At 43.3% G+C, this 143,612-nt stretch overlaps 5 protein-coding genes and 1 non-coding gene across 13 annotated transcripts; 4 read left to right on the top strand and 2 right to left on the bottom strand.

Moving 5' to 3' along the window:
- The first annotated feature begins 26,640 nt into the window (after positions 1-26,640).
- col1a1b (collagen, type I, alpha 1b) lies at positions 26,641-49,569 on the top strand. 2 transcript variants are annotated; one of them, XM_014179844.2, is made up of 49 exons: positions 26,641-26,942; positions 28,615-28,809; positions 29,516-29,541; positions 29,962-29,997; positions 30,689-30,784; positions 31,462-31,533; positions 32,585-32,629; positions 32,993-33,046; positions 33,385-33,438; positions 33,822-33,875; positions 34,137-34,190; positions 34,463-34,516; positions 34,635-34,679; positions 34,946-34,999; positions 35,284-35,328; positions 35,453-35,506; positions 36,161-36,259; positions 36,533-36,577; positions 36,769-36,867; positions 37,173-37,226; positions 37,569-37,676; positions 38,299-38,352; positions 38,746-38,844; positions 39,083-39,136; positions 39,387-39,485; positions 39,693-39,746; positions 39,942-39,995; positions 40,185-40,238; positions 40,362-40,415; positions 40,672-40,716; positions 40,898-40,996; positions 41,243-41,458; positions 41,673-41,726; positions 41,872-41,925; positions 42,063-42,170; positions 42,739-42,792; positions 42,944-42,997; positions 43,177-43,338; positions 43,696-43,803; positions 43,975-44,136; positions 44,424-44,531; positions 44,923-44,976; positions 45,094-45,201; positions 45,434-45,487; positions 46,369-46,476; positions 46,723-47,014; positions 47,239-47,429; positions 47,639-47,881; positions 48,297-49,569. In XM_014179844.2, exons 1-49 carry the CDS (start codon positions 26,861-26,863, stop codon positions 48,441-48,443), a joined length of 4,368 nt encoding a protein of 1,455 aa, XP_014035319.1. In that variant the 5' UTR covers positions 26,641-26,860; the 3' UTR covers positions 48,444-49,569. The 2 variants fall into 2 exon arrangements, with proteins under 2 accessions (XP_014035319.1, XP_045566044.1); XM_045710088.1 differs by lacking the exons at positions 42,063-42,170; positions 42,739-42,792.
- A 1,185-nt stretch (positions 49,570-50,754) lies between these two features.
- sgca (sarcoglycan, alpha) lies at positions 50,755-64,010 on the bottom strand. 2 transcript variants are annotated; one of them, XM_014179845.2, is made up of 11 exons: positions 63,884-64,010; positions 63,359-63,487; positions 61,212-61,363; positions 58,773-58,842; positions 55,962-56,160; positions 54,194-54,362; positions 53,607-53,815; positions 53,377-53,403; positions 52,983-53,162; positions 51,464-51,490; positions 50,755-51,344 (listed from the first exon to the last, which is right to left on the bottom strand). In XM_014179845.2, exons 1-11 carry the CDS (start codon positions 63,918-63,920, stop codon positions 51,338-51,340), a joined length of 1,206 nt encoding a protein of 401 aa, XP_014035320.1. In that variant the 5' UTR covers positions 63,921-64,010; the 3' UTR covers positions 50,755-51,337. The 2 variants fall into 2 exon arrangements, with proteins under 2 accessions (XP_014035320.1, XP_014035321.1); XM_014179846.2 differs by having other exon boundaries at positions 61,212-61,360.
- Positions 64,011-65,867: 1,857 nt separating this feature from the next.
- On the top strand, positions 65,868-93,118 carry LOC100380747 (neurabin-2). Of its 2 annotated transcripts, XM_014179843.2 has the most exons (11): positions 65,868-66,264; positions 66,403-68,012; positions 84,395-84,527; positions 84,879-84,999; positions 85,396-85,500; positions 88,261-88,393; positions 89,906-90,058; positions 90,172-90,225; positions 90,593-90,822; positions 91,054-91,147; positions 91,387-93,118. In XM_014179843.2, exons 2-11 carry the CDS (start codon positions 66,540-66,542, stop codon positions 91,435-91,437), a joined length of 2,547 nt encoding a protein of 848 aa, XP_014035318.2. In that variant the 5' UTR covers positions 65,868-66,264; positions 66,403-66,539; the 3' UTR covers positions 91,438-93,118. The 2 variants fall into 2 exon arrangements, with proteins under 2 accessions (XP_014035318.2, XP_045565954.1); XM_045709998.1 differs by having other exon boundaries at positions 65,868-68,012.
- A 7-nt stretch (positions 93,119-93,125) lies between these two features.
- LOC106589631 (histone-lysine N-methyltransferase PRDM9) lies at positions 93,126-98,462 on the bottom strand. Of its 4 annotated transcripts, none has more exons than XM_014179842.2 (7): positions 97,789-98,462; positions 97,381-97,485; positions 97,171-97,257; positions 96,685-96,956; positions 96,167-96,234; positions 95,869-96,059; positions 93,126-95,674 (listed from the first exon to the last, which is right to left on the bottom strand). In XM_014179842.2, the coding sequence occupies exons 2-7, from the start codon at positions 97,472-97,474 to the stop codon at positions 93,543-93,545; spliced, it is 2,844 nt and encodes a 947-aa protein (XP_014035317.2). In that variant the 5' UTR covers positions 97,475-97,485; positions 97,789-98,462; the 3' UTR covers positions 93,126-93,542. The 4 variants fall into 4 exon arrangements, with proteins under 4 accessions (XP_014035317.2, XP_014035316.2, XP_045565951.1 ...); XM_014179841.2 differs by having other exon boundaries at positions 97,159-97,257; positions 97,789-98,461; XM_045709995.1 differs by lacking the exon at positions 97,789-98,462 and having other exon boundaries at positions 97,159-97,257; positions 97,381-97,782.
- Positions 98,182-98,252, top strand: trnag-ccc (transfer RNA glycine (anticodon CCC)). Its single transcript has one exon. It is a non-coding gene; the product is annotated as a tRNA-Gly (tRNA).
- Positions 98,463-98,949: 487 nt separating the features above from the next.
- Positions 98,950-127,007, top strand: fbxw10 (F-box and WD repeat domain containing 10). 2 transcript variants are annotated; one of them, XM_014179840.2, is made up of 15 exons: positions 98,950-99,680; positions 100,731-100,928; positions 102,085-102,330; positions 109,235-109,362; positions 110,602-110,715; positions 110,991-111,097; positions 111,313-111,516; positions 111,793-111,914; positions 112,420-112,574; positions 112,808-112,950; positions 113,067-113,225; positions 124,473-124,759; positions 125,232-125,432; positions 125,586-126,294; positions 126,449-127,007. In XM_014179840.2, the coding sequence occupies exons 1-15, from the start codon at positions 99,149-99,151 to the stop codon at positions 126,675-126,677; spliced, it is 3,534 nt and encodes a 1,177-aa protein (XP_014035315.1). In that variant the 5' UTR covers positions 98,950-99,148; the 3' UTR covers positions 126,678-127,007. The 2 variants fall into 2 exon arrangements, with proteins under 2 accessions (XP_014035315.1, XP_045565950.1); XM_045709994.1 differs by lacking the exon at positions 98,950-99,680 and adding an exon at positions 99,759-100,177.
- The last annotated feature ends 16,605 nt before the right edge of the window (positions 127,008-143,612 follow it).

Genomic DNA, 143,612 nt, shown 5'->3' with positions numbered 1-143,612 from the left:
AGTTCCGTTCCTCCTTCCTTCAACTCCACATCTTCATCTGACTTGAATAATCCCACAACATAGAGGAGCTATGCTGTGATGACTCATTCCCTGTTTAAAGCTCAAAAATGTTTTTCCGCTTTCAAATACACATTTGACTGCAGAGTAAAAGTATACTCATAGGCTACATCTTTGAGACAAAAGCATGTCTTTCCTTTGTTTGAACATAACATGTCTGGTTCCCATAGTCGCTGAAGTGAACATGGAGCATAATTCATGGGACGTAACAATTGTGTAAACATAGGGAGGCTAAAAGATAGTGCGAGAATGTGGGAGAGGAGGTGGGCTAAAATAAATAAATAAAGTTTAAAACATTAATATTTATGTTGAGTCATTATTAGTGGAGCTATTCTCCTAAAAACAGAATAAAACATGATCAACATTACATAATTATTTGTTGAAGACACAGGAAAGACAAATAAAACATACTATATAGAATTCTATAAGCAGCATAGAATATATGTTTCTCACACTCTAGACAGTAACAGTACATGTGCATGCGTGGCCGTGGATTAATTCAACATTCAAAATGCAACAACCATACAAACTAAAGTTGTGTAAGTGCTCTCTTCTGCCCCTCCCTTCTCTCTCTCCCTCCCCCCTCTCTATCTCCCTCCCTCCCCCTCTCTCTCCCTGCCCCTTCTCTCTCCCCCCTCTCTCTCTCCCTCCTCCTTTCTCTCCCTCCTCCTTTCTCTCCCTCTTTGGCTTTAAGTGTTGTGTTTCTTTTTCTCTAGTTCGATCTGAGGACATGTTTTTTCTTCTCTCTGTTTGCACCTCAGCCAAGCGTACTCCCTCTGTTGATGTGGCAGGCAGGCCTGAGAAATAAAATGGTGATCTGTATTTGTGTTAGCAAAGCCTCCAGGACAAAAGGTGTCCTCCTCTCTTTTCACTGGTGTTCATTTGCATGGCTAAATAGGTGGGTTGAAACAGGTGAAGGCTCAAGAGGCCTCCCTGACCTGCACCTCTAAATATTTTATTGAGCATAACAATTAAAAAGTGGCGAATTAACTCACTAATTAGGAATCAAAGTCATGGCTGGAATCCCCCTCAATAAGTCAAGTTATTTAAATGTATTCAGTGGAAGCCTTGTTTTAGTGAGTGTAGGTGGGCCAGAGGCTGGATCTAGGATTCTGATCTATGCTTAGCGCGTTGCCATGATGTGATGTAGAGAAAGGAAACAGGCGGCTAGCTTGACCCCATTCCAAGGTCCAGCTGAACACGCAGCATGGAGAAACTAGCAGCATGGAGAAACTAGCAGCATGGAGAAACTAGCATCATGGAGAAACTAGCAGCATGGAGAAACTAGCGGCTCATCTAAATATGAGCATCTGTCCACAATCAGAAAACTAGCAATCTTTACATAGCCAATCAGAACTAGGAATCTGTCCATAGCCAATCAGAGAATTAGAATCCTCTGGCTTCATCCATTCCTAATTCACAAGTGACTCACTTTCACCTTATCCCTTTTCCAGTTAAACATGTGACGTGGAAACCTCAAATTCAGACATTTATTTATTTACAGTTCTCTTCTTTTTTTTTTACTCTAGGCTCAGTTGTCAGTCAGTGTGTCTCTCCTCCCCTCAACTCCTCCCGTCTCCTTTCCTCCCAATCGATGCCCTCCACTCCTTTCCTCTTATTCCCCTTTGTTCTCCTCTCCTCGCCTCCTCTCTCCACCACCATTTCTCCTCGCCTCCTCTCCTAGCAGTTAAGTGTTGGGCCAGTAACTGAAAGGTCGCTGGTTTGAATCCCAAGGTGGAAAAATCTGCCATTCTGCCCTTGAGCAATGCAGTTAACCCCCAACAACAACTGCTCCCCGGGGGCCGATGACGTGGATGTCCATTAAGGCAGCCCCCGCATCTCTCTGATACAGAGGGGTTGGGTTAAATGTGAAAGACACATTTTGGTTGAGTTGAACTGACTAGGTCTCCCCTTCCCTTCCCTCCTCTCCTCTTCATTTCTTCTGTGTATCTTCCCTGGTATTTCCTCTGAAGGGTTTCTGGTTCCCAGCTGACAGAGAGAGGGGCTTTTGGCTGTTGGCTGGGCCAGGGCGATGGGATGTTTGCAGTGAATCTCTCTGTCTGGTAGGGGCATATGGAGAGACACAGTTGGACTGCTCCCTAACTATGGCCATAGATTCAGGGCTGGTTTTCGCATAATTATTTTTAATAGAGAATCTCCATTGAAAGTGTGTTTTAGTCCAGGACAAGACTTGATCTGGTACAGGGAAACTGGTTCTTAGTTTTTACCGGCACTATGCTATTGAACAGTGCAGTGTTGCTTTATGAACTGTACAATGCCATAAAGAAACCCAGGTCTGTAACTCTGTTCATCATTTTCAGTAGACACGAGGGTCAGATTAGTACCATGTTTATGTGTATAGTAGTGTCTGCTAGATGAACACAAACACACAATAGTCCTAGGACATCAGACACCCTTATCGTGAGCCACAAACGCTTGAGTTAAATAGGGATATATTAAACTGTGGAGCATTTCTTATAAACATTCCCCAACCGTCTTGAACTTTCAGACTGACTATCAGACCGCACAATGTTCCTCTCACTCACCAACAGAATGCATTTTTACTTGCTCAAGTCAAATGTTTGTCCATTTGGAACAGAAGGGAGGCAAGGGAGGGTGGGGGAGCTTTGCTGGTGAGACACCAAATAAAGACCTTTTCCTCCAGCCTCTTCACCATGACTACACACTGTCCTTATCCCTGATGACTGTCTTCTGTTCCAGTACTGTTTATCTCTTGTGTCCAATTGAAGTAGCAAGTGGGCAAGTGAAAACCTGTAGCCCATTTTATACCTGTTTATCTATATAGCCCAATTTATACCTGTTTATCTATAGCCCATTTTATATTTATTTATCTATAGCCCATTTTATACCTATTTTTACATACCCCATTTTATACCTGTTTATCTATATCCCATTTTATACCTGTTTATCTATAGCCCATTTTATACCTGTTTATCTATAGCCCATTTTATTCCTATTTATCTATAGCCCATTTGGATGTTTATAGTTTACATGGCTAAAACATGCATGTGCTGTGCCTTGCTAATCAGGTAGACAGAAGTGGAATTTCATGCACTACCTGGCTATCACAAAGTGTAGACTGGTCTTTATGTCAACATAAACCAAACAATTTCAGCCCTAAATTCCATAGAGCATGGGTGTAATTATGACATCAATGACAGGACCCATACTGTTTATATCATACTTTTCTACCACCACAAAGGGATTACAGCAAAATGCCACTGTAGATCCCCATGAAACAGACAGGGTGTGCCTAATTCACCTTAAAAAACCCTTGCCCCCCAGCGGGCAAAACTGGTTGCACTGTTGTCTAATAATGTCTTTAGTGAAGTCATGGTCAGGTTGTATGCTGATTGTAAAAGGATGTTTTATTATATGTCTTTTCGGTGACTTGAGTATTCCAATTTGAGACACTGAGAAGTTGTTGTGAGAAAGACATTGAGTTGAGGCAGACACGTTTCAGCCTTCGCACTGCCTGTCCTGAGCTACTTGGCTGCTGAGTCACAAATGATGTTCTATCTAGTTTCAATACTGCAGTCCAAGGAGCATCTGCTTTTGTCACACATCAAACATTTTCGAGAGTTAGTAAGTCAATGAACTCATCTCTAGATAGAGGCACTGCAAAATACATTAGGCAGCAGAGAGAGATCAGAACCTGTGAAGTTAAAGAGTTTGGAGTGCTTACAAGTGTCTTCCACTGAATGGATATCCTTACCTGTTTTAAAAACTGGAACTGAAATTGTGTGTGTCTGCCGCTTGGCATCGTAGAAAACACTGTTAGAAAATAGCTGCTGAAACAGATTATATCGGCTCAATTTGTAACTTCTTTATGGGACTTCAGACATTGGCATTCACATAAAAAGTGTGAGGTCCTTTAAATCGAAACCTTCTGCTATTCTGATTGGTCAATCAACACTATGGAAGTTTGGATAGCAGCCCAAGGTGATAATATAGCTGTTCAACTTCTTCAGGGAACAGGGATACAACACTTGAGCAATTAGAATTAAAAAAAATCCCTAGCTGGCTGTCAACATTAGAATAAACTGAATCAGTATAGATAAAGTGGGAGCGCTGTAGACTGAATTTCTAAAACCAGAAAGTTCACAAAATGGCTGCCCTTTAGACATCATCAGTGTATCATCCAACCCTCTGTTCAAACACTAGCCAGAGCAGACAGGGAAGGAGGTACTTGGCAGGACACCAGCAATAATAAAAAATGAGAAAATTATATTCAAGGCTGCAATCTGTGTGGTACTAGGCCATAAACCAAGTTACCCAAACCAGTCAGTCCTTCTCTCTCTAAAGCCTCTAATTTGGGGACAAAGTATTTTAGTAGTTTATATTGAATGTGTTCTCTGTGCAGAGTCAACATCACTTGAGGCAATGACCTTGCACTATTCTCTTTCATATGCCACTCTTTTTGTGTAGTCTATGGGATGTACCCCAAATGGCACACCCTATTCTCCCCATAGGGTTTGGTTAAAAGTAGTACACTAAATAGGGAATAGTGTGCCATTTGGAATGTAACCTATGAGTCATCTGAGACTGATGGGTTGGTTAAATCTGCTCTTTATTTCAGGCGTCTGAATTATAGAGCACTGTGTTATGGGAAATGAGTGTCTCTGTGCTATGGGAACTAAATGGGATTTTCTAAAGAATATAATAGAAGAAGACAATGCCTATCCTTTAGTGCAGGGGAGACATGTCAATTCAAGAAGAGAAAAGTACAGTAGCTCTTCTACTACTTACAGTAGAATTATATCTATTTAGGCTATGGATAGTCAGCCATTTTGGAGCAGATTACTTTTGTGTGAGCCCATTGTTAAGTATTTTGCGTATGTCTTTGACACTGGCAATAGGAAGAGCTAAACAGAAAACACTCCGTTGATATTGTGTAAAGAAAGTCAGAATTCAAATAAGCAGCCATTCTGTCTTTAAAGGACATTTTAATGACAGCAGTTAACTGAGGAATTGGGCCGGAACGGCCACTGGTTAAAGGGGCAATCTGCAGGTTAAACAACAAAGTGGGCACCCGCCACTGATTTAGTAAACAGCTGAGGGATAGAGCTGGAGAAATGTAGCCACTCTCAAATTCACATACAGACCTATGGATGCAAGGACTGACCATCCAGAGATTTAAATGATTTACAGCGTTTTTCCCCCAAATAAAAACAATGGAGTAATTTTTTTTTGTTGGGGGGGGTCCTGAATGGGTACGACAGTTGAACTAAGCTCATGAGGCATAATATATTCTTTGAGAATCGATGGGTATATATCATTATTTTAAAAATCCCAAAAAATTGATGTAGCAATCGCAGATTGCCCCTTTAAATTGCAGTGGCCACATTGAATGGTAAACAATGGAGGTTGAAAGGGAGGACCTAGTCGTGGGTAATGTTCAGTCCAGGTGTCTGAGAGCTGAGTCTGAGATTTACAGTTGCATAAACATAGTGCAGGAAATTAAGTGTAACTTGTTTAATATATACCATACATAGCTAAGTACGCACAGCCTCAGAAAGAACCCAGTAAGCAAAATTACGTTGAAAATACATATTTTAGAAGTATTTTCCACTTTGACATCACATGCATTTTAGGTGTTGAATGAAAGGTGAAAATACGTATTTTCCGGCCTTCAAAAATTGGTATTTTTAGGGATGTTGAAAAGAAGTATTTTCCGGACATTGAAAATATGTAATTTACTGACATTGAAAATACATATATTTTTTTGTCATTGATTCTATGGGTAAATTTCAACTGCTATGCATTCTCAATTAAGTAGGCATTATATCACAATAATCATTTTTCGTGCCACTTAATGAGGATCGGACACTTTTTAAATGTTTCTCCTAAAATGACATACCCAAATCGAACTGCCTGTAGCTCAGGACCTGAAACATTGCAGTTAGATTAACAAGAATTGAAGCTTTCTGCCCGTATCAGATATGTCTATGTCCTGGGGGGTGATCCTGTAGAGGTTACTAACAAAGAGGACCCAACTGAAGGTTGCAACAAAATATGTATTATTGCTCCCATTTATCACATGCACATTTTTTTGTTATTTCAAAAGCTTTAAAGATGTCCTCCAGTGATTTTTGGACTTTTACTGTTAGGCACATTGGTGCAACGACAGTGCTTTTTTTGGAAATGCGCTTGTTAAATCATCACCCGTTTGTCGAAGTAGGCTGTGATTCAATGAGAAATTAACAGGCACCGCATCGATTATGTGCAACGCAGGACATGTTAGATAAACTAGTAATATCATCAAATCATGTGTAGTTAACTAGTGATTATGATAAGATTGATCTTTTTTTCATAAGATAAGTTTAATGCTAGCTAGCAACTTACCTTGGCTTCTTGCTGCCCTCGCGTAACAGGTAGTCAGCCTGCCATGCAGGCTCCTCGTGGAGTGCAATGTAAGGCAGGTGGTTAGAGTGTTGGACTAGTAACCAGAAGGTTGCAAAAACGAATCCCTGAATACCCCCTGAACAAGGCAGTTAACCCCCATTCCTAGGCCATCATTGAAAATAAGAATGTGTTCTTAATCTGACTTGCCTAGTTAAATAAAGGTGTAAAAAAAAAAAAAAAAAAAAAAAAAATATCTCGGCAAATCGGTGGCCAAAAATACCGATTACCGATTGTTATGAAAACTTGAAATCGGCCCTAATTAATCGGCCATTCCGATTAATCGGTCGACCTCTAATTGGTTCATATTTGGTCCGGTCCGGACCAAATCTGAACCAATTATAAACGTCTATGTTTGGGCTAAATCAAGGCTGGTCCGGACCGGACTTGATCTGAACGTCTAAATCAAGGCTGGTCCGGACCGGACCTGAACGTCTATGTTTGGGCCAAATATAGGCCGGTCCAGACCATACGTCTGAGGACCTCTACGATTGGTTCAGAAAAATCTACGTCAGAGGACCAAAAAAGACGTCCACAAATACATATTAGCGACTACTTTTGACCAGGGCCCTAAGGTCAAATTAATTGCACATGAGCTTCCATATGTGATGAGCCACATGACAAATCATGGTCACAACACTATATGTATTTACATGATGGGAAAGTTCCATCCATGCTAATTGAGTCAGTGTGTCTCTCACTATGTAATTGAAAGTAAGGTTAACTCCCAAATCACACCCCATTTCCTATGTCATGAATTATTTTTGACCAAAGTCCTAGTCAAAAATAGTGCACAAAGTAGGGAATGGGTGCCATTTGGGACACAGTCCAATAACATTTGGTAACTCAAATAAACCGTAAAGAGGGTCTGCTTCCTCCAGCCTTGGCCTCCTACTGTAGTTCTGCCCTACAATGACCCATCTCCAATCCCCACCCCCCAAGCAACATCGGAAAGCTTTTAGCAACACATTTCCTGGGTGAAATAGGAGGCTGGCTTAAATCTTGGTTCTCGTCTGCCCCTGCGTCACAAAAGAACATGTGGCACCAGGCGAGCCTCAAAGCGCACCACATGAAATATCCCCCTCACAGTCCTCCATGACAGAATCCTCCCCAAAACAAGGAGAAGACTAATAAAGAGGACATGGGATCACAGGTCAACGACAGTATAATGTCCAGGTCTGCGTCCAACTAGTGCACTACATAGGGAATAGGGTGCCATTTAGGACACAACCCAGGTTAATCCCGGCACCCAGAACCAAATCTCCAGTGGAGGCTATACCACTCACTAGAGGCTATGTTATGACTAGGTTGAAGAGGACCACAATTGTGGATGTTGTGTTGTGCTTTTGCAAACTGTCAGCGTTTCCACAAAGTCAAACCAGTAAAATGAGACAGTCCAAATGGATCTCATTCTTTACTGAAGAGAGGATTTAGCATAATAAAGAAATAATTCAGTGGATGGAAACATGCCAGAAATAACTTCATTTTGATCTCTATTCCCAGTGAGAACAGCAGCAGCAGGGAGGAGAAATAGTCTAACGTGGCAACCAATGTTACACTGATCCAGTGGATGGAGGAGGAAGGGGGAGGAAAGAGAACGGTTGTGGCCATTTTAAAATAGGAAAAGGCATATTCTCTCTCCACTAAACAGTGGGTTCAAGGAAGAACACGTATTGAGTTGGATGTTAGGGGAGGGAGAATCAACCGCGGCGCTGAATTCTTTTCCATTGAGGTCACTGCTGCTGCTTCTCTCTCTCTACCATTCTGATCTACTCAGCGAGCAGAAAGAGCTGTTGGTCTGGTCCCTCTGCAAGCTGTTTCAGCACAGAGTTGGGGTGCTGGGCCTCTGTCTGCACATGCTCAGAAGAGTTTCAGTCTGATGGTGCTCTCCCCATGACCCACCACAGTCTTTGCCCGCAGAGAATCTGACTTTTCATTCATTCCTGTACTGTATGTACTAGCTTCAACATGGACTACGTCAAATTATACCATGGCATTGTTGAAAACTCATTTTTGATTGGCTTGAAGGGCATTATAGGGCGTGCATTATTTCCCAATTATGCACAGTATATTTGCACGGTAGAATTCAATGGCTATAGTTCTTACATGTTCTATGTTTGTGCTTGTCAGGCGGGGGGTGTAGCTGGTGCATGAAGTCAGGCGCAGGAGAGCAGAGATGAGTGAACAACGCACTTTACTTGAGAAAATAGCACAAAGTAACAAAACCAATGTGCGAACAATAATGGTTGCAATACAACACGGGTGAACACAGCACCCGGAAAAAAACAGCCGGAAACGTACCGACCTTAACAATAAACAATCACACACAAAAGACATGGGGGAAACAGAAACAGAGGGTTAAATACATGACCAGTAATTGGGAAATGAAAACCAGGTGTGTGGACAAAACAAATGGAAAATGAAAAGTGGATCGGCGATGGCTAGAAGACCGGCGACGTCGACTGCCGCCCGAACAAGGAGAGGAACCGACTTCAGCGGAAGTCGTGACAGTGCTGATTTTGAAAGCAAACGTTGAATTGAAAACATTATTGGCATTGTTGAATTTGATTGTCATAATAGCAAGCTAGGACTGATGGTTTGGTTAGCTAAACTAGCAAGTCTGTTAGGTTACCAAGGCAACTACTGTTGCTATCTAGTAAACTGTCTAGCTATTTAGTGGATGTTGGACACGTTTCTACCTGCAAATGAACACATTTCTAGCAGTAAATGTGTTAAATTATAGCCTTGGTATGAAAGGGATAATCATTGAGGGGCTTTGCATTCTCTGGAAAATAATGCAACTCAGTGGAAGGTTAGTGCCACTCCGCTAGCACGTTGTGGAACACCTCCCACGTCATTCATTATTTTCCAGACAATGCATAAATCCCCTTGCTGATTATCCCTTGCATGTTCTCACTGGTTGAATTAGCAACTCAACCAATACATAGGCACTATTCAGGTATTACGGTATATCTCAAATACTGATATGGGTCCATGACAATTCCGTATTCCAGGTGGGCGCCAGCTGGCAACATCACATTCACATTTGGCAATCTAGTGAGTTACAGGGATAAAAAATTACATGCTATATTTCTTGCTCATTATTTCTTGCTCACACATACGGTTTGCAAATGTATGAGCTTGTGGTGCACACAAGTAGACACACAAACTCCCTCTCAGCACACAGCAAAATCAATGGTGTACGTTTAACTCTTAAAGTGTAAAAAGTACACTATTGTCAGTGAACATATGAGTCCCACTGTACTGGTGTTAAAATAATACTTTTGAAAGTGTTAAAGCTTTAACTCTGTTGCAGTGTTACCCATTTTACTCTTAAAGTGTTCAAATTAACTCAATTGTGGTGTTTGCATAGCTCTACTATAGAGTAATACGCAACACCTACAGTGTAAAACATAACACTTGATTTAGAGTAAACTGGACTCACTTTGCTTAGTGCTAACGTTGTTACATTTTCTCAGTGTAAGAAATTAACACCTGTAGTTTTACAATAAATCATTTTTGGGTGTTGTTTTAACACTGTATGTGTTAACACCTAATTAGCATATTCCCCTTGGTGCCTTTTCTTTTTAAGTAAATTGTAGCGTTAACGCTCATGACTGTATGTGTTAGTGACAGAGACTGGTTGTCGGGGCTGCAGGTAGCCTAGTGGTTAAGAGTGTTGGGCCAGTAACCAAAATGGAGCTGGTTTGAATCCCTGAGCCGACTACGTGAAAAGATCTGTCGCTGTACCCTTGAGCAATGCACTTAACCCGAATTGCTTCTGTAAGTTGCTCTGGATAAGACCGTCTGCTAAAATGTAAATGTTGAACTAATTAAAGGACTGTGGCTTTCACCAAGTGAGTTCTTGGGCAAATGTTATCATTAAACTGAGACAATAAATTACTAATATCATAAGGCCTTAATATTGGCCTAGTTTTACCCTAACACAGTGGTGTTAGGAAAGTCCTGGTTTACAGGCCACATCAAGCCTGCAAATCACATTGCGAAGTGACTTGTAATTCCTGTTGGAATCCAGCCAGAGTTAGGATAGCCAACAGTTCGATTTTTGTATTCATTCTGCATTCAGAATGACTTTCAGGATTAGGGAACTTATTTAAAAAAACACTACCTAAACCATTTCAATCGGAACATCAAATTTAGTAACAGGTGCAATAAATCAAACTAACTGATTGAATTAGTTTACAACAATTAATGTTATTTATCTTTGTAGCATAAGATGTATCAATCAAGAAACATACATGCAAAAACACAGATATTAAAAACAATCCCCCAAAATCTGCTTGCAGTAGAGCATGCTGGAAAATATGATAATAATGGGTGTGGTTTTGATGGGACCGTTTTACTCTACACAATGTTAAACTATAACTCTGGTTATGAACACCAACACTGGGGGCTGTTTTACACCACTGAGTGTTAATTTCACTCTTACAGAGTGAATTTAACATTTTACCGCAGTGGGCTAAATTAGGGTCACACAGAGTGTTTGTTGGTAGCCTTAAACAAATCTACTTTGAAACAAAAGTATACACCTCACACACATGGTTATGGGCTTAAAAAAAAGAAGACACTTGTACCATGTCAGTATTCAATTTTGAGTTTGCATCCCAATATTAACCTTTATATACAGTGCATTTGGAAAGTATTCAGACCCCTTGACTTTTTCCACATTTTGTTAAGTTACAACCTTATTCTAAAACGTATTAAATAAAATATCAATCTACACACAATACCCAATAATGATGAAGAGAAAACAAGTTTTTAGAAATGTTTGCATATTTATTCCAAATAAAAAACAGAAATACCTTATTTACGCAAGTTTTCAAACCCTTTGCCATGAGATTCAAAATTGAGCTCAGGTGCATCCTGTTTCCATTGATCATCCTTGAGCTGTTTCTACAACTTGATTGGAGTCCACCTGTGGTAAATTCAATTGATTGGACATGATTTGGAAAGGCACACACCTGTCTTTATACGATCCCACAGTTGACAGCAAAAACCAAGCCATGAAGTCAAAGGAATTGTCCATAGAGCTCCGAGAGAGGATTGTGTCAAGGCACATATCTGGGGAATGCTACCAAAACAATTCTGCAGCATTGAAGGTCCCCAAGAACAGCGGCCTCCATCATTCTTAAATGGAAGAAGTTTGGACCCATCAAGACTCTTCCTAGAGCTGGCCGCCCAGCCAAACTAAGCAGTCGGGGGAGAAGGGCCTTGGTCAAGGAGGTGACCAAGAACCCGATGGTCACTCTGACAGAGCTCCAGAGATCCTCTGTGGAGGAAGGACAACCATCTCTGCAGCACTCCACCAATCAGGCCTTTAAGGTAGAGTGGCCAGACGGAAGCCACTCCTCAGTAAAAGGCACATGACAGCACGCTTGGAGTTTGCCAAATGGCACCAAAAGGACTCTCAGACCATAAAGAAACAAGATTCTCTGGTTTGATGAAACCAAGATTGAACTCTTTGGCCTGAATGCCAAGCTTCACGCCCGGAGGAAACCTGGAACCATCCCTACGGTGAAGCATGGTGGTGGCAGCATCCTGCTGTGGGGAAGTTTTTTTGTGTCAGGGACTGGGAGACTAGTCAGGATCGAGGGAAAGATGAACGGAGCAAAGTACAGAGAGATCCTTGATGAAAACCTGCTCCAGAGCACTCAGGACCTCAGACTAGGGCGAAGGTTCACCTTCCAACAGGACAACAACTCTAAGCACACAGCTAAGACAATGCAGGAGTGGCTTCAGGACAAGTCTCTGAATGTCCTTGAGTGTCCCAGCCAGAGCCCAGACTTGAACCCTGATCGAACATCTCTGGAGAGACCTGAAAAAAGCTATGCGGTGACGCTCCCCATCAAACCTGACAGAGCTTTCGAGGATCTGCAGAGAAGAATGGGGTATTGTGTGTAGATTGACGAGGGGTGATTTTAGATGTTAGAATCAGGCTGTAATGTAACAAAATTTGGAAAAAGTCAAGGGGTCTGTACATCAAGGGGTCTGTACATTCTTTGATGTACATGCACTGTACATCAAAGAAGACTGAAATATAACAAAACCGTTTGACATAGAAACACAGAAGTATTGTTTATTAATTATGAAATTATAAAAAAAATATTAATAACATTCAACCCATGAGTCCACTAAAGGGTGATTTGGTCATTTTACTGCAGGAAAGAGGTAGCTCCTGAATCAACACTAGAAATGCTGCACTGAACACAACACCAACACAACACAGTCAAGGGGCAGGCCTTTTCTCATCATTCATTAACAGCCTCTCGCTGATGTCATGTAAACCTTTATGGCCGTTATGGGCTCTGTAAAAATAAGTTGGGAGTGAATAGAGACTAACCTTTGAACTTTAACCTTTGAACCTTAACCTTTGGACTTTAGACATCGAGGCAGAGCGGTATAGTGCAAAACTGGTGATGCACAACAATATTTAGATGGGTGATATTCCATCCACAGGCGGCTGCTGAGGGGAGGACAGCTCATAATAATGGCTGGATGGAGCAAATGGAATGGCATTAAACACATGGAAACCATGTGTTTGATGTATGTGATACCATTCCACTCATTCTGTTCCAGCCAATACATTGAGCACGTCCTCCCCAATTAAGGTGCCACCAACCTCCTGTGATTCCATCTTATACAGTACATACCAGTATAAACAGTATAGACAGCTCTTATTATGCTTGTGAACTTTTCTCATTGTTTGTCATTGTTTATGCTGAATACCACCATCTGAAGTTATGTAATTGCAAAAAGCACTCCAGAGTTCTTTCAATACTTGTTTTGATTTCTAATGCGTATTTATTGTGAGGATGTTTACTTGTGAGTGAATGCTATTTAGGTTTTTATAAGTTCACTCTGATTGCTGTTGAAAGCCATCTAAGGTTTACAAGACAGATCAGAGTAAATACAAACCCTATTTTCACAACAGGAAAATAGACCTGTTAAACTAAGGTTGCTTTAACAAAGGCAGAAAAATAATTTGGATTCAGGAATTAATTTACTTGTCCATTGGTAGTTTATGTTTCTTATAAATGCATCAATGATTTAAGCATCAATGTGATCTGGTAGATCTGGAACATGTTTTTGTAGGTGAATGTGCAGTTTTTTTTACATTACAAGGAACACTATTTAGTTGAGCCAATCTCAATAAGAAAAGAGTCGTTGGCTTAGATACCAGGACAGATGTGTCTGAGGAACCGTCATGCAGCTGGACCGATGGATTTACCTGCTGTTCTGTAGAGAAGCAGAGAATAGGGGGCAGAATATGAAGAGGGAATACGGGAAAGCAGAGAGGGGAGAGAAATAATAGTATGCTAACTATAGCTGCCATGTGCTACAGTATCATAACATGCTGTTTCTGTTTGGAAGTGAAGAGAAATATGGGAAAATCAAAGGATAGGGAGGATAAAGTATGCTAACTGTGGCTGCCATGTGAGATGATCACATGATTGTTTTTGGGCCTTCTTCTCAGTAGCCTGCTGTGAATCAGGTAGAGGTATTTCATTTTTTATATAGTATATCAACATGGTAGCAGTCGGTTAATTGAACTTTCCACATGGTAAATTCAAATTCCACATGCTTTTGTGCAGCGCTAACACAAAGAAAGGAAACAAAACCCTTCATATGAATAGCGTGTCTCACAGACTATAAAAGCATCCCTGCACAAAATGAGGTTTTAAAAGGTTGTGGTGAGTTTAGTTTTAGCATGAGGGGAGAGCGTGAGTCATCCGTAAGATGTGCACATTTTCCTCCCAGGGTTCCAATCTTCTCCAATTCCCATCCTGGCTGAGTCAAGGCTGAGGTTTCCCCATCCTTCTTTCTTTCTCTCTGTCTCTCACTCCTTTTTCTTTCTTTTTCTCGTTCTCTCTCTCTCCCTTTTCTATCTCCCTTTCTCTCTGTCTCTCGCTCCTTTTTCTTTCTTTTTCTCGTTCTCTCTCTCTCCCTTTTCTATCTCCCTTTCCCTCTGTCTCTCAGTTCCTCTTTCTCTCTCTCCCTTTCTTATTCTTGCCTTCTGCCCTTACCTCTTCTTTCCCCTTCTCTCAGACTATGAACATCTCTCCAGAGCCGCCTCAGTATTTATGAGTGCTTGCTTTACGCTGGAGCGTCAGGTAACCGGGGTGACTGAAGAGATTTCCAGACCAGTCTTTCTATGAGCTCATTTCCCCTAATCATTTTCACATACTCACCTGTTGACATGGGCCTCGGTGTAATGTTTAGCCTTGGCGTAATGTACCTCGTCTGAGACGTTTTCCCCCCAGCCTGTACACTGTACTATAAGTTAGGGTTTGCAGTCTAGGAATCCAGACTTAATTTAAACTATTTTTCAAGTTTGCAACAAAAAAAAGGGAATTTCAAGGCGAGATCTTTATAGATTTCATATAGGTTTTCAAACAACTGACCTCATGCAGGACTTTATTCATGATCATTAAAGCTAGCTGGACATATAAACAGCAAGACAGCCTCAATAAAGATGATTTGAATGAATAAAAGGGAACAACAAAAGATAAAAGGAGTTAGAAATAAACTGAAAAGCCATGAAACCCCCTTTTCCCCAGATGTTTCTCTGGCATGGAACCAAGATGGAGATGGACAGCCTGCCAGGGCAAATGGAAATTATGGCTTATGTCGAACAGGCTGAGAGTTTCTGAGTTCCTCTGCATATTTCCAAACCCTGAAACCCTGCATAATCCATTTGATCAAATGTAAAAGATACATGATAGCGTAAGCACTCTTCAGGACAGTCTGAATGCCAGACTCGGAATGCCACACAGAAAAGCTTAATATAACGGTGTTGGGGCGGTTAAATCGGAAAAGCACTCAGCATAAGATTTCAATTTGAACACCTCACATGCAAAAAATGCATTCCTTTTTCTCTCCCCAAATGCTCAACCCCATCCAAAGCCAGACTCCCCCTATTCTCCGACACAATAGTCTCTCCCTCTGTTTGGGGTTTTGTGGCTGGGAATGATGCTTCCCATGTGAGTCTGTCAGGACCTTGGGTTGTGTCTTGTGGCTTCTGTCGTTGTGCTAACATGCACTCAATGAACATAAACACTGTCCGAAGAGCAGGTTGTTTAGAGGTGTTGTGAAATACAGCTCTCTGAATTACTGCTCTGTAGAATCTGATCTATGAAAATGTTTATTCACTCATGGGGGGGGGGTGGTCATAGGTTGGTCATCACTCATATCTGGTGACGTGTCTACAATGGAGCTTTCTCCATAACGGCTGTCTTCATGCTTTGTGCTCCAACTTCTCTCTATGACAAATGAACTAGTTTCATCAGTTGGTTCCCTTATAGCAGTGGAGTGGAGGCATTGGATACAATATCTCACCTTTTCGTACAAAAAGTCCTTAACTCCCCCAGAACCTTTTTTAGATCAAGAATAATCAGCTGCATGTACAGCCATAAAAATAATGAACAAGTTGGAAAAACTGTTAGCTCTGCCATAGACATTAAGTATGAACAAGTTCCACCATTGCCCAGCTGTGAAGTAGGTTTCAATTGATGAACGTGTCACACTGCGTCCAGACCAGCACCACAACCCCAGAGAAACTGCTCACTGTCTGGTATGCTTTCTTTACCTCTGTGTTTAGTTGTGTCATGCCTGCCAGCAGAGCACCAGCAGCAGCAGCACCAGCCTTGCACATTATCTGAAGTTAGGGAAGAATTCAGTCATATTTTCCATGTACTCAGTGTGTCTGACTCTGAATGTCTGAGTGGTGGTGGAGCGGGAGTGGGATGAGTGGAGAACACAGAGGGAGGGAGAGAGAGATGGAGGGAGAGAGGGCGGTCTCCGGCAATGGCAGCTTCCAGAGAAGGAGAAGAAAACTGGACCAAGACAGAGGAAAAAGACCTTCGCTACAATTTGTGTTCAGGCTGAGTTGAAGACAGAAAACACAATACTTTCCAGAGGTATAGGTTTTTACCAGTATGTGTAATGTCTTCCTAAACACCTGAACATTCTCCATAAAACCTGACAAAAGCTGCTCCCTAGGTTTAGAGGCAACTTAACCAAATATTCAAATGAAATGAGGTTTGTGTCCGAGTGTTGTCTTGATGGCTTATTAAGGATGAAGACCACAGAGGTGTCACGCCCTGACCATAGAGAGCCCTTGGTTCTCTATGGTGTTTAGGTCAGAGCGTGACTAGGGGGGTGTTCTAGTCTTTCCATTTCTATGTTGGTGCTCTTAGTATGGTTCCCAATTAGAGGCAGCTGATGTTAGTTGTCTCTGATTGGGGATCATACTTAAGGGTTCCCTGTTCCCACCTGCTTTGTGGGATATTGTTTTTGTGTGTGTGCATGTTGCACCCCGGCTATCATGGTCGTTGTATGTTTATAGTTTTTTTATGTTTCACTTTAAATAAAAGATGTGGAACTCAACTCACGCTGCGCCTTGGTCCGTCCATTACGACGATCGTGACAAGAGGTTTAAGGTTTGGATTCCTCACTACTTTTCCTATGGCCTGTTGGGGAGGTAGCACTCATTCAAAGGGGAATAGGGTACCTCTTTCTTTATAGGCTATTATTTAAATAACAGCATAAAGTCTTCAAGTTAGTGTTTTTTTCATTTGTTTCCATTTTTATGCATTCATTGGTGGTAAATCTGTGATTCAATTATCTGTCAATGGAGAAAGCTCTCACGAAATGAAGAGCTAAGACATAAGTCATTCCAACGCCCACTAACTACATGGATCCACCACCATGAGGGGAAATTCATGGCAATACGGTTATCCCAAAATACAATAGAAGCCCTACCACTGGTATTTATGAGTCTGTCCAGAGATATACTCCTACAGTATGATACAGTCCTCTTCCAACATTCCATGCCCAGCTTAAGTAGAAAACTACCACCCTGGATGAAAATGACTAGTATGGAGACGACAAGAGTGGTGCTCCACTAGCACCACTCTTGTGGTCCCCAGAAGCCAAACCCATGGGATTCACATGATTACAGTCCATTACGACACCACTGGCAACACAGCCAGCCCCAGGTTAAGTGAGGTGGATTGGATTAGGTGAGGAGCATCCACCCTGTAATAAATGTAATTGAGCTTTTCCCATATGCTGCAGATAGAAGTACCCTCCTGCCAATATTAGACTCTAACTTCGAACAAACTGAAGGTCTAGTACAGCTTGATGGTTTATTTTCACAGAAGCATTGGACACTCCAGGACTACTAAAACACCACATAATTCACCCTGTCACTCTCTCTCTCTCACTCTGAGAGAGATGAAGAGAGAGAAATGAAGAGAGAGAAATACTAATTATAAAAATACTTGAATCAGTTACAGAACCTTTTTAATGTGTATAGTATTGCTTACTAGATGTTGTCCAATGAATTCTGTAACCACTCCCTCTTTAAACCAGGGCTGATTGGAAAAATCTGTTCAAAAAAGGACATTGTATTATAATTTCTTTGTACTCCCTGACGAAGGCCATGCAGCCGAAACGCATCAGAGTTTTAAAACTTTGTTTCCATTGAAACATGCCATACAAATAAAGGCATTTTAATTCATTATATGAAGAGTGCCTTGGTCCTCCTTTCTTTTTGATGAGCAGTTATAGAACCCATTGCCCTTTACGGTTGTGAGGTCTTGGGTCCGCTCATCAACCAAGAATTCACAAAATGGGACAAACACCAAATTGAGACTCTGCATGAAGAATTCTGCAAAAATATCCTCTGTAAAATGTAAAACACCAAATAATGCACGCAGAACAGAATTAGGCCGATACCCGCTTTTGATAAAAATCCAGAAAAGAGCTGTACAGAGAGATGAACCTGGAGAAGAGTCCCCTAAGGAAGCTGGTCCTGGGGCTCTGTTCACAAACACAAACAGACCCCACAGAGCCCCAGGATCATGAGACCCAACCAAATCATGAAAAAACAAAAAGATAACTACTTGACACATTGGAAAGAATTAACAAAAAAACTGAGCAAACTAGAATGCTATTTGGCCCTAAACAGAGAGTACACAGTGGCAGAATACCTGACCACTGTGACTGACCCAAACTTAAGGAAAGCTTTGACTATGTACAGAGCATAGCCTTGCTATTGAGAAAGGCCACTGTAGGCAGACCTGGCTCTCAAGAGAAGACAGGCTATGTGCACACTGCCCACAAAATGAGGTGGAACTGAGCTGCACTTCCTAACCTCCTGCCAAATGTATGACCATATTAGAGACACATATTTCTCTCAGATTACACAGATCCACAAAGAAAACAAACCCAATTTTGATAAACTCCCATATCTATTGGGTGAAATACCACAGTGTGCCATCACAGAAGCAAGATTTGTGACCTGTTGCCACAAGAAAAGGGCAACCAGTGAAGAACAAACACCATTGTAAATACAACCCATATTTATGTTTATTTATTTTCCCTTCTGTACTTGAAATATTTCCACGTAATTTGACATTTGAAATCTCTTTATCGTTTTGGAACTTTTGAGAGTGTTAATTTCTATCATTTATTTCACTTGTGTTTATTATCTACTTCACTTGTCTTTCCCATGGCAATAAAGCCCTTAAATTGAATTGGATTGAATTGAGAAAAGGAGAGAGAGAGAGAGAGAGAGAGAGAGAGAGAGAGAGAGAGAGAGGGAGGGAGAGGAAAAAAAAGACTGGACTCGGGGCAGAAATGAGCTACAGATGTCTGGCTGGCTTGAAAGTGCAGGACAGCACTGCTCGAGGTCTCTTCGGGTTTCCTTATTACATTCCATGACTCATTTTAACATGATATAGGCCTGAATAAATCTACCACACACCCTACAAGGCTGATAAGTTATAGGAAGATATGAGTTGAAAGCGAAGAAGAAGGCCTGTGCCTACTTGTGGTAGATGGACATTTCAGAGTTATTGGTGCAAACTTTAGGAAAGAGTGACTTTCGTCAGAGCCTACATATCAGTGCACCAAGAACACTTTGATGCACTTCTCTACTCATTCTTACTCCTGAGGGTGTTGTATTAATCATCTATGTTTACACAGAACATATCTGCTTGTAGGGTGGCTTGGAAAAATAACTGCAGAGACTATGGAATATGTCGGTTTGTGGCAAGTTGCACAGTAGCTAAAGAAAAAGTTGGAGTGTTATCAGGATAACACTGCTTAATGTTTTTACGCTTGTATCGCTTCTGACTTCAGAAAGAATACAGATCTGAGCTACTTCAGATCCATTATGGCAACAATATGTTTTATTTTACATAATAACAGACATTAACATTTAAAAGTAAACATTTCAGGCAATCATATCCCAAATACAATTCGCCCATTCCGAACCTACAATTTGTCTGGAATGGTTGGGATCACAAAAGATGACTGCCTTAATTTTAGAGGACATAACATGTCTGCCTGGAGCCAGGTTTACCCAAAACTTGAGCTCCAAAAATCCTAAATCGTAATGAGCTGGCCATTACATAGTAATCATTATGCATTATGAATCATTTCTTAGTCAACTGATAGATCTGGGGACTGTTCCGTGCCTCTAGCTATAGATTAACCTCTCAGGGTTCTAAATACAACTTTGTCTTCACAATGATTGATAGTATCAACCAGATTTTGGCATCACAAGCATTTGGAGCAAATCTCGCATAAGCTCCATCCGTTTCAAGTAGAAACACGTGGACAAAGCCAGATGCTGTGTTGCTGCTTGCTACAGTATATAGCTCAGAAGCTTGGAGAGGAATGCTCTGTTTTCTGCCTTTCATATTACCTTTAAAACTATGCCTGCTACAGTGCTCCAAAGTCTAATAGGCTTTAGGCTTTAGTTCAGATATTAGGTTCATATTACATTATTAAAAGTCTTCGAAGGTGCTTTCTTGAGAACACAATTTTATTACATTCAGGTCCTGGCTGACTTTCTGTTGTGTTATGTCAAGAGTGAGATGTGTTTTGACAATAGTGTCTTGGCCACCATTCTCAACCTAGCCTATTCACGGTAAGGGATGAGTATTGGGTTACATTGTGGAAAACAGTAAGTCATGTCAGAGTAGACTGTAGCAGTTGCCACTGTGGCATAACGCCTTCTCTCTCTCACACAGTTACTCTTCGGGTTATGACTTCTATGGGCCAATGAAAACATTGGATTTTCCTCTTTCTTCTTAGAGTTGTAAGGATTCTGGGCATCTAATTCAAACGAGGGGGTTTCCTGTTCCTCCTTTCATTAAGATGTGGAGGCTATACGTCTCCATTGTTGATAACATTACTGTGAGACAGTCATAAAGACGTCCTTCTCCCAAATCTTATTGTCAGACTTTTATTTGAATATAATTCAAAAGTAAGGTTATCTCGTTTCTCCTTTTAAAGATGTGAAGGCCTCCTCCTACCAAATACTGTAGACTTTTATCTAAAATCCTTCTGGCAGTTTGTGAGGCAGTTATTTTAGCAGTACTTTTCAGAAAAAGGTTGTCCCTGGACACCATACAGACTGCTGAAACGCCACACTCTCATCCAGTCTGTTTCCATACTGACCACCGGCCTGAACCTTGACACTGTGACCGCAGAAATACAGATGACTATCAATTCAGTTCAACAAAACCACCAAAACCACAAGTTCTGCTTATAACTCCGTCCTGCAGGCTTCCTCCTCGTCTCACTGGAACGGCAGTGTCTTAGCGTCTTAAACGACTATGAATGTTACAGAATCAACTAAAACAGCAGGGATAGACCATCACAAACTCATCATGCATTTGAGTTGTCGTTCCATTTACTGTAGTATAGCTTTGATGTCCAACGCACTTAAATAAAACATTGACATTCTGATTAAGTGTTTTAAACTCACTGTTCTCACTCCATGAACTTCCGTTCCAACTGAAAGCAAGACCTTTCCCATTGCTCTGGTCCTAAAATTATAAACTTAGTGAGTGATATAAACTAACAACAGCTGCTTGATATCACTGTTTAACATTTCTCCTCAAATTGAATTTGTTAGTTGAGCCAGACATTGGGTAGTTTGAACAAGCCTGATTTCTACTCAAAGATAGCGACAATGGGACTGCAATAACCAGATATCCCTATTTTGACAGGACACATTCATGATTACAGAGGACTGAAGGGCAGACGCAAACACTGTGGGACGGCTGGAAAGAAAGAGGGCAAGATTGTGTGTCTGCATTTTTAATTGTAGTTAAAAATACACACAGACACACACACACACACACACACACACACACACACACACACACACACACACACACACACACACACACACACACACACACACACACACACACACTATCATTATCCCTAGCATTCTCTCTCTTATCAAAGGAGATTCAGGAAGTGAGTTTGCTTATGTTGTGGCTTGAACCTTCTGCCTCAGGGCACCATGAACCATCTTCATGGGTTATTATGTGTCCTTTGTAAACAATGGTTTTATACAGTAGGCCTGTTGCAGTGAATTGTGAAGCACATTAGAAATTAAATTATAAATGTGTAATAGACTGCTTATGAAGAGTATTCACAATATTATCAGGACATTGTACAATACAAGTACTTTCTTAACCACAGAGCCACAATGACAGTCAGCACAATTGATCTTAAATAGGTGACATAAGATTTGATTTAATAGGTGATAGAATTCAAGTAATAGTACAGCTCAACATATAGTACCAGTCAAAAGTTTGGACACACCTACTCATTCAAGAGTTTTTCTTTATTTTTACAATGTTCTACATTGTAGAATAATAGTGAAGACATAAAAACTATGAAATAACACATATGGAAACATGTCATAAGCAAAAAAGTGTTAAACAAATGAAAATATATTTGAGATTTGAGATTCATCAAAGTAGCCATCCTTTGCCTTGATGACAGCTTTGCACACTCTTGGCATTCTCTTAACCAGCTTCATGAGGTAGTCACCTGGAACGCATTTCAATTAACAGGTGTGCCTTGTTAAAAGTTAATTTGTGGATTTTTTTTCCTTCTTAATGGGTTTGAGCCAATCAGTTGTGTTGTGACAAGGTAGGAGTGGTATACAGAATATAGCCCTATTTGGTAAAAGACAAAGAACAGCTCAAATAAGCAAAGAGAAACGACAGTCCATCATTACTTTATGATATGAAGGTCAGTCAATACGGAACATTTCAAGAACTTTTAAAGTTTCCTCAAGTGCAGTCGCAAAAACCATCAAGCGCTATGATGAAACTGTCTCTCATGAGGACCGCCACAGGAAAGGAAGACCCAGAGTTACCTCTGCTGCAGAGGATACGTTCATTAGAGTTAACTGCACCTCAGATAGCAGCCCAAATAAATGCTTCAAAGAGTTCAAGTACAAGACACATCGCAACATCAACTGTTAGAGAAGGCTGTGTGAATCAGGCCTTCATGGTCGAATTGCTGCAAAGAAACCACTACTAAAGGATACAAATAATAATAAGAAGAGACTTGCTTGGGCCAAGAAACATGAGCAATGGACATTAGACCAGTGGAAATATGTCCTTTGGGCTGATGAGTCCAAATTTGAGATTTTTGGTTCCAACCGCCATGTCTTTGTGAGAGGCAGAGTAGGTGAACGGATGATCTCCACATGTGTGGTTCCCACCATGAAGCATGGAGGAGGAGGTGTGATGTGTGGGGGTGCTTTGCTGGTGACACTGTCTGTGATTTATTTACAATTCAAGGCACACTTAACCAGCATGGCTACCACAGTATTCTGCAGAGATACACCATCCCATCTGGTTTGCGCTTAGTGGAACTATCATTTGTTTTTCAACAGGACAATGACCCAACACACTTCGACTGTGTAAGGGCTATTTGATAAAGAAGGACAGTGATGGAGTGCTGCATCAGATGACCTGGCCTCCACAATCACCAGACCTCAACCCAATTGAGATGGTTTGGAATGAGTCGGACCGCAGAGTGAAGGAAAAGCAGCCAACAAGTGCTCAGCATATGTGGGAATTCCTAAACGACTGTTGGAAAAGCATTCCTCATGAAGATAGTTGAGAGAATGCCAAGAGTGTGCAAAGCTGTTGTCACGGCCTTCGTAAGGATTGGACCAAAATGCAGCGGGAATGTGTATGCTCATTTTCTTCTTTATTTAAATAAATGAACACTGAACTAAAAGAACGACGAAAACAGTCCTGTCAGGCACACAGCTAAACAAGAAACAACTACCCACAAAACCCATAGAAAAACACCCCTACTAAATAGGACCTTCAATTAGAGGCAACGAGGAACAGCTGCCTCCAATTGAAGGTCAAAACAATAAACCAAACATAGAAATAGAATAACTAGAAAATAGAACATAGAAATACAAAACATAGAACCCTACCCAAAAACCTTGACAACACAAAACAAACACACCCCTGCCACATCCTGACCAAACTACAATAACAAATAGCCCCTTATACTGGTCAGGACGTGACAGCTGTCATCAAGGCAAAGGTTGGCTACTTCGAAGAATAAATATTTGTATTTGTTTAACACTTTCTTGGTTACTACATAATTCCATATGTGTTATTTCATAGTTTTGATGTCTTCACTATTATTCTACAATGTAGAAAATAGTAAAACTAATGAAAAACCCTTGAATGGGTAGGTGTGTCCAAACGTTTGACTGGTACTATATGTTCAGAAGTGTTAATGGAATTGAGAATTAGGTTATTGACAGATGCCTGTCTCCTAATCAATTGTTTGAACAGACAGTCCTTCTCCTCAACTTTCATTTGGCTTTTAACATAACAGACAGTAGAGAAAAACTGTTTAGAGCTACAAAATGGTACCTGCAGAAGGCCGTAAACATGGGCCTGCATATGGAAATAATGGGCAAACCACCCGTAGACACCAGCAGGTGCAGGAATGACAGAAAAAACACAAAGTACTGTAACTGTATGGATACATGTTGAATAATTTCTGAAATATAATTTATATTTTCTGCAAGCCTTAACCTGTGTCCAGGATACCAGCTCATAGAGTCTATCTTTTGTTTTACAAGAGTAGCTCAATAAAGTTTTAATAATAATGCTGCAAAACATTTCATTTTTCCCTCTGATATTATGTTTTTTAATTGTAATAAGAAAGTCAGACATGTTTCTAGGTTGAATGCCCTTAGTGACATACAGCAGAAAAAAAACTAATGGGAGAAGGAATGAGGTCAGATGTGGCCACGTTTATAGAAGTTGCAACGTGTCCTCTCACTGAGAGTGCAATGAGAGGGCTTTGTAATACTGCCACATTTTCTTCTCTTCTTCTTCTCTAGCATCATCGTACACATGGGAGGGGCAACCCAGATTTGGATAAGCTGCATTATGCATGTCATGCAATTACAGTGCATTCAATGCCAGCAGTGATTGTTGTGCTGGATTGTATGCCATTCAACTGTCTTTGTCAAATTTGTGTCAACCATACGCTGCATGTGAGAATAACCTGAGAATAAAAACAGAATGTTGGATGCACATTGTAGGAATTTAATTTGAATATAAGTTTTCTTTAATACTAAAAACTTGAATGAGAGTGTATACAAGTAATCTATTCATTTCTAAATCATCTCAACAACGTTATAAACTCATAGCACATATCGTTCAAAATATCAGTATCTCAAGCTTCCCCCAGGGCATTTATATAAGTAATCTATAACTAGGCCACTCACATGTCATAAAGTCTATGTCTAATCTCATCCTAATAACATACGATTCAATAATGTTAACATCAGTGCTATCAATCAATAAAATGGCATGAGGCCCCTGACCCATGAGAGATGAAGGGTTCCCTAGCCAGCCTTGCATAAACAATTAACATCTATGTTTGTAAAAGTCTGTGCATATAAGTCAATCAACGCTTAAAGTAACTGTCCAGAGAAAATCTCACATTTAAAAGTTAATATATAATAACTCATACCCAAATAATGTCATATACTCATATTTGTGGCCAATGCACAAATTGGAGGAAATAAACAAACACTTCAAAAACCCCACCTCATACGTGTATCTCAAACAGATTTTTTTGGTTGAAAAAATGCTTGCTATTTCCTCATAGAGGATGATGTCATCCTCCTGAGGAGGATGAGCTGGCCAATCAGCCTTCTATTTGCATGAATATTTTTGTATGACTTGTATACACCCACACCATTCCAACACAGAAAAGCTTATTTTAACATACTATTTTAGAAGTTAAACTATTTAACTCAAATTGTAATTAATTGTAGGTCCTATTTCATAGAAATCTGGAAACATTGATGACTTTCTGTGCAATCAGATAATTATTCTTATCTTGCATTTCATGACACAGTCCTGAAAAACATCCCCATCCAACAACATCTCAAGATTCGCAACACAAACCCAGCTGTTATACCACATAAAATAAAAGTCCTAAGGCTACAACACAATTGAAACAATAAAACACTTAATTGCATTTATCAGATATACAGTGTTGGGGAGTAGTGAACTATATGTAGTTCAACTAGTAATTTAACTACATTTTGTAGTAGCTTGGTGGTAGTTGAACTAAATTCAAATCTAGGTAAGGTTTTCAGTAGTTAGTTAATTTTTTATATATGTAGCAGTGTAGATAACAACTGGAACTACACACTACTTTTTTTGTAAAATAAAATATGGGTGAATAAGGCAATAATGTCCTTTCATTTTCAACATCAGACCTGCCTAATTCTCACTTGAAACAACCTTTTTTGTGTCTACTAGGCTAAATTACACATTCTGTTAACATCTGACTCCAGAGTGATCTGTTCTTGCAATTGGTAGTCTATGACATTTCAGATGTAGATATGATAATATATCACAAAGTAGTTTAGATGTAGTGAACTACTTTTCCAAACTAACTTTAGTTAAGTAAACTATATTTTATCCATTAAGGTTAGCTTAAGTTTAGCTGAACTTCTTCCAGTGTAAAGTAATTGTTAGCTTGGTAAAGTATATTTGCAGAGTAACTTCCCCAACACTGCAGATATACAGCAGGGAATGTCGCCTTCTGTTTTGGCTAAGAGAAAACATATTCCAAAGTGTTGATCAAACACCTTGCCTCAAGTTGAACAAAAGTGGTTCGTGCAAAGAACATCCACAGGGACGGGTAACCGTTTGAAGATGAAAAAGGAAAAAAAGCGCACCGGTGTTTGAATGTCCACGTTTTAACCAAAATGTGAACTTGTTTGACACCCTCCTCCCCCCTTGTGAAGGAGGGACTCCTTTCACTTGTACAAGTTATCTTCTGCGCCCAGGACCTCCCCAAAAGTTTGGCATATAAAAACCCAGTTTACTCATTTGTTTAGGCAGTAGGGAGGTTCTGTCAGGGTCTGGATTGGAGTAACAAAGTACCGGACCCTACTTTTTATGGTTGGAGTCTGAGGAGTTAAAACAGGATTCCCCTTGCCTCAAAGAGTCTACATGTCTAATATTTAGACATGTTCAGCTTTGTGGATATTCGGTTAGCGCTGTTGCTAAGCGCAGCAGTGCTATTGGCAAGAGGTCAAGGAGAGGACGATAGTAAGTATCACTTTATATGAGATTATGGGACACAGGGACGCTCGCAAGAACAATGGATAGCGCGTAAAGGGACCTTTCTATTATGTTTGGGATGATGTAAATGACGCTTACCTACCCTGTGGGACACCTGACGTTAAATTGTCAGCAAACATCATCAAAGGGGTTATATCATTGCTTTTGGAGCTCCGAAGCTCGATGCATTGAACAAGGATTGTATATTTTTTTGCTTCCATGGCTGCTCCGTTCCCTGGCGTGCAGACACATGTTCAGTGAGCATGTTCAGTGAGCCCCTGCGCTCGCTTTTCACGCGCTATTTCATGTCCTCCGGCAAGGAAAATTCTAGCTGTTGCAAAAGCTTGGATGCGCAATGATGACATGATGTTAAAATGGAATTGGAATAAAATACAAATATACAAACCACTTGAAACAATTATATTACTAATGTTAAATACAAATAAGAAATAGGGAAATGTTTTTCAGAAAAAAAGCTCAGAACAAAATATTATTGTCATTGACGCCTATCACCCAAATTCATTAATGATATTATGTACAATGGCAACAACGAATTGTGCCTGGACTGGAACTAGCTCCTGAAAGATTAGGCGATAGGAAAGCCTTATTCCCCATTAGCCTACTAGTATACATGGAAATGTGGAGCCTATTTAATACACTTCATGGCATCTGCAATAAGAACTTTCCATTGCTTGATTTATAATAACTTTAAGCCAGGGAGGCTAATTAAATGAAAATAGTTGTACTATGACGTCTTCAGGAATTGTCTAGACATCAATTTATCAGATTGGGTGGGTATAGCTAGGGGGGTGTGGCTCGGTGGATTATAATACCATTGTACAGGCTTGGAGCGCAGCTCTGTGGCAGATAGTGGAAATGTTGGCCTCATCACCAGAATGACAAAACAAGCCTGGGCCGACTGCCCAAATCACCACACGAACCTTTTCCAGTGTGCCTTGATTGGCTACTTGCAGGATATACAGCCTGACGTTGGCTACAGGCCTAGGCCTACTTCATATTCTTTCGCTTGTAGTTCAAAGTTCAAACATAGGCCTGGGTAAATGTCATTAAACATTATGCATGCCATGAAGAATTTCATGTCATTTGGAAACTTTTTTATGTTTTGCAGGGGCGGCTCCCCCATTTTCACCTACCACGTTACAACTCCCATTAGACATCCCCAATGGCCTTTGGCCAATACTGGTCTACTGCAAAGGCAACAACCAGCGCAACACAATAGGACATTTAGATAATTTATGTCTATAGTTCGGAAAACAATGAAGGGAGAACCCTGTCTCTGTAGGCTACTTTCTCTTAAGAATTCTCTAAATCTATGAAATATCTCAAATATTCTCTAGTTGGGCCATGAGTCTGGGATGTTGGTAGGTATAGGCCTTGCTAATCGTATGCCTATGTCATTCATTGAGAGTGGCCTCCTAGGATCCTACATTATGACTACCTGTGGCAGGACTCGAGTTTCACAGCCATGACTGGTTTGCTTAAACAGTTTATTCTGTTTAAATAATGTATCCTTTTTTTTATCAGACATTCAGACAGTATAATTGGAGAAATAGTTTGCTTTTGAAATGCTCACTTCTGATAGGTCTATTCAATTGCCATGTGACTTACCTTTCGTCTCCAAAACTCTCCATCTTCGCAGGCGGATTCGGCAGCTGCTCGTTGGACGGCCAACAGTACAACGATAAGGATGTATGGAAACCAGAACCCTGCCAGATCTGCGTCTGCGACAGCGGAACCGTTATGTGCGACGAAGTGATTTGCGAGGACACAACCGACTGCGCCGACCCTATCATCCCCGACGGCGAATGCTGTCCTATCTGCCCTGATAGCGAGGGTAGCCTACCTTTGATGACCACTTACACCTGTGCCTTTTGGTAGCGTTCTGGCGCCCCCAGTGGCACCAGTAGGCTGCAACGTTTCCAGTTATAGACAGAGGGGGACAAAGGAAACCGGGCGGGCCTTACACAGCCTTACACGCTGGCCATTACTTAGAATGGACTGTGGATACCTCATTGAGGATAAGCAGCAAAAAAAATCACATTGGATATTACTATTGCTTTTCTTTCCCCCACACCTTCTTTATGAATGGATTAACCCTGTTCAATGCTGGAGATGTGGATGTGCAGATTAATTTTACACACACATTTTATCTTCACTAGGCAAGTCAGTTAAGAACAAATTCTTATTTACAATGACAGCCTAGTGGGTTAACAGTGGGTTAACTGCCTTGTTCAGGGGCAGAATGACAGATTTTGCTCTGGGATTTGATCCAGCAACCTTTCAGTTACTGGCCCAACACTCTTACCACTAGGCTACCTGCCGCCCCAAGGCAGGTATATAGGCCTAATCAGCATTAGGCCTGTAATCCCTTCACACTCTGCTATATGGGATCCAGCCATACAATAATTGTCAACACAGTATTATTGTACATTGAGAATCATTGTTTTACAGGATATGGTTTTTACTACTAAGTTCATGTGTGATATGAGTTTCTAATGGGTAATAATAATATTATCTTTTCCTCTTAATTGATTTCATAGATCCCCAGGTACCAACTGTGCCAAAGGTATTTATGCACATTTTACAACTAATATTGATTGTGTTAATTATGTTATTATGTCATGTTTTATATGTGTTGTAACACATGTATTATTGTGTTACTATGTCAGTGAAAAATCATATTGTCAATGTATTAACATTATTGAATAATGATTGAACTCTGGCCTTCTTACAGGCCTCATAAATAAGCCCATATGTTCATTATGGTTCATATTTATTCAAACTGTGATACCATTCAACTGTGCTGTAGGCCTACCATTTAACCCTCCACCAAAGGTTCAATGCCTTCATTTATGCTAGGCCTACTCTACATGTGTCCTGACTCTAGTAGTTCATAGCTCAGTAGGCCTACACCACTCTCATTGAAGTGCAGTGAAACGAGCACTGCAGCACACCTGATTCTCTTCCTCTTGTTGTACATCCACAGGGACCACAGGGAGGCGATGGCCCCAAGGGTGATGATGTAAGTTTTGAACTGTTTGTTTTCAGAAATAAAATGAAATCATACATACATACATACATACATACATACATACATACATACATACATACATACATACATACATACATACATACATACATACATACATACAACCACAGTGCATTAGTGTCACTGATTCTTTTGAAGAAGCATGGCTTTGTGGAAGTGGTGCTTAAGGTTGAGGCTGAGATTTGAATTGTAAAAGATTGTAAACACAGGTGGGTATTTCGGAAGGGGAGGAGCTGGAGTTTAGGCAAAGGCTTTGACTTATCTGCTGTTTCTGTTCAGTACAGATTTAAGTACCTCAGCACAGAAAAACTATTTTGCAGTATAGTTAATACTATGTCATTTTAACTACTTAACTTATACCAATCTTTCAAAGTAATGATTGAAATTAGTTTCTAGAGACTGGTATGTATTTTTCAAGGATTTGACCTATTGACCTATCAACCTTTGGCGGAACTTTGACCTTTGCATCACAGGTCAAGTGCTCCTGTGGGTGGTAAAATCCAGATGTAGCTTTCTAGCACATGGAGCCCCAAATTCAATCATTAGAGATTTTTTTTGTGTGGGGAAAGCAGCAGGGCCAGAGCTGTTTTCATGGCATGCTGATCCATCTCTCTGTCTTTGTTACTAAGAACCTGTGTATCTGTCTGTCTGTCCATCTCTCCAGGGTCCTGAGGGTGTTCCAGGTAACGATGGCGTGGATGGCCAGCCTGGCCTGCCCGGCCCCCCAGGCCCTCCTGGACCTCCTGGCCTTGGCGGCGGAGTAAGTTACCGCCATGACAAAATCATTTCCAAAGGCTATTTCCTGTGGATATTTACCAGTCACTACCAGTCTAGTACCAGAGTTATCCGTATCCATGGTTTTTGGTATGCCTGAGAGGAAATATTAATAGATATCTAAGTTAGAGAGTAGTGAGTGTATCTCCCTGCTCCTTTCAGCACCAGCGGTGTGTGGACAGCTCCCTAGTCCCTAAATCTGGTTTGTGGAGGAGAGGAGTTAGACTAGAGACAGAATACAGAGGAACACAATAAACTGTTATGATTGTTGAGACAGTTGGTAGTAGAGGGAGACTATTCCTCCTTCTTGATGGTGATGATAGTAGTGACTAGCCACATTGTATGATTCATTGTTTCATGTATCAAGCTGTTATTTCCCCCTCTGACTAAGGCTGCATCCGAAATGGCACCCTATTCCCTATATAATGCACTACATTTGACCAGGTCAATAGGGCGCTGGTCAAAAGTAGTGCACAATATAGGGAATAGGGTGCCATTTGGGACTCAACATACGACTGAGTTACAGACAATTTTATAAACTGTTGTAACCAGTTATGAACAGTTGTAACCAGCCGTTTTGTCACCTCTATGTTGTATGCTTAAGAAACATCCCAAATCCCCCAAAAATAGAAAACAATTGATTATTTATTTCCTTTCCTGCAGAGCTTCTCTCCTCAGATGCACCATGGTTATGACCAGAAATCCGGTGGTGGCCAGGCCCAAATGGGACCGATGGTATGAATGTCCTCATCTTGTCTTCCTCTGTGCTGTTTTAGTGATCAAAGTAGAGCCACATTTCCAGGCTAAATTGAGCTAAGATGTCTGGTCTCAGGCAGTATCAAGCACTATTGTGAACTGTATGCAATGCATACTAGATGACAACATTTCTCTTGTCTGGATTCAGAAATGCACAACCAATATGTATGTGGTCTATACCAAACCTCTACAAAAGCAGTCTTCAGAGCAGTGTTTAAGCTATATAGTTTAAGCTACCAATTACTTCACAATGGAAGAAGTTACACTACACGATAGATACCCTTATAAAATATATAGTTCTATAGTTACTTTGAAAAAGTAGTTCACTACATCCAAACTACTTTGTGAAAAAATATAATCTCTAAATCTGAAATGTCATAGACTACAAATTGCAAGAACAGATCACTCTGGAGTCAGATGTTAACAGAATGTGTAATTTAGCCTAGTAGACACAAAAAAGGTTGATTCAAGTGAGAATTAGCCAGGTCTGAACACTACCAATATTTGAGTTGAATTCAACAACCACCAAGCTACTACAAATGTAGTTGAATTACTAGTTGAACTATATGCAAAACCATTGGGATGCTACAGACAGAAGTTGACACATCAGCTGTACCAAAGTGCTGTGAAGCTTGTGGGTGTCGTGGAGCAAAACAACCAACATGTACATGCTCGTGGGAGTCTCACCTTTCGATTTCTTTATTGTACAGAATAGATTTCCGCGGGGGCGCACACATCAACTCTAGCTGCATGGTATTGCTGTTTTGAAGATCATGGATCCTGTCATGGTTAGGTGATGATTTGCCTATGCAGTGTAGTTTACACTAAGCTGTACAGTACAGTACAGTACAACGCTTTCAGGTTTGCAGTAGTCCTCTGGTAGTGATTGCTCACAATGATCAGCTATGTATTTTATGCTTTAGGTTACAATACCTCACATATTCACTTTATCTCAATCAAGGGAGGTAAAGTACTGTTTCCAATGGTGTCATTTATTAATTGACTAATTGGTTGTTGTGTTTTCCATCAGGGCCCTATGGGGCCCCGTGGTCTCGCTGGACCACCAGGCAACACTGTAAGTATCCTTTCATTATTTCTTTTCATTTTCAACAACAACAACCTCACTCATCTCATGTTTTATAAGACAAATAATGAAACATTTATTTGAATCGCTTTTTATTATACCAGGTGTGAAAATCATTCCAGTTATAACATTTGTTGTACATACATTTATACAGTATACAGTGTAGTATATTTATATTTGTCTTAAGTAATATATATCTTATAACAATACTTCTTATAGGGCCGGTTTCCCAGACAGATTAACCTTGATCCTGAGCATGTTTTTTAGGCCAGGAAAACCAGGCCGTATTTCTTATTACAATAGTGTATATAACCCGTGTCACATGCTCGGATCTGTGTTCCTGTCCTCCACCAGGGTCCCCCCGGTCACCATGGTCCCCCTGGCGAGCCCGGTGAGCCTGGCAGTTCTGTGAGTATACAAAAACGAGAACTTCCTGTTGATTTAAATATCAACTGACAACACATTCTGAAAGCACCACTTCCTGACCATGACCAACAGTTGTAGTAGCAACCCCACCATACCCCCAAAAAGACCCCCCTCCCACAAACACGCACACAGACACACACACACTTCATCCAATTGTGTTTACTTTATATTTCACTGAGCCCTGACATTTGTGATGTACAGCAGTCATAGTAACTATACTCATGCACTAGCAACCTTTGCGAACCAACATCGACACACAAAATCATCCATTTTGAAAGGACACACACACACATCCACTCATCTTTGTTTGTTCCTTGTAGGGTCCCATGGGTGAACGTGGTGCAATGGGCCCCCATGGCAAGAACGGAGACAATGTACGTTATATTTTTTGCACGATCTCAATTTTCATTCTATTTCATTCCATTTGTCAGATCTGTAGCTCGAAAAACATGTTCATTTGTAAACACAGTCAACACAGAACTCAACATAGACTTGTCTAGTCTTACCCCTTTGCAACTTACACCACAATATTTCCCCCCAATGTATATTGTATTGACATGTTATCATTACATACATTTTAATAATATATATAATACATTTCATAGTAATTGTATCATCCATTTTTTTATACAGTTTTTTTATGCCACATTATTATCACTGTTTGTATTAGCGGCAGAATTATTCACAGTGAGAGGACCTCTCTGTCTCTGTGTCTCTCCATTAACCTCTGTCTCCATCCCTCCTCTCTACTCCACAGGGTGAGCCTGGCAGGTCTGGTCGCCCCGGTGAGCGTGGCTCCGCTGGACCTCAGGTGAGTAGCCCTCTAACCCTATAGGTCAAGGGTCAGATGCTCCTGTCAAAACAGACTTGGTTCATATCAGTAAAGGACCTACAGGGCAGCTTTCCTTTGACCAATGTGTTTTTGATGAGAACCATTCTAATAGACTACCGTAAAAGTAAATAACCACTAATACAAAGACATTTTAGTTTCAACATTGAAAAGGCAACACTATTTTCTTTATGTCTCTTATGAAGACGAGTCCACAACATTTCTTCTTCTCCTATCCTACAGGGTGGTCGTGGAACCCCCGGAACTCCTGGCCTCCCCGGCATCAAGGGACACAGAGTGAGTAACATAAGGAGGAGGAGGGACATGAGGATTCTCCAGGGTGAAGTCTCCCCTGGGTACAGATCTAGGATCAGCTTTCCCTCCCCAAATCCTTTCCCTAACCATTAGTAGGGGAAATTAATAACTGACCCAAGAACAGCTACTAGGGGCAACTTCACTCTACTCCCATGATGATATGATGGCCATGACACTACAACTTTCCTACATTACACTCCTAACCATACAGAACAACACCTGACCTAACAAATGCTCTTTGATTTCCTCCCCAGGGTTTCAACGGTATGGATGGCGCCAAGGGAGACGGTGGCCCAGCTGGCCCTAAGGTTAGAAGTCTATCTAATGATATCTATCACCATGTGAGCCTATCATTACCTGTTGCGGAGAACTCATCTGTTCCCCGGTGTTTTCTTCCTATTTTTCTCTCTGTCCCTCTGACCACAGGGAGAGGGCGGTGCCCCTGGATCCAATGGCAACTCCGGTGCTATGGTGAGTATCCCGTTCATATGACAAATACACTTTGATTTCATTTAAGTAAAGCTCTCGTCTCAATAAACACATCAGAGCCCATTAACTCTCAGAAACTTTAAAGATATCAACCTGCTTTCCAGGAGTAGCAAAGACTAAATAATGTCCGTTTTTTAAACGAAACGTTATGGCCCAGTGAAAGTAGCCAGCCGCTGACATTGTTTAGTCATTACTGTACTATCTAGCATTACTGAACTCCCTCTGCTTCACCCCTCCCATCTACCCAGGGTGCACGTGGTCTTCCTGGTGAGAGAGGCCGCCCTGGACCCGCTGGCTCTTCTGTAAGTACCACACTGCACTGCCTTCACTTCATTTTGATTGATAGATTGATTGATCACAACATGAATCGCAGAAAAACCTTAGACACCATCTCCAATGACACAGAAAAGTCTGAGACTTGATGTCATGTTGATGTAATGCTGCAATACCCCTAAATATCAACTCCTGTCTTTAATGTGCAGTATGCTTACACTTGTTCCCCTGGCCAATATGCTTTCATAAATTGTTCTTATCAGAACCAGAAATAAATAGAATTGATAATAATATCCCCCGCATCTTCTTCTAGGGTGCTCGTGGTAACGATGGTAACTCTGGTCCTGCTGGATCCAATGTAAGTATCTTTATTACTGGTGACTAACCTGTCAACCTGTCAAAGCAATTCAGAGTACACCATTCAGTGTCATGTGTTTCTCCTGACTATGTGAATTTAACAAGTGTTTATTTGATCTTTCCAGGGACCCACTGGCCCATCTGGTGCCCCTGGATTCCCCGGAGGTGCTGGAGCTAAAGTATGTCATACCCCCCACCCCACCTCGCTAACCCTAATCCTCTTGTTGCGTCCCAATTCTCCCAAAGTGTGCCAATTGTACAATCGTCACCATGCATTTTGAAAGCACTGGATAGAGGCAGTTTCACCCATATTTCTTACACCAGGCTTTTCCTCTCAAATCCATGATTTAAAGTGAACAAGTACACTCTTAGGGCAGAAGGGTAGAGAATTGGAACCCAGATTGAGAACCTGATCTGATATAGGCAGTGGCCACCAGATGGCATATGTACACCTCGTGGTACACCTCTCTACTGTTCCCTTACTGTAGACTACAGTACAGAGCTCTATTAGAGAGGAAACAATGAGAGGAGGGAGAAGATGAAGTGGTTCAGAATATGAAAGATATAAAAATAACATGATTAATTATCTTCCTACATTCCTATGCACACACACACCCACCCACCCACACATACACACCCGCACACACACACCCACCCACCCACCCACCCACCCACCCACCCACCCACCCACACATACACACCCGCGCACACACACACACAGACAACCCCCCCTCTCCGTCCCCCTACACACACACAACGGTAACATCAGTCACAAAGACTAAATATCCAGTATCCATACGCCCTCCTAATTCCCTCTCTGCTGCCCCCCTTAGGGAGAGACTGGTCCTCAAGGAGGACGTGGCTCAGACGGACCCCAAGGATCTCGTGGAGAGCCCGGTAACCCCGGACCCGCTGGTGCTGCTGGACCCTCTGTGAGTACTGTTGTGCATGCATATGCTTGCCCTGATATGCTTATATGATTATTTCTCTTGGTTGCAAATGCTTATATGTCCTTGTCTTACATACTGTAAATCCTTATCCATATATATATATATATATATATGTATGTATGTGTGTATTTTCTTATGGTTGCCCTCATAGTGCACCATCTAACCTCAGACCCCTGATGTTTACTGTAATATAATGTCCCTCCCTCTTCCCCTCTCTCTTCCTCTCTTTTCCTCTCTTCTCCTGTAACCAAACAGGGTGCCCCTGGAAGTGATGGCCAAGCAGGAGGCAAGGGTTCCACTGTAAGTATGAGCCATGTGGATACATCAAACTGATTGTTCAAATGATCTATGATAGATTATGTTCAAATGAATACTGGTAATACTTCATATAGAAATTATAATGTACGCTTTTATGCAAAACGACTAACGGTATAGTATGTCCATACTGGTACTGGTACACTAACGTTTGTCTCCTCTTGTCTGTCCCAAAGGGTGCTGCTGGTATCTCTGGTGCTCCTGGTTTCCCAGGAACTCGTGGCCCCGCTGGACCCCCTGGATCTGGTGGTGGACCCGGCCCCAAGGGTAACCATGTGAGTACCACTGTTACGATCACTATTTTGTAAATTGGTCAAATAGCATTTAATGTATACACTCGCTGTACTGCATTATTTGGTGATGTGCTTGTGCTATTTTGATCAAGCAGTCATGGCGAGTATTGCTTTGTAAATTGGTACAACACAAAATTCAATAGAACACAGTAATTTAATGCATCTCTATGGGGTAAAAAAACTATGAAACTTTTGTAGCACTTCACTCCATTTTGTGATGTGTAATATTGACCAGGAAGTAGTGGTGTGTAACCTGATGTGATTTGTTTGTTTGTTTTCCCTTACAGGGTGAGCACGGAGCCCAAGGCCCCAAGGGAGAGCCCGGTGTAAAGGGAGAGCCTGTAAGTTTGCAATGAACTCTATGATATATCACCTATGGAAACACAATCTTGCACACTGTATTTAGCAAGCAGCTTACCATGTCTCAAAACATTTAGAGGATGTATCCGGGACACAGATTAAGCAAGCCCAGTTCTGGACCAACAAGCATCTTCACTGGAAAATCCCAATGAATGTAGCTTTTTGTTCAGGACTATGATCAATCTGTGTCTGGGCCATAGGTGTCTAACCCAGGTGTATAACCTGTTTCTTCTGAAGGTGTTGTTAGACTGGTGAGTTTACTGTACTATGGGTCTGGTCTCATGTCTGACCCCTCTGTCCTTTCCACCTCTTTCTCCAACCAGGGTTCCACTGGTCCCGGCGGACCCCCTGGACCCTCTGGTGAGGAGGGAAAGAGAGGCGCCCGTGGTGAGCCCGGTGGAGCTGGTGGTGTTGGACCCCCTGGAGAGCGTGTACGTTCCCCACCTCTGACTCCTCAGCCCCTTTCTCCCATGTCAGATAACCCTTCCCTGAAGTGCCTCTACTCATAACTAATGTGTCTCTACACAGAGATTCATTTTAAAGTGTTTGTGTTTTGTTTTCTCCATATGTTTACAGTAAATATGTTTATTTATTTTAGAATATGAAAAACCATCAACCAACCATCAGAGCCTCAGCCACCAGTCTATACTACTTAGAGCCTCAGCCACCAGTCTATACTACTTAGAGCCTCAGCCACCAGTCTATACTACTTAGAGCCTCAGCCACCAGTCTATACTACTTAGAGCCTCAGCCACCAGTCTATACTACTTAGAGCCTCAGCCACCAGTCTATACTACTTAGAGCCTCAGCCACCAGTCTATACTACTTAGAGCCTCAGCCACCAGTCTATACTACTTAGAGCCTCAGCCACCAGTCTATACTACTTAGAGCCTCAGCCACCAGTCTATACTACTTAGGCCCAGAACCATCTGCATACTGTAGAATACGTTGAATTCCCAGGGGTCAGTGTTTGTCAGTCAAGCCCTGACTTTGTGATATGGTGTGCCTGTGCTATGGGCCCAAGTGTAATGTTGGTTCTGTTTCTTCCAACAGGGTATGCCTGGTATGCGTGGTTTCCCCGGTTCTGATGGAGCTGCCGGTGGCAAGGTGAGTCAATAGTCAGATATAATAATGATATAATCCTATAATAATATGTGTACAGTGTGTATACGACAAATACACTTTGATTTGATTTTAATAGTTAATAAACTGTCAACTATAAAGCCATAGTCTAAGAAACATGAGACCTGGTGTGTAGCGTGAAGCACCATGTTTGGTCATACGTGAAATGAAGGAGCACTGTAAGCATCGTAGCAGAACATTGTATTGAACCTAGAAACACATTTTATTCAGCACACGATCCTTAACTATGCTGTCTGTATGTGTCCTTATGGTTACCCTCATGTAGCACTATCTCATCTCTGAGTCCTGGAGCTTACTGTAATGTTTACCTATCAAAACTTGGCGCTGACATCACCAATTGACCTTCCTATGTGATAGGGTGGCCCTGGTGAGCGTGGAGCCAATGGACCAATGGGAGCCCAAGGTGCCACTGGTGAGGCTGGTCGTCCTGGCGAGCCTGGCATGCCCGGATCCAAGGTGAGTGGTACCTGTCCACATCTCTCTCTATTTCTCTCTTTCTCTCATTGTAAAAAAATACAAATAAATGACCATCAATTCACCATGTGACCTTTAACTTTACTGTAAGAGCACAGTTTACTACATGATATATCATTCACATAGATGTTGTGCAGACTTGTAGTCTTTGAGTATTGTAACCTGTATTCTCAGGTAGAATGTCATCTAATGTGTTTTCTTCTCTCCCTGCCTGCTGTAGGGTATGACTGGCAGCCCTGGCAGCCCCGGACCCGATGGGAAAGTTGGCCCTGCTGTAAGTACTACTGACCTATTCACTGCAAACTCAATGCATACTTAATTACTATATTATTACTATGATATATAATATACTATATTGCCAAGAGGACATTATCGAGAGGATTTAACACGTTTTATCCTCCACGTCCCTTAGTCATGATGCAACGATAGCAGATCATGTGGTAGTCATTGCATTTGTTCAATCTGGAAGGCACCAAACCCTTTCATAACCTGTGTGATCCTTCTCTTCTCCTGATGTACTGTAGGGTGTCACTGGAAACGATGGTCGCTCCGGACCCCCAGGCTCCTCTGGAGCCAGAGGTCAGCCTGGAGTCATGGGATTCCCTGGACCCAAAGGACCTGCTGTGAGTAAACAAACAAGCTAACAAACATACAAACAAATGAACATGAATTTCCTTCCTAAATAGTTGTTACTAATGAATTATTTTCACCATGCTATTTCATGTTCTGAAAAAATCTAAATGAATGGTAGGGCTGGTGTTCAGTGTGTTTTCTGACACTCTGTATAAAATCTAAATGTATTGTACATTTTGTCTGTCTCTTCCGTATAGGGTGAAAATGGCAAGCCCGGCGAGAGAGGTGAAGCTGGAGCTGTTGGTGGTCTTGTAAGTAAAGCTATACGTATACCTGAAACAGATAGGATCAATCATTCATACTGTATCCTTTATGCGATATGGGCCCAATTGTGGACTGAAGTCCATGTTAAGTCAACTTATATCAAGTCAGAATAGGGCTCTTTGTCTATAGGCCATTGTGTGTTTTCTTGGGTTTGTAATAGACTCCATCTTGTTTCTGTCTAGGGTGCTCCTGGTAAAGATGGTGACTCTGGTGCTCCTGGAGCCCAAGGGCCTGCTGTAAGTATTCACAAATACTTTTCTTAGAATTAATGGTACATTTAGCCACACACATCTCCAGTACATTGTCTCCTTCAATATTGGATTGTCTCTTAACACGTTGAGACACCTTTGTATGAATTCATTCATGAGCCACCCAGACACCATACTTAAACTGCGCACTGATATAGTTCCCCCCTTGTGTTCCAGGGTGCTCAAGGAGAGAAAGGAGAGGGCGGCCCCGCCGGACCTAATGGATTCCAAGTAGGTTACCAATCACAATCCTAACCTCCACAATCATTACTTGTCTCCATATTCACATTTTCTAACAGTAATGTTACATGTTGACCTGAAATCTCAACCACACTTCTCCCCTCTTCCCTATAGGGTCTGCCTGGAACTCAGGGAGCTACTGGTGAGCCTGGCAAGGCTGGTGAGCAGGTAAGTAGTACCCTCCATCACAGAGATCCTATAGGTTCTAGATGTAATTCCATGACATATTGAATTGAAATTGGAAAAGTATACCTTATATACTGCTGGAAAGCAAGTTTTTTACCCAAATGCAGTTGTTGAAGTCTAATCAGCCGCTATCAAGCAATAAATGTCATTATGTGGAAAATGTTGCTATAAAAAGGGCTATAAATACATTTGATTGATTGGTTGATTGACTGATCCCCTCTCCTCTGTCGCTCCACAGGGTGTGCCCGGTGAGGTTGGAGGTCCCGGCCCCAGTGGATCCAGAGTAAGTACAGTACCTTACTGCAGCTCTGGATAGGATCTGAAACCCCAGAAGCTGCCATCTGTCTAAGCTGCCTTCTTCAGTAGCTGTTCCATTACTAAACATGATGTTCACGGATCTTCTCCCTGATCCTCTCCTCCCATCTTCTCCACCTCTTTTCCTCCCCTCTCCACCACATCCTCAGGGTGACAGAGGTTTCCCAGGCGAGCGTGGTGGCCTCGGATCTGCTGGCCCCACTGGACCCCGTGGAGCCAATGGTTCTCCTGGTAACGATGGTGCTAGGGTAAGAGAACACTGGAGAGCACAGATACAGATGACATCATTGATTAAATAATTAAGTTGGTCCTTCTGTTGATCCAAGGACTGAGAATTACATTAGGCCCCATACAACCATATCATTAGTCGTTTTCTTATTTATTTTATCACCGCAACAAATATTTTTAAGGATGTAACATTTTTGTTGATATATTATTTGGCCATAATGTGAAAGGAGTTTTAATGTATGTCTCTGTCTACCATATTTGTTCAGGGTGAGAGTGGTGCTGCTGGTGCCCCTGGTGGTATGGGAGCTCCAGGTCTGCAGGGAATGCCCGGAGAGCGCGGCTCAAGTGGCAACTCTGGTGCCAAGGGAGAACGAGGTGATGGTGGCCCCAAGGGAGCCGACGGTGGCCCTGGAAAAGACGGCATGCGTGGTATGACTGGACCCATCGGACCCCCTGGACCCACTGGTGCTCATGGAGAAAAGGTAAGAGCAAAATGCTGTTTGGATGAAACGGTTTGATTACTCAGTAAACAGTGTAATATCATTTGTTGAAAAACGAACGCGTATCTACAGCCTTGATGTATAACATTATTTTTTAAAGTATTAAGTATTCAATTGAGACAAATATGAGATAGTTTTATTCTCATCTGATTGCCGCTCTCCCCCTCTTTCTCTCTCTCTCTCTCTCTGTGTTTAGGGTGAGGGTGGTCTCGGTGGCCCCCCTGGCCCCACTGGAGGTCGCGGTTCCCCTGTGAGTATCTTCCAATGACATACTACATCTTCACCTGCTTATGACGGTGGTGTAATACCCCGAATGATGGCACGCCATTTCTCTTTATCACACTATATATGTTTTTCATTCCCAACCTCTGTGTTTTCTACCCATAATCCTCTAGGGTGAGCGTGGTGAGCATGGTGCCCCTGGACCTGCTGGATTCGCTGGACCCCCTGTGAGTAGCATCATCACCCTATCTGGTCCAGTCCAGAACACTCTGAAGCTGGTCACAGTTCTGCTTCCAGTGGAATCCCATAACCCAGTAATGACCAGTCTTGACCAGTCCTTTCCACTTCTCTCTTCCCACTTCAGGGTGCTGATGGTCAGCCTGGCAACAAGGGAGAGGCCGGTAACAACGGCCCCAAGGGTGAGGCTGGTGCTCCCGGGCCCGGTGGACCCGTTGGTGCTCCCGGACCTCAGGTATGGCTGTCTGAGGCTGTCCAATCAGCTTTAACTCCTGACCCTCCAGACCCTCCCCCCCCAACTACAACATTTTATAATGTGTCCAACTGATGCATACTTATCATTTATATGCATTCAAATTTCCAAGATAGGTAGAAATATACATTTTTCATGTTGCTGTTTGTTCCTGAATCAACCAATTCAGGAACAGTTTGCAAATATACAGGACAAGTTACTTTTAGCTAACGGGGCACCCATGTACAACATATATATCCTGTAACGTACTGTAATACAGTGACCGATAGAAATAGTCTCTCACCATTAGAAGGTGCTTAGGACTGAAAAGGTGATGTGACAGTCCTGTGTTTCTTTTTCTTTTCTTTTATTTCACCTTTATTTAACCAGGTAGGCTAGTTGAGAACAAGTTTTCATTTACAACTGCGACCTGGCCAAGATAAAGCAAAGCAGTTCGACACATACAACAACACTGTCCTAAATAATATCATAATGTGCAGTGCATATATTTATTATCCTATGTCCTATTTATTGTTTTTATGGCCTAACTCCCTGTTGTTTGTGTCCTCAGGGGCCCGCTGGTAATTCTGGTGCTAAAGGAACTCGTGGTGCACCTGGACCCCCTGTAAGAACCTCAAACTTCTCCTCAAATCGTTCATAACAACACTTTTAATTGCTTTAAACTGAACAAAATATATACAAAACAAAGAGTTGTAAAGTATGTGTTTTTTTGTGAAAGCTATTCTGTTATCTCTTGTGTGTGCGTGTGTCCGTAGGGTGCTTCCGGTATGCCTGGTCCTGGTGGAAGAGTTGGTCCTCCTGGTGGAAGTGTAAGTTCACCTAACCAAGGTCCTCCATCTTCTCAACAATCTATCAAACAGTCCCATTCATGCACACTGAAACATATCAAGTTTGGCTTTTTGAGTTAAACATCTTTAACTCACATACTTTTATACTTTTAAAAAATGTTGCTCTGAACAAACTCGCCTCATCTCCTAAATGTTTTCAGGGAGCCCCCGGATCCGCAGGCCCCCCCGGCCCCGCTGGTAAAGAGGGACAGAGGGGTGGACGTGGTGAAACTGGTAATGCTGGTCGCCCAGGTGAGGCTGGAGCCGCCGGACCTCCAGGTCCCTCAGGACCCTCTGGATCTAAGGGTAACGATGGTCCAATGGTAAGTAAAGATATATAAACAACAACAGCAGCAATAAACAAAGTAGTAAACAGAACAACACATCAAATACTAAAGGGATGAAGGGATATTGGGCAAAAACAACAATTATTATATATTTTTTATTTCCCAGCAATTTTCAAGCATTACAAAACTAAATAAAAACAATTTAATGTACCAGATGGAATGTTTAAAAAACAACAACAATGAAACACAAAAAATACAAATGAAAATCTGTAATGCTGCTTTATTTGTAACATATGTATGTAGTCAAGTTTAAACCATGTTGATTCATCTCTTTATAAAGGCTTTTTCTGGTTCTCCCTGCTGCAGTGAATAATCTGTCATCTTTTTCTCCAGGGAGCCCCAGGAACCCCCGGACCCGGAGGTATTGCTGGACAGCGTGGTATTGTGGGGGGCCCCGGAGGAAGGGGACCCAGCGGTACTGCAGGAACACCAGGACCAGCTGTGAGTGTTCCCATCAACAACAACCCCCCCAAAACACTGACCATATTACTCTTAACCTCTATCAAAAGTATTATCTCACAAAAAAATGACTTTTTGTCTTAGCTTTGTCTCTACTCCTAAAGCCTTCACACTTGACACTTAACCCTTGACTTGTCCCTTGTCCTCTCTCAGGGAGAGCCCGGTAAGCAGGGACCTGGCGGCCCCGTCGGTGAGCGTGGCTCCCCTGGCCCCATGGGACCCCCTGGCCTGTCTGGTGCGCCCGGTGAAGCTGGTCGTGAGGGTTCCGCTGGTCACGATGGTGTTTCCGGCCGCGATGGACCCCCCGGCCCCAAGGTAAGCCTCCACTATCAAACCACCTGCTACACCGAACTTCTGTTATAAACAACATTGCTGCTGGATAATATATATAAACAGACTACTTTTCTTATAATGTATACACGTACTGCATTTTTAAGTAGAGCTTTTCAAGACGCTCAAAGAGCTTTAAGGGAGGAAACTCACCTCATCCACCAACAGGAAACTCACCTCATCCACCAACACTTGTCCCCATCACTGGTGACATTACCCTGATGGCTCTTTGTCTGTGTGTGGGTGTTTGTCCGTGTGTGTGTTCATTGCAGGGTGACCGTGGTGAGAATGGTAATGCTGGTTCCCCTGGTGCTCCCGGACCTCCCGGTGCCCCCGGCCCCTCTGGTGCTTCTGGCAAGACTGGTAGCCGTGGAGAGTCTGTAAGTACCTCTTCTCGTCAATTTAGGGGTCGACTATAGTAACTTTCAGGCCTTACACATTTTTTTTCATTTTGGACATTTGTTGGACTAGCTCGCAATGTTACCCTGACATACCCTGTGGTACATCAATGTTACCCTGACATACCCTGTGATACATACCCTGTGATACATCAATGTTACCCTGACATACCCTGTGATACATCAATGTTACCCTGACATACCCTGTGAACATACCCTGTGATACATCAATGTGCTGTATATAAGCAGATTAGTGAATCACCATTCATTCAGGTATTATTTATCATTTTTTATTATATGCAGTTATTCTTTACACACTTATCATTATCCTTGATTCTCTCTCTTTATATCTCTCTCTCCCTCTCTCTCTCAGGGTCCTGCTGGTCCCGCTGGCCCTAACGGTCCTGCTGGTGGTCGTGGTGGTCTTGTAAGTTTTCTGTCAGCATTTTGGCATCCTTACACCTTAACCTAATGCATTGTAAGGATGTCTGATATTTATTGGCAGTGTTGATTACCTGTTTGACCCCTTGGCCTATCTCTGCAGGGACCTGCTGGTGCTCGTGGAGACAAGGGAGAGGCTGGAGAGGGTGGAGAGAGAGGCCACAAGGGACACAGAGGTTTAAACGGCATGCCCGGTCTTCCTGGACCTTCTGTGAGTATACCAGGCTTATTATATCATACAACTCCTGACTAATATAATGCATCATATGTTAAAGTAAGGTGCTACTCTTTATGCTTATGTACTGCCATTTTAAAAGTTGTTTTTTATTTAATTTGAGGCATTAAGGAAGCATGCACATTGTCTCTGGGCTGAAGATCTGTTGTTCTCTATGCTTTACCATGGCTGATCTAATGTGTGATTAATGTGATGTATCTGGTTCTAGGGTTCCCCTGGCGAGTCTGGACCTGCTGGACTTAACGGACCTTCTGGACCCCGAGTGAGTGTGACACACACTTCAAGCCCATCAATAGAACATGAATCAAGGCTGATAATATAATATACATATGTCATGTTGTGTTCTTTACCATAACAACATGATTACACACATCAGATTACGCAGGGATTTCCTATCTATTCCTTTATTAAAGTCATGTTGTGTTCTTTACCATAACAACATGATTACACACATCAGATTACGCAGGGATTTCCTATCTATTCCTTTATTAAAGTCATGTTGTGTTCTTTACCATAACAACATGATTACACACATCAGATTACGCAGGGATTTCCTATCTATTCCTTTATTAAAGTCATGTTGTGTTCTTTACCATAACAACATGATTACACACATCAGATTACGCAGGGATTTCCTATCTATTCCTTTATTAAAGTCATGTTGTGTTCTTTACCATAACAACATGATTACACACATCAGATTACGCAGGGATTTCCTATCTATTCCTTTATTAAAGTCATGTTGTGTTCTTTACCATAACAACATGATTACACACATCAGATTACGCAGGGATTTCCTATCTATTCCTTTATTAAAGTCATGTTGTGTTCTTTACCATAACAACATGATTACACACATCAGATTACGCAGGGATTTCCTATCTATTCCTTTATTAAAGTCATGTTGTGTTCTTTACCATAACAACATGATTACACACATCAGATTACGCAGGGATTTCCTATCTATTCCTTTATTAAAGTCATGTTGCCGGTGGAATGGAAGGAATAGGACCTCTGATGAAGGCTGAAATGTCAACTTGTTAAATAGTTGTTTAAATAAATAAGGGTGAGCGAGTGTTGTGCCTTTTCCTTTTCAAGGGATATGACTTCTAAAGGAGTTGTTGTTTTGTCTCTGTCCTACAGGGACCCCACGGTTCTTCTGGCTCCGCCGGCAAAGATGGCATGAACGGTCTGCCTGGACCCATCGGACCCCCCGGACCCCGTGGTCGCAACGGAGAGATGGGAGCAGCTGTAAGTCTCACACTAACCTCTTCCTTTCCTCCACAAGCACACACAGCACACACAGCACACAGCACAGAGCGCACAGCACACAGCGCACAGCACACACAGCACACACAGCGCACAGCACACACAGCACACACAGCGCACAGCACACACAGCACACAGTGCACAGCACACACAGCACACGGCACACACAGCGCACACAGCCTTTGAGGCCAGATTTGACCCCTTTCTATCCTCTTCTTTCCTACCCAGGGTGCTCCTGGTTCTCCTGGTCTGCCCGGTCCTCCAGGTCCCGCTGGCGGCGGCTTCCATGTCGCACCAATCTACAACCAGGAGAAGGGACCTGACCCCATGCGAGGAGGAGGAGGATACCACTACCGCGCTGACGAGCCTGACATGATGAACGGCCGTGACATGGAGGTGGACACCACCCTGAAGAGCCTCAGCCAGAAGGTGGAGAACATCCGCAGCCCCGAGGGATCCCAGAAGAACCCCGCCCGCATGTGCCGTGACATCAGGATGTGCCACCCCGAGTGGAAGAGCGGTAAGTCCCAGGCTCAGTCCAGCCCACCCTCCAGACAGACACTGGTCATGGACTAGGCATGCTGTGATCAGTGATTGGTTGGTTGGATTTATAAGATACTCAAAACACAACCAAAACATCAAAGAGCTAGCAGCCTACATAAACTTTATTACTACTTTATTTTACTTTCATTTTCACCTTAAGCACCTTGATGGCTTATCTTCTGATCTTTCTTTAACCCACAGGCCAGTACTGGGTGGACCCCAACCAGGGGTCTCCTCTGGATGCTGTCCAGGTCTACTGCAACATGGAAACCGGAGAGACCTGTGTCTATCCATCCCAGGATACCGTCCCCATGAAGAACTGGTACACCAGCAAGAACATCAGGGAGAAGAAGCACGTCTGGTTCTCAGAGTCTATGGACAATGGCTTCCAGGTATGGACCATTCAGCGTAACCAGGTGTCAGGAACTCCAATCAGAGCTCGGGTAGAAATGACTCGGTCTTACACTCAAACCTGGATTGCTAGGGAAGTCTTGCAAGTCCAAGTCGAGTCCCATACTGGACTTGGACTTGAGGTTTAGTGTCCTGCCTTCACTACAACACTACCTTCATGATACTAACCCCCTCCTCTCTCCTTCTCCAGTTCCAGTATGGTAGCGAGGGATCCAACCCAGAAGACGTCAACATCCAGCTGACCTTCATGCGCCTGATGTCCAACGAAGCGTCCCAGAACGTCACGTACCACTGCAAGAACAGCATTGCCTACATGGACGAGGCCACGGGCAACCTGAAGAAGGCCCTGCTGCTCCAGGGAGCCAACGAGATCGAGATCAGAGCTGAGGGCAACAGCCGCTTCACATACAGCGTCAGCGAGGACGGCTGCACGGTGAGACGCCTACTACTACTGTCTACTTTTACTGTCCCCTACTCTCTTCTATTATCTTTCAGCTCCCTTCTGCGCTCTTCCACTCGCTGCTATTCTCTTCTCTCTTTACTCTCGTATTTAACTGTCTTCTACTGTCTTCTACTCTGCTCTTCTCTCTTCTACTCTGTTGTCTTTATATCTCTTCTCTCTTTTTTGTTTTGTTCATCTGCTATCACATGAGGTAGTGGTGCATTGGCTTCATTTTGAGATAAGACAGTGTGAAATCCATGTTATGGAACTAAAGATAGATGAAGTGACTAAATAAAAGAGGGGTTATGTAGAGGTTAGCGTGTGATCAACCCCTTTTACCAAGACTGTTTTTGATTCTGACCCATGTTCTCTCCTCTCTCTCTCTCTCTCTCTCTCCATTCCACAGTCACATACTGGCACATGGGGCAAGACAGTCATCGACTACAAGACATCAAAAACATCTCGCCTGCCCATCATTGACATCGCTCCTATGGACGTTGGTGCACCTGATCAGGAGTTTGGCGTCGAAGTTGGCCCCGTCTGCTTCGTATAAAGAAAAAGAAATGTGGACATGAAATTGTTTTTTTTTTCCCTAGCCGTCATCTCTAATTCTATTTTCTATGCATTACCTACAAACTCATTCGGCTGCCAAACAGTTCCACGAGTTTGAAACTACTCTGCCGAAGACGTCGTTTGCGTGTTTTTGATTCTGAATAATTTGTTTGAGGGGACTGCTACTTCAACCGAAACCTACAACAATCAAGGACACTTAAAAAAGAATATTTTGTTTCCACTGGACACAAGAAAATGATTTTAAGTGTAAAATCTCCCCTGGAGAAACACAATGAGATACAGGTGACTTTTTTACCACTGCGGAAGGACAATGAAACCAACAAATGCTATGTACCATTTTCTGGTATTAAATACATCTTAAAAACTGAGTGTCTTCTTGTTCTAAATTCATGACAAAAAAACATCTGAAAGTTCACCTTCACTTTAAATACCTTAATGGCTACCTCAGAGAAGAAGTCCATGTTACCCAAAATGTTTCATGAACACTAGGGCAGATTTTACGCTACAGGAGTATTATCAGAAAGAAAACAACTGTCAAAGGTGCTATAATATCAACTCATGAGGTCCAGTTATTGGTATTTGATAGAGAATTCCTTTCCTGTCATAATTAGCTAACAACCATCGGATCTTTGGTGCTAACAAATCAACACGATGTCTTCTTTGTTGTCAATGTAGTTCAATTGTTTTCTTTGTGAAGTGTTGGTTAATTAACAGTTCCGGAATATGATTTACTGTGGATATAATTCATGCTATGGTGTCTGGTGCAGATTTAAGCAAGTGGTTTTGTTTTTAGTTATATTTCATTTCCCCTGCCCCCACCTGATGTTTAAGTGTCAACCCTTTATGTGTGCCTTACCCTTCCGATTGTCCCTGTCACTGCACCACTCGACCCCCCCATCCTTTCGTTTGTGTTTTGTTTGTTGAAAAAAATTGAGTTTCTAAAAAAAGAAAAGAGTCAAAAAAAATCTGTGAAGCAGACACACTTCCATGGTTTTGAAAAAAGAGAATCTGTACTGATGTTGTACATGTATAATAAATCAAGATGTTTTTAATTATTTGGATACTGAATAAAGCATGTGAAGTGGTCTACTCGATGTTTGACATGTCACCTTGGTTTTCTCCATTCATTTCACATCATACCTAAATCAAACCAGCAACCGACAATCCAGTGACAGTGACTGATTGATTATACAAATGTAATATTTTATATAGGTTATTTTTGGCTGTTGGTGAAATAATCTCCCAAATAGCTTAAAGTGTAACTTCCCTTAAAATCCTGAAATCTGATATTCTAGGCTTAAAGCCCATGTTGAACCCTTTCTTGGGAAACATAATATTAAGGAATTAACTGTAGCCCTTGTCACAACTGACTTGATAGGCTATCCATTCCTCCTCATCGAACCCTGAGTGTGACTTGCGGGACATACAGTAGATGCAGGATGGTAAGGAGCAATTTGGATTAAAAGTGATGTGCTATTAGGCATAGTTGTTTTGGTTGAAATAAACGAACAATTTTTTAAATCTCTAGTGCTCCGAATTTGCAGCTACACAAGAATTACACAATAATAAATAATAAATTAGTTGACCATAATATACATGACCATCTGCATAGTCAGCCACACATTTTGATTGAAGCTTCTGAGCCTTATCACCGTTTTGTTGGATCCTAGAATTAGCAATGTAGCCTTGTACTGACCCCTGGTGGAATCCCGTGGAACAGCTCTAGAATTACGACAGAGTGGGGCAGGCTACCGTGTGGGTTACTGTCTGTCTACCTACTGCAGGTCTACTATGGAAAGTCGTTTTAACATAATCCTCCAAACCAGAGTGCCGCGTGGCAAGACACGTTCACAGGTCCAGTCACAAAACGGAGACATGCTGAAACGTGTGGATTCTGTGGATGCTATTCTACTACAATGCCCTTTTATGGATCATCTGCATTTTTGTTTTGAATATGAAGCCCAGATGACAAGTGGAGTTTTGATTCTGGTAATATATATATTTTTAAAAGAGAATTTGTCTTCCTAAAGATGATTTGGATCAAATGGAATATTCGATGCTGCATGCTCCTATGTGTGGTTCACTTTGAATTGTGTATTTGTTGTAGCCTATTTTGCTGTTTTTATTGTGTTCCTAATTTGCTTCTCTTTGATAGTATTATGGTAAGTACTGGGCATGCCTTGGCAGCACTCCTCTGATTAAGCAATCAATGGACCAATGTTGTTAAATGGTAATTACATAATTATTACACATAATAATTGGTGATGGCGCTGGCCATTAAAACAATAATACAGTTGGTTAGGGGTTTTATTAAGGAAAAACATTCAATCTATTAATTCTACCTCTACATGTAGGCTATATATCTACCAAGGATTTGGTTTTCAAAAAATACATATTGCACTCCATTAGTCCAAACCTATGGCAGAATTAATTAAATCCACCAATGCATAAAAATGTTTAACACAAGTTCAGAAGTTACAGTCACTCAACACTCACTCTTACAGAAAACTCACATGATTTCACCATAAATTTCACATGTGAAATCATATGAAAACGGTGTTTTTGGAACACTTCACGTGATTACGTTTTCACATGTTTAACTTCATGTTATCACATGTTACTTTACATAAGATTACATTTGATCACATGAAAACATGTGTTTTTTGGAACACTTCAAACATTCACATGTGAAATTCATGTGGTTATTCCATAAGGGGAGTCACTCCAAAATATTTGTAATCAAAGTATAATGTGATCAAGAAAGAGGATAAAGAAATTATAATGTGAAGAGAAAACATCTCAAATCCTACAGCAAACCAGCAGCAAACCCATAATACATTCAGTGGAAGTACAGTATGTCCTGTTTGGATGGCTTCATTTCCTGTTGGAACAAAAACAATATTGTAAAAAAGAATCCATGTATGTATTTCATAATCGTTCTTTTCTTCTTGTTGTACAGTTGTACTCATTTATTCAGACACATGTATTCCACTGTGTTACCTGGGTAGTGTGTCAGTGTTGATTTCCCTGCAAAAACAAATGAAGAATTGAACGTTATGGTTGAATTTAATAGCAAGGATTTTGCTTTTGTTTTGTTTACTAAACTGCTTATTGCTAGTTTAATTAAAGTAATAATGTGTTTATAACATATATGTGTTGAATAAAATAAAAAGTAAATTGTATGGCAATATTAACCATCAACCCCAATATTAACCACCTTTATGCGTGATTTGAAATTTACTGCTTCACTTTGAAGTTGCTCCACTAGGTTGTGGTATAGGTTACACCAAATATCATAATCCAAGTGGAACACATTTTTATTTAACCTTTATTTAACTAGGCAAGTCAGTTAAGAACAAGTTCGTATTTACAATGACAGCCTAGGAACAGTGGGTTAACTGCCTTGTTCAGGGGCAGAACGACAGATTTTTACCTTGTCAGCTCAGGGATTCGATCTAGCAACCGTTCGGTTACTGGTCCGACTCTCTCTCTCTCTCTCTCTCTCTCTCTCTCTCTCTCTCTCTCTCTCTCTCTCTCTCTCTCTCTCTCTCTCTCTCTCTCTCTCTCTCTCTCTCTCTCTCCCCTCTCTCTCTCCCCTCTCTCTCTCCCCCCTCTCTCTCTCTCTCTCTCTCTCTCTCTCCCCTCTCTCTCTCCCCTCTCTCTCCCCTCTCTCTCCTCTCTCTCTCTCTCTCTCTCTCTCTCTCTCCCTCTTCTTCTCTCTCTCTCTCTCTCTCTCTCTCTCTCTCCCCTCTCTCTCCCCTCTCTGTCTCTCTCTCTCTCTCTCTCTCTCTCTCTCTCTCTCTCTCTCTCTCTCTCTCTCTCTCTCTCTCCCCCCTCTCTCTCCCCTCTCTCTCTCTCTCTCTCTCTCTCTCTCTCTCTCTCTCTCTCTCTCTCTCTCTCTCTCTCTCTCTCTCTCTCTCTCTCTCTCTCTCCCTCTCTCTCTCCCTCTCTCTCTCCCCTCTCTCTCCTCTCTCTCTCTCTCTCTCTCTCTCCCTCTTCTTCTCTCTCTCTCTCTCTCTCTCTCTCTCTCTCTCTCTCTCCCCTCTCTCTCTCCCTCTCTCTCTCCCCTCTCTCTCTCTCTCTCTCTCTCTCTCTCTCTCCCTCTTCTTCTCTCTCTCTCTCTCTCTCTCTCTCTCTCTCCCTTCTCTCTCCCCTCTCTCTCTCTCTCTCTCTCTCTCTCTCTCTCTCTCTCTCTCCCCTCTCTCTCCCCTCTCTGTCTCTCTCTCTATTCTCTCTCTCTCTCTCTCTCTCTCTCTCTCTCTCTCTCTCTCTCTCTCTCCTGTAGCCAATATCTATGACAACAAACAAGTTGGCTAAAGCACAAACCAACTAGACCACCAGGCTATGATTGAGCTACTATAGTGAGTCTCTACCAGTAACAGTACTCACTGCTGGGCCACCAGGCTATGATTGAGCTACTATAGTGAGTCTCTACCAGTAACAGTACTCACTGCTGGGCCACCAGGTTGATCTACTGCAGTGAATACTCTACTAATAGTAGTGACAGTAGACTACTCACTGCTGGGCCAGGATGAGGGGGATGCTGGGGCTGTCAGTCTGGAACGGTGGAGCCGTCTCCCCGGTGCGAGCGTTGAACATGGACAGCGTGGAGAGGGGAGGAGGGACCCCACGACACCCAGCCATGCTCCGCAGCTCACTGGTGTTACCATGGATGGTGTGGCGGTGGTAGAGCTGGATACTAAAGGAACAGACAGAGGGGAGGAAGGTTTATATACATTAGTCAAGTGTGGGGGTGATACTAAGCTTATCCTTGGCAATTATCATAGTATAAAATATTAGACATGATGTCTTTGTCCATCTTCCTTAATCTTCTTGATGGTGTGATGTAATACATCTTCAGTAAATGTAAATAATGTAGTGGGTTTAGATATGTGGAATGGAAGGCTACGTACTCTGGTGTCTTTCCATCTCTTCTCTCACTGCAAATAAATAACAAAACATGTTATGTAACAACTATGAATAGTAATACAAAGTTGCCAAACGTAAAGATATTTCATAATTGAAGGTTGCTAGATTTTAACGTATTCAACAAGGTTTCCAGTGATAAGTTATAGCTGGTTATTATTACTTAACAACGTTAGAGGACTAATGCCAATCTCAGTGGAGTACAAACAAAACATACACTCCCTCTCGTCTGCAGCACATGATGTAGGCCAATAGGAGACACAGGATGATGGCCAGAGCCAGGGGGACGATCACAGTCACAATGTAGTCTGGCAGGAAGTCTCTGGGAGGGGGGGACTCAGGAGGTTCATAGACCCCCCCAGCATCCAGGATCCCTGGGCCCATTGTGGGGGCAGGAGGGGGGATCACTGGTCTGGACAGATCAATCTATGTACAGTAGACACAGGGATGGCAGAGGAGGATACATATTTAGGAGCGACGGAATATAAGGTGATGACCGTGTTGATATGCTATTTAATGTTATTTAAATTATTAAAATGCTTGTTCCCACCAATCTACACCTTGAGAATGAATTGCAAAAAACATGTTGGCAATGCTTGTGTGTGAGGCAGATTTACCATTAAATGCAGCTCTGACTTTGGATGTGTGTAGATTAGCTCACTCTACAAGAATTTGACATAATACCTGCAGGTGATTCATTTCATTATTCATTCAGATAAATGTCACTGTTAGTAATGCTATGTTTTCCCCTAAAGTAATCTAATGACAAAAAAATGCTTTTTATACCAGTGCTTGTGGACTCACCAGTGTGGACTTGCACCAGGTGACACAGTTGCCTGGGTAGGAGCAGACCTTGCAGTCCCCAGGGATCTTGGCCTTGCCCCCGGCTTCACACTGTCTCCTGTGTTCAGCAGTCTGGAGCGTCAACAAGCACTCAGAGAAGTACTGGTCTGAACCCACCTTCACATACACCCTGGGACCCAATGCATGACACTGGCTTAGTTGACAATGACTGTACTGTACCTACTGTATATTCTGTAATGTATCATGTGCTGATAACGTCAATAAAATATTCCCTTGATTTAAATTTCAGTTTGAGTTTGACCTCTTTCATCCTCCAAAAAATGTTGTGATACTGAAAATGCTGAATGTCTTCTGATCATTGAAATTAAATCTTCACGTTGCATGATTTGACGATTTTTGTTCAGATACACTACCGTTCAAAAGTTTGGAGTCACGTAGAAATATCCTTGTTTTTTAAAGAAAAGCACATTTTTGTCCATTAAAATAACATCAAATTGATCAGAAATACAGTGTAGACATTGTTAATGTTGAAATTGACTATTATAGCTGGAAACGGCAGATTTTTTATGGAATATCTGCATAGGTGTACAGAGGCCCATTATCAGCAACCATCACTCCTGTGTTCCAATGGTACGTTGTGTTAGCTAATCCAAGTTTATCATTTTAAAAGGCTAATTGATCATTAGAAACTCCTTTTGCAATTACGTTAGCACAGCTGAAAACTGTTGTGCTAATTAAAGAAGCAATAAAACTGGCCTTCTTTAGACTAGTTGAGTATCAGGAGCATCAGCATTTGTGGCTTCGATCACAGGCTCAAAATGGCCAGAAACAAAGACTTTCTTCTGAAACTCGTCAGTCTATTCCTGTTCTGAGAAATGAAGGCTACTCCATTCGAGATTCTGCCAAGCAACAGAAGATCTCGTACAATGCTGTGTACTACTCCCTTCACAGAACTGCGCGAACTGGCTCTAACCAGAATAGAAAGAGGAGTGGGAGGCCCCAGGACAACTGAGCAAGAGAACAAGTACATTAGAGTGTCTAGTTTGAGAAACAGATACATCACAAGTCCTCAACTGGCAGCTTCATTAAATAGCACCCGCAAAACACCAGTCTCAACGTCAACAGTGAAGAGTAGTCTCTGGGATGCTGGCCTTCTAGGCAGAGTTGCAAAGAAAAAGCCATATCTCAGACTGGCCAATAAAAAGAAAAGATTAAAATGGGCAAAAGAACACAGACACTAGACAGAGGAACTCTGCCTAGAAGGTCAGGAGCCCGGAGTCGTCTCTTCACTGTTGACGTTGAGACTGGTGTTTTGTGGGTACTATTTAATGAAGCAGCCAGTTGAAGACTTGTGAGGCGTCTGTTTCTCTTAAAATGATAAACTTGGATTAGCTAACACAACGTGCCATTTGGAACACAGGAGTGATGGTTACTGATAATGGGCCTCTACGCCTATGTAGATATTCCATAAAAAATCTGCCGTTTCCAGCTACAATAGTAATTTACAACATTAACAATGTCTACACTGTTTTTCTGATCAATTTGATGTTATTTTAATGGACAAAAAATTTGCTTTTCTTTAAAAAACAAGAACATTTCTAAGTGACCCCAAACTTTTCAACGGTAGTGTATATGTACACTACAAGGCCTACTTGGGGAATGAATAGTGTGAATTCATGGTGTACTTCTCTTTCTGGCCTGGGATTCTCTCTGTTGAAAGTTAGTAGAAGTGACAGTTAGCAACAGTTGAAATGTGACACTTCTTTACCCTTCGTAGTGTCCAGCCAGAGGCAGAGGGACACGGCCACCTCGGTCCAACGCAGACGTGATGTTGACAAAGTCCAGCCTGTCTGTCTTCCACATCCTCATCATATCCTGCCTGATCTCTATCTGAACTGTAGAGGGCAGCACCTTCTCAATCTCCCTCAGTGGGATGAAGAACTCAGCCTGGTAGGGCATTCTCTTTGCTGAAAGAAAGGCCAATGGGAGAAACAAATAAACCAGTATTCACTGCTGTCACTGTGTGTATCTGAAATGGCACCCAATTCATTACTTTTGATCAGCCCTCATAGGGCTCTGCTCAAAGGTAGAGTGCACTATATCGGTCATTCTACAGAAGTGGAGTAAATAGGGGGTTGAAAAAAAATCAGATTTGTATCCTATTTCTCCCAAACTTTAAGCACACATGTCTTCTAACATATGTCAGATAGACATATCTACACACTGAAATATTTACCTGAATTCCTTACCACCCCCACTAACTGTGTCACTACTAGCATAGTGTAAAAGTTGCTGTAAAGGGAGAACCATGCACATTAGTGATCATTTTGATTAACCTTCTAGTACAGATTCATTTAGAAATCGTATTTGCATACCAAATTAACAAAATAGTTAAAATATTATTTTTAAGTTGGTTTTCAAAACCTTTAAATTGAATTTAGAGAAATATAATCTCTATTGTTCTCTGTAAAATATTAATGTTGATTGTATGAATCTGAAACTTGTTAATTGATTGAATTACTTATGCATCTAATTAATTATGTTTTAAAATGTTTAAATTTACCTATCTTTATTTTGGCAAAAAATAACAGGCGTTTCGGTGTCAAATGTCAATCATAAAGATAAATACAGGGCTCTAGATGGGACTAACTCGTTTTGGTATAGGCATTGCCATTGAGGGCTTCCACCATTTAAAAGTAGTCAACTGGGTGGGGATTCCTATGGGTTGGGAGTGATCAGCCTATGATCAGAGCGCATTGTCTTCTTCAAATTGGGTTTCTTATGGTTTGTAAAGAAAGCAAAGACTATCCGGGAGCCAAGACCAATATTTATACCAAGACATTGGTCCCAAGATCCAGACCCTTAAAGACCGAATAGATCAAGAGTCCATGGGCCCTTCTTCAATTGTAAAAAACTAAAGTAGAGTAAACTTGAGTACAGTACAGTACAGCACAGTACAGTACAGCACAATACAGTAGAGCATAGGAAAGTAGGGTACAGTAGAGTAGGTTACAGTACAGTAGATTACAGTACAGTAGAGTAGAGTACAATATAGTAGAGCACAGTACAGTATAGTATAGTACAGTAGAGTACAGTAGAGTAGGTTACAGTACAGTACAGTACAGTATGGTACAGTACAGCAGAACACAGTCTGGTAGAGTACAGTACAGTAAAGAACAGTATGATAGTGTACAGTACAGTACAGTAGAGAACAGTAGAGTAGAGTACAGTCCAGTAGAGCACAATACAGTAGAGTACATGAGAGCCCAGTAGAGTGCAGTACAGTAGAGTACAGTAGAGCTCAGTAGCGTACAGTGCAGCATAGTACAGTAGAGCACAATACAGTAGAGCACAGTACAGTAGAGTACAGTACAGTATAGCATTATAGACGTCTATGTTTTGCCAAATATATGTCAATGTTTGGGCTTTTGGAGGGTTGGAGCCCAGTGGTGGCTATGCATCTCAATACTCTACACTTTTTCCTGAAGTGTGCACTTGTCCACATGGTGGTCCTCTGTAGCTCAGTTGGTAGAGTATAGCGCATACTGTACAACTTTAAATTGGAGACAGCCTCAATGGTGCTGCCCGTGCTGTCATAGACTCCATAATGGCACAGATACAAAGATGAGACCTCTATATATCTCTATGGTGTCAATTGTTTCGGTTGTGATCGTTTCGGTTTGGATCATTTTTGACTGATTTTTGACTTTAAAGATTTCCCATAGCTAACATACTGTATGTCTGGCTATCTTTCATTTGGACAGATGTACATCCCAGCAAACATATACTTTAGTCCCAAAACCATACTTTACATATTTCCAACTTGCTCACAAATTCTCTCCAAAATGCTTGCAGTCAGACTACAGTGGCCATAGTGGAGAGGGGTGCAATCCCATCACCGTGATATGTGTCTTAAGGGACATTCATTCTAAAGTCTTTTAAAGTGTGTTTCTGTAGTGACATCAAAAGTGGGGACAGCATTTTTCAGAGAAAGATTTTAAAAAGCTAAACCACAGGAGGCTGCTGAGGAGAGAACTGCTCATAATAACGGCCAGAACTCAGCAAATGGAACGGCATCAAACACCTGGATACCATGTATGATACCATTCCACCTAATCCGCTCCAGTCATTAACACAAGCCCACTCTCCCCAATTAAGGTGCCACCAACCTCATGTGAAATAAACAAAACAAATAATTAGATCAGTATCTTTCAATGTAATAATAGAACAACTCAATATGTTCTATTGAAATAATAGTGTTAGAAAATAATAATCATGAATTGCTTTATTTTCAAACATGAGTCAGGGTTTGGGACAGCCACCTCTCAATAGATATAGGTGTATAAACAATGAATTTATACTATATCAGTTGAACAATATGTTTGTTATTGCCGAAGTTTGGATACTTTTTTTGGGGTGGGACAGCAATTTACACCACTTCTGTAGAATCACTCATATAGGTAATAGGGTGCCATTTTGAGCCTTGGTAAAAAAGTAGTGTCATTTTGGATGTTTAGACTCGATAGTATGTTGTAATAAATGATTTCCCAGAACTGTTCTCCCATCACAGAATACATACCTGGAGGGTCAATCGTTATGATCAGTCTGTCTCTGAATGTGTCATAGCTCCGTTTGTTAGTCACTGTGATCTGAAATGGAAAGAGAAACAATGAGATGTTAAAGGATGGCCGGGATGTCTTAACACCATCCTACAATCTAAGCTTGATGCCCTCAATCTCACACAAATGATCAATGAACCTACCAGGTACAACCCCAAATCCGTAAACACAGGCACCCTCATAGATATCATCCTAACCAACCTGCCCTCCAAATACACCTCCGCTGTCTTCAACCAGGATCTCAGCGATCACTGTCTCATTGCCTGCATCCGTATTGGGTCTGCAGTCAAACGACCACCCTTCATCACTGTCAAACGCTCCCTAAAACACTTCCGTGAGCAGGCCTTTCTAATCGACCTGGCCCGGGTATCCCGGAAGGATATTGACCTCATTCCGTCAGTAGAAGATGCCTGGTTATTCTTTAAAAGTGCTTTCCTCACAATCTTAAATAAGCATGCCCCATTCACAGAAAATTTGAACCAGGAACAGATATAGCCTGTGGTTCACTCCAGATCTTACTGCCCTTGACCAGCACCAAAACATCCTGTGGCGTACGGCATTAGCATCGAATTGCCCCCGCGATATGCAACTTTCAGGCAAGTTAGGAACCAATATACACAGGCAGTTAGGAAAGCAAAGGCTAGCTTTTTCAAACAGAAATTTGCATCCTGCAGCACAAACTCCCAAAAGTTCTGGGACACTGTAAAGTCCATGGAGAATAAGAGCACCTCCTCCCAGCTGCCCACTGCACTGAGGCTAGGAAACACTGTCACCACCGATAAATCCACAATAATTGAGAATTTCAATAAGCATTTTTCTACGGCTCGCCATGCTTTCCACCTGGCCACCCCTACCCTGTTCAACAGCCCTGCACCCCCGACAGAAAATTGCCGAAGCCTCCCCATTTCTCCTTCACTCAAATCCAGATAGCTGATGTTCTGAAGGAGCTGTAAAATCTGGACCCCTACAAATCAGCAGGGCTAGACAATTTGGACCCTCTCTTTCTAAAATGATAAGCAGAAATTGTTGCAACCCCTATTACTAGCCTGTTCAACCTCTCTTTCGTATCATCTGAGATCCTCAAAGATTGGAAAGCTGCCGCGGTCATCCCCCTCTTCAAAGGGGGAGACTCTAGACGCAAACTGCTACAGACCTATATCTATCCTACACTGCCTTTCTGTTGAAAGCCAAGTTAACAAACAGATCACCGACCATTTCGAATCCCCGTACCTTCTCCGCTATGCAATCTGGTTTCCGAGCTGGTCATGGATGCACCTCAGCCATGCTCAAGGTCCTAAATGATATCATAACCGCCATCAATAAGAGACAATACTGTGTAGCTGTATTCATCGACCTGGCCAAGGCTTTCGACTCTGTCAATCACCACATTCTTATCGGGAGACTCAACAGCCTTGGTTTCTCAAATGACTGCCTCACCTGGTTCGCCAACTACTTCTTAGACAGAGTTCAGTGTGTCAAATCAGAGTGCCTGTTGTCCGGACCTCTGGCAGTCTCTATGGGGGTGCCACAGGGTTCAATTCTTGGGCCGACTCTTTTCTCTGTATACATCAATGATGTCGCTCTTGCTGCTGGTGATTCTCTGAATCACCTCTACGCAGATGACACCATTCTGTATACTTCTGGCCCTTCTTTGGACACTGTGTTAACTAACCTCCAGACGAGCTTCAATTCCATACAACTCTCCTTCCATGGCCTCCAACTGCTCTTAAATGCAATTAAAACTAAATGCATGCTCTTTAACCGATCGCTGCCCGCACCTTCCCGCCCGTCCAGCATCACTACTCTGGACGGTTCTGACTTAGAATATGTGGACAACTACAAATACCTAGGTGTCTGGTTAGATTGTAAACTCTCCTTCCAGACTCACATTAAGCATCTCCAATCCAAAATTAAATCTAGAATCGGCTTCCTATTTCGTAACAAAGCATCCTTCGCTCATGCTGCCAAACATACCCTCGTAAAACTGCAGTTGTAAATGAGAACTTGTTCTCAACTAGCCTACCTGGTTAAATAAAGGTGATAAAAAAAAATACAAAATGTAAAAAGATCTTATCCTTAGACCATTACAAGCTACATACTGTGCCCAGAAATATCCTTCACATTCATTCTTCAAATATGTTTAACATTTTTCAATGCAGAACCATAGATATTTACATTTACGTCATTTAGCAGACGCTCTTATCCAGAGCGACTTATTTCAACCGAGAGAAGTTATAAACTAGATCCTCATGACAGTGTGACTGTGTCCCAAATGGTACTCTATTCCCCAACCTGGTTCTGGTCAAAAGTAGTGCACTATGTAGGGAATAGGGTGCTATTTGGGACGTAATCTGTGTGTATCTCAGAGCACCCCTAGTTGATGAGTCTGCACTGTGTACCTCTATCATACTCTTTCCCTGGGCCAGTGGGGTGCCGTAGAGGAAGCCGTTATCATAGTGGTGCCTCTGGGTAAATCGAAGCCAGCCAGGCAGGTCCGGGAAGGACTGCATGTTGCACTTAAACAGCATGGGATCATTGTAGACCCGCCCTGCTTTTCAGAATGGGAGAGTGGGAGAGAAGAGAGATGCATTATGGTTGTTGGTTGTATATCATTTGAACCTTACCGACACCTACCTGATGATACCCGCTGATTTGTTGTATGAATGTCAGTTGGGACATAACAATACATGTATTGAAGCTTTAAGTGTAAAAATATTAAGAAATTACAATAAACAACCAACATTTATATATATTCATTGGGAAGGCTTTACATTGATAGATTATTGCTATTAGTAACCACAAGCTTCAACCCACTGGGCACGAACTGGTTAAATTAACGTTGTTTCAACTTAATTTGTCAACGTATTGTGACGTGTCAATTTACATGGAAAATACATTAGATATAAAAAAAGTTAGCAACTGTTGTTTTGAGTTTAAAATTTCAACCATAGGATTATGTCATCATGGTAATCATTTTTCTAAATAGACAAACCTTGTATAAAATATGTTGATATATGTTGATATATCCACTATAAGAATACAATAGGCTGGACAGCACCTCCTACTGGAGAGTTGATCTATCTACAGTTATCCCTCCAGTCTCACATCCAGGGTTTTAACAAGGCCCAGCCCTGCTTAGCTTTGATCTTTTTCAATGACTGTCACCAATGTGCTATCATGGGAACAATTGTTGAAAAATATCCACTTAATAGATTCACTATCGAAGTCATTTCAAAGTGTAGGTTCAACAGAGCAAATGAAATGAAACCAAACCTTAACAGTCATATATCATCAAAGATGTTATTTAGGCCTATATAATTTGGGAAGTCATCAACAGCTGTTGTTTAAATTCAGCCCAGGATTCAACTAAAAATAGACAATACATATAGGCCTAGGGTTTCAAGCTTTGGTTGATTTCAAATAGAATCTACATGTTAATAATAAATACCTTCGATTTAAGTCTCCATCTCGGCCAAAAATAAAAGTGAAATAATAGGATTAGATCAAATCAAGCAGTATTTAAAGTATATGTAAAGATTGATTTGATTTAGTCCTATTCTTTCATTTGTAGACAAACTGGAATTAAAACCAGTCTCAGTGGCTCAGATGGAACTGTCCAAGAAGGAGATACATCTCCTTTTAAACTTGATATTTGTTTGCGTTGGCAACCAAACACAATTCAATATAACTTTTGCAATAGAGTAAATAGCCTTTTAACTTCTGGACAAGTTAACAAATTATTTTCTGGATTCAGGTCTCCATCCCATCCAAAAATAAAAGGTAAAGAATAGGATTAAGCCAGTGGCTCAGATGGAACTATACAAGCAGTAGATACATTTCCTTTAAATGTTGATATTTGGTTATGTTGTCAACCAAACACAATTCAATATTACCTTTGGAAGACAGTAAATACCTAAATGTTAAGGCTATCTTACAAACTAATGTAACAGTATATATATTCAACCTTAAAATGAGTAACACAGCCATGGACACATTTTGAGGATACAGTCACAAGAAATGTCTTCTTATGTTCAGGGTCGCAGGTCTGTGGAAATCTTCACAATTGCTCTAATAATCTGCACAGAATCTCAAACAGAATTGATCACTTGTACGATACTTTAATGTAATGTCAACTAACTGTAATCCAGGTCATTTGATTGTGCTATTAGATCAAGCACAGTGAAAACACATTAAGATTGTTGTATTAAATAAACAAAATACCTGACATTGTATTCTCATTTGAACTTTAGTGTGCTTTTAAATGGTTGAAAGCACGGTGATAACACAATTAGGTGACAATTAACCAAAAATCGGACTTTTTTTTCCATTGGAATTTGGTTGTGCTTTTAGATGGTTGAAAGCATAATAACAAATTGGAATTCAACAAACTTTTGGCAGTCTTTTTGAGTGGGTGAAAATAGGTTGGAATCTCATTGATTAATGTACATGTATCTACCAAATATTACCCACGTTGAAATGACGTGGTGTGCCCAGTGGAAAGTTAAACTGTACACTAAGAGGTGACTTACTGAAATCTCAGCCTTACCATAGTGTTTCAGGAAGGGTTCAAAATCATTCTGGAAGGTCTCTCTCTGCAGCTCGAACACAAACAGCTGTCCCACAGGGGTATGAGCAGTGATGTCTGCCTCGACCACCAGTACACTGGTCACACACACTGCGTACATGTAGATAGGAGCACAAGTACCAAAGGATATCACTATTGGATATGGCAAAGTTACATGAGGTTACAAATAACATGAAACTTGGACAGTGAACTGATTTGCACTTAAACACCATGTCCACACCACTACGCAGCATAGCTGTTAAAACTATATTTTCTGTAATTTCACATAATGTCATATAACTTCAAAATTGTATATATATACTGGCAGCAAAACATGACTCCTCTTGTTAGACACCTACTGTATTTAATCACTGGCAAGTTCTCTAAAATATCCATCATAAAACACAAATTATATTTGCTATAGAAGAAGTGATCTTTGTCAATAATAAAACCGCTTGTCAATGTTGTCATAATCACTATTATAAAGTAACAAATACTTAACCTTGCCTGTTAAAATAAATCTCCAGCCTGTCCAGTCTGCCATCTTGTTTTGAGCTGTGATTGACAGGGCCAAGAGGAGGGCTAGGTCGCTCCCAGTCAGCCAGGCACTTCAGGGCTATTTCTGACCCACACACTATACAGTAATAACTTCCTAATGTGTGTGTGTGTGAGTACATGTGTATCTGTCTGTCTGTGTGTGTGTGTGTGTGTGTGTGTGTGTGTGTGTGTGTGTGTGTGTGTGTGTGTGTGTGTGTGTGTGTGTGTGTGTGTGTGTGCCTGCATGTCTGTAGGTATGAGGTATAATAAAAACACTAGCCGTGTAGTCTGCCTTCCCTGTCCAACTATGTCACGTTGACACCTTCCCCTAGTCTTCCACCCCTCCTATACAATGGTAGAAAAAACTATACTGAACAAAAATATAAATGCAACATACAACAATTTGATTGATTTTACTGAGTTCAAGTTCATATGAAGAAATCAACCAATTTAAAAAAATGCATTAGCCCCTAATCTATGGATTTCACATAGATTGGTCACAGATACACATAAAAAATGGGCCTCACAATGGGCCTCAGGATCTCGTCACGGTATATCTGTGCATTCAAATTGCCATGAATAAAATGTAATTGTGTTCATTGTTGAACACAATTGACATCAGCAAACCGCTTGCCCACACGACACAATACACGCGGTTTGCGGTTGTGAGGCCGGTTGGACGTACTGTCAAATTCTCTAAAACAACGTTGGAGGCGGCTTATGGTTGAGAAATTATCATTAAATTCTCTGGCAGCAGCTCTGGTCGACAGTCTTGCAGTCAACATGCTAATTTCACGCTCCCTCACAACTTGAGACATCTGTGGCCTTGTGTTGTGTGACAAAACGGCACCTTTTAGAGTGGCCTTTTATTGTCCCCAGCACAAGGTTCACATGTGTAATGATCATGCTCTTTAATCAGCTTCTTGATATGCCGCACCTGTCAGGTGGATGGATTATCTTGGAAAAGGAGAAATGCTCACTATCAGGGATGTAAGCAAATTTGTGCACAGAATTTGAGAGAAATAAGCTTTTTGTGCGTATGGAAAATGTCTGGGATCTTTTCTTTCAGTTTGTGAAACATGGAACCAACACTTTACATGTTGCGTTTCTATTTTTGTTCAGTGAAGATTGACATTCATCATAATCAATCAATCCTCTTAATTATCTGGCAATTGTGATTCCGCAAAATATATGTGGGGAGAAAATGTATTAAAAATAAAACAAATAAAAGCTATGAAATAGATTACTGTCACTCTACTGTTTAATTTCTACTACTGAAACACCACTAAAAATGTATATTCTATGCTCTCTAAAAATGTAATTGCTGGTTGACGGGCCTTTCTATATTATTCACACTGATATCATTGACTTTCCAGTGGCTTTCGTGAATTAAATCAAATATGTAGCTATGCTACTATATCTAGCCTACACTTTAGGCTATATAATCATAAACTATATCACGGATCATTCAAAAAGTAGACTAGGTTAGCCTTATGCTGCATTGAAAATGCCACTATGTACTGTATGCGTCAGGGTGTGTGCACAACATGGCCTATCTCAATGGGAGTTGTGCTTCTTGGTTCCATATGGTGTCATTTCGAATAAAAATACATTAATGGTCGTTATGTTAACCGTTATCTGCCTATATATTCTGAGATAGCTCATTTACAGTCTATTGGTAGCTAGGGAAAACGCATTGGAGGACACGGTATGGAGCGCATTATTTAGATGCAGACTAAGAGGCATAGTCTACTCTACGCCCTCACAAGAATGTAGGCTAACACTGACTACTGCTAAAACATTGTATAACATATTATCATCAAACGTGTAGGCTAGACAGGCACTAGTGAACGCAGGAAGCGACGATATAAAAAGGATACATCATCATTGGACACAGTAATCTGATGCATGCTGGTTTTGATTTCTTCAGGGTCCTAAAGTGCCCAAAATACCAGTGTATAGAAGAATTCTGTTTATTTGGCTCGTCTACTTGATATCATAATTGTAATGATATAGAACTCGTGTATGGAGTAGCCCTTCACATATATTGATTATCTCTAGGCTAATATTCAAGGACTGAAAACGTAGAGTGAACCCGACCGGTGCTATGACCCAGTTTCGTCCCATCCTCAGTAGCAGTCTGCTTTTACGCGAGCGAGGAGGACCCAGAGCCAGAAATCAGCAGTTCAGAAAACCAAGAGATCAAAATGATGATGCTGCTGCTCTTGAAAACGGATTAAACTGAATAAATCTGTCGTCAGTGGAACATCCAGCGTTCATTGGGTTACTGTTCCAGTTTTCTGCAGTGATGTTTTTGTAACCAGGGCATTTTTCTCCAGGTTTTTCGTCAGGTTGGTGTTTTAATCACTAGCGAGTTTATGACTAATGAATGCATCGTTTTTCACTTTCCTCCATTCCATAGGATTAGGATACTGGATGCACGCGGCCTAAAACAACAACCTTTGTTTTTTTATTCTCCTGCTATTCAGTTCTAGTCGGCACGTAGGTTCACCGTCTCCCCAACAGAATTGACTGTTGGTGAGAACGGACCGATTTGTGCTGACAAACGAGGAAGAGAAAGGGAGAGATGCCGTTGCTGAGCAGCCGTTGTGAAGCTTGACTGATCATGATGAAGACCGATACCTCATCTTCCAAGAGCACCGGCTCTGGTTCGACGCTGAGGAGCCCATCTCCGCACCGGAACGCATACGAGGCGGGGATACAGGCGCTGAAGCCTGTGAAGGACAATGCTGCAAATGGCGATTATATGCAGGAAGGCCCCCGCGGCCGCCGGAGCTACGGCTCCAACGTGCACCGTATCAAGAACATGTTTCAGCAGATGCAAGGCCCAGGGAGCACATCTCCCGGCAGGGAGGGGGAGGGAGGGGAGGACCTGGAGAAGACTACTGAGAGGGTGCGTCTCTCCCTCCCCAGAGCCGGTAGCCTGAATGAGAATGTGGACCACAGCGCCTTGCTGAAGCTGGGATCCACTGTCTCAGAGCGGGTTAACCGGTTCAACCCCAATGCCAAAGCGGAGAACGGGCAGGCTCCCCTAGCCTCATCACCCAGCTACTCCAAGCTGCAAGAGACACGGAAGATCTTTGAACAACAGCAGGCGGCACAGCAGCTGGAGCGGGAGAAGCAGGCCGCTGCCACCAACCGGGTCCTACTGAAGACAGAGCGGACCTCTGGCCTGGGCTTCCATGATGGCAGGCTGGACGTGGTGGCCCGGTTCAACGGCAGCACAGAATCCCTGGACAGCCTGGACACCACCGAGGCCGTGTCCCCCACTGTCTCCCAGCTCAGCGCTGTCTTTGAACGGGCCTCTGAGCTCCGCAACAACCTGCACCGCCTCTCCTCCACCCCTCCACTGCCCTCCCGGGGGGTCAGCACCAAGGTGGGGGTGCAGCTCAACTCCAAAATCATCTCCAAGAGGGCGAACCGTGCTTCTGCCCTCCCAACTGCCAGCCAGGAGGAGGAGGAGGAGGGTGGGGGGCGCAGCCAGAGGGACCTGGATGGGCCTCCCAGAAGCCTCAGGGCTAAGGCTGCCCCTTCATCCTCCTCCACCTCCGATGGCCTGAACGGAGGGCAGAATGGAGGCCACAGTGGCCCGACATCCCCCGAGCCCAAAGAGGGCCGGGATAAGACTGGAACCCAGGCCAAAGTTGAAGGCCAGTCTGAGGATCACTCTAGTGACCAGGAGCCTAGCAGCACCTTAGTGAAAGCTGACATCCACCACATCTCTCTGGAGAATGGAGAGAACCGTACAGAGAGCGAGGCCCAGGTGAGGGAGACCTCTCCCAAGGGCACTAGCAGTGAGAGAGGGAGGCAGGGTGGAGATGGAGAGATGGGCCAGGGGGGTACAGCGGAGGAGGGGGAAGAGAGGACTGTAAAGGATCAGTCAGGGGGAGAACAGGTGGATATCAGAACGTACAGCGCAGTGGGGGAGGACTCTGGAGGGAGCCAGCGGGATGAGGAAGAGGAGGATGAAGATGAGCCGTATGAGCCTGAGTCCAGCTGTCATGAGAAACCTGGGCTGCCTGAAGAGGAGGACCCTCCACCCAGCCGGAAGGTCTGCTTTAGCACGGGGCCTATCAAGGTGAGCTCGCACTCTAATTGAATATACATGGTCACGTACACACCATTGCACTGTATTCAATTATATTTAACACGTCACAGGCTTCCATCTTTACAACCAGTCCTTTTGTAGTAGTGCTTGACTTGGTCACTACCACGGATTTCCTTCACGCCATACATTACTATATGCTTAGTCATTTCCCCCCCTTGCCTCCTCTCCCCTTTCCCCCTCCCTCTGTGCCAGTAGCCTTATTCCCAGCCAGTTGCCACTGCCTGCCTGCATTCCCACTGTGCAGCTGACATGGCCCTGAAAGAACCAGTCTGTAGATCCTTATCTGAAATGCAGTGGGAGCTAGCGCTCTCTAGCTCTCTCTCTCTCTCTCTGTAGCTCTCTCTCTCTCTGTAGCTCTCTCTCTCTCTGTAGCTCTCTCTCTCTCTGTAGCTCTCTCTCTCTCTGTAGCTCTCTCTCTCGCTCTCTCTCTCTGTAGCTCTCTCTCTGTAGCTCTGTAGCTTTCTCTCTGTAGATTTCTCTCTGTTGCGCTCTCTCGTTCTCTCTCTAGCTCTCTCTCTGTAGATCTCTGTAGCTCTCTCTCTCTCTCTCTCTCTCTCTCTCTCTCTCTCTCTCTCTCTCTGTAGCTCTCTCTCTCTCTCTGTAGCTCTCTCTCTCTCTCTGTAGCTCTCTCTCTCTCTGTAGCTCTCTCTCTCTCTCTGTAGCCTCTCTCTCTCTGTAGCTCTCTCTCTCTCTGTAGATATCTGTTGCTCTCTCTCTCTGTAGATATCTGTAGCTCTCTCTCTGTAGATCTCTGTAGATCTCTGTATCTCTCTCTCTCTGTAGCTCTATCTCTCTCTCTCTGTAGCTCTCTCTCTGTAGCTCTATCTCTCTCTCTGTAGCTCTCTCTCTGTAGCTCTCTGTAGCTCTATCTCTCTGTAGCTCTCTCTCTGTAGATCTCTGTAGCTCTCTCTCTCTCTGTAGCTCTCTCTCTGTAGCTCTCTCTCTCTCTCTCTGTAGCTCTCTCTCTGTAGCTCTCTCTCTCTGTAGATCTCTGTTGATCTCTCTCTCTCTGTAGATCTCTGTAGCTCTCACTCTGTAGATCTCTGTAGCTCTCTCTCTCTGTAGATCTCTGTAGCTCTCTCTCTGTAGCTCTCTCTCTCTCTGTAGCTCTCTCTCTCTCTCTGTAGCTCTCTCTCTCTCTCTCTCTCTCTCTCTCTCTCTCTCTCTCTCTCTCTCTGTAGCTTTCTCTCTGTAGCTCTCTCTCTGTAGCTCTCTCTCTGTAGATCTCTGTAGCTCTCTCTCTCTGTAGCGCTAGCTCTCTCTCTCTGTAGCGCTAGCTCTCTCTCTCTCTCTCTCTCTCTCTCTGCTCTCTCTCTCTCTGTAGCTCTCTCTCTCTCTGTAGCTCTCTCTCTGTAGATCTCTGTAGCTCCCTCTCTCTGTAGCACTAGCTCTCTCTGTTGCTCTCTTTCTCTAGTGCTATCATCTCTCTCTGTGTAGCTCGCTCAATCTCTCTCTGTGTAGCTCGCTCAATCTCTCTCTGTGTAGCTCGCTCAATCTCTCTCTGTGTAGCTCCCTCTCCAAAATGCTCTCTGTCTCTCAGTAGATCTCTCTCTGTCTGTGTCTGTAAATAATTGTTCGGGAGGAACAGAGGCAGAATAATTAGCGTAGCTGCTTTCCTATTTTTGTGTCGGGATAGTCTGACTGGCTGGACTTGTTAAAGGTCAACAGCAGTGCAGTGGTTGGTTTTATATGGATGGTGGTTATGCACCTAAAAAGATAGGTGTTCACTGCCATTCAAATCCAAAGATGAAGAACGGTTGAGTTATATTGGCTGGTTGGTGGTTGGTTCTTTCTCATGTGCTTTAGTACATTTTACATTTACATTTAAGTCAATTAGCAGACGCTCTTATCCAGAGCGACTTACAAATTGGTGCATTCACCTTATAATATCCAGTGGAACAACCACTTTACAATAGTGCATCTAAATCTTTAAGGGGGGGTTAGAAGGGTTACTTTATCCTATCCCAGGTATTCCTTAAAGAGGTGGGGTTTCAGGTGACTCCGGAAGGTGGTGATTGACTCCGCTGTCCTGGCGTCGTGAGGGAGCTTGTTCCACCATTGGGGTGCCAGAGCAGCGAACAGTTTTGACTGGGCTGAGCGGGAACTGTGCTTCCTCAGAGGTAGGGAGGCGAGCAGGCCAGAGGTGGATGAACGCAGTGCCCTTGTTTGGGTGTAGGGCCTGATCAGAGCCTGAAGGTACGGAGGTGCCGTTCCCCTCACAGCTCCATAGGCAAGCACCATGGTCTTGTAGCGGATGCGAGCTTCGACTGGAAGCCAGTGGAGAGAGCGGAGGAGCGGGGTGACGTGAGAGAACTTGGGAAGGTTGAACACCAGACAGGCTGCGGCGTTCTGGATGAGTTGTAGGGGTTTAATGGCACAGGCAGGGAGCCCAGCCAACAACGAGTTGCAGTAATCCAGACGGGAGATGACAAGTGCCTGGATTAGGACCTGCGCCGCTTCCTGTGTGAGGCAGGGTCGTACTCTGCGAATGTTGTAGAGCATGAACCTACAGGATCGGGTCACCGCCTTGATGTTAGTGGAGAACGACAGGGTGTTGTCCAGGGTCACACCGAGGCTCTTAGCACTCTGGGAGGAGGACACAAGGGAGTTGTCAACCGTGATGGCGAGATCATGGAACGGGCAGTCCTTCCCCGGGAGGAAGAGCAGCTCCGTCTTGCCGAGGTTCAGCTTGAGGTGGTGATCCGTCATCCACACTGATATGTCTGCCAGACATGCAGAGATGCGATTCGCCACCTGGTTGTCAGAAGGGGGAAAGGAGAAGATTAATTGTGTGTCATCTGCATAGCAATGATATGAGAGACCATGTGAGGATATGACAGAGCCAAGTGACTTGGTGTATAGCGAGAATAGGAGAGGGCCTAGAACAGAGCCCTGGGGGACACCAGTGGTGAGAGCACGTGGTGCGGAGACAGATTCTCGCCACGCCACCTGGTAGGAGCGACCTGTCAGGTAGGACGCAATCCAAGAGTGGGCCGCGCCGGAGATGCCCAGCTCGGAGACGGTGGAGAGGAGGATCTGATGGTTCACAGTATCAAAGGCAGCAGATAGGTCTAGAAGGATGAGAGCAGAGGAGAGAGAGTTAGCTTTAGCAGTGCGGAGAGCCTCCGTGACACAGAGGAGAGCAGTCTCAGTTGAATGCCCAGTCTTGAAACCAGACTGATTAGGATCAAGAAGGTCATTCTGAGAGAGATAGCAAGAGAGCTGGCCAAGGACGGCACGTTCAAGAGTTTTGGAGAGAAAGGAAAGAAGGGATACTGGTCTGTAGTTGTTGACATCGGAGGGATCGAGTGTAGGTTTTTTCAGAAGGGGTGCAACTCTCGCTCTCTTGAAGACGGAAGGGATGTAGCCAGCGGTCAAGGATGAGTTGATGAGCGAGGTGAGGTAGGGGAGAAGGTCTCCGGAAATGGTCTGGAGAAGAGAGGAGGGGATAGGGTCAAGTGGGCAGGTTGTTGGGCGGCCGGCCGTCACAAGACGCGAGATTTCATCTGGAGAGAGAGCGGAGAAAGAGGTCAAAGCACAGGGTAGGGCAGTGTGAGCAGGACCAGCGGTGTCGTTTGACTTAGCAAACGAGGATCGGATGTCGTCAACCTTCTTTTCAAAATGGTTGACGAAGTCATCCGCAGAGAGGGAGGAGGGGGGGAGGAGGATTCAGGAGGGAGGAGAAGGTAGCAAAGAGCTTCCTAGGGTTAGAGGCAGATGCTTGGAGTTTAGAGTGGTAGAAAGTGGCCTTTAGCAGCAGAGACAGAAGAGGAAAATGTAGAGAGGAGGGAGTGAAAGGATGCCAGGTCCGCAGGGAGGCGAGTTTTCCTCCATTTCCGCTCGGCTGCCCGGAGCCCTGTTCTGTGAGCTCGCAGTGAGTCGTCGAGCCACGGAGCAGGAGGGGAGGACCGAGCCGGCCTGGAGGACAGGGGACAGAGGAAATCAAAGGATGCAAAGAGGGAGGAGAGGAGGGTTGAGGAGGCAGAATCAGGAGATAGGTTGGAGAAGGTTTGAGCAGAGGGAAGAGATGATAGGATGGAAGAGGAGAGAGTAGCGGGAGAGAGAGAGCGAAGGTTGGGACGGCGCAATACCATCCGAGTAGGGGCAGAGTGAGAAGTGTTGGATGAGAGCGAGAGGGAAAAGGATACAAGGTAGTGGTCGGAGACTTGGAGGGGAGTTGCAATGAGATTAGTGGAAGAACAGCATCTAGTAAAGATGAGGTCAAGCGTATTGCCTGCCTTGTGAGTAGGGGGGGAAGGTGAGAGGGTGAGGTCAAAAGAGGAGAGGAGTGGAAAGAAGGAATGAGTCAAAGGTAGACGTGAGTTACAGTACTTTACTACTTTACAGTACTTTACAGTACTTTACTACATGAGGAAGAAGTAACATTGATTTCTCTCAGCATGGTAAAGAAGTTATCCTGATATGGCTGTAGCCTCCGTTATCCAGACTTGTCATACCTAATTGCCTGCTTATGGGCCATATACTGGCGATGGGCCTCTCATTTTATTCAAACTCGTTAGGTAGCTTTATGCTACCAGAACACCCATCCCAATGGGCAATCCACGACAGTTGTCTGGATTTCACAGAGAAGTGAAAATTCACACATTTGCAATGTATTTTCTACAAACCAATATGATATTGAATGAAAAAATTAGACTGATATTGATTTTCCGTATCGTTGCCCATCACAAATGATTATACACATAGACGTATGTTATTGTAGACACCGTAATAAGCTGGAGGCTACATCATGTCAGGGCTAGGAGGGGAGAAGTTGATTCGGTGTCTCTACTGACTGGGAAGTGTAATGATCCAAGAAGCAGCATACAATTCTCTGCTCCCCCAGCTCAGTCTCACTGCTCTGTCATTATCTGTGTCCCAAATGGTAACCTGTTCCCTATATAGCACACTACTTTTGACCAGGGCCCACGGTAGGGAATGAGCTCTGGTCAAAAGTAGTGCCCCATGCAGTGCAGGAGTACTCAAGTACTATTTGAGAAGGTCCGGTCACTAAAATGTCCCAGGTGGTAAAGGTCCAGATGGATATGGTCATTTATCACCATAGTAACAAACCCCAAACTGTTAACACTCCTCTTGTTGGCGGAGAGAAAATGTTGCTGTTTTAAAGCTGAGTTCCTGCAATTCTACGCATTTTTCCATGTCTTATTTGTGTTTATATGATACCCGGGGTCAAAGCCCGACTGAGCCACCCCCCCAAATAATAATATTATTATTTTATTTACATTTTGTAGTCGGGACCCGCGGTCCGTATTGACCCAGTTCTGGGTCCGGATCAGGACTGTGGTCCGCCAGTTGAGTATGGGAGATGTAGGGAATGGTCGTTGGTCAAAAGTAGTCCACTATGTAGAGAATGGGGTGCTATTTGGTATGTATGGTATGTAGTCTTGTTCTCTGCTACCCCAGTTCAGTCTCACTGCCCTGAGGTCTCCAGCATTAACATGGAGAGAGAGAGAAGCCCTCGCTCTGCCAAGTCAAGTGTGCGTTGATACTATTAAGTCCCACACTCACACATGCAGGGCCAGCTCAAGCAGCTATCATGACCATCCATATTGAAGTCTCTCTCTCTCTCTCTCTCTCTCTCTCTCTCTCTCTCTCTGTCTCTCTCTGTCTCTCTCTGTCTCTCTCTCTCTGTCTCTCTCTCTCTGTCTCTCTCTCTGTCTCTCTCTCTCTGTCTCTCTCTCTCTCTGTCTCTCTCTCTGAACCGAAGTGGAGTAGACGTTGAATTGACATCTGTGCCCAGTGGGTAGGCTATTTCATAAGATATGTTATATTTCAACGAGTTATGATCACCCATAATTCCAGATCACTTCAGTAGACGACGTTGTGACCCTAATGAGAGTATCAAAAAGAGAACTGTGACATCCTGTAATGTTTTACATTGGCTCGCCATCTGCGTGGTGTGACAAAGCAGCAACAGCTCATTAGACCTAACAGAGAGCAGAGTGGGTCGGTCTGGGCTGTGGGCTTGTACCCAACAGTAATAACAATAATCTATTGCATCTCTGTCGCGCTTTTTCTAACAGAAATAACACTCAAAGCGCTTTGTGGCTGACTGTCACACAGTCTTTTTGATATGTTCAGTCTATTACTACTGTACCCAACAGTGTCTGTCCTCTGACAGACAAACCCTCCCATCACACTGCCACAGTCCTTCACTCTGTATCAGAGTCTCTTTTGTTGTTGAGATTGATGTGGGTACAGTGGGAATGCATGGGAGTCAGAGGGAGGTCAAATTGAAGGCCCTTTATTTGGTGGCTAAAATGTCATGGTTTAATGACTGCCAGGACTTTGGTCACACAGTATTGTCACTATCTTTTTTTGTTGTTGTTGCTGAATCTCTGTGTCTCTCTCTCTCTCTGCGTCATTCTGTATTTTTCTTCTGTGTCTTTCTTTCGCTGTTTCTATTGCTATCTCACTGTCTCTCTATCTCTGTGTGTCTTTCTCTCTGTCTTTCTCTCTCTCTCGGTGGTACAGGAAGTGCTCGTGCTTGTCCATATTTTTTTTTTTTGTGAATATTTCCCCCTCATCGTATCTGCTCTCTCTCTCTCTCACCCAGACGCCCACACATAGGAGTTGTTGTGGTGACAGCCACTGTGGTCTGTGTCAAATGTATTTCTTTCTTTCTCTTCTCAAACTGGCACAAACAGCATCGCTGGGGTAAAGTTCAGTTCACACTACTGGCTTTGTTCACTCTAACACCCTCCTTTCTCTCTCTTTCTCTCACTCCCTCTTTTTTTCCCCTCTCCATCTGTCACCATTCTCCTCTTGTTTTATGATAAGTTGATAAAAATAGCAGCATTGTAATCACCTCAGACAGGCCTCTCCTTTGGGTCTGTCTGCTTGTTTTAAACACAGGAACCTGCTCTCCGGTTCCTCATTTCTTATTTGTTTTGTTGTCCTTACTCTATATTTCCTGTTTTACATCACTGTATTTCATAACTGTTCTCTCCTATTCTCCTGGGACAAAATGCTTTGAATTATTGATCCTAATGTTGATTGGAGTGATTTTAGTGTGTGTATATATATATATATATATATATATTATAATCTCCTTTGAATTTGTACCATGTGTGTAAGAAAAACTATCTGCAACGTACACTCTTTCAACCAGGGACAGAGTTCACCTTTGTCCCTCTTCAACTATCTTTCCACCTCTGTCCGTTCTTCACCAATCCTCTCTCTGATGAATATTTACAGCCTACACAGTGGCATCCCATAATAGTCAGAGCTAGCTTCAGTCATGAATACACATTTGTTAGTTTTTTTTGCAGTGTCTGCAATTCAAACAAATAAAGAATACAAAAATAGTCTTTGATGTGATTATAGCCCAGTAGACTTTGTTGACTAGATATTGAAATGGGTTGAAAACTTATTTAGCAGGTATGTTTGCAAGCGTTAGTAAAATTGAGGGTTTTTACTTGGACCACAAGGGAAGCCAGAGAGATTTAATGCATCACAATGTGGCCAGGTATGATAAAACGGTCCCTTACCAGTGAACCTATTGGCCAGTCATCTCACACACTGTACTACCAAGTGAATCTATTGGCCAGTCACACATTGCCCATGAGAAGGGGAGGGGGGATGGGGGACCAGACAGATTATCAGCAAGGTCATTCTGTCCCACTTTTTTGGCTGTGCTGCACCGTATTATACAGTCTATGGGCTGCACCGTATTATACAGTCTATGGGCTGCACCGTATTATACAGTCTGTGGGCTGCACCGTATTATACAGTCTGTGGGCTGCACCGTATTATACAGTCTGTGGGCTGCACCGTATTATACAGTCTGTGGGCTGCACCGTATTATACAGTCTGTGGGCTGCACCGTATTTTACAGTCTGTGGGCTGCACCGTATTATACAGTCTGTGGGCTGCACCGTATTATACAGTCTGTGGGCTGCACCGTATTATACAGTCTGTGGGCTGCACCGTATTATACAGTCTGTGGGCTGCACCGTATTATACAGTCTGTGGGCTGCACCGTATTATACAGTCTGTGGGCTGCACCGTATTATACAGTCTGTGGGCTGCACCGTATTATACAGTCTGTGGGCTGCACCGTATTATACAGTCTGTGGGCTGCACCGTATTATACAGTCTGTGGGCTGCACCGTATTATACAGTCTATGGGCTGCACCACCCAACTCAATGCACACCACAGTACAGTCCTGCTGCATGCAGCCTCTGTGTGTGGTTTCTGTATGTGAAGCTAGGGCTGTAGCAGTCATGACATTTTGTCAGCTGGTGATTGTCAAGCAAATAACTGGGGGTCTCATGGTAATTGACCGTTAACATTTAGCATCTCCTGGCTTCCACGCATAGCCTACAAGCCACTGATGCAGACTTTTGGAACATCTACGTTTTAAAAAGTATAATAAATAAATTTTAATATAGCCTACACCATCACAATAAATCCATTTATTTATTTTAGACAAGTCTAAAGAAACATGAAATGAAGAAAATGTAGTCTATTTCAGAAGAACAGAATAGCATACTCTGAGTTGTCCTGATCTGGATATGCCATATGGCTGTGGGCTATACTAGTTCATTTAGCAGACAAGACTTCCTTAGAATTTTGTGGCATTATTTTATATTATTTATAGTATGAAGAATACAATTGAACATAAAATAGAAAGGATGTTTTCTCCAAATGAAATCTGAGGGAGTGCGCATATGCAGCAATTCTGTGTTGAGCGGTTAACAAAGAAATAGGTTCTCTTCTATTCTTAATTTAGTTATTCATGCAACTTTAGTTGTGATACAAACATTGGGCTATATGTTTTGATTTTTAATACATTCTAAGGCTGCATGATGTGACTAATGATGATTTGAGAAAAAGTTGCATGTTTCTTTCACAGCCTGCACACACTTCATCAGTCTCTCATTCACAATTTGACAAGCACTTGATAATGCCTAGAATTTCCCAGCGGCATCCCCCTAGTGTGGCTTTAAATCCCCCTAAACAAATCCATGCCTTTTGCGCCCAGTGGACGCTGTGCCCTTGGGCTGAATATAACAATTATAATTGCCTTCTTTCATCTGTGTGTTCCGAAGCACCTCTCACTCACATGGCTCTCTCAGATATCTCAATTCTTATTAGCCAATACCCGTCACTTGATTGAGTTCTTCTCACAGGCATCTATCTCAGCTCCGAAGTAGGCTACAAGTGAAGACAGACACATCAGGGGCGCAACTGCGCATGTCCTTCTTATCGAATTCCGTTGTGCATATTCAAGATGTTAGGACTGTCCACATTTACTTTTCATCAGCCAACAAGATGAGTAGGCCCAACGAACAGCAAAAGCACTAGCCTACGAGAAATAAATATTCCAAACATAGTCTGGGACTGTTGTGGGATGCGATAGATCCCAAATTAATACAACCACTCACATAAAAAAAAAACTTTCAAAAGCAATGATGCTCTTGCAACCGATCAAAACGTTTAGGTTCAAATGTTGATAAACTATTAGGCTATTTCTTCACATTATAAGCGCAATAATCCGCACACGGCATTGTGTGCGAATGTTCCAAAATGCAATCAACTAGAGGGAAAACACAATTTTCAAAAGTGACCACAAATGCGATTATGCATGTAATGCTTTATTATAAAAGGTGCATTTTTATGGTGAAAATGATCTTCCCCAAACTGTATGCCAGTTCAGGCTCAACACCAGTTGCAAAGCATATTAATGTGCTTAATTTTAAGAAGTTACTTGGACAGTTTAGTTGCGATTCAAACCTTATCAAAACATATAGGCCTACTGGCTAGGCTACATGAGGTGGGGGACTATGATTTGAAAAATTTGGGAAAAAAGAGGCATGTGACATTTCTTGCCTTACTGCACACAAGCTGGGCATCATTCACAAGTGATAATATATCATTCAGCACTCCATCACTCTCCTTCTTGGTCAAATAGCCCTTACACAGCCTGGAGGTGTTGGGTCATTGTCCTGTTGAAAAACGAATGATAGTCTCATTAAGCGCAAACCAGATGGGATGGCGTATTGCTGCAGAATGCTGTGGTAGCCATGCTGGTTATGTGTGCCTTGAGTTGTAAATAAATCACTGACAGTGGCACCAGCAAAGCACCATCACGATGGGAACCGTGTCTTACAAAGACACGGCGGTTGGAACCAAAAATCTCAAATTTGGACTCATCAGACCAAAGGACAGATTTCCACCAGTCTCATGTCCAACGCTCGTGTTTCTTGGCCCAAGCAAGTCTCTTCTTATTATTGGTGTCCTTTAGTAGTGGTTTCTTTGCAGCAATTCAACCATGAAGGCCTGATTCACGCAGTCTCCTCTGAACAGTTGATGTTGAGATGCATCTGTTATTTGAACTCTGTGAAGCATTTATTTGGGCTGCAATCTGAGGTGCAGTTAACTCTAATGAACTTATCCTTTGCAGCAGAGGTAACTCGGGGTCTTCCTTTCCTGTGGCGGTCCTCATGAGAGCCAGTTTCATCATAGCGCCTGATGGTTTTTACGACTGCACTTTCAAAGTCCTTACTTTTCCACATTGACTGACCTTCATGTCTTAAAGTAATGATGGACTGTCATTTCTCTTTGCTTATTTGAGCTGTTCTTGCCATAATATGGACTTGGTCTTTTACCAAATAGGGCTATCTTCTGTATACCATCCCTACCTTGTCACAACACAACTGATTGGCTCAAACACATTAAGAGGGAAAGAAATTCACTTTTAACAAGACATACCTGTTAATTTAAATGCAATCCTGGTGACTACCTCATGAAGCTGGTTGAGAGAATGCCACGTTTGTACAAAGCTGTCATCAAGGCAAAGGGTGGTTACTTTGAAGAATCTCAAATATAAAATATATTTTGATTTGTTTAACTTTTTTTTGGTTACTACATGATTCCATATGTATTATTTATTCGTTTTCATGTCTTCACTATTATTCACCAATGTAGAAAATAGTAAAAATGTAAACCCTGGAATGATTAGGTGTCTAAACTTTTCACTGGTACTGTTAATGCGGAAGCTTATACCTTTCCAGACCATTCAGATCTGCAAACATTGACGAGTTAGGGGGAAGGGGTGGCGAGCGCATTGGAACTGACTGACTGTTTAAGGAGGTATCCCTTCCTTATATTTAGCTTGTTTATGCAGTTTAATTAAGGTTCAATTGTCATCAGGAGACTTAGTGGGCTTGAGTGTTTGTTGTAGGTACGTCTGCTTAATTCTCGTAGTGTGTTATACGTTATACGTGCTAAGATTGTTTCTGCAGTTAGTGGGAGATTGAGTGTTTGTTGGAGGTAGGCCCACCTGAGTGATTCTCGGAGGGACGTTAAGTCTGTGCTGAGCTTGTTGCTGCTGCGGTTTGATTAAGCCACAAGCCAGCTCTCGGAAACTAATTTCTCACACATATAGTGGGTTAATTGCCACAGATATCCGGTACATTGAAATGAAATGCTCTGAGACCGCAAGTAGCAGATAGACTGCCTGTTCTGAACTATGAATGAAGATGGCAATAGGACACATGAGACAACCAATCTCATCGCCTTCCATCCCATAATTCTACTTTAGACAGAGCTTTCTTCAACTACCAAAGTGCCATTTCAATGGGACATGGGGAGAATCTCAACTGCATTGCCTTAATTCCTCACGTCCACTCTCCTCGTCTCCTTCTCAAAACCCATTGGATGAGAATGTCAGAGGGGAGGGATCTCTGACCTTTGCATCCAATGGGTTTTGAGGAGGCCAGGACAGAGGATGCAAAGGAATCAAGAAAATGCAATTGAGATTCTTCTATGCATGGAGAGCAAATAGTATACAGTGAAAACGAACATCTTGTAAAAAAGAAAATATAATGGGAAGAGCGTCTAAGAGAGTGTTATAAAAAAATGTGTGAAACGGCCCAGTGGTAATGTTAATAGGTTAGCAGCTGAGCTTGACGAGAGACTGTGTGGAGAGGAACATGCTATTTCTGTTGTGAGAAACCAACTAAACTCACCCGTCAACACCACATCCACACAGCCTATTGGGTTTAGCCCAGATTTGGATTTGTTTTGGGGGGAAGCAACAAGAGGAGGAACAGGGTAATCTGCTTTCTACTAGGATAGCGTTTCCCAAACCCGGTCCTCGGGAATCCAAGGGGTGCACATTTTCATTTCTGCCCTAGCACTACACAGCTGATTTCAAATAAATAATGATCATTTGAATCAGCTGTGTAGTGTTAGGGCAGAAATGAAAACGTTCACCCTTTTGGGGGTCCTGAGGACAGAGTTTGGGAAACCCTGTACTAGGAGGATGTGACCACAATGTTACCCAACCACATCCCTCCCAGCCAAGAGCTGTGTACCAAGTGGCATCCTATTCTCTAGTTCAGGGGTAGGCAACCCTGGGCCTGGAGTGCCGCAGGCACCTGGAAGACCAGGTATGTTGAATTTAGGCAATGTACACTGTGTTGATCAAATCCTCGAGTAATTAACCTAGTTTCAACACAATTGGCAGGAAATGCTCAATGCTTCAGGAAGCTTTGTTTCCCCTTCACTACATTTGACCAGGGCCATAGGGACTAGGGTGCCATTTAGGGTGCAGCCTAGGAGCCATTGTGGTAATTGTTGAGAAAAGGGCATGCTATACCTCCCATAGTACCAACCTAGTCATTTGTGTGTTTTTGTTAAAAAAAGTGGTTGCTTGGGCTTTTTAATATGTGATACATTCCAAGCGGTTTCCCTGTTTGGTTTCCCTGTTCTGACACAAACAGAAGGCGTTAGCTTAGTTTAGCTACTGGCTGCACACACAGCTTTTGTAGGGCGGTTGGTGGCAGAGAGGGTTGCAGGGAGGGGTGTTCCTGGCCATCTGTTAGCCACTGTGACCTATTATCTGTCACAACTGGAGCAGCAGCATGTATCCTGCCCCTGCCCCAGCCCCAGCCTCCCCCTGCCCAGCCCCCCACCTTAATCCCAATGTTTGTCTCCTGAAAGGGGGAAAGGCTGGCAGGCAGGCTCATGTCGCTCATTGACTGCCACAATGCCACCTTCTCTGCCCCGCCCAGCTCAGCCAGTGTTGGACTGTGTGTGCGTGCATACAGTACAGGAGGGAGGGAGGGAGGGAAGCAGAGAGGATATGAGAGCATCATGTAAGATGATCAGTGTCTGTCTGGCCTTTAGTGGGATACTCCCATATAAGGAAGAAGTAAATCTCTTGACTTTGGAAGGAGAAAGTGTTAGCTTTGTGCGTGCGCCATGTCAGTGTGTGTGTGTGTGTGTGTGTGTGTGTGTGCGCCATGTTAGTGTGTGTGTGTGTGTGCGCCATGTTAGTGTGTGTGCGCCATGTCAGTGTGTGTGTGTGTGTGTGTGTGCGCCATGTCAGTGTGTGTGTGTGTGCGTGCGCCATGTCAGTGTGTGTGTGTGTGTGTGCGCCATGTCAGTGTGTGTGTGTGTGTGTGTGCGTGCGCCATGTCTGTGTGTGTGCGTGCGCCATGTCTGTGTGTGTGCGTGCGCCATGTCTGTGTGTGTGCGTGCGCCATGTCAGTGTGTGTGCGTGCGCCATGTCAGTGTGTGTGTGTGTGTGTGTGCGTGCGCCATGTCAGTGTGTGTGTGTGTGTGTGTGCCATGTCAGTGTGCGGGTGTCTTTGCCATGTCAGTGTGTGCCTGTGTCTTTGCCATGTCAGTGTGTGCGTGTGTCTTTGCCATGTCAGTGTGTGTGTGTGTCTTTGCCATGTCAGTGTGTGTGTGTGTCTTTGCCATGTCAGTGTGTGCGTGTGTCTTTGCCATGTCAGTGTGTGCGTGTGTCTTTGCCATGTCATGTGTGTGCGTGTGTGTGTGTGTTTGCCATGTCAGCGTGTGTGTGTGTGTGCGCCATGTCAGTGTGTGTGTGTGTGCGCCATGTCAGTGTGTGTGTGTGTGCGTGCGCCATGTCAGTGTGTGTGTGCGTGCCATGTCAGTGTGTGCGTGTGTCTTTGCCATGTCAGTGTGTGTCTTTGCCATGTCAGTGTGTGTCTTTGCCATGTCAGTGTGTGTGTGCGTCTTTGCCATGTCAGTGTGTGCGTGTGTCTTTGCCATGTCAGTGTGTGTCTTTGCCTTGTCAGTCAGTGTGCAGGTGATGCAGCCCAGCCTAACACAGGCAGGTGGTACAGAGGACAGACACATCTGGATGTAGGGGACTTGTTTCCTTTGACACGTTTTAATACTCTGAACTGTAGTTGGTCTCTGGTCACAAGGCCATGAAATGGGGTCAGGAAGGGCCACCAGCTGTGGCCATTAAACTCAAGGAGCGAACTGCCATGTGAGACAGTGGCTAAATCCCAAATTACACCCTACTCCCTATGTAGTGAACTACTTTTCAATTCAATTCAGAGCTTGATTTGTCCCCTTAAGGGCAATTCTATTAGCGCTATGGCGGTGCTTCAGACACAGAACAAACAGGCACAGATGCAATAAATAGACAAGAATAGGGCTCTGGTCAAAAGTTGTGCCCTATATAGGGAATTGGGTGTTATTTCGGATGCACACAGTTAGAGAGCTTTGGAGGACCACTTTCAGTTGTTTTAACTGTTGATGTGCTGATGCCCTCAAACTCAAATCTGTACCTCCAAGCCAGTTCCACTGCTTTTTTTTCATTCTTCCCCTCTAATCAGGGACCTGGGACACCAGGTGGGGTGTAGTTAATTATCAGGTAGAACAGAATACCAGTCTGGACCTTGTAGGGTAAGATTTGAAAACCCCTGTGCTAGTGCCAGGCTACATCCATTCACATGAAGGCTAAACATATTTTCTGTCTGCTTATAATCCAAATGATCCTAATCCTAATACAAAGGTAACCTAAATCTCACAACCTATTTAGACCATATGCCAAACCCACGCCATTGGTCTACACCAGTCAGAGGTTTACTGGTTTAGGTAGTCATAACGTGTGTGTGTGTGTGGGCCTAAATGTATAGCTCTGAGCTGGCATTTACGTGGTGATAGGATGCGTCGTCAAGTGTATGTACTGTACAATGACTGCTTTGATGCAAGACCTCTTCTGGGTGTTTTATTTGAAAACCTTTGCTACAACTGCACAGACCTAGATACAGTTTAGCCCAGCCAAAGAAATGTGCCTCACCTCAACCTTCCTAGTATTCAATGATGTATGAAAACAGATAATAGTCCATTTAGTTCTCTCAGGATAAGGTTGGTTGAATCATAAGGGCAATGTCAAATCTGACAAGCACTTCACTGTGGTTGCTACGGAGACAGAAACCATGTGATTTTGACGACACTGTACAAGCAAAGAGGTGTGTGTGTGTGTGTGTGTGTGTGTGTACTGACTACTCTGAGACAGGCACAAACAGATGACAAAAGGTAGCAAACATGAAGACCGTTGTAACAGAGAGGAGGAGGGATATTCATTGGAGGGAAACGATTAAAAGATGAGGGGTAATATTGGGAACTGAGGGAGTGAGGAGAAGAAGAAAAAAATAATAAAAAAAACCAGAGGGAATGAGGAGAGTGAGAAAAGAGAAGAGGTTATTGGTGATGTAGGGACGGAGAGAAAAAGAGGAGAGGATTGAGGGATACGAATGGGAGGGTGAAGAGTGAGATGGAAAGAGAAGAGAGGGTAAAGCACAGAGCAGGTCCTGTGTAGCTTAGTAGGAGAGGGGTTATGTGAGGTGCACATGAGCCTCCCTGGAAGACCAGAGAGAAGAGTGGACGAGAAAGAGTGTGTGTGTGTGGGGCAGCTGCAGTGGCCAGGACTGCATTAGAATGCTGAAGGTGCTTATGTATACTGTCATGGGCTAATTCCCAAATAGCTCCGTATATAGTGCACTACCCATAGTGCTCTGGTCAAAAGTAGTGCACTATGTAGGGAATATGGTGCCATTTGGGATGCAAGAATGCTGTTGGCGCTGAGCTAAAGTGGAAGCTCTGCTCTGAAATGGGTCACTATCTATTCTATGAGAGGTGCTTGGGTTTTATACCGGGGTTGATTTGTTACCTGAATATAATAGCATTTTGGTAGTTGAAACAAGCTTTAACTTGAGGCAAATTTGGTGATGGAAATTGTTTGTGTCCATTTTTTTTAGGTGAATGACGTGACAGTATAATGCACAAAACACTATGTGGTCACCTTTTTCACTGTGTCCCACCTCCATCCACCCTATCAGAACATAATGGAACTAAGGCCCTCTTCTAACACGGATAGAAACATCCTCATACTCAATGATAAACCTGCAACTACTGCTCAATCAGTAAATCTATCAACAACAAAAATATATTTTATAAAGCAGTTGTCACAAAGTGCTTTACACATGTCCAGCCTAAGTAAAAAGTATGTTTAAACAGTTCTGTAATAAGCTACTTTGTTCTCTTCATCTGTCAGGTGTTTGCCACCTACCCCAACGAGGACTATGATCGTCGGAACGAGGACGTGGACCCCATGGCTGCGTCTGCAGAGTACGAACTGGAGAAGAGGGTGGAGAGGCTCGATCTGTTCCCCGTCGAGCTGGAGAAAGGTACACCTCAGCTCAGTTACCCCCATAACCTTAATGTGTCAATCTGCGATTCGAAAAACAACAAAGAACATTCCAGATTGCCCACTTAAGAAAACTCCTCTTCACAGTACTGTAAAGGGGAGTTGTATCGCCATTCTCTTGAGACATTTAGAGATCAATCCCCTCACTCAATCAGCACGCATCCATCATCCCTCCATCTGCCTTCCAGTTATCCCTTCTCCCATGAGGAAATTCTGATTTAAAAAGCTATTATGAAACAAAAGAGCATTTCATTTTCATCATGGATTACGATGATTTTATTGTTTTCTCACAGTTCAGACAGTATTTCTCTTCTATCCACTGTGTCCTCAGATGGGGATGGACTGGGTATCAGTATCATTGGGATGGGGGCGGGGGCAGACATGGGCCTGGAGAAACTGGGCATCTTTGTCAAGACGGTCACCGACGGAGGAGCAGCGCACCGGGATGGCAGGTACGTTACAAAATGGTGGCCTTCATCTACGGCTTTTCCATCTATACTCCTGGCAGACTTACCTGAACAGGTTCTGCATGATTTTAATACATCTAAGAAGCAATCAAGCATGTGAGATGAGCCAAACTTGTGTGTCTAGTAGTAGTATTCACATCTCTGTCTAGCTTGCTGATTTTGATATGTTATTGCTTTTCCACAAATAGGTTTTGAATAATAAAGGGATTCAATTCGGTCGCATTACGGTTCCTTGCGGGAGCAGGTCTCGCTAGCAAAACAGATTTCTATCTCCGAGACGAACCTGTATGAAAGGTTGAATAAAAAAAGGACTGAAAAAGTAAGCATATTATAAGACTGTGGTGCTGAGGTTGTTGTGCTGCTTTGTGTTTCTCCACCCAGGATCCAGGTGAATGACCTGATAGTGGAGGTGGATGGGACCAGTCTGGTGGGGGTCACCCAGACCTTCGCTGCCTCCGTCCTCAGGAACACCACAGGCACCGTCAAGTGAGGATATGTTTTTGGCAATAGTGCGCTACTTTTGACTAGGGTCCAGAAGGCTCTGGTAAAAAAATGGTGCACAATATAAGGAATAGGGTGGTATTTGGGATGTAGACTTCGATGCAACACTCTGATGTTCAGAGGCTTCTAGTTAACACTTTTTCTTTTTAGCAGGTTTCTTTTCCTCACCAACTTAACTAAGCAAAAAAAAACTTTTTCAGGACCCCTTTTTCAGGACCCTGTCTTTCAAAGATAATTTGTAAAAATTCAAATAACTTCACAGATCTTCACTGTAAAGAGTTTAAACACTGTTTCCCATGCTTGTTCAATGAACCATAAACAATTAATGAACATCCACCTGTGGATCGGACGTTAAGACGCTAACAGTTTACAGACGGTAAGCAATTAAGGTCACAGTTATGAAAACTTAGGACACTAATGAGGCCTTTCTACCGACTATGAAAAACACCAAAAGAAAGATGCCCAGGGTCCCTGCTCATCTGCGTGAATGTGCCATAGGCATGCTGCAAGGAGGCATGAGGACTGCAGGCAATAAATTGCAACGTCCGTACTGTGAGACGCCTAAGACGGCGCTACAGGGAGACAGGATGGACAGCTGATTGTCCTCGCAGTGGCAGACCACGTGTAACAAAACCTGCACAGGATCGGTACATTCGAACATCACACCTGCAGGACAGGTACAGGATGGCAACAACAACTGCCCGAGTTACACCAGGAATGCACAATCCCTCCATCAGTGCTCAGACTGTCCGCAATAGTCTGAGAGAGGCTGGACTGAGGGCTTGTAGGCCTGTTGTAAGGCAGGTCCTCACCAGACATCGCCGGCAACAACTTTGCCTATGGGCACAAACCCACCATTGCTGGACCAGACAGGACTGGCAAAAAGTGCTCTTCACTGACGAGTCGCGGTTTTGTCTCACCAGGGGTGATGGTCGGATTCGCGTTTATCGTCGAAGGAATGTGTGTTCCACCGAGGCCTGTACTCTGGAGCGGGATTGATTTGGAGGTGGAGGGTCCGTCATGGTCTGGGGCGGTGTGTCAGCATCATCGGACTGAGCTTGTTGTCCTTGCAGGCAATCTCAACGCTGTGCGTTACAGGGAAGACATCCTCCTCCCTCATGTGGTACCCTTCCTGCAGGCTCATCCTGACATGACCCTCCAGCATGACAATGCCACCGGCCATACTGCTCGTTCTGTGCGTGATTTCCTGCAAGACAGGAATGTCAGTGTTCTGCCATGGCCAGCGAAGAGCCAGGATCTCAATCCCATTGAGCACGTCTGGGACTTGTTGGATCGGAGGGTGAGGACTAGGGCCATTCCCCCCAGAAATGTCTGGGTACTTGCAGGTGCCTTGGTAGAAGAGTGGGGTAACATCTCACAGCAAGAACTGGCAAATCTGGTGCAGACCATGAGGAGGAGATGCACTGCAGTACTTAATGCAGCTGGTGGCCACACCAGATACTGACTGTTACTTTTGATTTTGACCCCTCCCCTTTGTTCAGGGACACATTATTCCATTTCTGTTAGTCACATGTCTGTGGAACTTGTTCAGTTTATGTCTCAGTTGTTGAATCTTGTTATGTTCATACAAATATTTACACATGTTAAGTTTGCTGAAAATAAACGCAGTTGACAGTGAGAGGACATTTTCTTTTTTTTCTGAGTTTACTACTGCTTTGAGAACAATTAGCTACTGAGAGGGAATAGAGTTGCCTTGATGGACGTCTCTCTCAAACACTTGAATACAGACAGGTTAAATGACTTGGCCCTGTATAAAGTTGGGCCCGTCAAGTCTAATCCCTACTCTATTTTCTTTGTAGTACTGCGTAACGCCAGACTCCGTTAAGGTTTTCTGTACACATTTTCTTCTTAGTTTTGCAGCGGCTTTAGACTCTAGAGAAGACTGTCTAAATGACCACATCCTCCCACATATATACTGTGTAGACCAGGGCATGCAGAGTAGTCAGTCATCAGAGGTCAAATAGGGCCATGATGAAGAGTGAAATCTTCCCTTCGGAGATACAGCAACAGAACCACAGACACAGCTGAAACTCACATTTGAACCATGGAAGAGCATAAAAACATCACCATCTTGCTCACAGCAGGCATCAACATAATTATCATTCTGAAATGCCAGAGGGGTCTATTTGTGGCTGAGATGGGGCACCAGAGTCGCCTGCCTGTTCCTCAATCCCCAGCGCTGCTTTGTCGTCGTATACAGGCTCATTCATTCATAATTCTGGAACTAGTGATCAGTAGAGCTATGAGGGGTAATTGTTAGTGTGTGCTGTTCCTGTGTGTGTGTAATTGTTAGTGTTGTTTGACTTTAGAGGTAGCTCATGCATTATAGATCAGTAGACGGGGAAGGAAGGGTTGAGGCAGGCAGGCGTTCAGTTGGGCCTATTCATAAAAATGTCAGCCATGGGAATGGATGGGTGAATGAGGATGGGAGCTGTGTTTTAGCATTTAATTACCTGATAGTTAACGGAGGTAATTCTAAGGCTGTTGTGGTGGTCTTGATAACTGACTATGGCTACTCATTCTGAACTGCACTACTCGGATTCCTCTTACAAGCTGAGGAGAGTATTACACTGAAAAACACGTCTCTCTCGGAGCATATTGAGTCGATGTTGAGAGGTTATATAATTCAGATGATTTAACCTCTTGCTAAGGGACCATATAGAGGTTCCTCTTATTGCAGTCCACATAGAAAGCCATTTTCAGAATGTGTGTAATTGTATGCAGGTTTCTGATTGGTCGGGAGAAGCCGGGCGAGCAGAGTGAGGTGGCCCAGCTGATCCAACAGACTCTGGAACAGGAGCGCTGGCAGAGAGAGGTGATGGAACAACGCTACAGCCAGTACATGGACGACCAAGAGGTAGGTCTACAACCAGTCTGTAACCAACCAGTACATGGACGACCAAGAGGTAGGTCTACAACCAGTCTGTAACCAACCAGTACATGGACGACCAAAAGGTAGGTCTCAACCAGTCCAACCAGTCTGTAACCAACCAGTACATAGATGACCAGAAGGTAGGTCTACAACCAGTCCAACCAGTCTGTAACCAACCAGTACATGGACGACCAAGAGGTAGGTCTACAACCAGTACATAGATGACCAGAAGGTAGGTCTACAACTGGTCTACAACTGGCCTACAGTTGGTCTACAACCGGCCTACAGTTGGTCTACAACCGGCCTACAGTTGGTCTACAACCGGCCTACAGTTGGTCTACAAACAGTCTACAGTTGGTCTACAACTAGTATAGCTAGGTCTACAACCAGTCTACAGCCAGTACATGGACAACCAAGAAGTACAGTACAGATGGACAGACAGACCACCTGATAGCAGGGGAGTTACTACCAGAACTTGTCCAATAAGAATACAGATGTTTTCTTTGTTGCAAAATGTTTTGCTACTCTGTGCCTTAAAGAACATGACCCTGAACACGGCTAGTTTAGAGATAAACTGAAACCTGGTCACTATTTGAATTTTTTACAATTAATATTACGCTTTTTAGGTACATTTTTCCCTCTGTGTGTTCTCTTTTACCCTTTATGATTAAGATGGTGTATGTGTGCCAATCACATCTTTGTCAGAATTGACCCAAAGCCGGTGGCTGTATCTAGTGAGCTGAATGGGCGTGTGTCCACAGCTACGCTGTTAATGTTCAGTATAGCATCCAGACAGTATAAACACAAGTCTGCTTCCCACATGACACCCTATTCTTCCTATGGGCTCTGGTCAAAAGTAGTGCACTATATAGCCAATAGGGTCCCATTTGTGATGCATACCAACAGGTCAGTTTAGAGAGCGTAGGCCAAGTAGGATAAATTAAATTCTGTCTCCCTAGGACTCCTTTTTCAAAATGAATCAGTGTTTCTGATGTTTTGGCCTCTTCATCTCTGGGTTGTTGGGTTAGAGATTTTAGAGTACTTACAACCCAAAAGCATGATTTAACCTCTATCCAATCAAAATCCTATGAGGATGCAGGGCATTCTTATGTTCTCCATCTTATTACGTTGACATGCAGAATGATGGCATAATGGTTGAGGGTTTGTTCTGTGTTCCCTCCCCCAATCTAGGAATGCTCTTCAATGGTGTTATACGCCATCTAGTGGCCAGTCTCAGCACCAACCAACCATTTATTGTTTTATTTTACGTTTATTTAACAAGGCATGTCAGTTAAGAATAAATTCTTATAACCATGATGCTGTTATAGTAGCAGCAGTTGCAGGCAATTATACAAATGCTGTGAAATGGGATTGATGGAAGCATATTGAACCTATTCAAATATGCAGACACTTTGGCCCTGTCAATTAAGAGCTGGAGATCAATTAAACTCCAAACCGACTAGTTACTTCGGGCTCACCGGTCCTCTCTCTCCCCAGGATGGTGAATATGGTACTGATGAGGAGGAGGATGACGAGGAGGAGGTCAGCCCCACGGAGCCGTCTGCCATCGAGGTGTTTGACCTGGCTGAGAACGAGGACATCTCACCCCTGGAGACGGACCCTGAGAAGCTGGCCCATAAGTACCGGGAGGTGAGAGAAACCATTAAAGATGTCACCATTAAAGATGTCACCCTATTCCTTATATACTGCACTACTTTTTGGACAGATTTTGCAACAACTTCCTTAACTCTCTCTCTCCTCAGCTTCAAATAAAGCATGCTGTAACACAGGCAGAGATCCAACAGCTGAAAAGAAAGGTAGGTTAAGTTGTATTATGTAGCTGCTATGCTATGTTGTCTTAGGTCTCTCTTTATGTAGTGTTGTCTCTTTTTCGTGATGTGTGTTTTGTCCTATATTTTTATTTAGTATTTTTAATTCCAGCCCCCGTCCCCGCAGGGGGCCTTTTGGTAGGCCGTCATTGTAAATAAGAATTTGTTCTTAACGGACTTGCCCAGTTAAATCCAGGTTAAATAAAATAAAAATATACATATGTTTTTTAAATGTTATGTCCCAATGTATAATTGTCCTACTCCTACATCTCCTACTTAATTAATATTCAGTGGCGTTTACAGCCAGTCCATTTCTCTACCGTGTGTGTGTGTGTGTACTTCTCCACACTCCCAGCTGAACCGTGCAGAGCAGGACAAGCAGCGCTGGCGTATGGACAAGAACCAGCTGGAGCAGACTCTGCAGGAGAACAAGGAGCGCATGGAGAAGCTAGAGGGCTACTGGATGGAGGCCCAGAGTCTGTGTCAGGCTGTGGACGAGCACCTGAAGGAGACGCAGGCCCAGTACCAGGCTCTGGAGCGCAAGTACAGCAAGGCCAAGCGCCTCATCAAGGAGTACCAGCAGAAGTAAGGCCGGGCCATACACACACACAGAGGTTGCATTGCTACTAGCGTTAGCGCAGTGACATGCTAGCTGTTCCCATAGACTTCCAGTCATGGAGCCATTGACTATCCATTTAAAAGTGCGTTTCTGCATAAAAATATTTTTGCAGAGGCAACAATTTGGGCCACCGCTGCTAAATGAATATAGGGGAAACACTGAGTGTGATTAGTGTCTCTGTGACGTCTCATCTGTAGGGAGATTGAGTACCTGAAGAAGGAGACTCAGCGCTGTGTACAGGACGGGGCCGAGGCATCACTGAAGGAGGAGTCAGGACAGCTCCATGAACAGGTAATAGTGGAGACTGATGGCTATATGTGTGGTTCCTACACCAAGGTTTGTGTGTTCGATTCCTGCTGGGGCCGCCAATACAAAAAATGTATGCACGCATTACTGTCAGTTGCTTTAGATAAAAGTGTCTGTTAAATGGTATATATTATATTTCATTGTGTGCAGCCATTGGTGAAGCAGAGCATTGGTAAAGTTTTTAGTAGTCTATCATAATACGTAACCATAACTTTCTGTTGCAGGTAGCAGATCTGGAATGCAGGGTTGAAGAGCTGAAATCTGAACCTTTATAAAAGCCTTGTTTCCTATGTGTCTTCAAGAACATTAAGTGAATACCAGGATGTTATTGTATTTGCAGTGGACCCAGGGTATTTCTTGCCTCAAACTTTAGCTTGGTTTGCGGTTGCATACATGTACCCTCAGGCTTTGTATTGCTGCATATAATCTCTTTATCTAACAACCCTTTTAATCCTGTTTTTGTTGTTTGTTTTGTGAATATTTCCCATCTGGTAATATTGCCAATGGCTACTGGTTTGTCTGATAGTTTAATCAACCACTTTCTTAACATTAAAAAAATACTGGCAAGAACTTCTGTGGAGCTCTAACCGTTGCTGTTCCTCATTTTCCCCCGTGTTCAGTATTTGGCCATTTGATAGAAAATAGTGTTTGGGTGAATTAGAAAACCAGGCTTTTGATTTCAATTGCAAAAACAAATTCCTTTTCTTTGTTTTGTGATGTTTTTTATTTTCTGGGATTGTCATTTTACAGCTGTAATACTGTGTGGTTTATCAAACAAAGTTTGGTTTGTATATATTTTTTATTAATACATGTAAAACATTTAACATGTATGCACTAATGGAGTCAAGAGTTGGTGCATATGATAACTTATGTGACCGTGGAAGACGTGTAATTGTAAAATGTTGACACTGGAGAAGATATAGAATGATTGTGTTGGTGCTTCACTGGACTGGAAGGGAAAATAAGAGATACCGTAGGCTATCCATCTCCTTCTACAATTAGATCAGCAATCCAACCTTTGCAGGGGTTTGGCACTCAGCTTCAGTCGACTGCTGCTTACCTTTCAGAGTTAACCACCGTAGAGTATGTGTGTCGTTAGCCAGTCAACTCCGCTACCCAGTAATGGCTACTGATGCGATTCAGTAAGACCATAGTAAACCTTCAGTAACAACCCCTTAAGTAACTGAACTTTTACATAAAATAACTCATTGTAAAAAGGACCAGAAGAGAAAGTTTCCAAATCTGCTGTGCTACAAAGGGACATGGACAAGATTTGAAATCTGATCGTTTTTAATTTTATTGTGGATGTTATCAAAGATGTGTTCATCACTGACTGAACGGCAGACACAAGAAGTGGTGATGGAAACACAACTGGGGCATGTTCATTAGGAACCAAACAGAATAAAAGGGACTGAAACGGGGAAGGACTAGGCCTATCTGGACTTGTCCGTTGTGTACCCTAATGAACACAACCATGGACTTCGATGGTGATGAAACATCACCAGCAGCTATCGTGCACTCCCCATTCCTCTGACTGTAGCACATGGAATCACTGCCAGGTAGTATTCACCTGCTTCTTCACAGTTTGGAGGGAAATTTACTGTAAAAAGCCTATTTGTGTCAACTCCCATACCAGTGTGTTTGTATAGTTAAGATGACTGAAATATTTGAGTTGTTTATATGGCAAACGCCATATGTGAGGTATTGGATTAAAGCTGGTAAGATAAGCAATGCAAAGAAACGAGTGCTGATGGAAAGAAAGGAAAAACGGTCTAGAATGGATATTTGTTGAATTTAAGAGGCAAGACCTGGGTGATTTCACAAAGACAGTGTTAGATAATTTTATGAAATGAAGAAATATCTCATGAGCATGTTATGTATTTTCATAAGATTTTAGGCTTGTACAGGGCACATGCTTTGCATTATATGTTTTGTGGAATAAATGGTGAACTGTGATACAGAAGTCAGTCATTTTTTTATTCATTTTCCATTTCCCTAATCTTCAGTTTACAAACTGAATTGTCCTCCAGGTACAAAGATACACTACATAACCAACAGTATGGACACCTGCTCGTCGAACATCTCATTCCAAAACCATGGGCATGAATATGGAGTTTGTCCCCCCTTTGCTGCTATAACAGCCTCCACTCTTGGAGGGCTTTCCACTAGATGTTGGAACATTGCTGCAGGGACTTGCTTCCATTCAAACGTGAGGGTTAGTGAGGTCGAGCAATAATAAAACACAAATCGCATGCTTTTACTTGTGTTGTAAATAGAATGGTATTCTGATCTGTGAATGTTGCTCTGCTACAGAAATATCAACTTAACCAAGTGTTTTCAAATAAACCCAATAGTAAATAGTGTGGGTGGTGCAGCCAAATTATGAGTGCATCTTTTCATGGTGTCTCGTCAGGTGATAATTTCGTGAAAACCTTTTGACACACTGATCACACTTGTACAGTTTCTCTCCGTTGTGCAGCAGCTGGTGAGCTTTCAGACTCTGAGGTCGACTGAAGCTTTTCCCACATTCAGGACAGGTACATGGTTTCACCCCAGTGTGTTTTCGCTCATGGCGCTTCAGATCCCCAGACTGACGGAAGGTCTCTCCACACTCTGTACACAGGAAAGGCTTCTCCCCTGTGTGTATCCTCACATGCACATTCAGCTGTCCAGAGTGGCTAAAACACTTCTCGCAGTAAGAACAGCGGTATGGCTTCTCTCCCGTGTGAATCCGCTGATGCTGTTTAAGGCTGTAGAAACAAGAGAAACCTTTTCCACAGTCGTTGCACAAGTACCGTTTGGCTGTGACTGACTGGAAACACCTGTGAGATTTGAAGCATTTAACATACTTGTAGCTCTTCCCACACTGAAAGCAGAGGTGGACCTCTCCTCCCTCTGCGGCCTTCTGCTCTGGCGGAATGAGGCCTGAGCCCAGGCCTGAGGCCTGAGAAACATACTCCTCAGGGTGGTGTCTCTTAACATGCTTCCGGAGGTACCTCTCCTCGGTGAAGGAGAATTGGCAGTAGGAGCAGGGGACAGCTTCAGAGCTCAGCTGGATGTCCTTACATACTTCTGCCTCCAGGTGGCGCTGTAGACCGGCAGCCTGACTGAAGAACCTTCCACAGCGGGTGCAGCAATAACGCATATTTTCCTTCGGGTGCTTGTTGAGCTTGTGCTTCTTCAGGGTGGTGTACCGTTTGAAGGTAACCCCACATGTAGGGCAAGAGTACGGCGGCGGCCCCACCACGACCTGGATGCACTGATGGGATTTGAGAGACTCTGGGTTGTCGTAGGTTCCCTGACACTCAGTGCAGCTGTACTGGGCCTCTCCAACAGCATCTCCCTCCATCTCCTCATCCATGTCCAGAGCATCTGAATCAGGATCTGAATGGGATCTCTTCTTGGTACTGATTTGTCTTTGTTTCGGTGCGTTTGCCTTAGTTTTGGCTTTAGAGGTCCTGGTGGACTTTACTCTGAGGTTCCTTAGTCTCTGAGAGGGCGCTCTTCCAGTCTGGGTCTCTGTAGGTGAATCATTGGTGGAGGGGGGCTCCGGTTCCCAGGCGCTGTCAGAGGGCGGCCGGGGCAGATTCTCCCCTCTGACCTCTACTACTCGACGCTTCTTCTTTGTTCCGTGAACTCGTAGCTGGTGCCTCGCCAGGTCATACCCCTGAGCGAAACACTTCCTGCACTGGGGGCAGCAGTAGGGTCTGACGTTGGAGTGGACAGCTCGCATGTGTCTTTGGAAGTGGCCCTTCTGTTTAAAGCTCTTCCCACACTGAGAGCAGCTGTTGGCCTCCTCACCTGTTTGTGCTGGCTCATCTGTCTGGGGCTCTGTATGTAGAGCATCAGAGGGGACTTCTGGGGATTCGGGTTTATGGGTGCTCTCCCCTCTGACCTCTACAGAAGCCTGCATTTTGATGACCTTTTCCCTTTGGTCATGGCTCTTCATGTGCTGACAAAGACTGCTCTCCACAGTAGAAGAGAATGGGCAGTGAGGACACGGGAATAAGACAGAGCCCCCTGTAGGTGGAGCATCGGAGGTGGAGGACTCAGTTTCCTGGGTCCTGTCAGGGGATGGCTGACTCTTCCCTCTGACCTCTTCAGACATAAACTCTTCTATTCCCTGCTTCTTCTTCTTTCCATGAACTCGTATCTGGTGCCTGGCCAGACAAGACAGCTGAGCGAAACACCTCCTACAATTGATGCAGCAGTACGGTTTCACCTTGGAGTGGACATTTCGCATGTGTCTCTGGACGTGGCCCTTCTGCTTAAAGCTCTTAGGACACTGAGGGCACCGGTAGGCCAACTCACCTACAGAGGACGACGACGACATAGGGTCTGGCTTCACATTGCCGTTAGAAAGGTGATCGTCAAGCTCACTCAGTGCAGACGCAGGTGATAGGTCCAGAGAGTGTGATTTCTCTGTATGTTTTTGAAGGTAGGACTTGGTGGTGAATGTAAGCTGGCACTGACAGCAGAGGAAAACCTGAGACGACAAATCTGTTCTAAACTCTGAAACAGAGAGAAAAGAAGAGGCAAAAGTTAGGTCTTACTAAACATTACTAAAGTGACTGGCATTCTTTCAACTTTTTTGAGTTTGAGAATGTAATATTCCCTATTATTATTCCTTATACACCATCACATAAGCCTTCTAGACGCCCTGTGCCTGAGCAAGGTCGTAAAAGGAGACTGGGAATGATAAGTACCTGAAGGGGTGCACTTTCGGAGCCAGATTTGGTCAGAGGGGTCCCTAAACCTTTCGATGAATCTGCCCCCAGGCCAAAACAGGAACTCATCTCCTGGGAGGATGGAGCGGCAGCAGTGGAAGAAAACAATCCCCCTGTACTGGAGTGCTATGAGATTACCCTCCTCTTCATTACGAGCACAGTTAACATACCTGAGAGATAGACAGGAGAGAGAGAGAGAGAGAGTGCAATGTGACTTACAGACAGACAGACAGACAGACAGAGTGTAGAATAAGCGAGGGTACGTCCTATAAGTTACCTCATCCAGTTGGAATGGGTGTCTCGTGCAGCATCGATGTACTCAGATTCACTCTTACTGTTCCAGACCTGAAAAAAAAGCTATGCTTTTATAGAAAAACATGATAAATAATCTCAGCTGACTCGGCACAACAGTCATAAAAAGAGTATAGAGACAATGCTTAGGATTTCCACGGAATAGCACTATAGGTGCACCCAAATATCACCCAGAGTCCTAGGGCTGTGGTCAAAAGTAGGGAATAGGGTGCCGTTTGGGACACAGTTAGTTTCACACAAACTATAGTACAGTATTTTGTACATTATTTAACCTTTATTTTGACAGGGAGTCAAGCTGAGACCAAGGTCTCTTTTACAGATGAGCCCTGCAAATAGAAAAATATACACATCACTACGAAAAGCAAAAGAGAGATACAAAACACATCATAGGAAACAAACACACTATTCAGTAAAAAGGTCCTAAATCAGCCATCTGAATTTCCCTACATATCACAATTGCCCAGTATATCAGCACTCACTCACCTCCCAGGAATAGTCACTTGCTACTGCTCTTTCCCTGGTAGTCACCTCCCCCTCACAGGGGCCAAAGTGCATTCCTGGGGCCACAGTTGGCCCTTGGTTTAGGACCCCCAGGCCTGCCCCTGGGATACTGGATCTGCCTACCACCAGCCCATGGGGTAGGGTGAGGAGGGCCCTCTGGGGTATACCCATTGGAGTGGGAGAGTCCAGCATGAAGGACAGACCACCTTGGACATCACACTGGTCTTTGTCAGAGGCATGACACTCCTCACAATCTGTAAAAATAGAAATAGAAAGTGATAGGCCTAAGTAAGCTGGTACAATCATGTGGTAAGCTAAACTGGATATAACATGGCCTTCCACTTACCAACTGTAGATCTATGCAACTATGATTTGAAAGATGCATGCAAAGACCATTGATGGCCTTGGAATTCAAGATAGTCATAGTCATAGAACACAGAATTCGTTCTCACTCACAGAGTTCATTACCGTTGTCATCTAGAAGTTGATGATCCTCCTCTTGGCCTTGTACCACAGTGTTCACCAATATATTCTGGACGAGGCTGTCAGAGAACACTGTGACAACACAGATCCAGTGAGAAAATTGAGTGTATGACAAATGTTCCTGACACAGGAGTACATGACAATCACAATCTGAAACTCTGATTGAATTTGGCTACTGTAGCCTGAGTACCACACCTGCAGAGGGGTTGTCTGTAATGATTTGGACTTGGCATCCCTCCTCTGACACACCAGGCTCTGCCCACTCCACGACGATCACTTCTTCAGACATTACTGTAGGCTCTATAGTCGGTTAGTAGTGTAGCAATGGCAGTGTTAGCAAGCACAACACAACAGCCATGTATCAGGACAAAACCTTCACCCTGTGTGATAAACTATGGCAAAAGCCATTTGTCCTGATATTATACCAATTTCACGAATTAATTTAACAGTGCATTAGCTACTAAAGAAAATACAACATCTAAATGTCATAATGCACAATGTTGTTGGCTAGCAAGCTACATACAAAATAATGCTAGCTAGCAATGTGGAATTAGCATTATCTTGCAAGATAGCTAGCTAATGTTCAAAATAATATTGACAGACCTGGACAACCTGATCTTCTTGAAACCTGTAATTACTAATAATCTTCGTTATCATTTAGGTACTAGTGTATGTCAATTTTGGAAAACGGATTTGACTTTTGAGGAGAAAATTCATGAGTAGCTTCTCCTTTTTCTTCAAGTTGTTTTGGTGGCGGATCGCAACCATTCATGGGTAGCTTGTAGCGCTGTTCCCTTTTCATGACCCGGAAGTGAAAACCTTCCACAACGATGGCCTGCTTCTAAAATGTGACTTTTTGCAATGATTGATTATGCTTTGATGACCAGAGTATTATTCATACGATTTAGTTGTTCTATACAGTAACATAATCTCATAAATTACTTTACATGATGAATGACGTATTCATATAATCGCAAACGACACTAACGTTCAGCAGCGCCGCTGGTGTAGTGGTATCATGGAAGATTCCCATTCTTTCGACCCGGGTTCGATTCCCGGGCGGCGCACTGATTTTGCGATCTTGACACAAAAATGCAGTGCTGTGTTCTATGGTGCATTAAATGCACGATTACACAAAGTAAACAACAGCGACGAGTTAACTTGGTTAGCCATCATCAGAAAAATTATCTACATAAAAAGAAAGTCTACACTTGTCACATGGTAGCCCTTGGGCTTGCCTGGAAAACAGACGCTGAATTGCATTGAATTCTACATCGGGAAGAAATTGCATTTTGAATCTGGAAAGTTTCCTCTCATGACCCCTACAAGCCAGAATGTTGAATAAAATTACATTTTAACGAACTTTACGGGTTGTCCATGCAGGTTGGTCAATTTGGCGGTAGAAATATGAGACAATATATCCACAGGAAAGTATAATTATGTTGTTATCATATTATTTCCATCACCTGAAGCATGAGCACAAGATACAAATAATAGTACATGCACAAGACACATGCATACTTGGCGAGCTTGTGCAGTTTACATGGTGCTGATCATGCCTTAATGATCGAAATCTGAAAGCACTACCAGTGCTTTGAAAGGTTGACGTGATTATACTTTCCTATATCGTCTCACATTCCTACCGCGAAAACAACCAACCGCACCGACAACCGGTAGTGTACGTTAAAATATCAATTTATTCAACATTCTGGCTTTTAAAGGTTGTGAGAGGAAACTTTCCTGATTCAAACGCTCATTTCTGCCCGATGTAGAATTCAATACAACCTCGGGTTTCCAGGCAACCAACAAAAAAAAGTTGACCAGCAACCCTTGGGCTAGTCGCATGGCAACAACCAAGCTACAGCGATAAGAAGTTCCAACCAGGTTGCAGTGCAGCCAGTCGGAAACGTACCTTTTTTTTAAAAAAGATTTGGAATTAAACTACGCTTAATAAACCAACGCAATGAAACGCTTTGGATCAAAAGAACAGTGTGGATATAGAGTCGACACAGTGGGCAGGCTTTGTTGCAAGAAGGAAGATGCAGATTTCAACATCTGTGGAAATTGCCAATCTTGCATCTTCACTTCCAAGCTCCACGATTCGACCCAGTGGATGTCGCGCGCAGGGGACTCGTCCAAAAGGAGATTCCTTACTGGCATTCTCGTGCGGTGCCAAAGTGTCGAGATTCTCGAAACCATCCAAAGAGTACTGCAAGTGACATTTGGGAAAGATTTCACCTATACCAGGTCACGACAGAAGTCAAGTGTTTCAGAAGATATGACCACTTGGAGCCAGGACCGAGCGCTTGACACCAAACTTCTTGGGATGGAGATGGTTGACACTTGGGACTGGTTCAGTCGCAGCCACCACTGGACAAAATCCAACTATCTTTTAGGAATTCTTTCCCTCTGCGATACAGGGCTTCTTCACATGCTTGGAAACTTGACAAGTGTGCTTATAGTTAGAGCAAAACGGGCCTTCCTCCAACTTAACGGTACAGGTACTTTAGTAAAGATTCACCCATTTTGAATGTGTTTGTGCATCTCTGAGCGATGTTCTATCAATTCCCTGGGTCATTTCATGTTTTCATGTGTATGTGAATTCCCTGGGTCATTTCATGTTTTCATGTGAATTCCCTGGGTCATTTCATGTGTATGTGAATTCCCTGGGTCATTTCATGTTTTCATGTGTATGTGAATTCCCTGGGTCATTTCATGTGTATGTGAGCTATTGTCGTTCAAGTATGCAGAAATTGGGCTGGTATGACGTAGTATTGCGATAAAACCACTCTCACTACACTGGAAGTTAATAGGAATACGACTTATCGCAAAAATGTATTTCATACTTGTCAGATTTCAATACTGGCTGATGTCACAATGCGGGAGTTCGACTTCTCTCGAATGAGCCATTTTTGCGATATTGCTACCTCGAGAAATGTGTAATTTAAGAGGGTCAAACGTTTCTCCAGTTTGTCTGCCTCTTCAGTCCAGGGTGCATTTCATGGTTCCATTGCGAATATCATACTCCTCTCTGACGCACAGATCTGCTGGTTGAACATGGGGATATTGTAGACTCCTAAATTGATAGTGCAGTGCAATTTGTAGGCGATTTTTACAGCTACCTAGCAACTTCACATGCCGATATTGACTTTGGTATTATTGTGTATGTAGCTACGCTTGCTAGTAGGTACTATGCAGGTAGCCAGCCCATAGAGATAAAATTGCATTGTGGGTGTTGTAGTCGACTTGAGCTGCAACAGATTTCCACAACGATATTCACATGTTGCTACCAACCTTGTCACATATTAGTGTTGTGCAACACTGTAAATTATAGGAATGAGTGGTTTTGGGTGGATTTTTACTTTATACTACTAACCCCTGTAATATAATATAACTTTTATTTATTGTCTTACTATTTTTATTTTTATGATATATATATATATATATATATATCATAAAGTGTGAAAGTTATCTTTATGAATTGTAGGCTAATTTGAAAAACTGGATGTATTTTTAACCCATAATAATCTAACCTCTCTTTACAGTGCTGGAGGATGAGGATCATGAGGATGACACCTCCTCTATCCCAGAATCCACCTACTCTTTCAACTCTCAGGAGGGTCATCCAGACCTGGACCTCCTCACCTGGGCCAGCTCCTTCTATGACACTGTCAACATGCACCATGAAACTGACATCGACACAATCGATGGAGGCCAGGAGACATGCCATGATCCAGAGTTCTGTGAGTGTTGCTGTTAGAAATGTTTTTGTGTTTTGTTGCCATCAGGAATGAATGTCAGCAACGGTAGGCTTATCTATGGTCAACCTGTAAGGGCAGTGGGGCAGGGTTGGATTGGCCATTTGGCAATTCTGGCATATGCCAGATGGGCTGGACCATTTTTTAGTTGGGTGGGCTGGTTGAAATGTACACACATTTTGTTTTATAAATACAGTGCATTCTGGAAAGTATTAAGACCCCTTCCCTTTTTCCACATTTTGTTAAATTACAGCCTGATTCTAAAATGTATTACTTTATTTTTATCCCTCATTAATCTACACACAATACCCCATAATGACAAAGTGAAAAAAAGGGTTTTAGAACGTTTTGCAAATGTATTAAAAAAACAAAACAGAAATACCTTATTTACATAAGTATTCAGACCCTTTTCCTATGAGACTCGAAATTGAGCTCAGGTGCATCCTGTTTCCATTGATCATCCTCCAACTTGATTGGAGTACACCTGTGGTAAATTAAATTGATTGAATTTACCCAGTGACACCAACGGGAAATGTTGTGATGTTAGTGAATCACATGCAGTCATGTGATTCACTAAAATGAAATGATGACAAATACATTAGTCCGTAGGTCACTCCCATAGAATTCACTCCCACTAAGGCCTACTTTGAATCATTGATATCCCAGACTTACTGTATATGCTCAGTGTGCAATAGCTTGGGGATGACGTTAGGAGCCCTGTAATAGTAATTAACACTTAGGGTAGGTGTAGAACGTATAATGGTTAATAAGCAGACAGACAGAGACCAGGAAGAAGCACAGAGTGACAGCAGAAAACATGCTGAGACTGGGAGGCAAACAAAATGGTGAGCTGGCGGTGTGCGCAGTGATGTGGGCTGGTGTGGATAAAATGCCAGGGCCGAATTCTTGTCCCAGTCCGCTCCTGCAGTGGGGGTACCTGTGTTACTGAATGGTTATGATAAAAATGTCATGTTTGATTAATTGGACAAATATAAGCACCCAATAAATTATTATTATTGTAATCGAAGTAGACTACAATGATCATTGACATTTTGGTTGGTCAAATGTTTGTGCACTCTTCAAAGTTCCCCATATCCAGTCCACTATGAATTTCTACCTCACTGTGTTTCTTTATTTTCAGCCAAGAGCTGCCAACTCCATGTAGCTCCATGGGCGGTGGTGGGTGCCAGCCCTACCTCTGAAGGCCTGCAGGGCATTGGCAGTGTGTGTATGGGGGTGGTGAAGGAGGATAGTGACACAGACTCCACCTGTTCAGACGACCCTGCTCTGATGGTGGTCCCTCGGTCCTCCACCTCTCTGTCTGGGGTCTGCCGATACAGAGACTTCATCCGGGGTCTCCCTGTTCATCTTGCCAAGAGGATTTTAGGTGAGCCACCATGTACCCCCCCACCCTCTACCCCTCCAAAACATGTCTAAGCTATCATTCAAAGGACTCTGTGGTGTTACATGAGAATATCTATCCTCCCTGTGTAGTGGAGGGTAAATGCAACTAAACATAGTTTTGCTGAAAAAATACATTGAAAGTATAGGGAGCATAACTTTTTTCACCGTGACCGGTGATCAGTTAACCCACCTATTTTTTTTTTACTACTACATCACTGCATATTCCCCTCTCCAGTATTCTACATGAAGAATACTGCTCTCAGCAGCTATTATCAAATCAAATTGTATTTGTCACATGTGACTGTGCATAGATAATAAACAGCGAGTAGCAGCAGTGTAAAAGCAAAGGGGGGGGTTCAAATAGTCCGGGTGGCCATTTGATTAATTGCACAGCAGTCTTATGGCTTGGGGGTAGAAGCTGTTAAGGAGCCTTTTTGACCTAGACATGGCGCTCTGGTACCGCTTGCCGTGCGGGAGCAGAGAGAACAGTCTATGACTTGGGTGACTGGAGTCTTTGGCAATTTTCTTCTGACACCGCCTAGTATATAGGTCCTGGATGGCAGGAAGCTTGGCCCCAGTGATGTACTGGGTCATATGCATTATCTTCTGTAGCACCTTACGGTCGGATGCCAAGCAGTTACCATACCAGGCGGGGATGTAACCGCTCAGGATGCTCTCAATGGTGCAGCTGTAGAACTTTTTGAGGATCTGGAGACCCATGCCAAATCTTCTCAGTCTCCTGAGGGGGAAAGGTATCGTCATGCCCTCTTCACGACTGACTTGGTGTGTTTGGACCATGATAGTTTGTTGGTGATGTGGACTCCAAGGAACTTTAAACTCTCAACCCGCTCCACTACAGCCCCATCGATGTGAATAGGTATGTGTTCAGCCCTCCTTTTCCTGTGTAGCACAATCAGATCCTTTGTCTTGCTCACATTGAGGGCAAGGTTGTTGTCCTGACACCACACTGCCAGGTCTCTGACCTCCTCCCTATAGGCTGTCTCATCGTTGTCGGTGATCAGGCTTACCATCGTTGTGTCGTCAGAAAACTTAATGATGGTGTATAGTGATGAACTTTGTGGGCACTATGGTGTTGAACGCTGAGTTGTAGTCAATGAACAGCATTCTCACATAGGTGTTACTTTTGTCCAGGTGAGAAAGGGCAGTGTGGAGTGCGATTGAGATTGCGTCATCTGTTGGGGCGGTATGCATATTGGAGTGGGTCTAGGGTTTCTAGGATGATGGTGTTGATGTGAGCCATGACCAGCCTTTCAAAGCACTTCATGGCTACCAAGATGAGTGTTATGGGGCGGTAGTCATTTAGGCTGGTTACCTTAGCTTTCTTGGGCAAAGGGAATATGGTGGTCTGCTTGAAACATGTAGGTATTACAGACTCGGTCAGGGAGAGGTTGAAAATGTCAGTGAAGACACTTGCCAGTTGGTCCGCACATGCTCTGAGTACACGTCCTGTTAATCCGTCTGGCCCCGCGGCCTTGTGAATGTTGACCTGTTTAAAGGTCTTGCTCACATAGGCTACGGAGAGCATGATCACACAGTCGTCCGGAACAGCTTCATGCATGCTTCAGTGTTGCTTGCCTCGAAGCGAGCATAAAAGGCATTTAGCGCATCTGGTAGGTTCGTGTCACTGGACAGCTCGCGGCTGTGTTTCCCTTTGTAGTCCGTAATAGTTTGTAAGCCTTGCCTAGTTAAATAAAGGTTAAATAAATAATAAAATAAAAAAACATCCAACAAGCGTCAGAGCCGGTGTAGTAGGATTCAATCTCAATATTGACGCTTTGCCTGTTTGATGGTTTGTCTGAGGGCATAGCGGGATTTCTTATAAGAGTCCGAATTAGTGTCCTGCTCCTTGAAAGTGGTAGCTCTAGCCTTTAGCTCGGTGCGGATGTTGCCTGTAATCCATGGCTTCTGGTTGGAATATGTACGTACAGTCACTGTGGGGGGGACGTTGTCGATGCACTTATTGATGAAGCCGGTGACTGAGGTGGTATACTCCCCAATGCCATTGGATGAATCCCAGAACATTTTCCAGTCTGTGCTAGCAAAACAGTCCTGTAGTGTAGCATCCACGTCATTGGACCACTTCCGTATTGAGCGAGTCATCGGTAATTCCTATTTTAGTTTTTGCTTGTAAGCAGGATTCAGGAAGATAGAATTATGGTCAGATTTGCCAAATGGAGGGTGAGGGAGAGCTTTTTTCTGTGTATGGAGTAGAGGTCGACCGATTAATCGGAATGGACGATTAATTAGGGCTGATTTCAAGTTTTCATAACAATCGGTAATCGGTATTTTTGGCCACCGATTTGCAGATTTATTATTATTTTTTATATATATTTTTTTACACCTTTATTTAACTAGGCAAGTCAGATTAAGAACACATTCTTATTTCCAATGACGGCCTAGGAACGGGGGTTGACTGCCTTGTTCAGGGGGGATTCGGTGATTCGTTTTTGCAACCTTCTGGTTACTAGTCCAAGTCCAACGCTCTAACCACCTGCCTTACATTGCACTCCACGAGGAGCCTGCATGGCAGGCTGACTACCTGTTACGTGAGGGCAGCAAGAAGCCAAGGTAAGTTGCTAGCTAGCATTAAACTTATCTTATAAAAAACTATCAATCTTAACATAATCACTAGTTAACTACACGTGGTTGATGATATTACTAGTTTATCTAACGTGTCCTGCGTTGCATATAATCGATGCGGTGCCTGTTAACTTCTCATCGAATCACAGCCTACTTCGACAAACAGGTGATGATTTAACAAGCGCATTTGTGAAAAAAGCACTGTCGTTGCACCAATGTACCTAACCATAAACATCAATGCCTTTCTTTAAAATCAATACACAAGTATATATTTTTAAACCTGCATATTTAGTTAATAATGCCTGCTAACATGAAATGTGTCACTGCTCTTACGTTCATTGCCTGGCTCGTTGCGCACTAATTTGCCTGAATTTTACGTAATTATGACATAACATTGAAGGTTGTGCAATGTAACAGGAATATTTAGACTTAGGGATGCCACCCGTTAGATAAAATACGGACCGGTTCCGTATTTCACTGAAAGAAAAAACTTTTGTTTTTGAGATGATCGAGATGCTTTGACCTCTTTCTCCCCTCTCTCTCCAGATGAAATCTTGCGTCTTGTGACGGCCGACCGCCCAACAACCTGCCCGCTTGACCCTATCCCCTCCTCTCTTCTTCAGACCATTTCCGGAGACCTTCTCCCTTATCTCACCTCGCTCATCAACTCATCCTTGACCGCTGGCTACGTCCCTTCCGTCTTCAAGAGAGCGAGAGTTGCACCCCTTCTCAAAAAACCTACACTCAATCCCTCCGATGTCAACAACTACAGACCAGTATCCCTTCTTTCTTTTCTCTCCAAAGCTCTTGAACGTGCCGTCCTTGGCCAGCTCTCCTGCTATCTCTCTCAGAATGACCTTCTCGATCCAAATCAGTCAGGTTTCAAGGCTGGTCATTCAACTGAGACTGCTCTTCTCTGTGTCACGGAGGCTCTCCGCACTGCTAAAGCTAACTCTCTCTCCTCTGCTCTCATCCTTCTAGACCTATCTGCTGCCTTTGATACTGTGAACCATCAGATCCTCCTCTCCACCCTCTCCGAGTTGGGTATCTCCGGCGCGGCTCACTCTTGGATTGCGTCCAACCTGAAAGGTCGCTCCTACCAGGTGGCGTGGCGAGAATCCGTCTCTGCACCACGTGCTCTCACCACTGGCGTCCCCCAGGGCTCAGTTCTAGGCCCTCTCCTATTCTCGCTATACACCAAGTCACTTGGCTCTGTCATATCCTCACATGGTCTCTCCTATCATTGCTACGCAGACGACACACAATTAATCTTCTCCTTTTCCCCCTTCTGATAACCAGGTGGTGAATCGCATCTCTGCATGTCTGGCAGACATATCAGTGTGGATGACGGATCACCACCTCAAGCTGAACCTCGGCAAGACGGAGCTGCTCTTCCTCCCGGGGAAGGACTGCCCTTTCCATGATCTCGCCATCACGGTGGACAACTCCATTGTGTCCTCCTCCCAGAGTGCTAAGAGCCTCGGCGTGACCCTGGACAACACCCTGTCGTTCTCCGCTAACATCAAGTCGGTGACCCGATCCTGTAGGTTCATGCTATACAACATTCGCAGAGTACGACCCTGCCTTACACAGGAAGCGGCGCAGGTCCTAATCCAGGCACTTGTCATCTCCCGTCTGGATTACTGCAACTCCCTGTTGGCGGGGCTCCCTGCCTGTGCCATTAAACCCCTACAACTCATCCAGAATGCCGCAGCCCGTCTGGTGTTCAACCTTCCCAAGTTCTCTCACGTCACCCCGCTCCTCCGCACACTCCACTGGCTTCCAGTTGAAGCTCGCATCTGCTACAAGACCATGGTGCTTGCCTACGGAGCTGTGAGGGGAACGGCACCTCCATACCTTCAGGCTCTGATCAGGCCCTACACCCAAACAAGGGCACTGCGTTCATCCACCTCTGGCCTGCTGGCCCCCCTACCTCTGCGGAAGCACAGTTCCCGCTCAGCCCAGTCAAAACTGTTCGCTGCCCTGGCACCCCAATGGTGGAACAAGCTCCCTCACGACGCCAGGACAGCGGAGTCAATCACCACCTTCCGTAGACACCTGAAACCCCACCTCTTTAAAGGAATACCTGGGATAGGATATAGTAATCCTTCTAACCCCCCCCCGAAAAAAGATATAGATGTACTATTGTAAAGTCGTTGTTCCACTGGATATCATAAGGTGAATGCACCAATTTGTAAGTCGCTCTGGATAAGAGCATCTGCTAAATGACGTAAATGTAAATGTAATGATAGTTTCCGGATTCAACCATATTAATGACCAAAGGCTCGTATTTCTGTGTGTTTATTATATTATAATTAAGTCTATGATTTGATAGAGCAGTCTGACTGAGCGATGGTAGGCACCAGCAGGCTCATAAGCATTCATTCAAACAGCACTTTCGTGCGTTTTGCCAGCAGCTCTTCACAATGCATTGCGCTGTTTATGACTTCAAGCCTGTCAACTCCCAAGATTAGGCTGGTGTAACCGATGTGAAATGGCTAGCTAGTTAGCGGGTGCGCGCTAATAGCGTTTCAAACGTCACTCGCTCTGAGACTTGGAGTAGTTGTTCCCCTTGCTCTACATGGGTAACGCTGCTTCGAGGGTGGCTGTTGTCGATGTGTTCCTGGTTCGAGCCCAGGTAGGAGCGAGGAGAGGGACGGAAGCTATACTGTTACACTGGCAATACTAAAGTGCCTATAAGAACATCCAATAGTCAAAGGTATATGAAATACAAATCGTATAGAGAGAAATAGTCCTATAAAAAATAACTACAACCTAAAACTTCTTACCTGGGAATATTGAAGACTCATGTTAAAAGGAACCACCAGCTCTCATATGTTCCCATGTTCTGAGCAAGGCACTTAAACGTTAGCTTTCTTACATGGCACATATTGCACTTTTACTTTCTTCTCCAACACTTTGTTTTAGCATTATTTAAACCAAATTGAACATGTTTCATTATTTATTTGAGGCTAAATTGATTTTATTGATGTATTATATTAAATTAAAATAAGTGTTCATTCAGTATTGTTGTAATTCTCATTATTACAAATAATGTAAAAAAAATTGGCCGATTAATCGGTAGTGTTTTTTTTGGTCCTCCGATAATCGGTATCGACATCGGCATTGAAAAATCATAATCGGTCGACCTCTACTATGGAGTAAAGGTGGTCTAGAGTTTTTTTCCCCTCTGGTTGCACATGTGACATGAGGTGAAACGGATTTAAGTTTGCCTGCATTAAAGTCCCCGGCCACTAGGAGCGCCGCTTCTGGATGAGCATTTTCTTGTTTGCTTATGGCCTTTTTCAGCTCGTAGAGTGCAGTCTTAGTGCCAGCGTCGGTTTGTGGTGGTAAATCGACGGCTTTGAAAAATGTAGATGAAAACTCTCTTGGTAGATAGTGTGGTCTACAGCTTATCATGAGGTACTCTACCTCAGGCGAGCAATACCTTGAGACTACCTTAATATTACTCCATACCTTCCCTAGCTGCTAGTTTATATGGTCGATCATATTGCAGATTCAGTGTGTGCAGAAGTGAACCTGTGCATGTGCACTTCGCTGACCCCTTATGCCACCTGATATGCACAGTGTTTATCTGGCTCTGTTCAGGGACAGCGGTATATTCTGCACTGTCTCCTTTTGTCTAGATTGAAGTACCTGTTGACATTTCCTTGAATCAGCCCCATAGAGAAACATATCAGGGCTAAATAGCTATGCCATGGTGATGACTTTGTTTTGCAAGGCTACCCTTTTAAAGCTCTATGCCTCTGCTTAACTGCTTCATACCTTGAGCTGTTCTCCCTGCATATTGATGAGATGGAAGAACAACAAACCTTTGCTTAGCAATCGGTACAACAATTCCCTTGGCGGTGTCGTTACAATGTTGTTAAGTAGCCTTCATTCTACATTTGCATAATGATGGTCCAATTCTTATATATATAAAAAAAGAATAATTTTAAAATACCATAATAGTTTTCTATTTTTCAAACAAAAGACATTTACCTTTTCAACAACTGTTCAATATTTGAACCACTATCTCTGAATAATTTTCTCATTCCATGCTTTTAAACACGAAACGCCTTGTGACATCACCAAGGTTTCCGTAGTGCAGACGGAATAGAATTTCAATCCGAATTCTCTCATTCTGTTATGAACAATCTCAAGTAGTCGTCCTTCAATGGACCACATATCGATTAGATCTACAGTATGGACTGCTGTAACCTTTGAGGGATGGCTGCTTGTCGTCATACCCTCAAAGATTTTAGTGCAGAAGCTGTTTGTTTCAGGTCTTCTAGACAAGACCTCTCTGAACAGCTGCAGGGATGTCTCCCTACACTGGCGATACCTGACGGAAGACACTCAGGAGGACCTTAATGCCAAGAAGATGGTGGAGAAACAAGCTATGTTGATGCAGGTACTGTATTGTAACTATTAAAATACCACACTCTAAATCCACCAATGACACATAGATTTTTAACATTCGGGACAATAAAGATATTGATTATTGAAGAAAAATAAGTAGTAGGAGCTGGTCTTGAAGGGGAATAGTACTAAAAAAGCGAATGGAAAAAGAATAACTACAAATAAGTGCTAAGTGAGTCTTGCCCTTAAGGCAGAACTGATAGTTTTTTTTCGCTAGATGGGACAGCTGCAAAGTCAAAATTGTCTATATTGTAAAAAAAAAGTTGTGCTTTTTGGTCTGCATTTAAGGTAAGGTTTAGTAAGGTTAGCAGTGTGATTAAGTTTATGGTTAGGTTTCCAATCAGATTTTAGAACTTTATGGCTATGCTAACTGGTGACCACTATGCAGTCATCTCAATAAATCCCAAATGGCACTCTATTCCCTACATAGTGCCACATTTTGTAACCACCTGATTTAGATTTAATGTGTGCATCGGTATGATCCCCAGAGCATCTTGAGCCACTTTTAAAATCAATCAAACACTCAATATCTTTGATAAGTGGCATAAAAAATTCCAAGTCAAGGCACTCGTGTGGGTTTGCAAGTTAAAAAGCTTTTCATGAGTGGGCTAGTTCATTATTAAAATACACCAACGCGTTTCAGCTAACGCCTTCACCTTGATGAAACCTGTTGCTGTATTTCAATAATGATCTAGCCCACACATTAAAGAGTGACTGAACATGCCGATTGGCACTTGTGTTTTTCTGTTTCTCATTAGGAAAACAAGATTTCAGTCTTGGAGGTGTGTTTCCTGACCGATTCTGTTCGCCCCATTTTAGTGGGTAAATGGACATCATCAAATCAAATCAAAACCCAACCTACATTTACCCGTTGTGACACACGGATGTTCCAAACGCCGTTTCAGACGAGACTGACTTTGTGACCAAGATTATCCTATCTACACTTTGTAGTAAATTTTGACACTAGAATAACTGTTTCTGACTCATATCAATGCCACATAGGCAGATTTCAAAGGGATTCATTGCTCTTTAAAGGCTTTTTAGCTTGCAAACCCACACAAGTGCTTGGATTTAGATTTTTTTATGCCACTTAGCAAATATATTGATTGATTGATTTTAAAAGTAGCTCAAGATAATCTAGAGATCACACAGATGACAGGTTGTCCATTATCATCATGGCATGCTAAGTACATGTTAATATAAAGCCGTGTGACTTTTTTCCCACTCTCAGAGCAACACTACAGGTGTCAGCTCTACATATGCCAAAGTCCGCAAGGTCCTAGTGCCCATCAGGGAGGATGAGAAGCACATGCACCACAGAGAAATCTTCTCCAAAATCAGACAGGTAAACACATCACTATCTACTGTATCTACCTTATTATCATATCAATCAACGTCACCACTTATCCCAGATGACAAAACTGCTCTAGGGGATGCTGCTTTCATCCTATGTGTGTGTGTGTGTGTGTGTGTGTGTGTGTGTGTGTGTGCGTGTGTGTGTGTGCGTGTGTGTCTCTTGGGGCTTGTGAAAAGCGGAAGACGATTCTATTCTATATTCTGATGACTAGGATATGATCCCCTGACGTTTGTACTGGCTATCTGTGGTTGTCTGTCCTACAGGAGAGGGGCTTTGAGGCCATCTATGCTGGCGTTAGAACCCAAGCCATACAGATGGAAGAGCGGAATGTCTACTGTGGGGTGTACAACGTTCTGGTGCTGCTGGACAGGTTGGTAACGGTAACCACAGTGTCTTTGTAACATTATAGCACCTGCTGCAAGCAAATAATACAGTAACAAGGGCTATATTTCAAAGTCTGGGAGTGCGTCCGGAATAACACCCTATTCCATATATAGTGCACAACTTTTGACCAGAGCCGTATGAAAAAGTAGTGCATTGGGGCCATTTGAGACGTAACTGATGTATCTTTGTTGTGGTCAACAGGGAAGACTCCTCCAGGGTGGTGCACTACAGTGGAGGTCAGCTGGTGGCCGTGGGGTCCAAGGACCGCGTGGTGCGTCTGCTGGACGTGCTGACACTGAAGGAGGTGTCCCCGGTGATCCAGGGCCACGCCGGCTCCATCAGGGCCCTGCTGCTCTGTGAGGAGAGAGGACTGGTCATTAGCGCCAGCTACGACCTCAGCATCAGGTAGGAGGAGGGTAAAGGCATAGAAATAGAATTACTAGAATGGACATCTCTAGTCAATGAGACCATCATTGGTAGTTTGGATCCGTTTTACTCAAGTCTATGGGTTTTTGATTTTGGTTTGAAAACACAGCAATGACTGTGATGAAGAATGACTGTGTTTTTAATGCTAAACTTGTGATTTACTGTCAATTGTAGTTGACCTTGCTAATTTAGGTGATCAAACTTATTGAGTCTTTATGAATGACTGGTTTGATATATACTGTACATTCACTATAGGTGTTGGAATCTGAAAACAGGCGTGTGCCTTATGCTCTTCCGTGGCCACTTGGGTACCATCAACTGCCTGGACCTGCATGGGAATTGTCTAGTCTCAGGGGCCAATGATTGCAAAGTCAAAGGTAAGTAAGTGTCACACGTAAACCTCACCGGCCACGTTGTGAGCGTTTACACATAAATTATTAAATAAAATGTCACCCACAACACTCAATATGTGTGAACGAGCATCTGCATAGACAGGCACTAAAATAGAAGTTGTTCTATGTGAGACGCTCCACATGCTGCATGTTCCCTCCTTATTGGATATCAGGAAGATACAAACCCACGTGGATGCTTGAAAGACAAACGAGGAATGATAACTAACTAAAAACTAGCTAGGTTTCCCTTTTTATCTGTGGATTAATCGTTGGAGTAGAAAAACACATGATTTTGTATGACTTTTGTATGACAACCCAATGTTCATCTCCCATGACAAAAATAAATGTCTATGAATATTTGATGTGTGTTTCGACCCCTAATTAATATAGTTGGTGGCTGGTGTAGTCAGCATGTCAGGCAGTTTCCTTGAAAATGTATCAACCTTGTTTTGTGTGTTAGTAACTTTGTGTGCTTTCACCTCCACGGCAGTGTGGAACCTGCAGACAGGGCGTTGCTATGAGAAGCTGAAGTTTAGGCACCACAACCCCATCCTGTGTGTGAAGATAGACAAGGCTTTAGTGATGAGCAGCTGTGACAAAGGGCTGGTCAAAATGTGGGGTATGGAGACCGCCTCACTCCTCAAGGTAAGATGGTCTGTACTCTGTCATGTCAATGTCTTCATTGACCTTTTACACAAAAGGAATCCATATCTATATTTTCAGGAGTCTTATCTAGTGGTCAGAAGAAAATATGTACAGTAAACTCAAACAAGGGTACATGGAATTGGGTCTCCCACTTCAGTAGGTTTAGATTTGAATGTTTTTTGAGTGAAATTGACACTGTCCTCCCTCACCAAAGTCCCTGAGTTGTCTTCCAGGTAATCGATGCCCACCACAGCTCTGTAAAGTGTCTGTTCTTCGACCAGTGGCACATCCTGTCAGGTGGTTCTGATGGACAGGTCATGGCCTGGAGCACCAACTGTGACATAAAGAAGAACCTGATGACCTATCGCCATCCAAAGTGAGCATAAAAAGATGTCAGACAAAAAATAACAAGTACTTTCGTTTTTGGTACTGTTTTTGACTGGTTTATCTTGAGGTTCGTTGAATGCTGTTAGTGTGTTTGTCATCCTCTAGGGAGGTCCTGGCGCTGATCTACCTCTTCCTGCGTGTCATTACCGGCTGTGGGGACGGGAAGATCCGCATCTTCAACTTCCTGACAGGGGACTGCCTGAGAGTCATCAAGGCTGGGGGTCAACACAGTCCTATCAAGTCCCTGCACACACACAGCAACAAGTAAGTACTGTACTGTCCCTGCAGCCACACAACAACAAGTGAGGAATCATTCATTTAATTTTTACTTTGGCGACCATGGTTTTACCCAGAAGCGTATGTCTTTAAGACATCTCCCTCTCTTCTCTGCCCCTCCTGGTTCCCTTTCAATCAATCAACTTCGGTACAACATACTATGGGGAGTCACACTCTTGCGACTTCGGTTGAAGGATGTAAAATCACGCCTGACGGATTGCTTGGCCTGGCTATACCAATTAATAAAATGGCAAAAAATGCTCAAATCAGTTTGTGTGAAAGACTAGGGGATGGCTGGCATTGTTCCCCTACTAGTCCACGAGCAGGTACTCTTAACAATCGTGTAGCATTCTTAAGGGGGCTTGGTGTTTCCGATAGTGACTTCCTCTCCCGAGTGCCCGTACCTCGGCTGTCTGAGTTGTGGGATGCGGAGATGGATTGGCTCTTTGGTCAGAGCAAATGTTTTGTCTGCCTGAGTGCATTGGCAGCCCGCTCTCAACCTGACTCCAGTATGCTCTGTCGCCAGTAATGGGAGGCTACTCGAAGAGAGAGGGTGGCCAGTTTCGGTGGGTACTCCGCCACCGCCTGTGTCTGCCTCGGTCAAGCACTGCTTGCCCTTTCTTCCCAGACTTGTCAATGAAGGGTCCGGTCCCACCACGGTGATCCAGTCCTACATAGACTTTTGAGACCAGGCTAGCTAACAAGCGCTGCATTGCTTGCTAGCCAGGTTAGCTAACTCATCGAGGAGAGCTAGCTTATACTAGCTATTCCTGCATCCGATGGAGTTGCTTGGGTAGCTCTGTTGTTTAGTATACCTAGCGTTAAGTCGTTTGGTTATTCTAAATGGACGGTGCTGCGGTCAAAGATGCTAGCTAGCCTAGCTTAGACTAAAGAACATCCTGGCTAACGTTGGTTACCATTTTTTTTCACTTCCAGTGAATGAAGCTTGCTAGTGTTCCCCCGGCATTAGGCAACCCAATTCCTATTTTCAATTTCAAGTTGGAAGGAGTGGAGAAAGCCGGGCTTGCGTGCTCCTCCAATTAGGAAGCAGCCCCCAAATCGCTGGCTCGGGTAACCCTGGAATGAGGGGCCTTAGCACAGGTCTGAGCAACCAGTGCGCCACTCTGCAAAAACATTACTGTGATGGCAGTGCCCCCACGTTTTGTTATGGTAAACGGGGTACTACATCAGCCATTTCCAGAGCCCTCTGTGCTAGAGGTCGACCGATTATGATTTTTCAACGCCGATACCGATTATTGGAGGGCCCCAAAAAAAAAAGCCGATACCGATTATTCGCCCGATTTAAACACTTTTTTATTTGTAATAATGACAATTACAACAATACTGAATGAACACTTATTTTAACTTAATATAATACATCAATAAAATCTATTTAGCCTCAAATAAATAATGAAACATGTTCAATTTGGTTTAAATAATGCAAAAACAAAGTGTTGGAGAAGAAAGTAAAAGTGCAATATGTGCCATGTAAGAACGCTAACGTTTAAGTGCCTTGCTCAGAACATGAGAACATATGAAAGCTGGTGGTTCCTTTTAATATGAGTCTTCAATATTCCCAGGTAATACGTTTTAGGTTGTAGTTATTATAGGAATTATAGGACTGTTTCTATCTATATGATTTGTATTTCATATACCTTTGACTATTGGATGTTCTTATAGGCACTTTAGTATTGCCAGTGTAACAGTATAGCTTCCGTCCCTCTCCTCGCTCCTACCTGGGCTCGAACCTGGAACACATCAACAACAGCCACCCTCGAAGCAGCGTTACCCATGTAGAGCAAGGGGAACAACTACTCCAAGTCTCGAGTAACGTTTGAACTATTAGCGTGCACCCCGCTAACTAGCTAGCCATTTCACATCGGTTACACCAGCCTAATCTTGGGAGTTGATAGGCTTGAAGTCATAAACAGCGCAATGCATTGCGAAGAGCTGCTGGCAAAACGCACGAAAGTGCTGTTTGAATGAATGCTTACGAGCTTGCTGGTGCCTACCACCGCTCAGTCAGACTGCTCTATCAAATCATAGACTTAATTATAATATAATAAACACACAGAAATACGAGCCTTAGGTCATTAATATGGTCGAATCCGTATTTCAGTGAAATACGGAACCGTTCTGTATTTTATCCAACGGGTGGCATCCCTATGTCTAAATATTCCTGTTACATTGCACAAACTTCAATGTTATGTCATAATTACGTAAAATTCTGGCAAATTAGTTCGCAACAAGCCAGGTGGCCCAAACTGTTGCATATACCCTGACTGCGTGCAATGAATGCAAGAGAAGTGACACAATTTCATGTTAGCAGGCAATATTAACTAAATATGCAGGTTTAAAAATATATACTTGTGTATTGATTTTAAAGAAAGGCATTGATGTTTATGGTTAGGTACATTGGTGCAACGACAGTGCTTTTTTCGGAAATGCGCTTGTTAAAACCTGTTGGGGCTAGGGGCAATATTTGCACGGCCGGATAAAAAACGTACCCGATTTAATCTGGTTACCACTCCTGCCCAGTAACTAGAATATGCATATAATTACTAGATTTGGATAGAAAACACTCTAAAGTTTCTAAAACTGTCTGAATGGTGTCTGTGAGTATAACAGAACTCATATAGCAGGCCAAAACCTGAGAAGATTCCATGCAGGAAGTGGAAATCTGATTTGTGGAATCACCTTCAACACTTTGCCTATGAAACACACCGTGAGTTAGGATTCATTTAGCACTTCCTAAGGCTTCCACTAGATGTCAACAGTCTTTACAAAGTGGTTTGAGTCTTCTCCGGTAAAAACTGACCGAACGAGAGGCCTGGAAAGTTGGTCATAGGGGGAGGGCCATTACTACTATGACGCGGGCGCCCGTGGGTACCCTTTCGTTCCGAAACGTTTAGTAAGACAATGCAATCGTCCGCCTTGAATATTATTGAAGCTCTGATTGAAAAAGGCCCTAAAGATTTATGTTATACAACGTTTGACATGTTTGAACGAACGTAAATATATATTTTTTGCACATTCGTGACGACAAGTCCCGCGCGCTTCAGTACATTATGAGTAGCCTTCGGAACGCGCTAACAAGAAGGAACTATTGGGACATAAATTATTAACTTTTTCGAACAAAACTACATTTGTTGTGGACCTGGGATTCCTGGAAGTGCCTTCTGATGAAGATAATCAAAGGTAAGGGAATATTTACAATAGTATATTTGATTTTAGATGGTTCCAAGATGCGCTAACCTGTATCGCCTAGCCTATTTTTCTGAGCATAGCACCTCGTTTATTGCGAAGTGTGATTTCCCAGTAAAGTTATTTTTAAATCTGGCAATGCAGTTGCATTCACAAGATGTTAGTCTATAATTCTTTGAATGACAATATTACATTTTAACAATGTTTTCGAATAGTCATTTTGTAAATTGTAGCGCTGATTCACCGGAAGCATTTGAGGGAAAATATTTTCTGAACGTCACGCGCCGATGTAAAATGCTGTTTTTATATATAAATATGAACTCCTCGTGGAGTGCAATGTAAGGCAGGTGGTTAGAGCGTTGGACTAGTAACCAGAAGGTTGCAAAAACGAATCCCCGAATCCCCCCTGAACAAGCCACTTGACCTCTGTTCCTAGGCCGTCATTGAAAATAAGAATGTGTTCTTAATCTGACTTGCCTAGTTAAAGAAAGGTGTAAAAAAATAAATAATAATAAATCGGCCAATCGGTGGCCAAAAATACCGATTACCGATTGTTATGAAAACTTGAAATCGGCCCTAATTAATCGGCCATTCCGATTAATCGGTCGACCTCTACTCTGTGCCCATAAGGGCCCGGGCTTAATGCAGGCTATTCAGTCTCATGTATTGGAAGCTTGTCCATGTATAATGCCCCACTGGTACCCCACATTCCATTCTGTTCATGGTGTTCAGGGGGCATATCAATCTTACCAGGATGGGAGAAATAAGTTGGGCAATTACCTTTCTGTCCACAAGGCGCTAGGTGGCTCATAATATGTAATATATTATAGTAATATACAGTGCAATCGGAAAGTATTCAGACCCCTTCCTTTTTTCCACATTTTGTTACGTTACAGCCTTATTCTAAAATGTATTAAATTCTTTATTTTCCTCATCAATCTACACACAATAACCCATAAGGACAAGCGAAAACTGATTTGTAGACATTTTTTGAAATGTATGAAAATTTAAACATAGAAATACCTTATTTACATAGGGATTCAGACCCTTTGCTATGCGACTCAAAATTGAGCTCAGGTGCATCCTGTTTCCATTGATCATCCTTTAGATGTTTCTACAACTTGATTGGAGTCCACCTGTGGTAAATTGATTTGGAAAGGCACTCACTTGTCTATATAGGGTCTCACAGTTGACAGTGCATGTCAGAGCAAAAACCAAGCCATGAGGTAGAAGGAATTGTCCATAGAGCTCCGAAACAGGATTGTGTCGAGGCACAGATCTGGGGAAGGGTACCAAAACATTTCTGCAGCATTGTAGGTCCCCAAGAACACAATGGCCTCCATCATTCTTAATGGAAGAGCTGGCTGCACAACCAAACTGAAAAATCAGGGGAGAAGGGCCTTGGTCAGGGAGGTGACCAAGAACCCGATGGTCACTCTGACAGAGCTCCAGAGTTCCTCTGTGGAGGAAGGACAATCATCTCTGCAGCACTCCACCAATCAGGCCTTATGGTAGAGTTGCCAGACGGAAGCCAGTCCTCAGTAAACGGCACATGACAGCCCGCTTGGATTTTGCCAAAAGGCACCTAAAGGACTCTCAGACCATGAGAAACAAGATTCTCTGGTCTGATGAACTATTTGGCTGAATGCCAAGCGTCACCTCTGGAGGAAACCTTGCACCATCCCTAAGGTGAAGCATGGTGGTGGCAGCATCATGCTATGGGGATGTTTTTCAGCGGCAGGGACTGAGAGACTAGTCAGGATTGAGGAAACGACGAACGGAACAAAGTACAGCGAGATCCTTGATGAGAACCTGCTCCAGAGCACTCCAGGATTTCAGACTGGGGCGAAGGTTCACCTTCCAACAGGACAACGACCCTAAGCCTACAGCCAAGACAAGGCAGGAGTGGTCTCTGAATGTCCTTGAGTGGCCCAGCCAGAACCCGGACTTGAACCCGATCAAAAATCTCTGGAGAGACCTGAAAATAACTGTGCAGCGACGCTCCCCATCCAACCTGACAGAGTTTGAGAGGATTTGCAGAGAAGAATGGGAGAAACTCCCCAAATACAGGTGTGCCAAGCTTGTAGTGTCATACTCAAGGCTGTAATCGCTGCCAAAGGTGCTTCAACAAAGTACTGAGTAGTATCGGAATACTTATGTAAATGTGATATTTCAGTTTATAAATTTTTTATACATTTGCAAAAAATTCTAAAACCTGTTTTTGCTTTGTCATTATGGGGTATGGTGTGTAGATTGATGGGTAAAAAACCTATTTAATCCATTTCAGAGTAAGGCCTTAAAGTAATTAAATGTGGAAAAGTCAAGGGGTCTGAATACTTTCCGAATGCACTGTATGTCATTTAGCAAACGCTTTTATCCAAAGCGACTTACCGTCATGCGTGCTCCCGGGTCACATATGGGTGGCCCCGGGAACATTGCTGATTCCTGCCTGTAGCTCATTAGTCCCTATGAGGTGTCTAGTGATGCATGTTATGGGCCCTGTAGGCGATTGATGGTTGGTAGCGGAGTTGAGGGAACAAGCAGGGTTGGACACGACCATGCTATTTTGCCACACACAGTCTCTGTGGTTCATATAAACCCCGAAATGAGTTGTCTTTCTCCAGCGCAACGCTTTTTATTCCTGGGAATTTTATTTTATTTCAAATCTCCCCTCTCTGTTACCAAAGAAGGGGGTCCATTTTTCAGAGCTGTCTGACCCATTACCAGGTAGGTTACAAGGTGCTTTTGTTGCCTGTACCTTTGACTGTGGTTGGGTATCCTCCATGATAAAGTTGTTTTTCTTCCCCTGGGTCTATTTTTTATTTGTGCGGACCAGCGCTGGGTGCCAGCCGGCACTGCCAATAGGGGTACATCACTGAGCAGCGTAGCCCTTGTACCCAGGGTGGACCGGGCTTTAGGCAAACCTTGGCACATAAACACAGTTTTTTCAACCCCAAGTTTCACAGTGTTCATGCATATCAAACGTTTTGTTTCTCGCACATGTGAGTTTGATGGAAAGTGTCCCTTCTCCACGTTCAGACACACGGTTGTCAAGAGTGGTGGAAATTGATTATTTTTCCATCTCTCCCAGTCCACAATGTGGCGTTCCGCCCCTTCAGATGGCACTTCACAGGAGGGTCGCTGTCTGCTCCGACCAATGGCGTGCATGCGCAGTGTCGTCCTGGATCATGCGAACAGTGACGTCATGGTACTGGCTACAATTTGTTGTGCGTCCTCCACGCTTCTGCAGGGCATCACGTCAACTGTTACCCAGGCCTCAACACCCGTTTTGAGGGAGGAAATATCCTCCTGTCTCTAGAAGCAGGCAATCTGAGTGGTTCCTGTCGAAGATCCAGGTTGGCTGGTACAGCCAGTATTTCCTGGTTCGGAAAAGGGACGGGACTTTACGTCCCATTTTAGACCTACAGTACGTGCCCTCAAAAAGCACCTCAGAGTCTACAAACTCAGAATGCTCATGAGCCGCTGGCTATTACAGCCAATTGGCTGGTGGCAGCGGAGTCGAGGGGGCAAGCAGTGTTATACACATCCATGCTACTTTCCTGTATTCAGTCTCTAGGCTTCATAAGAAACCTGAAAAAGAGCTGTCTCACTCCATCTCAGCACATTCCGTTTCTGGGTCTCGAGCTAGACTAATATGCTTATTGCACTTTTCTATCCCCACGGAGGGTGTCCAGGTTCCAACTCTGCTTAGCCAAATTTCATCTGAGGCACACAGTGCGTTTTCGTCAGTGCCTACACCTACTGGGGATGATGGCTTCTGTGATGGAAGTCGTTCCCGTGGGGCTGTTGTTGATGGGGCCCTTCCAGAGCTGTGTGCTAGCCACTCACCTGGATGCATCTTGCAGCCTAAGCCGGTTGCTTCAGGTGTCCCTGTCATGCCTATGGGCCATGGCCCAGTGCTGGGACCCTCTGCTATTGTCAGGGGTCTCCCATGGGCTGAGTGTGGGGTAAGCTGTACGAAGGCAACTCTATTCGGGGTGTATGGACCCTGGTGCCGAGCACGCTGCATATCAATTACCTGGAAGTCCTAACAGTGTATCTGGCGCTTCTCCCTGCTTTTGTCGGGCCAGCTTGTGCTGGTCAGAACCGACAATATGTCAGTGGTGGCGTGCATCAACGATCCCGGAGAGACTCTGTCTCTCTCCTCTCTCCCTCCTAACTTTGGTTCACTCCCTATTGCTGGGGATCAGTGCATACATACTCTCCCTTTGGGCGATGCATGTCCTCGATTGTCTCTAGCTCAGGTCCAGATCTTTTATCCAGATGTCACCCTCTCTCAGGAGTGGAGGCTACACCCCTGGGTGGTTTTCGGCAGGGCCGACGTATATATTTACGAAACACGCATTGTCGTCAGTTTTTCTCGATGAGGAAGCCGAGCGTTGGGGAGGGTGCTCCAGGAGGGCTTTGTGGTGGCTAATTTCTGCATTACCAAATGAGGAGAGTTACAAACACACCCGTCCGAGTTAACTACATCTTTAATAATTAAGATACTTTTGCAAAAGCACTTTGACCTTCAATAATGCAATGGTTCATTCTCGAATGAACCATTGAAAAGGAAGGTCTCTACACAACAGTACAAAGAGCTTTTTATACCCAAGAATCCACCCCTTCAACGTACATGACGAACCACAAATCTTAGGAACAGTTCACAAAGGTTAAGTTTTGTATGAAAGATATCTATAAAACACAGCAGACAGCAACTGCTATATCAACAGTCATTGCATAGACCGGTGTCTGGTCTCCCTAGAACCGTCCCTCCCTGGTACGGTATAGTACAAAACCATTAGCTCATGTCCTCTGGAATGCTTTTTAGGCGTTCTTATCAAAATACACCATAAATCTCCTCTGTCAGTGCTATCTCATAGAGGCCCATCCTCAGTAAGACACACACACCCATACGTAGACAATGTTTCATTCTGTCCTCCTCCCTGTCTGATATTCTGCATAGCAACAGAGACATGTAAAAAACAAGTCTGACCTCTCCCCTCTCTGGGCCCCAAGTGTCTGAGCCCCAGCTAAGGGAAGCGTGCAACTGAAAGACACCAGAGTCCAAAGACACTTTCTAATGACAAGTATCTCACATAAGCATATTATACAAATAAAACATCTAAATTATCTATGTTACCCAAATAATTCTGATTCATTCGCCACAGCTTGTAGTTGAATTTTGTGCTACTCGTATCCCAAGCAACCATGTTTCGCGGAGATCGGCTGCCTATTGGGCAGGGTCCCGTGGCAACTCCCGCTGTGCAGGGATCAACTATTCCAGGCGAACAGGCAGGTTTGGCACCCTCGGCCAGAAATGTGGGGTCTGTGGGCTTGGCCCCTCAGATGTCCAATCTCGCGGCTAGAGGTTTACCTTCGAACATGATTACTACTATTTGTCCGCAAGGGCGCCTTTTTTCCACGGGAGGGCTGTATGTGTGCATGGTAGTCAGACAGAAAGCCAGCGGGTGCAGTATGAAAAGATGCGGGAGGAAGAAATCGGTCCTGCACAGACCTCTACTTTGGTCCCAAAATAAAGGAATTGTTCCTTTTCAGAGCAGCGTCATTCATTCTCCACTTTGAAAGTGTACATGGCGTCTATTTGAGCGTGTCATGTGGAAATGGATGGCGCCACAGCAGGGCTTGTGTCCTGGCGGGTTCTTAAAGGATGTGCGCCATCTCATGCAGGTTTCTAAACCTATTCCGCCAACTTGGGATTTGGGTTGGGATGCTCTGTGTGTGGCCTCCTTTTGAACCACTGGAGTCTGTGGATCTGAAGATCCTCTCCTGTAAAACCTTGCCCGAGGCTTTGGCCTCAGCTAAAAGTGTTTGGGTATATCACGCATCATTCGTACATCGTTTCTGTACTCAATTCGCCCAAGACGACTCTTAAGGTGACGTTGCGTCTAAATGTGGAGGCTCCCTTTCATTAACTTCTCTAGGGCCAGTGGGACGATTTCGTCCCACCTACGTAACAGCCAGTGGAAACCTGTGGCGCGTTATTCAAATACCTTAGAAATGCTATTACTTCAATTTCTCAAACATATGACTATTTTACACCATTTTAAAGACAAGACTCTCGTTAATCTAACCACACTGTCCGATTTCAAAAAGGCTTTACAACGAAAGCAAAACATTAGATTATGTCAGCAGAGTACCCAGCCAGAAATAATCAGACACCCATTTTTCAAGCTAGCATATAATGTCACAAAAACCCAGAAGACAGCTAAATGCAGCACTAACCTTTGATGATCTTCATCAGATGACACACCTAGGACATTATGTTATACAATACATGCATGTTTTGTTCAATCAAGTTCATATTTATATCAAAAACCAGCTTTTACATTAGCATGTGACGTTCAGAACTAGCAAACTTCCGGTGAATTTACAAAAAATTTACGAAATTACTCACGATAAACGTTCACAAAAAGCATAACAATTATTTTAAGAATTATAGATACAGAACTCCTCCTCTATGCACTCGATATGTCCGATTTTAAAATAGCTTTTCGGTGAAAGCACATTTTGCAATATTCTCAGTAGATTGCCCGGCATCACAGGGCTAGCTATTTAGACACCCAGCAAGTTTAGCACTCACCAAAGTCAGATTAACTATAAGAAAAATGTTATTACCTTTGGTGTTCTTCGTCAGAATGCACTCCCAGGACTTCTACTTCAATAACAAATGTTGGTTTGGTCCCAAATAATCCATTGTTATATCCAAACAGCGGCGTTTTGTTCGTGCGTTCAAGACACTATCCGAAAGGGTAAAGAAGGGTGACGAGCACGGCGCATTTCGTGCCAAAAAAAATTCTAAATATTCCATTACCGTACTTCGAAGCATGTCAACCGCTGTTTAAAATCATTTTTTATGCCATTTTTCTCGTAAAAAAGCGATAATATTCCGACCGGGAATCTGCGTTTAGGTAAAAAGAGGAAAGAAAATAAAGCACGGGGTCGACTGCGTACGCGCCTAAGCCCATTGTCCTCTGATCGGCCACTTGCCAAAAGCGTAAATGTGTTTCAGCCTGGGGCTGCCTCGATATCATTCAGCTTTTTCCCGGGCTCTGAGAGCCTATGGGAGCCGTAGGAAGTGTCACGTTACAGCAAAGATCCTCAGTCTTCAATAAACAGAGACAAGAAGAACAAGATCTTGTCAGAGAGGGCACTTCCTGTAAGGAATCTTCTCAGGTTTTTGCCTGCCATATGAGTTCTGTTATACTCACAGACACCATTCAAACAGTTTTAGAAACTTTAGGGTGTTTTCTATCCAAAGCCAATAATTATATGCATATTCTAGTTACTGGGCAGGAGTAGTAACCAGATTAAATCGGGTACGTTTTTTATCCGCCCGTGTCAATACTGCCCCCTACCCCCAACAGGTTAAGCAGCAAGGGTTACCTAGCGGTGTACGTGTGCACTCCACCAGGGCCCTGCCAGTGTTTTGGCTGTTGTTTAAAGGGTTGACTATAGGATTTATAGGATTTATAGATTTGTGCTGCGGCGAGTTGGGCATCACCACAGACTTTTGTGAGGTTTTATCGCTTGGATGTCACTGCTCCCAGTGTGCCACATCTTGTGGGGGCAGGTCTGAGTGGTCTGCCATGGGCCGTTTAATTTAGTATCTGTTGGAGTCGTTATGGGGCGTGATTCTATTTCTCCACAGTGTGTTGTACCGAAGTTGACTGACTGAAAGGGAACGTTATGACTATCACTACTGTTCCCTGGGGGAGGGAAATGAGGTACAACATCTGTTTGGAAACACGCCACCCGTTCCTGGGCTCGGTGAAGAGCGGTATTAAATTGAAGGAATGAATCCGAGTCTCACGCTTATCACCTTTGGAAGGTGGGGCTTCCAGCGAGGCGCGGATTACATTGAGATCCTTCAACTGAAGTCGCGGGAGTGCAACTCCCCATAGTATGTTGTACCTCTCATTTCCCTCCTTCAGGGAACAGTAGTTATAGTCATAACTTTGTTATTCTTCCTCTCTTTCTTTTCCACCCTCCGTCTCTCCCTCCCAGTATGGTGGTGAACACGGGGACCAGTGTTCTGATCTACCAGTTCACCAGGGTGCGCTGGGACTACTCCGTGCTGGCTGAGAGGGAGTTCTTTAACGAGTTCAGGGGTACTCTTAAAAGCATGCTCAATAAAAACAAGTACCCCTACTCCTATGTGCGGGCTGAGCGCATGACACAGGTGGGCTCGTCCATTCGTAAGATCTACGACCGTGAGGGCAAGAAGCCGGAGAGACCCGAGCTGTCCCACCACGCACGCTCTCTGTCAGCCCCCAGCATGCGCCGAGCACAGGGTGAGTGTTTCTTTGGGTCTGGTGGCCGATTAGCCTACTGCTAGCCTTAAATTCAACCTGAATATCGCTCCATTATCGCTCGCTTTTATTAACCCCTTGTCTTTCCAGACACCTTCCTCTACCCTCATTATTTATCTCCTGTCTCTCATCTATGGCCAGACAAAACTCTGAATATTGCTCTGAAATAGTTTGTTATTTCTGTTTGCAGACACCTAGGTATTCATTCATTGTTACATGTACGTATGGCATAACAGCCATATAATAGTGGTCTACAGAACATAGAGCATGGGATAAAGCACAAACAGACTGGACCACCAGGCTAGGCTAATATCATCCTGCTGTGACTATACTTTATCAAGGTCTCTGACATAGAAATATAATTTCCATGAGGATGCAGTCAAATTGCCATGATCTGAGACCCTTTTTCCTCGTTCTACTAATTATATTTCTGTGGTCTCTCTGCTCTCCGAAGCTGCGCAGCAGGAGTCTATGAGGCCGGTCACGTGGAGTAAGCTTCAGGGCCACCGTAGGAGCCGGGCCTACATTGACCTGCAGCCAGAGTTCATCACCAAGCCCCCCTCGGCCATCTCTCCTGGAAGACCAGTCAGCGGACACAGCCAGGACTCCCAAAGCAGGGCCAGTCACACGCCCAGGAGCCAAACCACTGGCTCAGGTGAGATAGAATGGAATGCAATAGAAGTTGAACATAATAGAATAATAATTGAGAGAGACAGAAACGAGACAGACTATAGTCCTTATGGCTGTATAACAAAGTGCATGTTTACTATTGTTCCTTGTAATCAACCGTATATGCACCCTCTCACAGCCAGGGAGCTGTCTGTGACGACTAAGTGCGTGCTGACGCGCAGCGAGAAAGCAGTGAAAGACCGAGTAAAGAAGAGGGGCCCCCATCAGCCCATCACCCCTCAGCATGTCCTCCTCAAGGTCAACTCCACCCACCAGCCGCAGGGAAGCGACCAGGCCGGGGCCAACATGAAACTCAACGCCCGGGTACGAGACGCCTGGGGCTCCCCTCTACCTCCACCTGTCCAGGGGATGGATCCAGAGCCCCACGCCTCACCATTCCCACCTACAACCCCAAAACGGAGCCCCCAGAGTCAGTCACAGAAGGCCCCAGCAGGACCCAGCCACCAGGTCTTGCAACATGGCATGACCAAGACCTACGTCTCCCTTATGACCCCTACTCTGGATCTCAACCTGAGGCAATCCCTCGACAGCCGTGAAGTCTGTTCCAGCAGTCCCTCCCCAGCTGTGATGCGGCCTCACACCAGCCACGCAGCTTCCACCCAGCGTGCGCTGCGCCCCGAGCCAGAGAAGAAGAGGCCCCAGACCGCCTGTGGTATAGCGGGTCCAGCGGTGCGTAAGGTGGGGGCATTCACTACCACTGCCCAGTCGAATGTCCAGGCCCCGCAGCGCATGTTCATGAAGGTGAGCAGCAAGCGGCCAGGACGCCATGTGGACTTTGAGATGCCCAATAAGACCATTAGCCAGTACAACCCTCTAGACCCATTCAGGTATGATATGCATAGAATTACACATAGAACAAATACATTATAAGATCTCTATGATGGTATGCCTTTATGTTGCCAAGCTAATTTTGAAGTATTTCTTGATTTTTTTCTATCCATCTATTAATTAATTTGTTAGTTTATTTATTAATTCCCTCAGGGAGCGTGGGGCCTTCAGGCTCCACACAGACACCCAGCTGGAGGACTACTTCAGGGTCCAGAACCACCAACTGAATCAGCAGGGGGAGGGATGCTATAGGACCAGGGAGGACCAGGACAGACAGAGGAAGGGGGTCTGGAAGATGAAGGTCAAAGGTGTCCCTGCCTTAGACTTCCCCAAGCAGGACCAGGTGTATGCCCCCGAGCTGGGCCATGAAATCTACATCTGAGATTGTCTGAGACTCAGCTGGACAGGTGTTTGGCTGGCTAAACCCAATACACACATGGAGCTTTTTGAACTGTGTGACCATGCCAGGGCAAGAATAGAGCCCAGGGCTTTTGCATGTATGATTCTCCCCCCTGGTGGCTTGTCTCTTGGTTTGCTGATCCTGGACTTTCTATGCAAGAGTTATTTTTAAAGAGACTATGTGCACCGCTACTTGTGTATTATGTAAATATATAGATGCATTTCTGTACTCCCACCAATCCATATATTATTTTTGTAATCTGATGAGGAGATAGCAGATTATTTTCTTTATCTGGTCTAATGAATGATTTTTACTTCACCTGTTTTGTGTCAGAAATTTGTATTTTTTTCAAAGTGAGCTTATGTTATGTTCCAAACTCAACCTGAATATTGCCCCAGTGTCCAGTAGGGGTCAGTATAATACCATCTGAGTGTTGGTCAGTCAGCTCAGAGAGAGAGAGGTCATAGGGGTTTCCATCCCAATAATCTCTCCATCCTCCAGAAGTGGGCACTCACTCACTACTCCCCACTGAAGTCCACAAGCGATGGGAAAAGGTGAGAGGAGAGCACTTAGATGAGCGAAGGAATTATACAACGAGCAAAGTGATGATGCTGTTTGTATGTGGCTGCAATGAAAGTGAACTGTGGGTGATCGGGGGTGTACTCATATCGTCGATTCTGTTGAAAAAATGTTGGCAACACTTTACTTGATACCCAGCGTCATAACACATTATATAGAGTATTGTGGTAGGTGCATGTATGACATCAATATGTGTGCAATTACAATGATAATTGAATGTTACATTTCTGAAAATGTTATATAACAAAAACATTCTGATCATTTAATATGTACAATTTCAGAAAATACTGTTGCATACTGTTTTGCCTTGTGTGGTAGGTTGCGTGTTATGACATATTATGTTAGCTGTTATGACCATGTCATAATGTGTTATGACCCTGGGTATCAAGTAAAGTGTTACCAACGTTTCTTAAACAGAAGCAAACGGAACAAAATGGGGTTAAACCTACCTGAATTTGTCCAATAGAAACTGTTTGGACTAATGATTACACCCTAGATCAGTGTGCAAGGCTGGTATTGAATGTGTCACTGTCTGTTACCTTGATTACTCCCATTTGTCTCTCGACCTGTTATAAACTTTTATTCATAGGCTAGGTTATATCAACCTCATGATGGACATAGGGAACATTTGAGTATCATGTAGTAGCCTAAACCTATAAGTGTTACATTGAATGGAATATGAATGACAGTCATCCCCAAAAAAATATTTATTTTATTTCACCTTTATTTAACCAGGTAGGCAAGTTGAGAACAAGTTCTCATTTACAACTGCGACCTGGCCAAGATAAAGCAAAGCAGTGCGACAAAAAACAACAGAGTTACACATAGGATTAACAAAAGTAGTCGATAACACAATAGAAAAATCTATATACAGTGTGTGCAAATGGAGTAAGGAGGTAAGGCAATAAATAGGCCAAAGTAGCGAAGTAATTACAATTTAGCAAATTAACACAAGTGATAGATGTGCAGATGATGATGTGCAAGTAGAAATACTGGTGTGCAAAAGAGCAAAAAAATATATAAAAACAATATGGGGATAAGGTAGGTAGTTGGGTGGGCTATGTACAGCTGCAGCGATCGGTAAGCTGCTCAGATAGCTGATGCTTAAAGTTAGTGAGGGAGATTTTATCTCCAACTTCAGCAATTTTTGCAATTCGTTCCAGTCATTGGCAGCAGAGAACTGGAAGGAAAGGCGGCCAAAGTGGGTGTTGGCAAACCAGTGGGTTTGGCGACGAATATGTATTGAGGGCCAGCCGACGAGAGCATACAGGTCGCAGTGGTGGGTGGTATATGGGGCTTTGGTTACGAAACAGATGGCACTGTGATAGACTACATCCAGTTAGCAGAGTAGAGTGTTGGAGGCTATTTTGTAAATGACATCGCCGAAGTCGAGGATCGGTAGGATGGTCAGTTTTACGAAGGTATGTTTGGCAGCATGAGTGAAGGAGGCTTTGTTGCATCAGTAGGTTGCCAATAGTCATTTAAAAAACAGAATAAGGCCGCTAATGGTTCTAACGTCAGGCAAGAAACAATTACACTATAAAAACTAAGAATTTGTTTCACGAAGAGATTGAATTAATTCATGAACCTTGGATGGAGGGGGGCAAGACAACTCAAATGTGAAATCCATTAACGCCAAGACAATGGCATTCATTCCCCTTGGCAATCAACCGTTCTCTCTGTCGTGGGTGTTGTTGGCTTTCGCGAGTGGTCGAGCACCGGTACACACTACCAAGTGCGCTATTTTTCAGATGTTGCCCTACTAGAGTTACACAGTAATAGCGTCACTGCTATTAGCTTCACGGCACACTATGGAACGCCGTTTGGGTCTTTGCGTGTCAAAAAAGATACACGTCAAATAACACTATTTGACAATAACACTATTTGACTCATTAAATAAGCTTTTAATTTGACAAGTCAAATAACACAGTTCTATTATATAATGTTGTGTGTACTGAATTTGCACGCGCAAGCAAGCGCCACCACTACCAGTAGCACTGTCAATGCTGTACAAGAAAGTATGCAAACAAGCAAACACCGGCCACGAATGATGTGTTTACAATGCCGCATTGGTAATAAAGCATTATTTGTTCGACCGCAACTTCTGGGGTAGCTAGCTAGCTTTAGCTTGGTACCTAGCTAGCACCGATACAACCAGCCTGAAAATATTGACCAGTAGAAACTGCAGTCATTTTCATTATTCTTTGCAATGATTTAGGAATCCCCGTGAGTAAGTATTAGCTAGGTAGTAGTTCATGTAAATAAATAGCTAGCCAGCTACATAACCCTGTTGCCCAAAGCTAACGTTATAAGCAGCCAGCTAGCTTCCTATGGCTAGGGAGGCTCGACCTGACCGGGTTATGTGTTGTGAAGCTAGCCACAATAAGGCTTAGGCACAATAGTGGAATTTGCGGTTTGCCTTCAAAATAAAAGTACCTATTTGAAAGTGATGCAGAAGGTTACAATTGGTGGAATCATGCCGTATTTATACTAGATAATGTTAAACAAGGTTGGAATGTGAAGCAATGAAATGGGGTATCACTCTCTCGGTGACACCCACAGAACACAACTGTGAAGAGTTTACGCTAATGTTAGCATTGTAGCTCTTATTGCGGGACTGTGACTGTATGAAATCACCTTCCCAGTCTATTGTGTGTATTGACATTCACATTGCACTGCACATCTTTACCTAAGGATTGGGGATCAATGAAATGAGGTATGAGTCTACTCAATACCCAATATATTTTTTCCAAAGTCTTCCTCGGAGTTATCAGACTCCAAAACATCCACTCAGTATTGTTTTTCCTCAGGAATAGTGTTCAACACATTTACATTTTTATTTTAGTAGATGCTCTTATCCAGAGCGACTTACAGTAGTTAATGCATACATTCCATGCATTTAATTTATTTACTTTTTTGTACTGGCCCCCCGTGGGAATCGAACCCACAACCCTGGCATTGCAAACACCATGCTCTACCAACTGAGCCACAGGGAAGACCCTACACATAGGTTGACAATAAATGTGGCTCAATTCACAGTTGTTTCAGAGTCCCGCAATAAGAGCTACGACGCTAATGTTCTCTGGGTGTCACTGAGTAGACTGATACCCCATGTCATTGATCCACAATCCATAGGTAAGGCTGGAAAGTTAAATACCTATGCCCCCAATGCAATATTCATGTATAATACATCCAATGTAATTTCAACAGATTTTTGTCAAATTGACAAATTATTATCTTTTGTTGATTTTATACAACAACATTCCAACCTCGTTTAGCATGATCTATTCAATTATGGCATAATTCTACTATTTGTATTAATTTGTGTCACTGTCAATGACATACTTTTATTTTGAAGGCTAACCGCAAAGTCCACTATTGTGGCTAATCCTTATTGTGGCTAGCTTTACATTGATGGGTTCCGACCACCATTAATCAAATAAGAACTGTCTTATAAATGAGGGTTATTTTAGAAGATAACACCTAGCTATATAGTTAGCTAGCTTATCAATGTGTAATAACTACGTAAAAAATGTATGAATGTATGAATTATTATGTGACGTGCAGTCATATTCAGGTCCTGATTGGTCAACAAGCTTATTTGGGAAAGTGATCAGCGCAAACCCTAATAGCGTAGCAGTAGAAACAATTGTGCTCTGCTCTACTTGATGCAAATTTCAAGCGAAGCGTTGGAGTGAAGAGTTGTCAAGAGGAGGCGCCCGCCTCTGGACAAAACCCACAGCACGGGTATTAAGCTATGACTTTAGCATTATGTTAGTAGCCTACAGAAATCCCCCTCTTCAAAAACCCTTTATTGTCTAAGAAAATTCCGCCTCCAGAGATTGTAAGCAGATACCTGGTACAAGTTTACTGTGCACTTCACTGCTCTCAAAGTTCAATCACGGCCCTCTCTCTCTGATGCCTGAGTGAGGAGCTATGAGGTCATTAGAACGAGACCAGTTGGTTGAATTGTCCTTTCCAACGAACCAAAGCCATTCAATCTGCCACCTGCCCTCTGGCCCCGGTGCCTTTGGGGCATCATTAAAGGGTAGAGGAGGAGGAGATTTGGGGAGGGAAGGTTGGACTCTTCCTTTGACTACAGCAGCAGAACAGCTGGAAACTATAGCAAAGAGAGGAGAAAGAGGTAGAGAGGATAGCGGCAGGAGAAGAGAAGACACCCCCTTCAGAGATGATCCTCATTCAGAGGCAGCCCTGCTGCTAATTTGATTTAATCTGCAGAAAATTGGGGTTTTACGGCAATGCGTCTTCCCCCTTTCCCTTTTCTCCCCGGGACACCGGCTGTGTGAGGTAGCAAGAGGACAAAACACCCCCTGTTCCCCTTTCCAGCTTAGCCCGATCAGGCAGTTCAAACCTCCATTGTTCCCCCAGGTATGGAAGCCCTTGTCTGGGGTCACCAGAGCCACGGGGAAATAACGAGCGTGAAATCAAAGTAAAGGTAGAAAAGAGAAAGTCTTCATGGATGGTGGAATGCCCAGAGACCTTCTGCTCCCTAGAGTTGGCCTAGGGGTGGGGTGATGTAAGGGGGAGGGGATGTTGGAGGTTGGAGAAGAGGAGGACAGGGGGGTAAAGCTTTAAAGAAAGGACAGTTACCCATAGATCTATGGGAGGTTATGCGGGTGGAGCTTGGGCCAGAGGATACAAAGAGACTTTTTGGAATAGGACCTTGTTGACCCCATGACATAATCTGCATGGTTTTGCATCTGCATAGACTCAGCGATATAGGCAGATATTTGCATTCCCTATAGTTAATTTGTCAAATCAATTTTCTTATTTTTCATGCTGTTTCGGTGGCAGATTTGAACTCTAGGACTAAGGGCACTTAGCGAGTGCCTGTCTGTCATGGTTCAGGACATGGTTGACACGATCAAGATCTGAAGTTGTAGGCTATTTGCATGACACTCAGACAGTAGTCTAACCTGCCCCGAGGCTGTGCAGACAGACATCACACATACTAACACTGATACTAACAAAAAATTGAATTGACAACCATATCAAACCTCTGACAAGAACAGCCATTGATTAAACACTGCTGCAAAGTAGGTAAAAAAATATCTGCGGTTTGGCCCTTTTATGACGTTATTGATTACAAGCTATGGACTACAGTGACAGATTGTTCTAAAGAGGTAGCCTGTGTATCATATCCCAGGGACCCATTTGCCAAGGGTTAAGGTAAGCGCTAACTAATAAAGGAAACTTAGTAAACTTGAAAGGTAAGCTCTGAGACAGAGAGATATCTATTCAGAATCAAAACCACCAGGGACTGATAACAGCAATGGCATCATCACATGGATGGGATCAGAGCTTTACATTTGGATCTATTTGGAGAATTTGAGCTCAATATAAGGCTATGGTGGACATGCCAATCAGTCAAGCACTCTAATCCCTGAATAGAATAACCCAAACAGCCAAGCCTCGTTGGAACAGAGCAATGTTTCCATCCTTCCCCGTTCCTTAGGAGTGAGTGTGTTTGTATGTTTGTGTGAGTGTCCTTGTGCGTGCACGTGCTTGTGTGTGAGTGCAAAGCTCAGTGTACACCCAGTGTGTGGAAATCAGACCGGCCTGCTTTGCCTGGGCTACTGACCTCATTCTCAGATAAAGATCACAGGTGTAAGGGGATCCAACCAAAACGAGGAGGAAGCAATTAACGGTAACACCACCACCACCATACGGAACGGATTAAGAACCAGCCAAGCCAAATGGATGAGAGGGAGATCTGATTGGCTGGTTGCTCATTGATTGGCTAACCAGTCAGTGATGGGGGCGGCAGGTAGCCTAGTGGTTAGAGCATTGGACTAGTAACCAAAAGGTTGCAAGATCACAAGCTGACAAGGTAAAAATATGTCGTTCTGCCCGTGAACAAGGCAGTTAACCCACTGTTCCTAGGCTGTCATTGAAATTAAGAATTTGTTCTTAACTGACTTGCATAGTAAAATTAAAATAAATAAAATGGACTGGTTGTGTTTTTGTGGTATAACTATTTTCCATCCCAGGCCAGGGCTCTTGATTTAGCCTACAAGAGTGGGAGGTGAAAGAGAAACCACTGACCACACATCAGGGGGAGGGTGATCAGAAAGGGTACTGGGAGCCGGTGATTGGTTGTGTATAAGAGTGGCTCCATTTGATTGGTTGTATATATTAGTAGCGAAAGTGGCTCAGCCTCCCATCAGTCAGAGGTGATAGGGCACAGTTGTTCTCCACCGAGCACCGAGGTCTCTCTCATACTCTCTTACTTATCACTGTACATCAAATGAAAGGCATGACTCTCATCTCCAAAATAAAACAAACCCAGCTAACGCATCTCCCTCTCCCCCGTCTCTCCCTCTCAGCCCTATGTGCCATTTGGGGACAGTTTTAACTGTTTGTCTCTAGAGGTCGCCCTTGCTTCACATATCACCATCATGGCTGTGTGTAGAATTTATATGTAAGCAGTTTTAATAATGCACATGCCAGTTATAAATGATTTACCAGGACCAGCCCTACACTGCACCGTGTCATTAGTTCCAAATAAATCCCTGTGTTTTCACTGTCAACTCACTGTCTCCCTGTACGTCCAGTTACTATCAGAGTTTACTGTCTATCTGTGAGTTTTGTACTGAAATGGAGAGGAACAGGACAGAACAGCATGGCTCTTCATCCACTACGGACCGTGCTTAGCCTGGTCCCAGATCTGTTTGTGCTGAATAGTCAACTCTTATGGTCATTGTTATGCCAAACAGCACAAACATATCTGAGACCAGGCTATATATTCTGCTTTAGTCCGAGTTGTAATCTATTGAGGGCTGTCGATAGACCGTAACAACAAAACATTATTTCCAATCCCAGTGTAACCAAAACATGAAGTAACAAAAGCAACGGCAAGGGAATTACAATAGCATTATTCATGCTGTCAAGATGCTGATAATGGTTAAGTAACATATGTTTTACAAGCTATTTAAAATCCAGTTATTACATTTTCATGAGATGTCAATGTGAATGTGTTCCAATGTGTGCCACTACTACTATTAAACCATAGAAAAGGGCTGCCAGCCCAGGGATTGTCCTGTGGTCTCAATAGCTCCCAGTTATAGCCAAGCTACCCCAGACATCTGCAGGAGACAGACAGTGTTAAGTGTCATAATTCCACTATTTTCCGAGACATAAATAGGGAGCCCACGTCACAAATGGCACCCTATTGCCTTTTACAGTGCATTACATAGGGATTATTGCGCCCTAAATATAGGGAATATGATGCAATTTGGGACACAGTGGTGAAGGTTAAAGGTCACCTGCATAAAACCTCCCTATTTGGGGCCAGTTGGACATTCGGTGGCTGGGGGGTAAGCAACCAGCAACCTGAAACAAGTGGCCAATTCACACAGGAAAGGTTTTGGGTAAGCAAACTTTGACTCGGTTTCCTGCCCCCTAACAGAAACAAGACATTAATTGTAACACAAGACTACAGAGGTTCTTCATGCACCAGGGAAGCAGAACAAAACTAACCAAGTGGCCCAGAGCTGCAGCCTGGGCACCTGACAAAGGATTAGAGGTTCAATGTTTTCAATGTTGAACAAAATCGCACCATGGTAGCTAACTCGAATTAGAGAAAGTGAGTAATTGCCAGGAAAAAATAAAGTTTATGGAGGCGATAGCAGAAGTAAGTCAACTGAATCAGTCTGCTAACTATGCATACCTTTTTAGCACTGTATATTCTGTGTACTGGTGTGTCAAGATATTCACAAGCCCTGCTATGCATTAGGCTGCAAATGCTATGCACCCCTTCGATCTTTTTGAATAGGCTGCTGCAAGTCAGACAGTTGTCGTCAGAATGAAAAAAAATAAGGGTAGATGATTGGGTTAGAGAGACAATTGAGGTAAAATTCCTTCTCTGTGAGACAGTGTGTGTAGCAGATAACCTCCTGGGGGCCAAGTGGAGGGGCCACATCAATCACACATATCATCATTCAGTTTAAAGTAAGGGGTTCAGAGGGGTTTGATCTTTGAGTCTTTTTGCCAAGTCTTCGACAATCATCTACATAATGCTTCCCTGTCATCTGGTGCCCTGTCTGACCCAGACTCAAGGATTCATCCACTTACCCTAAAGACAGAGTGAAGCAACACTGTTTACTCCCAAATGTTTAGTAAAGAAAAGCAACAATGGTGCTTTTTTTTATTACGGAGTCTGCTGTGGAATGCCCACTCTAGAAATGTTGTCTACATCCCAAATGGAACCCTATTCCCTATGTAGTGTAGCTAGTTTTAATGGGCCCCGGTTTAAAAGTAGTATACTGCATACGGAATAGGGTGCCATTTGGGGCCAAACCGTAGAGATTAGTGTGTGACGTGGGTATGTGTGTAGGACACAAGGTTAGGCTGTGCTCTCCTCTGCCTTATCAGGCTCTGCCGCTCCTCTCCAGCCCCTGCCCCGACGCGCCAGAGAAAGACCCTGGTGTTATCAGGGGCTGCAGGAGAGCAAACATCTGCAGTTGACATGAGCTCACCGCTAATTGCTTGTTAAACGAGGATTAAGTGCCTGAGTCAGGCTCTGAGGAGTGGGCTGATAAAAACGTCCATTAGTCCCGTCCCAATCTGAGTGTGTGTAAGAGGATGGCATGTCTGAGGCTCGAGGTTAGTGATCATTTAGAAGTGAAACTACAGCTACAACCTGGTTTGTTGTTTGGGACAAGGTCTGGTGGATAGGGAGTTTTAAGATGTGACCAGCAATAGTTAGCCCAAAGGTCTTTGGTCAAAAGTAGTTCAGTACTATATAGGGAATATGGTGCCATTTGAGCTGCAGCCCTTGTTTTTGGAGGGCCAATGGAGCCAGGCACAGATATTTCACAGCTCTCTGTCTGTGATTCCTATCATGTTGACACAAGTGTTGTATAAAAGAAACAAAGCAAACATTACACCAGTTGTGTTTTTATGTAGTTGTCATAGGGAGTATTGTCGGGAAACAATGATGACCCATTTCAGCAGCAGATGTTTGAGGTCACCATCGTTGGTAGGGTTTCTGAAATTGGATGGAGGGTAAATACATTTGACTATAAAAAAAATCAAAAAAATCCACATACAGTATACATGGCCATGTTTCCTAGCTGCTGTAGGTTTACAGCACTGTCAGTCACTGGGGATAAAACAGCTGCATATATTTAAAACAAAATCCATGATAGCCAACAATGACACAATAACCGCTCTTAGAGCCCCTGGATCCATTTTGAATTCTGAGAAACAGTCCACGATCTCTCTCATCAGTGAGTGGTCTAAGACCGCTGAGACAGTCACACAAAGCATGATAGGTCTCGTTGCTCTCGTCATTCCCTGATTCATCCCCCCCCTCCACATCTTCAGCTGTTAAAACAGCAGAAATGATGGCTGTAATTGTTTCCGTGTGTAGGCTGTTATTTTAATGTGCCAAACTGGATGAGTCAGGAATAAAAAAAAAAACTATTGCAGTAAATGGCAAGTATTTTCTGACTACTGACAATCTTAACGTTTTGGCACACGTAGGCTTACTTTTTGGAATAGTTTGACTAATTATCAGGTGTTTCCAATTTCTCCACAGTGATATGAAATGGATACCACCACATAGAAGGAGACAGCGAGAGAGACAGGGCATGGTTGTCTTTTCACCATGACTGACCGGCAACTATCTGGACAAATTTTACAGAAAGCCTAGGGCTAGATGGATTTGGCTCCTCTATGCTTTTGGGCCTTCTCTCTCTGTTTCTTAATCCTCTAATATTTCTTAACATCCTCTCATTGTGTAACGAGCCCATGCTGAGAAGCATCTGTTTGGCTATTGTGAGGATGGTTGAGGTAACAGTTAACCAACAGGGGACAAGGATAACATAGTTGTAGTTATGGTGTCCATATTAGGACAGTCTAAAAGCCGATTTATGGTAAATCTGATATCTGCCATGGCCATACAGCATTTACAGCAATGTGGCCTCCACAGAAGTCAGAGCATTCATACTTCTTGTGCTTCAGGGAGCTATCTTACTCATCCAATAAATTGGTCTTCACCGCACCACTCGTATTGATTCAGGCCTAATCTCTATAGCCATTCAGCTAATTACTAGCAAATGGCTAAACTAAAAAGACAAGACCTTACCTGTTCTGAGATGTTGGAGTCCATTTCCCGGTGCTTGACATAGGAAATCAGCCAAGATGACGTAAAAAGGCTGCACTGTATTTCCACCTGCATCTCCAGCCTGAATCGCTCAATTGCCCCCCAGCAAAATTAGCCTATATTTAGGCTATTTCTTGTATGTGTATTTGACACTATGTTGAGGTAAAAATGCTTGTATGGATGTCAACCCCAATACCCCAATATATCCAAATTGGAATTTAGTAACCACAGTGTGGGCCTGTTACAATTCCTCAGGTGAGGAAGAAAGTTTTAGGCCTACAAGAGGTACTCCTTTAATCTAACAATATAATGCTTATATTTATAAAAAATATTCTGATAGAAAATTAAAGAATTAGACTCCTTCTGTATGCCTATATCTGTATAGCAGTAGTAGCCTATCTGACATGTATAAAGAAATCCATGTCGATGTTGGGAACATGGCGCCGTCATATCTCTATCTTTCTCTGTCTGTCTAGGGCTAGGCCTAAGCTTGTCTCCCTTAATTTACATTTTTGGACACTTTATGGACACCTTACAAGCCTTTGCAAGCTTTTAGGCCTATATCCATGCAAATGCCTGGATGCATTTAGCGCTCAAATCAGCTGAACAGTGAGGTAGAAAATGATTATTTTAGGAAAGTAAAAACCAATAAAACAGTAGACTATAATGTTTTGAAGATGCTACACATCGAAACACAATGAATAGTTTTTTGTAATTTGTTACAGGCAGTTTTTAAGGACACGTAACTGTGGATCATTTGGCTAATACCACTTGTTTGTTGATGGTGCTAGCAGCGCCCAGTTGGAGGTTTATTTCTCCCTCTCTTCTACTCTCAGATTTGAAAGGATATCTCGGATCCAAACCAGCATCGGTCTCTTTGGGTTTGTTTTCCACGGCCCTTTTCGTAATGGGTCTGACTGTCCTTGGGTCCATTCGGAAAAGGTCTCCGCTATTTGATAATTAAATGCATACCGGGTCGGGTGGGAAAGCCACAGATCTATTTCAGAACGGGTCCAACTTTTTGGCTATATCAAGACTATATCAAATCAAATGGTATTTGTCACATGCGCCGAATACAACAGGAGTAGACCTTACCGTGAAATGCTTACTTACAAGCCCTTAACCAACAATGCAGTTTGAAGAAAATAGAGATAAGAACATATTTACTACATAAACTAAAGCAAAAAAAAGTAACACAATAAAATAACAATAATAACGCTATATACAAGGGGTACCGGTACCGAGTCAATGTGCGGGGGTACAGCTTAATCAAGGTCATTTGTACATGTAGGTAGGGGTAAAGTGACTATGCATAGATAATAAACAGCGAGTAGCAGCAGGGTAAAAACAAATAGGGGGGGGGGTGTCAATGCAAGTAGTCTGGGTGACCATTATTTTTATGAATTGTTCAGCAATCTTATGGCTTGGAAGCTGTTGAGAAGCCTTTTTGACCTAGACTTGGTGCTGCGGTACTGCTTGCAGTACAGTAGCAGAGAGAACAATCTATGACTTAGGGGACTGGAGTCTCTGACAATTTTTTGGGCCTTCCTCTGACACCACCTAGTATATAGGTCCTGGATGGCAGGAAGCTTGGCCCCAGTGATGTACTGGTTCATACGCACTACCCTTTGTAGCGCCTGCCGAGCAGTTGCCATACCAGGCGGTGATGCAACCGGTCATCACGCTCTTGATGGTGCAGCTGTAGAACTTTTTGAGGATCTGGGGACCAATGCCAAATCTTTTCGGTCTGCTGAGGGGGAAAAGGCGTTGTCGTGCCCTCTTCACGACTGTCTTGGTGTGTTTGGATCATGATAGTTTGTTGGTGGTGTGGACACAAAGGAACTTGAAACTCTCGAGCCTCTCTACTACAGCCCTGTCGATGTGAATGGGTGCGTGTTCGGCCCTCCTTTTCCTGTAGTCCAAGTTCATCTGGTTTGTCTTGCTCACGTTGATGGACAGGTTGTTGTCCTGGCACCACACTGCCAGTTCTCTGACCGCCTATCTATAGGCTGTCTCATCGTTGTCGGTGATCAAGCCTACCCCCATTGTGTCGTTAGCAAACTTAATGATGGTGCTGGAGTCGTGCTTGGCCACGCAGTTGTGGGTGAACACAGAGTTGTAGTGTAGCATCCGCGTCATCTGACCACTTCCGTATTGAGCGAGTCACTGGTACTTCCTACTTTAGTTTTTCTTGTAAGCAGGAATCAGTAGGACAGAATTAAGATCAGATTTGCCAAATGGAGGGCGAAGGAGAGCTTTGTACACGTCTCTATGTGTCGAGTAAACGTGGTCAAGAGTTTTTTTTCCTCTGGTTGCACTGATTTAAGTTTGCCTGCATTAAATTCCCCGGCCACTAGGAGCGCCGCTTCTGGATGAGCATTTTCTTGTTTGCTTATGGCCTTATACAGCTCGTAGAGTACAGTCTTAGTGCCAGCGTCGGTTTGTGGTGGTAAATCGATGGCTCCGAAAAATATAGATGAAAACTCTCTTGGTAGATAGTGTGGTCTACAGCTTGTCATGAGGTACTCTACTTCAGGCGAGCAAAACCTCTAGACTACCTTAATATTAGATATCGCGCACCAGCTGTTATTGACAAATAGACACACACCCACCCCTTGTCTTACCGGATGTAGCTGTTCTGTCCTGCCGACGCACGGAAAACCCAGTCAACTGTATATTATCCGTGTTGTCGTTCAGCCACGACTCACTGAAACATAAGATATTACAGTTTTTAATGTCCCGTTGGTAGGATGGTCTCGAACGGAGCTCATCCAATTTATTCTCCAGTGATTGCACGTTGGCAAATAGAATGGATGGTGGAGCTGGGTTACCCACTCACCGACTGAATTCTTACAAGGCATCCTGATCTGCGCCCCGTGTATTTCCTTATTTTCTTAATTTGGATGACTGGGATTTGGGTCTTGTCCAAGAGCAACATGATATCCTTATTTACATAAGTAATCAGACTCTTTGCTATGAGAAATTGAACTCAGGTGAATCCTGTTTCCATTGATCATCATTGAGATGTTTCTACAACTTGATTGGAGTCCACCTGTGGTCAGTTAAATTGATTGGACATGGTTTGGAAAGGCACACACCTGTCTATATAAGATCCCACAGTTGACAATGAATGTCAGCGAAAAAACCAACCCATGAGGTCTAAAAAATTCTCCGTAGAGCTCCGAAACAGGATTGTCTCGAGGCACAGATCTGGGGAAGGGTACAAAAACAATTCTGCAGCATTGAAGGCACCCAGGAACACAGTGACCTCCATCATTCTTAAATGGAAGAAGTTTTGGAACCATCAAGACACTTCGTAGAGCTGGCTGCCCGGCCAAACTGAGCAATCGGCAGAGAAGAGCCTTGGTTAAGGAGGTGACCAAGAATCCGATGGTCACTCTGAAAGAGCTCCAGAGTTCATTTGTGGAGATGGGAAAACTTTCCAGAAGGACCACCATCTCTGCAGCACTCCACCAATCAGGCTTTTATGTTAGAGTGGCCAGACGGATGCCACTCCTCAGTAAAAGGGACATGACAGCCTGCTTGGAGTTTGCCCAAAGGCACCTAAAGACGCTCAGACCATGAGAAACAAGATTTTCTGGTCTGATGAAACCAAGATTGAACTCTTTGGCCTGAATGCCAAGTGTCACATCTGGGGGAAACCTGGCACCATCCTTATTGTGAAGCATGATGGTGGCAGCATCATGCTGTGGGGATGTTTTCAGCAGCAGGGACTGGGAGACTAGTCAGGGTTGAGAGAAAGATGAACGGAGCAAAGTACAGAGAGATCCTTGATGAAAACCTGCTCCAGAGCGCTCTGGACCTCAGACTGGGGGTGAAGGTTCACCTTCCAACAGGGCTTTAAAACGACCCTAAGCACACAGCCAAGACAACACAGCAGTGGCTTCAGGACAAGTCTCTGAATGTCCTTGAGTGGCCCAGCCAGATCCCGGACTTGAACCCGATCGAACATCTCTGGAGAGACCTGAAAATAGGAGTGCAGCGACACTCCACATCCAACCTGAGAGAGCTTGAGAGGATCTGCAGAGAAGAATGGGAGAAATTCCCCAAATATAGGTGTGCCAAGCTTGTAGCTTCATACATAAGAAGACTCAAGGCTGTAATTGCTGTCAAAGGTGCTTCAACAAAGTACTGAGCAAAGGGTCTGAATCCTTATGTAAATGTAATGTTTCCCTTTTTTTATACATTTGCAAAAATGTGTAAAAAACGTTTTTTTTTTGCTTTGTCCTTATAGGGTATTGTGTGTAGATTGATGAGGGGGGAAAAAGCAATTTAATCAATTTTAGAATAAGGCTGTAATGTAACAAAATGTGGAAAAAAATCAAGGGGTCTGAATACTTTCCGAATGCACTGTATGAACGTACAAGTTCTGTTCTTGATGATTTTAAAGGCTTGTTCATGGATTACAATCTTTTTATCGTTATTTGTCTTGGTAGAACGACTTAACAAGCAAAATCCTGCTCATTTCTCGCAAATCTTTCTGGACTTTTTCTCTCTCACTTGCATATCTTTCTCTCACTCCCTCTCGCTCTCACACACTCTCTCTCTCCATGTCAACGTTTCCAACACTGTCGTCTTGGCTGTTTTCTCACTTTGAGTCTCATTTTTATTGGGTCTTCCCTTGTCACTCGTTAGACTTTTAATGAAACCGATTTCACGCCCTTTCTTCTTCTCCGAACATCTGTTAACAGCTGCAAGGAAACTAATTAAAGGCCAAAGAGAGAGAGAGAGAGGAAAAAAAAACAAGTTGATGTTGAGGAAAAAATACATGAATGGTCACCATTGAAGGCATGAATCTGTGAGAATTTATGGTGTTCACTGAGTCTGAAGCTATTGGGCGAGATAAAATATTAATTGATCCCTATGCAGCTGCAGTTCCAGTGAATAGTTAAAAGCTCTGGGGCTCTGTGTCAGTGCTTTGTTATGTTTCACCAATACAACTAAATAAACATGACACTTCAAGCCATGGTTCAGTTTTTCCTCCATCCTTTTTAAACATTTGGTATAATAACCATTTGTCCTATCTAGGCCAATGTTCTGTGTTTTCTTAATCTTAACTTTATCTCCATGTGAGGACACTTTTGGATAGTTTTAAAGCAATCATCAAGTGTTGCCATAGCTGTGATAGTGGATATCCAATACAACATGACTCAACTCCAACAGAAAGAATTTCAGCAGATTATCTTCAGATAAAAAGAAGACCTAATATAGTCCCGACCCTTTATGCTCCACTTTCCCATTTTAATTAATCAGCCAATAAGCATTAAGGAATAAATCTCTCAAAACTTCTTTCCATTTGTGATGTTCTGTTTCCTATTTAGTCCGCTACTTTTGACCAGGGCCATTTCGGATGCAGGCTTTGGTCTTTAAAACGGCAACTTATTCCCTGGGCCTATCCGACTCTTTTCCAGTCCTTTCACTGAATACTGCTGATGTGAAACATATGAGCTGCCTCAAAGTGGCAAAGGCACTGCTTCAACCTCACTAAGAAGATCACTTCTGATGTCTCCATGTCAAATGTATCAGTGTGCTAACCTAGACAGTTGCAGAATGAGAAGTGGAGGCCAGACGTTTCCAACTTATCAAATCATATCAGGTTACCCTTGTGTACATACGCAGTGGCTCGTCGTTCGGAAAGCTCTTAGTGGAATTGTCATGTATTCAGTGCCCAGGCTTTCACTCTCGCCCTTCACCTCCTCAGCCAGCAGATTGCAACTGATATCTTTCAACCCCTGTCACTTTCATTTTTCCTCTCCTCCAGGTTTACTCCAGCAACAGCCCCCCCCCTGAAATTTGCATAGCCTATCTGTAAAATGGAGCCGGATAATGAATCGTATGGACAAGCAAGCTTTTCCACTGTAGCTAGTCGAGAAAGCAATCAGTGCTTTCTCAACCCTGAGAGTTCTATGGTACAGTACAGAACTATTAGTCTTTATATAGTCTATTTCTGACCAACAAGGTGCACATTTTCATCAAGAGGTTGAGGAACAGACAAATATAGAGGGGCAATCAACAAAGTGAAGGAGTCCAGGTGAGTCCAATGAGCGCTGATGCGCGTAATGATGGTGACAGGTGTGCGTAATGATGGGCAGCATGGCGCCTTCGAGCGCCAGAGAGGGGGAGCGGGAGCAGGCGTGACACTCTTGAAGGCACAACAGAACATCACAAATGGAAAGAAGTTTTGAGAG

Source organism: Salmo salar, chromosome ssa28, assembly GCF_905237065.1.
Source record: "Salmo salar chromosome ssa28, Ssal_v3.1, whole genome shotgun sequence".
Taxonomy (NCBI): Eukaryota; Metazoa; Chordata; class Actinopteri; order Salmoniformes; family Salmonidae; genus Salmo; species Salmo salar.
The sequence above is the reverse complement of the archived record's forward strand: the minus strand, read 5'-3'. Positions and strand labels throughout refer to the sequence as shown.

What these genes read in the sequence shown, in the direction of transcription:
- LOC106589631 (XM_014179841.2), bottom strand. Translation starts at nt 97,474, where the DNA reads ATGTCTGAAGAAGTGATCGTCGTGGAGTGGGCAGAGCCTGGTGTGTCA. An exon ending in TACAGACAACCCCTCTGCAG is followed by an intron (nt 97,258 to 97,380) that starts GTGTGGTACTCA and finishes GTGTTGTCACAG; the next exon opens with TGTTCTCTGACAGCCTCGTC. An exon ending in CCGAAAGTGCACCCCTTCAG is followed by an intron (nt 95,675 to 95,868) that starts GTACTTATCATT and finishes TCTCTGTTTCAG; the next exon opens with AGTTTAGAACAGATTTGTCG.
- fbxw10 (XM_014179840.2), top strand. Translation starts at nt 99,149, where the DNA reads ATGAAACGCTTTGGATCAAAAGAACAGTGTGGATATAGAGTCGACACA. An exon ending in AGACCGCCTCACTCCTCAAG is followed by an intron (nt 112,575 to 112,807) that starts GTAAGATGGTCT and finishes GTTGTCTTCCAG; the next exon opens with GTAATCGATGCCCACCACAG. An exon ending in CTGCACACACACAGCAACAA is followed by an intron (nt 113,226 to 124,472) that starts GTAAGTACTGTA and finishes TCTCCCTCCCAG; the next exon opens with TATGGTGGTGAACACGGGGA.
- LOC100380747 (XM_014179843.2), top strand. Translation starts at nt 66,540, where the DNA reads ATGATGAAGACCGATACCTCATCTTCCAAGAGCACCGGCTCTGGTTCG. An exon ending in GCAGCGCACCGGGATGGCAG is followed by an intron (nt 85,000 to 85,395) that starts GTACGTTACAAA and finishes TTCTCCACCCAG; the next exon opens with GATCCAGGTGAATGACCTGA. An exon ending in AACACCACAGGCACCGTCAA is followed by an intron (nt 85,501 to 88,260) that starts GTGAGGATATGT and finishes AATTGTATGCAG; the next exon opens with GTTTCTGATTGGTCGGGAGA.
- sgca (XM_014179845.2), bottom strand. Translation starts at nt 63,920, where the DNA reads ATGGCAGACTGGACAGGCTGGAGATTTATTTTAACAG. An exon ending in CTGGAGATTTATTTTAACAG is followed by an intron (nt 63,488 to 63,883) that starts GCAAGGTTAAGT and finishes ACATGTACGCAG; the next exon opens with TGTGTGTGACCAGTGTACTG. An exon ending in AGAGATGGAAAGACACCAGA is followed by an intron (nt 53,163 to 53,376) that starts GTACGTAGCCTT and finishes CTGTTCCTTTAG; the next exon opens with TATCCAGCTCTACCACCGCC.
- col1a1b (XM_014179844.2), top strand. Translation starts at nt 26,861, where the DNA reads ATGTTCAGCTTTGTGGATATTCGGTTAGCGCTGTTGCTAAGCGCAGCA. An exon ending in CTCCTGGCCTTGGCGGCGGA is followed by an intron (nt 30,785 to 31,461) that starts GTAAGTTACCGC and finishes CCTTTCCTGCAG; the next exon opens with AGCTTCTCTCCTCAGATGCA. An exon ending in CTGGTAGCCGTGGAGAGTCT is followed by an intron (nt 44,532 to 44,922) that starts GTAAGTACCTCT and finishes TCTCTCTCTCAG; the next exon opens with GGTCCTGCTGGTCCCGCTGG.